The sequence below is a fragment of the Candoia aspera genome, chromosome 1 (genome assembly GCF_035149785.1).
Source record: "Candoia aspera isolate rCanAsp1 chromosome 1, rCanAsp1.hap2, whole genome shotgun sequence".
NCBI lineage: Eukaryota > Metazoa > Chordata > Lepidosauria > Squamata > Boidae > Candoia > Candoia aspera.
In genome coordinates, this window is record NC_086153.1 from 71,953,751 (window position 1) to 72,090,275 (window position 136,525).

General features: G+C 41.3%; 3 protein-coding genes across 7 annotated transcripts; 1 reads left to right on the forward strand and 2 right to left on the reverse strand.

The window, feature by feature from the left end:
- Positions 1–4,408: 4,408 nt before the first annotated feature.
- Positions 4,409–55,217, forward strand: HEATR1 (HEAT repeat containing 1). Its single transcript, XM_063306418.1, has 45 exons — positions 4,409–4,596; positions 5,386–5,539; positions 9,805–10,021; positions 10,425–10,566; positions 11,526–11,627; positions 12,413–12,553; positions 15,023–15,234; positions 16,003–16,136; positions 16,843–16,951; positions 19,105–19,215; positions 21,073–21,190; positions 22,067–22,174; positions 23,041–23,136; positions 23,934–24,028; positions 24,710–24,921; positions 25,579–25,700; positions 26,968–27,168; positions 27,578–27,749; positions 27,984–28,132; positions 28,366–28,558; positions 30,907–31,079; positions 31,416–31,583; positions 32,647–32,886; positions 33,507–33,638; positions 34,266–34,372; positions 35,126–35,266; positions 35,691–35,806; positions 35,940–36,061; positions 37,885–38,013; positions 38,591–38,824; positions 38,974–39,100; positions 40,707–40,873; positions 42,313–42,359; positions 43,006–43,129; positions 44,330–44,470; positions 44,733–45,022; positions 45,671–45,821; positions 45,922–46,080; positions 46,488–46,622; positions 46,896–47,000; positions 47,089–47,257; positions 52,734–52,897; positions 53,411–53,569; positions 53,810–53,918; positions 54,956–55,217. Exons 2-45 carry the CDS (start codon positions 5,398–5,400, stop codon positions 55,042–55,044), a joined length of 6,474 nt encoding a protein of 2,157 aa, XP_063162488.1. The 5' UTR covers positions 4,409–4,596; positions 5,386–5,397; the 3' UTR covers positions 55,045–55,217.
- Positions 55,218–55,522: 305 nt separating this feature from the next.
- On the reverse strand, positions 55,523–66,465 carry LGALS8 (galectin 8). Of its 5 annotated transcripts, none has more exons than XM_063306448.1 (10): positions 66,386–66,404; positions 63,711–63,804; positions 63,488–63,596; positions 62,743–62,831; positions 61,805–62,015; positions 60,057–60,176; positions 59,388–59,414; positions 58,635–58,723; positions 57,036–57,201; positions 55,523–56,361 (listed from the first exon to the last, which is right to left on the reverse strand). In XM_063306448.1, exons 3-10 carry the CDS (start codon positions 63,527–63,529, stop codon positions 56,212–56,214), a joined length of 894 nt encoding a protein of 297 aa, XP_063162518.1. In that variant the 5' UTR covers positions 63,530–63,596; positions 63,711–63,804; positions 66,386–66,404; the 3' UTR covers positions 55,523–56,211. The 5 variants fall into 5 exon arrangements, with proteins under 5 accessions (XP_063162518.1, XP_063162510.1, XP_063162501.1 ...); XM_063306440.1 differs by lacking the exon at positions 66,386–66,404 and adding an exon at positions 66,189–66,376; XM_063306431.1 differs by lacking the exon at positions 66,386–66,404 and adding an exon at positions 66,189–66,376 and having other exon boundaries at positions 63,711–63,873.
- A 3,605-nt stretch (positions 66,466–70,070) lies between these two features.
- On the reverse strand, positions 70,071–90,912 carry EDARADD (EDAR associated via death domain). Its single transcript, XM_063292295.1, has 6 exons — positions 90,828–90,912; positions 88,955–89,016; positions 87,540–87,582; positions 79,295–79,383; positions 75,933–75,981; positions 70,071–72,310 (listed from the first exon to the last, which is right to left on the reverse strand). Exons 1-6 carry the CDS (start codon positions 90,910–90,912, stop codon positions 71,934–71,936), a joined length of 705 nt encoding a protein of 234 aa, XP_063148365.1. The 3' UTR covers positions 70,071–71,933.
- Between the last annotated feature and the right edge of the window lie 45,613 nt (positions 90,913–136,525).

Genomic DNA, 136,525 nt, shown 5'->3' on the forward strand with positions numbered 1-136,525 from the left:
CCATTAACAATCTAAATTCCACAACATTATTTCTTCTGCTTTGCCAGGGCTAATTGAAATGACTAGTTTATTTAACTTGATCATCATTAGCTAGCCTGAATTGTGGAGCCAGTAGCCTGGAGATACCAAGGTTCTAGCATTTTGAACCAAAATATAAAGCTAGCATACTGATTTGGGAGGGGAGGGTATAGGAATTTGTTTATTTAGTTCTTAGATTTATATCCTGCCTTTCCCCATCAAGGCTGCTTATCCAGGAATCTCTAGTTTATCCCCATCTCAGCAACCCTGTGCAGTATGTTGGCTGAAAGAGAGTGACTGGCTCAAAGTTACTCATTGAGTTTCTACTGCTAAGGGTGAGCTTGACTGGATATCCCCAGTTCTAGTCTAACACTTTTAACTACTTTACCCCACTAGCTCTTTATAAGAAAGCTGAGTTAATCTGAATCAGCAAATAAAAAGTGAACATTACTTACTTTTTCTACAATATTATTTTGGTACACCAAGAGTTGCAAAGCAGTCCTTTAGATCATAGTATATGAACTATAGTTCCCATTATCCTTTATTGGTTAAAACTAACAGAGTTAGATTTCAACCCCTTTTGAAGACTGCATGTTGCCGATCCCTGATTTAGTCCATTGCTATGGTTCTCCACAAGCTGCTGAGAACTGAAGTTCAGGTGAAGAACCATTACAATTGTCCATCTCTCCTATAAATGCTTTGACAATCCAACATCATAAACTCCAACAATGTGATTTAGAAAACTATTCAACCCCACTTCTGCAAAACAGAGCAATTGCCTGCATCATCTCCTAGGCAAGTAAAAAGGAACGGAAACACATACTACCAAAGAGAACAGTAATGCAATTCAACAGAGTAACCATAAATTATCTAAAGAGAAGGGCAGGCATAAGACAAGAAGAGTAAAATGGGTAATACACTGCAAAACAGTTCAACATAGTTCCATTTGCATGTTGTAAAAATAATAATAATTGGGTTCTGAACTTATATGAGACTGATGTTAATTAATCACCTTTGCAGATGGTAAAGGATTTTGCAATGCCATACAACTTCTCTCTTGTTTTCTCGTATGGTAGAAATTCTACAGTTAATTCTACAGTTAAGTCCACCACCACCAGGAAAACCTGAGGGCCCCTTTAGATACGTACTCCCAATCTAATCGAATTAAGTGCTTCAGCAACAGCAAACCACAGTAGCATACTGTATATCGCCACATTCCAAAACTTCCCACTTTTTCCCAGATGTATCAAGAGGCAAATTCACAAATACAGAGTGCAGTTAAATACATGGACCTAGTAGGTAATAGCTGCCACTGCAATCCTTCTTCCTCAAGCCCAGGTGACATACACAATCCAACAATTTGCAGCAACAGCCTTGGGCTGGAGCAAATGTGCAGAAAGTATTGCAGAATACATTATCTGTTCATCTCTTGCAGAACATCAGTGGTTAGCTAATTCACATATAGTTAGTCCTCGTTCAGCAATCACAACTGGGACGGGCAACTCGGTCTCTAAGCGAAGTGGTGGCTAAGTGAAACCGTGACCGTGCTTATGAACTTACTTCAGCTTTCCTTTGCTTTACAGACCTGTGAAGGTTGTAAATGCGAGGATTGGTCATAATGTTACCTTTTTATCACCGTCAAAACTGCAAATGGTTGCTAAATGAGGCAGTCACTAAGTGAGGACTACCTGCAGTCTCAAAAAAGGCCTACATGGGGTCTAAATGGAAAGTTTAGAGCAGTAGGAGTCAGTCCACTTCTTAAGACGGAGTATAATTTAAACCAGTGGCAAAGATCCCCCATCTCTGAGATAATTAATCAGTTCAGCCAATCCGATTCTTTTGAAGAGTTTACAATTACTTAGAAAAGGAGGAATTTGGGAGTCATGCTGGATCAGGATAAAAGCTTGCTCAAAACTCCTCTCCACAATATCAGATAGACCCCAATGGAAATGGACAAGCAGGACAGGAAAGCAACAGCACCTGTTCATTTGCAATACCTACCAGTTAATATTCAAAGCGTGTTCTTTCTAGTGCTAAAAGCAATACCATAACTAGAGGAGGCCACTAACATCCTTACCTTCCGTGAACTGCTCTAATTTTTTATCAGTTCCTCTTGTGGGAGTGCATTACATGGCTTAGGTGTTGTGTGAAGAAACTACTTTTATGTGTTCGGAGTCTCCAACTTTTAATCTTTAGTTTTTCCTTCCCAATAGATTTCAATGAAAGGGAAATCCTGTCCAAAAAGAGATGTCACAGAATAATACAAAAAAGAAGGTTGTGTGGAGTTGCAGGCAAAGGATTTACTAGGATAACAGAAGTTCTTGAATGGGGATATGGGAATTTTAAAAAAATCATTAAAAAGAAATGTGATTGGCCCAGTGTTGATTAGTTTAATGTGAAATATGAATTCTCACATAAAAATATTTGAAAGTATACATTATGATTTCTGCCTGAAATTACATGTAAATTAATTATTTCTATGAAATCAACACACCTATTCCTAAGCACTTTACTTGAAACAGTAACTTTGATTTTACCAGAATTTATTTCCATGTCACGAAGAGTCGAAAGCGACTAAACGAATAAACAACAACAATTTCCATGTAAGCACATTTAACGCTTATTAATTTAAATAAACTCACACAAAAAAGGACTGGTGAATCATCTTCATCCCAATGTCTTAACACATGAGAATTGCAGGAACACTACACAGACTTAGGATATAATACACACAGTGACAGGTGGAAAACTACAAATAGTGCTGGCATAGAGCTGGAAAAAATGGTGAGACAGATCCAAGGTTTTAAAAATGGTTCAGTAATGGGAATGCAAAAGGCAGGAGAAAGAGAGGCCAGGACTTTGGGTGTAGAATAACTTATTAACAGACTTTCAGACAAGCATACATTTTTAGCATCTATGCCCTGTTTCTATTTCACATTAGCTTATTATCATTGCCAGCAATGTGGGAATCTGTTTTTTTCATTCTGCTTCAAAGTCTCATCCTAAAAGAGATCTCTTTTTCTTTTAAACAGCTAGCTGCTAGGGATTATTTTCAAAGGTGTGGCACATTCTTCAACTAAAAGTGCTATCCTGACAATCATTATTACATAAATTGCCGAGCAGGCAGCAGGTAACATGGCTGGACTGACAATCATAACAGATCTAATGATCCACAGTTCAGCTTTATACAACCCAGCAATTGGCTGGTTCCCCACTGAAGGATCAATAGTAGGCAGTATGATTTATAAGTCGATCCCAAAGGGAATAGTAGTAGAAAGCACAAGGAATAAATTGCTTCATGTTGCTTATTGTTTCTGTTTTTACTTATGACTGCCAGTTTTTGGATTGTATCATGGAAGCAATCCATGCGGTATTTATTTGATGCAAGCCACTGACTTTTTTTGATTGGGGAAAGATGTTTAATTAATAAATAATAAAGCAAATAAAAAGTCCCCTTCACACTACATTCACATTTCTCTTGTGCCAACTTGCAGGGTTGTTGCTTTTTTTTTTTAACTTCCCAGTCTAGCCTCTAACTCAGTGTTTCCCCATGGCTGGCTGGAGAATTCTGAGAGTTGAAGTCCACATGTCTTAAAGCTGCCAAAGTTGAGAAAAACTTCAGATGTCTTGGTAGTCCCCTGTACTAACCAGATCCAACCCAGTATAGCTTGAGATCAGGCAAGGTCACAGGGGTCTGCACAGAGCATGGTCAAAAATGCCAATATGACAGTCCAGACGGTGTGATCCAACCTCCGTCTGGATTTTATGTGCAGCCACCATCTTGACTTTTTTGACCACGCTCTGGGGACACCCCTGCAAGGTGAGCTAACGGCTCCCAGCTACCTATTTTGATACTGAATGTGTACATTTATAAAACCTATTGGTTGTATGCTACAGCGTGAAAGAGGAAGGCCCCCCTTTTCTTCCAGGGAGCAAGGAATTCTTGCTCCTCTAGTCCTTAACTTGGAACTCTGGACCACAGCATGTAAATTTAATCATCCATAATTGACTGGGCTTCTCCATTTGTGCTAAGCTATAATAATGCTTTGTCTAAGGTTTCAAATATTCATACTTTTTTCTTTAAAAGTATTTTTTTTTCCTTTTCCGATGGAAAGCGAAGTTAGCCTCGGAATCCTTCTACAGCAGCGTTTCTCAACCTTGGCAACTTTAAGATCTGTGGACTTCAATGCCCAGAATTCTCCAGCCAGCCGGCAGGGTGCAAATTAATTCGACACCTCAGGGGGGCAGCCGAGAGCAGTGATCAAAGCAAGGAAATCACTACAGCGGAAATGCTAGTGCTTGGCTTGTACTTCCGGGTCAAGGGGGAAAGGTATGGCGAGTCTACTGCCCTCGTGGGAAGAAAAAGAAGAAGAATAGGAGTCGGTTTGCTGTTGAAGTTGGGGATCGGATGTGTTGTACGCCGGCAGTTGGTCGTGGACGCGCAGCTCTTAGACCGTAGCTCTCCTGTGCTCCCTGGCATTTGTGGTGGTCCCCAGCTTCACACGCGTTCACCCTTCCAGAACTTCTGCTTGGACTGGCAGCTGATCCATCTCCAGGGCCTTGGTCTCTGTTTGGACGGTACGCCAGGTATGTCTTTCTGCGCGGTTCCTGAGAGCGCGCAGGCTGCATTGGTCTAGGCTTGCGCTGCGCGGGCTCCCTGCAAAAGGTGGGCGCCAGATATCCGGCGGCAGTCGGGAGAGTGGCATAAATTGCCCCCTCTGCCCTTAAACCCGCTTCCCGACCCCGTCTTACCACAGAGACACGGTCGGATGGCTGAAGATGAGGATTGCAGCTTGTCTGGCTTCCACGAGGGGGGCTGAGCTGAGTTTTGAATTCAGTTAGGAGAGCAAACATAAGAGCGTGCTATCATTCATTGAATTGTGGTAGAATGCCTGAGTATACCCCGCTAATAAACTAACTAGCAAGGATAGATTAATACATTTTGGTATACCCTATATGACATGTCTGAAGTTGGCTTAAGGTGTGGTGTAGTGAGTCCGTGTTGGATCTGGTTTGGTATTATGTGTGAAAAAGACAATTGATTCTTGTTCAGCAAATCATGTTTAAGGCCATAGGATATAGTGTTGCCTTTCAGTAATAACCAAAAATTGAATAAATTATATCCATGGATTTATTGCCACTCAGCTGATATAAAGCTGCAGATAAATTGTTTTTATAAATAATTCACCACTCTGGTATTCTCCAGTAGTGTTGGACTATATTTCCCATCTTCCTTCTCTATCACAGCATTGGCTGGATCTGATAAAAGTTGTAGTTTAAGACACCTGAAGGGGCACCAGGTTAGGAAGACTGATTTAATACTTGTTGCATCTGTGAAAGATTGTGACTGATTTTTTTCCACCACAGGAGTGTGAAACAATGACATCTCTTGCACATCAGCTGAAGAGGCTTGCGCTTCCTCAGAATGATCCCAGCCTCTTGTCTCGAAGTGAAGCTGCTTCATTGCTCTTTGACTGCAAAGAAGCTGCCAATATTGACAGAGAGACATTTTTTGCAATAGGTAAGTGTGGCCTTAAAAACATGGCCAAGTATCATCTTGGTAGCCCAGCACTTTGTACATTGGCCATTGATGCTTCCATTCCCTGGTCTGGGAAGGGCAAGATCTTCTCTCTGATATTCTCCTAAGTTTTGAAATAGTTAAAAATAAAAATAAATGATGCTGTTTCTGAATGTCTTCAAAAATAGCATGAAATCACAGGTTATTCTTTCTTGCCTGAGCCTGATGTTGGGGTCTGAGAGGTCACTGGCCCAAAGTCAGCCAGCTTTCACACCTAAGGCGGGACTAGAACTTGCTGTCTCCTGGTTTCTAGTGTGGAGCCTTAACCACTAGACCAAACTGGCTCTCAGATAAGTAAATAAATCATGTGCGTATCCACCCACACATGCACGAACACACGCACAGACTTGTCCTGGTGAAAGCATTTGTGGATTATAGGTAAATTGTTTGTAAATTTGCTTTAAAGAAGGGTGTGACAATTACTGCCCTCAATTTCAAGCATTTTCCATTTTCATGGATTACAAGATTAAATGGGAAGTTATTTAAATTTAATCTTGTTTGATAATCCATACACTGTAACAATATTAAGTAAATTTAATTCTCATTGATTATTTACACAGCTACTCACAGAAGGAAATAAATCTTCGTTACAATAGCAAACAGTAGTTTTGTTGTTTATTCGTTTAGTTGCTTCTGACTCTTCATGACTTCATGGACCAGCCCACGTCAGAGCTTCCTGTCGGTCGTCAACACCCCCAGCTCCCCCAGGGACGAGTCCGTCACCTCTAGAATATCATCCATCCACCTTGCCCTTGGTTGGCCCCTCTTCCTTTTGCCCTCCACTCTCCCTAGCATCAGCATCTTCTCCAGGGTGTCCTGTCTTCTCATTATGTGGCCAAAGTATTTCAGTTTTGCCTTGAATATCATTCCCTCAAGTGAGCAGTCTGACTTTATTTCCTGGAGGATGGACTGGTTTGATCTTCTTGCAGTCCAAGGCACTCTCAGAATTTTCCTCCAACACCACAGTTCAAAAGCATCGATCTTCCTTCTCTCAGCCTTCTTTATGGTCCAGCTCTCGCAGCCATATGCTACTACGGGGAACATCATTGCTTTAACTATGCGGACCTTTGTTGTCAGTGTGATGTCTCTGCTCTTAACTATTCTATCGAGATTTGTCATTGCTCTTCTCCCAAGGATTAAGCGTCTTCTGATTTCCTGACAGCAGTCAGCATCTGCAGTAATCTTCGCACCTAGAAATACAAAGTCTTTCACTGCTTCTACATTTTCTCCCTCTATTTGCCAGTTATCAATCAAGCTGGTTGCCATAATCTTGGTTTTTTGGAGGTTTAGCTGCAAGCCAGCTTTTGCACTTTCTTCTTTCACCTTCATCATAAGGCTCCTCAGTTCCTCTTGCTTGGTATCCCCATACCACTAAGAACTTGCCACAATTTGTTATGGTCCACACAGTCAAAGGCTTTAGAATAGTCAATAAAACAGAAATAAATGTTTTTCTGAAACTCCCTGGCTTTTTCCATTATCCAGCAGATATTGGCAATTTGGTCCCTAGTTCCTCTGCCTTTTCTAAACCCAGCTTGTACATCTGGCAATTCCCGCTCCATGAATTGCTGAAGTCTACCTTGCAGAATCTTGAGCATTACCTTACTGGCATGTGAGATGAGTGTCACTGTTCGATAGTTTGAACATTCTTTAGTGTTTCCCTTTTTGGTATGGGGATATAAGTTGATTTTTCCAATCTGATGGCCATTCTTGTGTTTTCCAAATTTACTGGCATAAGCATGCATTACCTTGACAGCATCATCTTGCAAGATTTTGAACAGTTCAGCTGGGATGCCATCATCTCCTGCTGCCTTGTTATTAGCAATGCTTCTTAAGGCCCATTCAACCTCACTCTTCAGGATGTCTGGCTCTAGTTCACTGAGCACACCATCAGAGCTATCCCTGATACTGTTATCCTTCCTATACAGGTCTTCCATATATTCTTGCCACCTTTTCTTGATCTCTTCTTCTTCTGTTAGGTCCTTGCTATCTTTGTTTTTGATCATATCCATTTTTGCCTGGAATTTACCTCCGCTGTTTCTAATTTTCTGGAAGAGGTCTCTTGTCCTTCCTATTCTATTGTCTTCTTCCACTTCTGCGCATTGCTTGTTTAAAAATAATTCCTTATCTCTTCTGGCTAGCCTCTGGAATTTTGCATTTAATTGGGCATATCTCCCCCTATCACTGTTGCCTTTTGCTTTCCTCCTTTCTTGGGCTACTTCTAGTGTCTCAGCAGACAGCCATTTTGCCTTTTGGTTTTCTCTTTCTTTGGGATGTATTTTGTTGCCGCCTCCTGAACAATGTTGCAAACTTCTGTCCATAGTTCTTCCGGGACCCTATCTACTACGTCCAGTCCCTTAAATCTATTCTTCACCTCCGCTGCATATTCCTTAGGAATATTAGTGAGCTCATATCTAGCTGATCTGTGGGTCTTCCCTAATCTCTTTAGTCTGATCCTAAATTGTGCAATAAGAAGTTCGTGATCGGAACTACAGTCAGCTCCAGGTCTTGTTTTTACCAACTGTACAGATGTCCGCCACCTTTGGTTGCAAAGAATGTACTCAATCTGGTTTCGGTGTTGTCCATCTGGTGAAGTCCATGTATAAAGCCGTCTCTTAGGTTGTTGGAAGAGAGTGTTTGTTAGGCAGAGTGAGTTGTCTTGGCAAAATTCTATCAGCCTATGTCCTGCTTCATTTTGTTCTCCCAGGCCATGCTTACCTGTAATTCCAGGTGTCATTTGACTGCCCACCTTAGCATTCCAGTCTCCTGTGATGAAAATAATGTCTCTTTTAGGCATGTTGTCCAGTAGGTGCTGCAGATCCTCATAGAACTGCTCTACTTCAGCTTCTTCAGCATCTGTGGTTGAGGTGTATATTTGGATCACTGTGATGTTAGATGGCTTGCCCTGAATTCGAATTGAGATCATTCTATCATTTTTTGGATTGTATCCAAGCACTGCTTTAGCCACTTTACTATTAATTATGAAGGCTACTCCATTTCTTCTGTGGTCCTCTTGTCCACAGTAGTAGATCTGGTGGTCATTTGATGTGAAGTGGCCCATTCCAGTCCATTTCAGTTCCCTGACGCCCAAAATGTCTATCTTTAATCTTGACATCTCACCAATAACCACATCCAATTTGCCCTGGCTCATAGATCTTACATTCCAGGTTCCAATGGTGTGTTGATCCTTAGAACATCGGATTCGCCGTTCACCACCAGCACCGTCAGCCGCTAGCCGTCCTTTCGGCTTTGAGCTAGCTGCGTCATCACGTCTGGGGCTAGTTGAACTCATTCTCTGTTCCTCCCCAGTAGCATTTTGACCATCTCCCGACCTGGGGGTCTCATCTTCCAATGGTATACCGACATATCTCTGGTTGTACTGATCCATTTAGTTTTCACGGCAAGAATACTGGGGTGGGTTGCCATTACCTTCCCCAGGGATCGCATTTAGTCTGACCTCTCTGTCATGACCTTCCCGTCTTGGGTGGCCCTTCACGGTTTAGCTCATGGCATCATTGAGGTGCTCAAGCTCCAGCACCACGACACGGTAACGATCCTTTGCTGAAGGCAAACAGTAGTATTTTAAGAAATTCAGTAGGAACAGAATATATTCTTATAATACGATCACTGTAGTGAAAATCCTTCTTTTTCTGTGTAATTAGTTACTGCTAATTCCTGTGTAATTAGTTACTTATTAGCCTTAAATCCTTGCCATCTATGTTCCATATGTCTGATGGGTTTAATTATTATTATTATTATTATATTAATTTAATTAATACATTATTGCATTCTGTAAACAGCAATTTATAATAAGCTTGTGGTCTATACAGGGTGACTGAAAAGCACTTGGTTTTCAGAGACGATCAGATGAATAATATTATGTAGTAAGTTTACTAAATATTGTCATATATGAGCTAAATCCTTATAGGTAAGTTGTTAGTAAATTAAAGCTACTAAGTAATTAACTGAGTATAAAGCATAGTAATTTGGGCTGCTCTAGAATGGATCAGCATTTTGATAATGAAAATAGGACCTAGTTTGTAAGCTTGGCTATGTCAACCTGCAGTTCTTTAAGTTTATGTGTTAGAATTATGTCATCCATACAGCTTCATCTCCAGGAACACTCAGTGTAAAAAGATTTACTATTATCTGCACTGGCTTCTAAAAAAAAATGTGTTATTTGCTAAAACTATTTCTGACAACTTCCATAGGGTGTACTGGCCTGGAAGAGCTGATTGGGATTGATCCATCCTTTGAGATATTTCAGACAACGCTTTTCAGTCAAATGTCTAAAGGATTGGAACGCAGTGTCCAAACTAAAGCAGTAAACCAGCAGCTTGACGAAAATATTTCACTGTTCCTGATTCACTTGTCTCCATATTTCATGCTTAAACCAGCACAGAAGTGCCTTGAGTGGCTGATTCACAGGTAATTCATTCATGCTTTCCTGATATCTTACTGCTTGTTGCGTGGAAGTCCATAAGATTCAAGCCCCTCAGAGCATTCTCAGGGGGTGTTACTTTATGAAACAGGACTTGGAACCACTGTAGACACCTACTGTGTGTGTCCCTATCTTTGGATTTAGTAATATTTCATCATGAGGGATAGTAAAGGACAGTATTTCCTTTCTTCCACAAGCCAAACTGGTTCCAAGGTATCTTTCTCCCTCTTCTTATATTGTAAGGGATTTTAAGGAGAAAAACTTTTACACCAGTGCAAAGATGAAGGAGTCTAGCTTAGTGGTTGAGTATCATAGATCGTATCATATTAGGTTCATAATTATCTGACATGGAAACTCTTTCTCTAACTGTATGTGTGTGTTCTGATTTAGGTTTCATATTCATCTCTATAATCAAGACAGTTTGATTGGCTGTGTATTGCCCTACCATGAGACAAAGTTGTTTGTGCGAGTTATCCAACTTTTAAAAATTAGCGACCCAACTCATAAATGGCATTGGCTGCATCCAATTCAGGTAAAGTAGTGAAAGATAATACATGAGGTCATCTGTATAATGCTGTCCATATTGCGCACAATACTTTTGCAATTCATACGTTATTCAGAAATAATCCTATGCTATTTATGTGAAATTAGGACTACTAATTAGTCGTATTTATACATATCATTTGTTATATAACTATCCCAAAAGTAGTTATTCATACATTTTACTTCATAAATAAATGTGCACTTCTATGCATATAAGGAGACAGAAAATCCTATAAATTGGTTTAGAGAAACCCCCGTATGAGGGAGATGGGCGGTGATGAAAATATGATAAATAAATAAATAAACCCCAGAACTGCCAGCAGTGAAGCTCACTGGGTGCTCTTGGCAACTTGCTTTTTCACTGTAACCTATCTCAAATAATTGCCATAAAGATTTTATTTTAAAGAGAGAGAGAGAGAGAGTATATCAGCATATATGCTGCTGTGACCTGCTGAGAGACAGAGTTAACTATTACTTTATGAAGTAAAACATATGAATAACTACTTTGGGGATAGTTATATAACAAATGATATGTATAAATACAACTAAGTAGTCTTAATTTCACATAAATAGCATAAGATTATTTCTGAATAATACATGAATTTATGGGTAAAAATGGCATGCAGCAAAAATAACTTTGGTTTTGAAAATACATTTGCTTCAAGTAACTCTGAAGTTCTGAACTAAATACCATGAACTGTGTTTTATCTCTGTGTTTTTAACATTGATTATCTAGTTCAGTGTTTCTCAAACTTAGCAACTTTAAGATGTGTGGACTTCAACTCCCAGAATTCTCCAACCAGCAGGCTGGCTGGGGAATTCTGGGATTTGAAGTCCACACATCTCAAAGTTGCTGAAGTTGAGAAACACATACTACCTACCTACCTACCTACCTACCTACCTACCTACCTATATATCTTTCTTATTTTTTGGCTCTCTCTCTCATAGAAACCAGGAGTCCCTCTTGCACGGGGAACTTTGATTACGCACTGCCACAAAGACTTGGGTTTCATGGATTTCCTGTGCAGCCTAGTGACCAAATCTATAAAGGTTAGTGCACTGTTCCAATGCAGTGCCAGTGTGATAGTCTGTCGTACACACACACACACACACACACACACACACGTATTCCTTTAAATACCAGAAAGAAATTAGGACACAGAAACTAACTGAACACAATAGAAATTATTGCAACTAAGTTCGCATACTGAACAAAGCTGGACTGTTAATTATTAAACTGTCCAACTACAGACATATTTAGCCAGGCCAGCATGATTTTTTCTCTCTCCTGAATGAGTTTATTTCTCTCCTGAATTCCTAATTTTAAGCAGAGAAGTAGCATTCATCAAAGACACAGTAATATAGCCTGTATATATTCATATTCCACTGGGTACAATTCTCTACCTCCCCCCGAATGAAAGGCCTTACATATCACCTTGTACTTCCCATGGGAGCTGTGTATAACGTGCCATCTCCCTCACCCACATGATTGTTTGTTGATTAGATTTATATCCTGCCTTTTGTATGTGAGCTCAAGGTGGCATATGTAGTGTTCCCTCCTCCCATTTTTTCCCCACAGCAGCACCCCTGTTAGATTAGCCTGAGAGAGGGTGGCTGGCCCAGAGTCACCCAGTGAACTTCAACAGCTGAGGAAGACTACAACCTGTATCTTCGTGCTCCAGCATTTTCACCATTACATCACACTGGCTGATGAACTCTGAATGTGTGAATCCATATGGAGAAAACATATTGCACTTATAAAAATAGTGTTGTGGTTTGAGCTTCTTCCTTCCTTCCTTGTATTACCATCCCAAGTATATTTTTCTTCCCTCTAGGTCTTTTCACAAAACCCAGGGAGTTCATCACAGATGAGAGTCCTGCTTACTTTTTATGCCTCTACGGTTGCGTCTGCTCTTGGGGCCGTAGCAATTATCACAGATACCCTTGTCTCCAAATTGCTTCCATATATCCAGAAGGTACCTGATAACTCAGCTTTCCTTGGAACAGTTAATCTTTCTCTTTCAATTGCAGCAGGTCATTGTGCAGAAATTTGGAGGTAGTTTTGGCTTTGAGAACAAAGACTTCAGTCTGTTGAGGTTTCCATGGCTTGCAGATGATGCATTATGATGTGAAATTGAACATCTGGTTTGATCAATGACAATCCCTGATCTTTCATATTTATCAACTGTTACTAGTTTCCTATAAATATTTATACTTTTACACATATTTGAATTGCAGATTAAAGTTATTAGGTTTATATAATTGGATGTCTCAGAATTAGTAAAGCTCCTGTGTTACATACTGAACTCCTCCAGTTAATGAGCACAGCTCTTAGAATCGTAGTGACCAGGAACTCTGGCTTATTTTTCACTGTAAGAAGACATAAGTCATAAGTCATAAGCCATTTTTTTTGCCATATTATTGCTTGTTGAGAGAGAAGCAAGAAGAGTTCCTGATTCACTTGTAATGCTAAAGAACACAGAATCATAGAATGTTAGGGTTGGATGGTATCTTGAAGATCACCTGGTTCAATCCTCTACCCAGTATATGAACCTATTACTGCAATATTCTTGATAGAAAACTATCCAACCTCTGTTTAAATGCCTCCAGCAAAGGAGACTCCTCCACCTCCTTTGGCATTCTCTTCCACTGTTGAACAACTCTTCCCATTAGGAGATGTTCTGTGATATCCAATTGTAATTTATATCTCTTTGTTTTTTTTTTATCCTTTCCTTTGGAACAACTCTGAACAATTCTGCCATTTCCCTGCAGTTTTCTCCAGGCTAAACATACCCACTGCCTCCAGTGGTTCCTCATGTTTTTCCTTGCAGGGCCTTTAGCATCTTGGTTACTCTCCCTTGAACATAGTCCAGTTTTTCAATATCTTTCCTAAAATATGGTGCCTGGAACTGGACACAATATTCTGGGTGTGATCTGACCAATACAGAATAGAAGGGAACATTTATTTTGATCTTGACACTACACTATACTTGACACTGATGCAGTCCAGGACTACATTTGTTCTCTTCGTTGGCTCAAGTTCAGCTTGTGATCCACTGAGAAACCCAGATCCGTATGGTCCATATGCCCAGTATGGTCCCCTCATCCTGTACTCATGCTTTTGATCTTTCAAGAGCCTCTGAATCTTGATTCTGTGCTCTGAGGTATTTGTTTTCCCTTATGCGTGTCATCTGCAAATTTGACGATCATACTTTCTAGCCCTCATTCCAATCATTTATGAAGAAATAGAAGTGTATAGTGCCTGGAAAGGACACTTCCCACCATTTCATGTGGAACCATTGATATGTGCTCCCTTGTTTGCTAAAACTGCATGGTGTTCCAGGCCAAAGGTTGCATTTCACCTTTGGCTGATGTACTGGGAGTCATGCTCCAAAAAATAACAGGCCAGGTCAAATTTGATTTGATTTCATTTATAATTTAATTTAATTTAATTAATATGATTATTCTACAGTTCTACATTTAATATTTCCCCCTGCCGTCATCTTAAAAATGATTCTCTGTTAAGGATTTCTCTTTTGCTTTACTGAATACAGTATCACTGTATGTCGCAGATACACTGAAAGACACTCATAGTACTCACAGGCACATACATACCTCATTATTAGCACTTCCAGGGAGCAGTCTAGTTTTATTACCTTAGTATTTAACGATTTGTTCTTCTTCTGGTCCAAGATATTGTCAACAATTTTCTCTACCTTCAGTTAATGCTTCTTTTTCATTCATCTTTTCTGATGGTCCATGTTTCACAGATAAATGTAACAAGTAGGAAAATCATGGCTTATGTTATCAATGTGATTTCTCTGTATTTTAATATTTTGTCTAGTTCTGTTATAGTCTTGCTTTATTCCATGGCTACAGTTACCATCTCTGGATTTTGAGGAAGATATAGATGATTACTACATTCAACTTCTTCTCCACCTTATCTGCATTGGGTTAATGTTGCTTGTTGATATAATTTCTAAATATTGAGAAAACAGATTAGCTTTTGCACACTGTTCTTTCATCTTCAACAAGAAATTCCCTTAATTCTTTCTCACTTTAGGCCATCAAAGTGATATGGATAGCATATTTGAGGTTGTTGATATTTCTACTGGCAATTCTAATTTCAATTTCTTCAAGTCCTGCATTTCTCATTATACGTTCTGTTTATAAGTGACACTATGCAGTCTTGGTGTATTCCTTTCCCAATTTTGGACCATTTAGTCGCTCCATAGACCATTCTAACTTGGTGCTTTGTCTATACTCAAGAGCCTTTCTATAATGAATAAAGCAAATACAGATGTATTTTTGAAACTCCCAGGTCTTCCCCATTATCCAATGCTATTTTATAGTCCTAAGCCTTTTATGACATACTGTGCAATTTTACTTTCAAAGACTTTATATTTAAATTATCAACATATTTTTACTCCTTTTCCTCACTGTAGGGTTTGAAATCATCCTTAGTGGATTACAGAGCTGCAACATATATGATCATCTGCCAATTAACTGTGAGGGTGACAATGGAAAAATCACTTGTTCATTCCTTGATGTTGCTGATTAGTAAGACTTTGACCAAAACACCTTCTCTTGTCAAAGATGGGCTAGCCTGCTTGATTGTTCTTTTACAGAGCCAGAAGGAAGAAGGACTTGGGGAAAAGTAAGGATAATGAATTTATTTTGTGTGGGTGGGTGCATGTGTTTTTCTGTCATCAGCAGCTGAAATAGTTTTAATAAATTGTATTTGGTGCAGTTTGTTTTTTTCAGGACTTGTATTCTTTGCTTAAAAATGCAGTTTGTTTTCTCTATTAGTGGGGATTACGGATAAAATTGAAAGGTGGATATGGATACATTTGAGGGCTTGACACTATGATATTTAATAGGAAATCCAGCTTTTGATTTACTTAAAATGTATTTCATTATTGAACTTGGGGAAGCATTTTCACATCTTGTTGGATGTAAACTTTAGGCTAGAAACTTTTTAAAGATACCCTGGGGCTTTTGTGGAAAGACTCATTGCCTGACATCAGGGATTTCCTCTTTTAAGGGACCATATTGACAATTCCAGAGCTAAGGGCTAGACCATCAATGTTCTAGGAGGTCCCATTAAATAAGGTGCAAGAACCAAGGTCAGGTTAGTTGCCAGAGTTGCCCCGGCCAGCTCAAAAGTAGAATTCTCAGAATTCACAGGACTTGAAGAATAAAATGGGGCCACTTTCCAGCAAGACATATAACTTGTTTTTAAAACTTGTCACCTCATGATATATTTATCAAATGAAATTTGAGCTTTACTAAAATAGTTAATGTTTGTTATTGAAATGAATTATCTGAATAATTATTCTGTCAACTGAATACTAATTTGACAACTAAAAATTCTTAAAATTTAAGAAATACATTTTAGGATTACTTTTACTGTTTTCCTATGCAGGCCATATGTTCATCTGTGTAACGTACCCAATCTGATTGCTACTCTTCACGAAATTTCAGCAGCTCACGATGTCAGTTCCATTTTACAGTACCTGCTGCCCCACCTAGTTCATTCAGTTATTTATGGAAAGGCGGGTATGTTAATCTGTGCTCCATCTCTTCACTAATTGTATACATAAGGAATATAAAACCATGCATGGCATGGAGAAAGGAGACAAAGAAAAGTTTTTCTCCATCTCTCAAAACACTGGGACTAAGAGCCATCCAGTGAAACCCACTGGAAGAAGATTTAGTGTAGACAGAAGAATAATCTGTGGAATTCATTACCACAAGATACGGTGATAGCTACTAACTTGGATGGCTCTAAAAAAAGATTGAATAAATTCATGGAGGACAGGTTTGGTCAAGGACTCTTAGATTTATGAACTCAGTGTTAATTCTGAGTTGAAGGCTGTATCTTCCAAATAGCAGTTGCAGGTAAATGGGATGGCGGTGGTGGTATGTCTCTGTCTCCTGCTTGTAAGAACTCCAGAGTCATCTAGTTGGTCATTCTGGGATACAAAGTGCTGGACTGAGAAGAGCCCTGGCCTGATCTAGTAGGACTACTGTTACATTCTTAGATTCTGTTAATGATACTTTGTTATTCTTCCTTTTAGAAGCATAATTCTTTGGATCAGTCAGAACAAAGTATGGGGCTTGTTGGCTTTATATCATCCCACTTCAGATAACATAGGACAGAAAGAGTTATATTCTGTTGTCCTAAATGATGAACACTGGAACAATTGAATAAAAATTATTCAGAAGCAGTCATTATTTCTTTATGGTATCTACTTGTTTTCAGAGATGGAAGAAGGATCCAACATGACTGATAATCAGATCTACATAAAACATCTAGAAGCTATACTTGCAACTTTACCACTAGAAAAAGATTTGGATCATTTATTGGCCTGGTAAGCTAGGGTCTTTTTTTAAGCTAGTTGATTTCATATCCCTGGTTTTCATGTCACAATTTAACTTGACAGACAGAGGATTCTATTGGTTAAGTGTTCTAGACCAGTGTTTCTTAAACTTTTTTCTCTCATTTTTCACTTTTAAAAATTATGGAGGGGGCTTATTTTTGAATGGGTTATATTTATCGATACAGGTAGCCCTCATTTAGCAACCACAATTTGGGCTGGCAGCAGTGGCTGAGTGGGAAATCACATGACCATGACTGTGCTTTCCTTTTCCCCACTCCCTTGCCCTTTGGAATGCTCACCCAGGGACTGGGATAGCTGGCTTGCAGCTGCTGCCTATAACTGACAAGACTAACAGCTTCACACCTTTAACTTTTGTTTGCCTCCTAAGGATTTTACTTCAGCTTCCCCTTTTCCCCACTCCCAGCTCTTTGGAATGCTCACCCCAGCGCTGGGATAATTAGGAAGAAGGGAATTAACGTTTGTATTTACATTCATTGGAGAGGAAGAGATTACAACAGAGTAAGCAGGCACACAATAGGGAATACACATAGAAAGGAGTGCAGTGATGCCAGCAGCCCCAAGCATGCTTGGTGAGTGCGCTACACAAACAGCCAGTGTATTCTCCATTGTGTGCCTGCTTACTCTCTTGTAATCTTTTCCTCTCCAACCTGTTTGCTCTTTGAGAGGGGAGAGGGAGAAAAAAACAATTACTCGTGGGGGGGGGGCAGAGGAAAAAAACCAAGCAATTTCTGTAGGCAATCTTTCCTGTGACTGACCCAGCTTTTTCTCCCCCCTTGCAGAGCGGAGAGATTGGAAAGGAAGGGATTACAAGAGAGTAAACAGGTACCAATCAAAGCGAATATTTGTAGCTCAGGGTTGAACTGTGGAGTCCTTGGTGCTCTCTGAGCCTTGTTGTTTTCTTGCAGACGTTTCATTGCCAGACTAGGCAACCTCTTCAGTGCAAAGAGGGAGTGGGCCTTGCTCTCAGTTTATATACCGTGGCTTGCCCTGCTTGTGTTGGTAGGGGTGTTGTTCTTTCCTTGGGAGTTCTTTGATTGGGCTGTTGTTTGCTGCTTGCTCAGGCAATCAACCAAGCAGCAAACAACAGCCCAATCAAAGAACTCCCAAAGAGAGAACAACACCCCTACCAACACAAGCAGGGCAAGCCATAGTATATAAACTGACAGCAAGGCCCACTCCCTCTTTGCACTGAAGATGTTGCCTAGCCTGGCAATGAAACGTCTGCAAGAAAACAACAAGGCTCAGAGAGCACCAAGGACTCCAGAGTAAACAGGCACACAATGGAGGATACACTGGGCTGTTTCCATAGCGCACTCACGGCTTCCAGCCCCAAACAAGCTCAGCGCTTCCGGTGCCACCACATGTCTTTCAGCGTGTATTCCCCATTGTGTGCCTGCTTACTTTCTTGTAATCCCTTCCTCTCCAATCTCTCCGCCCTGCAGGGGGGGGGAATAAAAACAATTGGTCAAGCACAGGACAACATGCACTGATTGTAATGGCAATCACATGATTGAGGGAGGCTGTAAAGGTCGTAGGTGCAGCCATTGGTCGTAAAGTTATTTTTTCACACTGTTGTGACTTTGAACAGTTGCTGAATGAGGCAGTCAGTAAATGAGGTCTACCAGTATTTACTGTATTAAAAATTAAAATTGAAGCATTTGCTGCCACTACCACTTCTCATGATTGTTTAATGGGATTTTAATATTGTATCATTTTTCAACATAGGCTGGCAAATTATTTTGATTTTGAGGACTCCTGAGAGGATCTTGGGGGACCCCCCAGGGTCCTAGGACCACACTTTAAGAAACTCTGTTCTAGACCCTTCACCTCCAAAATCTGTCACTTGGAAACTGGAAGCATATTTTAATTTCAGCGTATTTATTTGTTTATGATCATTATTTTGTAAATAAAACCAGCTCTATGGGTAAGACATGTTTTGGTCAGCGTGGGCTGCGTGGTGGTGATGGGTAGATAGGAAATATTTGTGTAGAAATTGGATACTTGAAGAAGAAGCAGTAGTTCACATGATGTCTGTATTACTGAGTTCTCACATTCTTTGAGAAAGTTGTGAAAAACAGTATTCTCTGTAAAGAGATAATTGTTTCCTTTTCTTATCATTTCAGTAAGTTTCTGGAGGACTATATTTCCTTTGGTGTAAAGAGTGATTCTGATCCTGCCAAAATAGCTGAAATTAATAAAGAGTTGCTTCCTCTAATCAGACTTTTTGAAAGAAAGTAAGTAAAGCAAAATCACTGAATAAAACAGATATATTGTAGGCTAAATTCACAAGTTATAAAACTGATACTAAAATTAATATGTGAGTTTGTAACCTAGAAGTGAAAATCTGCTGTTTGCATTTTATTCCACTGCATACTTGTTGAGGGTAGGGATAAGGTATTTAAGCATAAGCCAACTAGATCAAAATTAACCGTTATTAAAGAAGATAATGTTAAAAGAAGTCAAAACAGAAGTGAAGTCAAATAATTAATGCTTTATTCCCAAGCTATTTAAAGCTTATCCAGGTGGTACAAATTGCTGCTTCAACATTTTTGGCCAAAACAGATTCTGCTCCCATTCTGAAGAATGGGTAGAATCCAGGAGTAGAAAGTCCAGTCCATGCTGACCTCCACCGCAGTGGCCATCCACATACAGCAAGCCTCTCGCCACTTTCCTGATTCTCTCTCAGTCTCCACCCAAGAGCAGAGCCAGGTCTAGGTGGATCCTCAGTGAGCCCTGGGTATGCCTTCCGTTCCCCAGTGCTCCTCAGACCCCCAGATCACCCCATCTGGCCTCAACCAACACCAGCTGCTATACTGGCCAAGGCAGGATTGAAAGAACAAAAATTCAGGGCAAGACGCAAAACAGTCCTTCAGTCAAGTTGCCTGGGAGAACACCAAGCACTTGAACAACTCAAAACATAGAATAGAAAGCGTTCTATTCTCAAAACAAACTTTCAGTGGAATTCTCTGTCTGGTTTGTACTCAAAGTATTTTGCACATCCCAGTTCTCCACCCATTTCAAAGCAAACTTCAGAGGTAAATCAAGGAATCTGATGTTTCAGTTTTCATATTCAGAAGGATAGAACCATTACATCCCAGGCTTCAGTTCTAGTCTCGTGAAGGAACACTCAGAGGCTGCTAAGATGTTACTCTGCTGCTGAAAACCAAGTTCAGAACTACCTCATGCAGACTTAACTGATTTCTATGCGTGACTCCAGTTCTGGTACATAACTTTTGGCCTACCTTTTTACTGGGTTGCGGTTTAATTTATGGTTTTTGCTTTTAATGCCACACAAAGTCTGGGGAGCTGGGCAGTAATCTGTGTAAATAAATAGATACAAACAAACAATAAAATGAGGATCAGAAGATAGGCTCCAATCCCTTATGGTTTTCTCAATTCATGCAGCTTTTATAGTTTTTTATTGATTTAAAAAGTGTATGTCCTGTTAAGAACTTCATGGTAACTTAACAAAAACGTGAAACAAATATTGTCTACAAAATGGTTGAAAAAAGTAAAATTCAGAACAGCTTTTAAAACCCTAGAGATGTCTTCTAGTAATAAGAGTGATTCCCAGCAGCAAGTTAAAAGAAATTCAGTACCAAACCATAACAATTATTAATAGCCCCAACACTCTCCTAATCAGGAAGGTTTTAAAGCTTCAGAACTGGAGAGTCACACAAACCTCTATAGGGGATGAAGAAAGAAGGAGACAGTACTGAATATTGTGTTCCTTCCAGTGTCTCTCAGAGATTCCTTTTCAAGGTCAAGCATGCTTTCTGATCTCTCAAATCCATGAAATTGTCTATACTGAGTTTAAGTGTTCTATTAATAGTCTGAAAATAGATTTATCTTCCCTGAAATATGTAATGTCAGATCCCTGAAAACAAGGATTAGTAATATGGCATCTACAAGATTTCCAAACGTGCTCTCAACTCCTCCCTCTGGTTGCTGAGATCTTGTACAAGAATGCTGACATTTCGCAAAGTGTTGGCAGTCTTGTGCGACATATTATGAGGTCTTAGCAATTTTTGTAGGCAAAATGTTTGGTTTTCCCAGAGTACAATATGGATTACTTTCTTTGCCTATGGCAGATACTCTAGGACACTAGATTTGGTACTGGAGGAATATCTGAAGAACGTCAAAAATCAGAAGGAGCAAGAACTCTTCCACCGATTCATTTCTCTTTCAGTGAGTGGTGGTAAATACCAGGTAAGTCAGTGTCCTAAGATTTCTTCCTTTTTATTTGTTGTCACTTCAGCATTAAGATCAGTGAGAGCATTTTATTAAAAATTAATCCTGAATGATGAAAAAAAATGACCTTCTGATACATTTGCTACCATTCTAACAGTTTTGTCTGAGCAAGCTGTTGTTGAGATCTTATATTTTAAAAAATATTTAACATGGTATCATAGAGACTATAATGTCAACAGACCATCTAGTTTGTATCCAATGGCTATAAGAAGAATGATCAGCGCATATAGATTGGTGACTCATTCTGTGTGACAGGTTTTTCAGTAAAATTAGCACTGGTAGACAACATTCCTTCCAAAAATTTATCAACAATTGGTCACATCTTTGATGCAGGGTGCTAGTAAAAATCTTGGAGTTTGGCATGAATTGAATAAATCCTCCGGAATCCTCTGTCAGGATTCAGCATTAAACATGGTTTCCCCTTTATGTATGAATTGGAAAAGGAAGTTCAAAAAACATAAAACAACCAGGGTCCATAAACCAATTTAAAATAGTTAAATACTTAATATTTAAAGCTAGCTTCTCTTCCTGATTTCTTTTGAAGAGATTGATTATAGTCCCTGGTTCATTTAAGGGAGGCTATGTTTAATGGCTTCATCCTGGTTTGTTTCCCCACTCATGTAAAGGGAGGAGCATGGTGAAGAGTATAGACAGGCAGCAAATTATGGTATAGATAAACTATTTACTGTTTTTTTTCCCTGAAGTGTGTCTGTGTTCATATGTATAGAAAACTACTATACATTTATGTATAGAAAACTAAGAAATAATCTCCCTGAACTTTCAGGGGAGAGGATGTGGAACTGCAGCCTGATTAATTCTACATTGTATTCCTAGTTTCTAGAAGATTCAAATACCTCTCTGCTCCTTAGTTTGAATCATCCCCAGCCAGCAGTGAGAATTCTGGCTGTTCAGCATTTGAAAGAAATCATTGAAACATCAAAGGTTGGTTGTCCTTCATCTCTTTGGTTCTTATTTCTAACCTTTTCCAGAACTTTTAATAGGCTTTCAATAGGCCAGAAAGTGCAGTTATTAGTGGTGACAAAAATGGGGGTATTTGCAGCAGGGTGCCCAACTTTCATCAGTTTGAGGGCCATACCAAGTTTTGCAGAGCATATCAAGGAAGCCAGGACACATTTTTGGATGGTGTTTCAGATGTTTTAAGGAGTGAAATGGATACCTTTAAAAGCAAATGTAAGATTTAAGACTCCCATTTTGTCCCTCAAACTCTGCAAACATTAAAAAAACAAAAAAGGATACACAGATTTTGCCCCCATCCACTGTGGGGTGGCTCTGGGGGCCACATATGGCCTGCAGGTTGTCCTTTTTGCACCTCTTATTTATAGTAATCCAAAGTAGTTTCTCAATACTTCTTTCGCATTGCATCTACATTGTACAGTCCATTGCATAGCTTTCTCTACTGGACTTCATTGACTAAATATAAGATGATATTTTATCAACTTGAGCAATAATTGGGAAAGGTCACTGCTACAAACGTGGTAATGTCAGAAAAATTTCTGCCCTCATTTATACTCCCCCTTGTGCGCTGTACATGATGTATACCTACAAAGCTGGAAATGGGAGTCCAGAACAGTCTTCAGCTACTATGTATCAGAAGGATTAACACTACCTTATGAATGGTGCAGCCATAATTCCTATAATTCCTTGAATCATAACTTATGCCATGTATCATTATTATTATTTAAATGTGTCTGTATGTAGACAAGATTGATTTTTCCCAGAAATGAATTTATGACATTACACTTTAATACCTCTTTAATTTTCATTTCCGTCATGATTTTTATTTTTAGGAGGGCTTTGATGACTCTTTCATACAAGAAGCAATTGTAGCACGACTGAAAGATGATAATTTAGAAGTGGTTATGTCATCTCTTCGTACTCTGGATGTAAGTCTTAATCCATTGGAAGGCCAGAAATATGTGGTACTTTGAATTAGTCAACAATGAATTAGCAGCTGCATTGGTTAGAATTTTCTCCAGGAACTTAAGGCAGCATAGCATTCCCTCCCATTTTATCGTCCTGAAGGTGAGAGAGAATGACTGTGATGATATCTATTGAGTTTCCATTGCTGAGGATGGACTTGAACCTATGTCTCCTTTAGTCCTTTTCCAACATTTTAACTACTGCACCACCCTGGGATGGCACCCATCTCTAGAAAAGAATTACCAGGGGTCCATCTGTGATAAAATGATAGTATGTAAAAGCAGACTCCTGGCTTCTGTTCTTTGGCTGAAATTCTATATTCTGTTATTTGGGAATAAAACCAATTGCAGTCAGTGGAAAGTTTGAATATGTAGGGCAGTGCTTTAAATTAGTACTGCCTGAGACAATATCTGGGGAGGGAAAAGTTGAAGCCAAGAGAACATATCAGATATTCACCTTATTCCGGACAAGCAGGTTAGCTCCAATCTCAGTAAGCTGTATCAACAAAATAAAATTTTTCTGAGGGACAGAAAAACCCTTAAGGCATACAAAATAATCTAAAATGGAAACCCAGAATCTTCTGTTTTGATGCTATATTTATTCATGTTATATTAAAATCCTTTCTTTTTAAAAAAAAATACACATATTGTAAATATTTTTGGAAGGATTTTGCATTAGATTCCTCTTTTTATTCATTGTAATATGTATTTTATATAATTTTGTGCATACAGTGGACACATTTTTGTATACTTTATTCTAGAGTGTCTTGGTTCATTTGAACACATTTGATGAACAAATTGGCCTCAGTCTCTTGTCACTGTTTGAAAGAGCTGATCTCTCAAAGGATGAAAAATGGTAAGTGATAACCTTTACATCTTTCTGTCTAGATTTCATATTAATGGTTAGGATTTTTTTTCCATAGTATAGAATCTTTGTTCCAAGTGCACTAATTTAATTACTAGGTAAATAAAAAATGCCATTTAAGTTTTTACTTTGTAACTTAAATGGAGTTGTCGATTTAATAACTATATTATTGTATTCTGGCGGCAAATACATTAAAGAATGTGTGCGTGTATAAAATCACTTAATTCATTAGATGTGCAGGAGATTTTGCAATGATAATCAGTTAGTTACATGATTCTTCCATTTAATACAACTGAGATTTGTGTTTTGGAGCAGAAGTTTGCCTCATGAAATTCAAAAAAATGGTTAACAAACTTAATGATGTGTTCACCGTTAAAAGAGGTGGGATGGCACTGAACAATGGTGGTTGCCTCTGGCAGCTAATTTTGAACACCATGAAAGGACAGTGAATTATTAGTTACTATTGCTGTCTTTGTACTGCCAGGGAAGAGGAAATATATTAGAGTGGGTACCAGCAAGACTCTGCCTTTAATATTACGCTCCTTCAGAGAGGGGAACATTGTCTGCCCTTTCTCAGGCAGCAACCCGTGTAATGGAAATATGTTTAGTTGCCACAAGAGGTACAGTCATGGCAAAACATTGAACTATGTGTTCTTCCCATGTACTTGCTAGGTGCAAAACTCTAGAAATGGCACTACACCTTTTAATGAAAATGGATACTCTTAAGGATAATAAAGACCTCTTCAATCAGTTAGTCCTACAGCTGCTTCCTTTTCTGGTCATAACCAACAATGACCTAGAGTCTGCTGAAGGCAGAGTGGCAGTTTGCATAGCAGAGTCCAGTCTTTGCTCTCTTCATCCTTTGTTGATTGGTTGGCCAGAAGGTAAGCAATTGAATTCTTTCTAAAGGGAGGCATAGTCGCTATATTTCCCTTTCAGTGTTAGTTACAGTATTTTTGTAAGAAAAAAAATAGAAGCATGAGTCAGAAAGGAAGGAGAACTTTGGTTTTATATTTGTGATTATGCGAGTTTGAAATCAGGCTGCAGCAAAACAAAATCCAAGTGTCATGACCGTCCAGTGGCTACTCAGACTGCAAACGTGCCAGTGCAGAGATGCAATTCTCGTTTGCTCAAGGGCCTCCTCTGACTTTGCATGGTATAATGAAGACCACACCTCAAAAGTGGATAGGGCTAGGAGCCAATAGTTGGGGGCTGGAATTCAGCCCTTCAGCTGAATAACCAGGATTGTATTATCAATTCGTAGGTAATATTACTGATACTCTTCAAAGCTACATACACTTTCTACATTTACTGTGGGCTCTTTTTCAATAAATAGTTATTCTGCAGTATCATTTTTGTGTGCGTCTGTGTGTGTGAGTAGAATGATGCTCTCCATTTTTTCCATCAGATGACTTTTAAAATCAAAGTGCATATTCCTTTAAAACTTTTTCCTCTCTGTAGCCAACAGTGGCTTCAAAAGGTTTAACCAGTCTCCCACATTGATTTCCCATTCTGTTTTTATGTTGTTATTGTCCTGAAAGTTTTCCAAAAGGTGATTAATGCAACTAAGTCAGGAGACTTGCCAGGTGCATCTAACGCAAAACTGCTGGACCTCTTGTCCAAGAACCTGATTTCAGAAGATTCTTCCTTCATGTCAGAAATGGTACGTGTGGCGTTTACATGACCTGCTGTATAGAATTTTCAGTTCTCAGATCAACAGTTTTAAAGAATGTTTGGCATAAGTGACATGACAATAAAGCACAGCAGCCAGGGGTTCTGTATGTGTTACATCTCACTGGTGGGCATTTTAAACTCTGACACCCAATTTAATGAAAAATGCAGAGTTTTCACATTTTGCTGATGTGAAAGCAAAATGCAAAATGAGTACATGTGACCAAACCTTGAGTCAGCTAGCTCAGTATATCCTGTTCTTCGAGTAGCGTCTCTGGGAGATTCAGTTTATAATCCTGCCAAGCTATAATTCTGCATCTCTAATTGAAAAGAATCTTGAATAAAGAACTGAAAATGTTTCTCTGCCAAACATATATGATACGCCCTTATTGCTTTTTCCACCATTAAAAGAGGTTTGTAGAAATCCCTCAAGCAGGCCATGGTACAATTACATCTTCTCACCCGGGTCCCCCAGCAACTGCTGTTCAGAAGAGACCTTTGTTGATTTCAAGCATTAGCTGTATGGTCTTAAGATAGAAGAGTAGAGAGCATTCTTTTAAGCAAGTAGCCCGTTGCTGCCGGAAACATGCTCTCCTCTCTGAAATCTTCCTGTTCAAGATAAAGTGCTTGGATGAGCTCTTGGACTAGAACTTCCCTCAGAGGGGAAGTAGACGTAATTTAGTAGCAGAACACATGTAGAAGATTCCAGGATTAACTCTCAGATTCTTTGGTATCCCTAAGCAGACTTGTGCTTAAAACCCAGGGGAGGTGCTACCTGCCAAGATAGACAGTACTGAGTTAGGTTCTCCTATAGTCTAACATGGCATACAATAACTTTGTTTGTTCACCATGTTTTATTTATTAAAGCCAATGCCTTCATATAGTGTATTTTTTTTAAAAAGACGCAGAAAAGCTAAAATGTTTGCAGAATGCTAGGCACTTTTCAAAATAATCCTGTCATGAGTACTGATGGCGAGCAGGAGGGGGCCTCTATCCAGGGTGGAAAACGCATGCGTAGTACTGAGGAATTAAGCAGCCATTCAAAGAGACACAGATCAGACCCGCCTTAACTTTTGGGGTTTATATGTCTGGGTTTTTCCCATGCTTCTTCAGTTTGTTAGGATTCTGTTTTAAGTAGCAGTAATAGACACTAGAGACCTACTCCTCATCTCAGCGTGATTTCTGACTGTTAGGACAAATCCATTTCTCAAAAGTCAGGAATAATTGAAACTGACTCTCTGTTGTGATTCCCGTTCAAGGTGGAAGGTTTCATCAGTCTTATTGAAAAGGAATCTCCTACTGGAAAACAGAAGCTAACAGGTCACATTATAAGTTTCGTCCTCATCCGGTCTTGTTGTAGTTGCTCCCAGATGGAAGAGTGTCATTTATTCCTGGCTTTAAGGATTTTCCACTTTTTGAGTAAAAAAATGGACAGATTTAAAGACAACTGCCCTTTGGAGGTGAGAACTTTGATTTTAAAATTGCAGCTTCAGTCAGAAGCCCCTTTTTGACCCATTCAGCTCTAGATTTGTGTACGTATACAGAGTTCAGTTCTGTTAATTTAGGAGAGGTGTTGCATGGTACAGCCCTCTTGAGGAGGGAAAAGTGGCTCCTGCATTTTACAGAGCATAGCAAGGAGGCAAGGTGAAGTTGAAGGTCAGAGGGGCAATTGTGGAAAGTATCATGTAGTGACAATGATAAAAAAATAAGGAACAAGGACAGAGCAAGACTGGTGAGCTCCCCACATGTAGCACTTTATGGAAGATAGGGAAGGTAGAAACCTAAGGGCCAGTAAAGTTATTTGGCCCTCAGAATGCTGGAAGCTTTCCTTGACACTGCAGTAGCTCAGATGTTCTGTTTCATTTTCAGGAATTTTCTGCCGAGTTCCCATCTGGGGGTGAACTTTTCTGGGGCTTGTTATCGACATACATACAAAAACTAAACGTTCATGCAGCTGTTGATCTTGAAGATGCCATGCTGCTCATCGTTTTGTTGAGACATTTTATTGAAGGCCTGGTCTCTCCAAGTTCCTTCGTGAAAGGTACATTTTTAATTGCAGGAGAAGTTACATTTGAAAAATTCACCATGCAGTTGCTTTGCTTGTTGAACTGCTATTTGCTTGTTTCCTGCAAACTCTGAAACTTGATCACAGAAGTAGTCAGCATCAGTTTGTGGCCAGAAGAAAGTTGTTGCTGTCGTTTAGTTTGATTTTGTTTCCATTTCAGAAGATGCTTTTGCTTCAGCCACTAATTGCTGCTTCTGTGCATTCCTACAGATGAGGTCTGGTGGAATCCTGAAACTTTAAATACAAACAGTAAAGACTATTTGCACCTGCTGTTGGGACTGTTTGACATTGTTGTCCATGGAGCTAGTGAGGGGCTCTATGCTAGTCATTTCCGGGCAATGATGCGACTTCTGTTTGAGGTACATTTTTCATGCATAAATCTAAATATACAATATGAAAGGAGAAAACTTCTGGTTATTAATCTGATTTAGGCAATTCTAAATGGTTTGTTTTGTTCAGATTTTACAGTGAGATTGTTTTCTGGGATCCCATTGAACTCAAATGAGGGTGTTTCTCTTTTCAACGCCACAAAAGGCAACTGGATTCTCCAAAAACTGCATATTAACGGCTTCCTTTTTATCATTATCTGAAGGTACATTTGAAAAGAGCAGAGCATCAATTTAGATTTCTTTCTGTTTTGTGGACATACAACTACAACTCGTGCAATCAGCTGAATTTTGTGATCGATGCTGTGCTGCAGACTCGTGCGTTATACATAGGATGTGCCATGCTTGAATCTCAGCCCAAGCAGAAAAAAAGGCAGTTGGCGTCAACTGCATCTCCAGGTACTGCGTGATGATCTTTGGGATATTTGGGGTAGGAGGAGATGGGCGGTGACAAATCTGATAAATAAATAAATGAAGTATTTCCCAAGCTCACCTCTTGTTATTGTAGCATCAGTCAATTGCCTTATAAGCTGTCCAGAGAAATTAGGAGAAAATTAACACTAATTTCTTTCCTGTCTTTCAAGCGATCTACCCTTACAAGAAGTTTTACATGATTTCTGTTTCTTTGAAGAGGAGGTTTTATTTTGATAACTATACTTTTTTGTAATTTATTTATTTATTTATTTTATTTTATTTATTCATTGCTCACATTTATATATCCATCCATCTCACACAGGAGACTCTGGGCGGCATACAACAATGTAGCAAGTAATTTTGCTAACAGAAAGGCAGGCTGGCAGTTTTAGGGGGGAAAACGGTCATACAGATCCTTCAGAATCATCACTGTTCCGCAGAAAAGGGACTAGAAGGCGTGCCTTCTCTGCCGTAGCACCTGCCCTCTGGAATATTCTCCCTTCAGAGATCAGGATGTCCCCAACTCTGTTCGCCTTCCGTAAGGCCATGAAGACCTGGTTATGTGCCCGGGCCTGGGGCCCTAAGTGTGTTAAGGGCCCCATTTCTTGGCTATATTAACATCCATGCATTGTTTACTTGGCGACCATATATGTTTATTTTGTACTTTTAATCGTTTTTAATTATTTTGACTGTTTTACATTTTTTATGATTGTAAGCCACCCAGAGTCACTTGCTGAGATGGGCGGCTATAGAAAGTAAACAAACAAATAAACAAAATTCTTGTAAGCTGAAACCCCGAATTCTGCCTACTTATACAGTGGCTATCAAACATGCCTTAAGGCTTATCTTGCTTTTCTAAAGACTGGCAGAGTTGTAAGTTAGCAGCCATGGAGGTGGGGATACTTAGGTGCCCACCAACTTTTTATTTCACTTGGCAGCACTCTCTAAAAATTACAGAAAATTCCTTTGATTTTCCATTAGTTGGTTGAACAACTGCAAAGTATAAAAGCTCTGGAATTTCTAAATGGACCTCTGTCACGTTGGTTGGACTATTCTCATAGGCAGTTTTGAAGAATTTACATCGCACATTCCTGTAATACAAAGTGGGCAATGGAGGTGATATGCAGCAAAACCAATTCCTTCCCTTCATTTGCATCAGGGAATGTCCTAAATATCAAAACTAAACAAAGGGAATATTCCAAATACTGTTCCATTTATCTGGGCTGCTAAAGATTACATTTATCACCAGTCTAAATATAATAGTCTTCATTTCCATATTAATGGGTTGAGATGCAGAAAATAAACATAAAACTACCGTATAACAGAGTATCTGTACCCTTGTCTAATAATGTATTACATATATTACATGAATTCAGAAGATACATAACAATTGATGAAAAATGATATTACTGATTAAATTCAGACTTTTTCTCAGATGAAGTATTATAAATTCTGAGCCCTGGCAGGTCATGGAGTTACTTTACTGCAATGAAAACTTAAATGTACTCTAGAACATTCAATATTATGTTAGGTGTATTTTCATTCACCCTTGAAATTGTTCCTTGTGTTTCAACACAGAGAAGTAGACATGTTATGTTTTAAAAGGTTTGCTTGACTCTGTATCATTTACTTTTGAGATCAGCTTCTATATTTCAGTATGTAAATGGACATTAACATGCCATATTTATATGTATGCTGAATTTTTCATGATTTTTTGTATTTCTGTTGTTTAGTACATTGTTCTTCAGTAAATAATTTGCATGCATTATTTGGATTAAAGTTTACTTACATGTGTTTGCATGTTGAGTTCTAGAAGAAGGGGAGGGAGGAAGGGATTATTTATTTTTTCTCCAGGGCTCTGCATTCCATTTTCTGGTTATACTGTAATCAGACTTAAAATAAATATAGGCTTCTAACCACACTTTTAACTTACAGAAGTGTCTCTGTAGTTTTTACTATTTGGAACTGTCCCCATTTTGTGGTCCTGGTGAGCCCCACCAGTAGACATATGTTGTGGAACTCCAGACTTCAGAAGCTTGCTCATAGAAGTAAATAAATGCACAGGTTTTAGATTTTGAGGATTCTAGTTGTTTCAAAGGGCTGTGGGGGTTCAAGTTAGAAATGGAAAAGACCTCCTCACTGGGCCCTGCATTGAAATTCTGAGGATCTAAATTCTTCATGGCAGCAGGGAGGGTGCAGGCAGATTGCTTCTTTCCAGCAGCACAACCAAGTTGTTTCTCAGGGTAGGAGTTTTCATCCTGGGTAGTTAATAAATCTAAGTTTATTTGGAACTGTGTAAAGCAACAACTGTTCTCCCTACTTGCACTTTCCAGTAATTGCATCTCTGTTGATCAATTTGGGAAGTCCTGTGAGTGAAGTCCGAAGAGCTTCTCTCAAATGCCTTCGTTCCTTAAGTGGAATAGAAGAATCCATATTTCATCCTATGCTTCAGAGTTTTGTGAAGAAAGCTGAGGAAATAATGTCTGACTCAACTTATGTTATCCAGGTAAGCTTAGATGAAAGTATGATGTTGCCTGCTTTGCATCAGACGTTCTCTGTTTGTGCCCTTCTGATGGGTCAAATACTGAGAGCTCTTGTGGTCTGCTGGGAGGCAGGATCATTGAAGGAAGTATTGGTCAGAGACTAGGAAACATCTTTGCTTCCTCTCAGGAGCCCCTCTTCTATTTCACATGCAGTAGTTGCGGTACATTTTCAATACCTTTGTCCATCAATTAGAAATAAAGATAGAGAGATGAGAGAGAAATAGAGAGAGAGAGAGAGGATCGATAGAATTACATTAATGACTCTTTGGTGTCTTTTTCCCACTTCGTTTATAATCTAGGTCCTTGGTGATCTCTTCGGGGGAGAACCTACTCAACAGAAGCAAAAAGCCAAGCAGCAGAAATTGTCAGAAACACTGACAGCATTACTTGAATGTGTCCAAGCCTTCAAATGTCCTTCCTATATTGCAAGAAACCTGATGAAAATTCTTCACAAAGTCAATGGCAATGTGGGTGAAATACACAATGCTGAAGTTGGGAAAATACCCTGCCCAGTCAAATGTTTGTGTTGTTTTTCTGCAGAGCAAGGCCTTGTTTATAGCCTTAGTTTTGTTCCCCAGAAGCAGTTTGATTCAATTAAAATATTTGCAAAATAGAACTTTTTATACCTCTGTCTGTACTATTTGAGTAAGACTTCAAATGCCAAGATATATAGAAGGGTTTCAACTTGCCATTGGGATGATTGTATTGCTGTTGCTGGAAATACCTTTAGTGCAAAAGAAGGCAACCAAGTGCTTTCCGGGCTGTCGGTATGACAACTCACCATCTCTGGCCATTAGCCGTGTTGTCTGGGGCTGGTAGGAATTAAAAACCAGAATTGCCTATACCTGCTCTAATGGGAGGTCCTTCCAGATGAGACGCCTTATTAAAGAAGAATCAGCTGACTGTGATCATGTATACCAAGTGCTCTGAGAAATGTATCTGCAGAAGTTCTTTAGAGACTGAAAGACTTGTCTTCAGATAATTTGCATACCTAGCTTACTACTATTTATATTAGTAGGCTGGAATAGTTTTCCTGGGAGGAGGATTGAATGATACATTTATCAGAGAAATCTTTTTCCTACCAAAGTTGATAGAGAGTTTAGAATTTTGAAGAATATGGAGGAAAGAAAGATGTGGAGAAATAGAAGGTAGTAGAAAGAAACATGAGGCCATGGGAGAGTCTGAGAATATTTTTTGATGAATTGAATATACAGCTGTCTGAATTTATCTAAATATCTCTTGTTACCAAAATTTGGATGTTAATCCATAATCAAATACTAATGAGCTCTCTTATTTCATTGCCAAATAATATTCATTACTCTGAATGACTTAAGATTTTGCTCATTGATTAATAGACAAGGATGGAAAACAATATTTTGGTTAAATATGTGCTTGAGTTATACACATTTAGAAATTTGGCTTTCTCTCCTTGAACACACCTATAAGTGTGATACAAAACAAGTTTTGTAACCATAAGTTTGTTAAAGTTTGGGCTGATTTTTAAAAAAATATTTTCCGTGTTTTTTCCAGGCAGTGCTTATTAGCTTGCTGCCCGTCCTAGATCAGTTATTGGAGAAAGCTTTTGGCACAGGACGGATGTTGAAAGACGAAACCCTTCTTCTGCATCTCATTCTTGGGAAATACAATGAGCACTCAGCAACAGTCCTCTGCACAAATCAAGAGTGTTTACATCTGTTTATCAAAGCTTTGCATGCCTCGCAGGAAGTGTACCAGGGACTTCATTCTTTTCAGATCAGGGCTCTTGAACAGGTAAGATTTTGTATGAGCAATTTTCACTGGAATCTGTCACAATTAATGTTGGCATAGGCTACCTTCTTGAGTACAAACATTCCTCTTCTATTTGTTATAAAAGTTCTTACAATTGCTTTCTGAACAGACAGCTGGTAATTGGGTTTTGCTCCAATTTCCTTTTCTTTTCTTTTTTTTGCCTTCTAATAAATGAGATGCATATGCACCACAACTCAACTAAGGAAAAAAATACAGAAAATCTGCTTCCAGCAGGACCCAGATAGAGTTGTTATTTGCTACAGAAGGATCCTTTTGATACCTTTCTCTTTGTTGATGTAAATTGTAGATAAACTTGGTTTGTCTATTAAATGTTTCTTTATTTCTCATCATGCTGTCAAGTTATAATGCAGCCCTCTATAAGTTAGAGAACACGGTATATGTCTAATCCTGAAAGCCAGCGGCCAGCAAGTTGAACAAAGATTTGAAAAAGCCAGATTCAAATTGTATTTTGGGCATGAATTCACAAGGTATCATGAGGAAGTTCTATATTTCCTTATCTATGCACTGGAGATAATACTGACCTTTCAAAATGTAATGCATATAAAAAGTGTGTACAACTCATTTCTTTTTATTATTTCTAGATTACAAAACCTTTCTTTGCTGCCCTGCCAGATGGGAAGATACAGCAAAGGATTCTGGGAGTTCTTTTTGACTTACTCCTCAATTGCAAAAATCCACATTGTGCCCAGACAATCAGCAGTGTATTTAAAGGGGTAAGATCGTCTTAATCTCTCTGAATAATGAGACTCTGATTCCTCTGGATAAGTAGAACAGAATTATTTATTCTGTGTCAGTTTTGTATCCTGCCCTAATCACATAGTTTACTTGCAGGGATTATGCCATCATAACGTGATTACATTTAACAATTGTATTATGTTCAGTATGAGAGCTAACGAAAACATATTGTTACAGAGAATCAAAACACAAAGTAGTAATTTATAGGAATAGTTTGGAAAATCAGTTACATGCCGAATGATGTGTGCATTGCTTTTATTAAAAACATTACAGAGCACTTACTTTTGTAAAAACAAAGAATAGTTTCTAGTTTTAAGCAAAGAATTGTGATTGTTTTCAGTAGACAGCTAAGCTGTTGTGCCATTGGAAGTGCTGAATTCATAGGAAACATTCTTCTTAGTCGTTCCCTTCAAACCCAAATTGTCACGCTGTCTTTCTCCACCAGCATGTAGGCATGACACACTCCAGTTGACAGCAGGATGGCCAGATCATATTTTGCAACTGAGCTTTGCACATACAGTGCAGTTTTGGCCTACGCATGCATGACATGTTGTGAGGTGTGAGGTGCTACAAACCTTTAAAACAAAATTTAACATGTTGTTTAGATTTCAGTCGATGCCGAGCAGATTAGTATCGAACTTGACCCTCTACCTAAAATCAAGACTGTGGCTACAGTTCACCAGACAAGAAAGCAGAAAATGCAGCAGCAGAGGTAAAATGGGTGGGAAATATATATGCTGTAATGGAAGAGTTTTAAAAAACAGAATATTAAAGATTTGGGAGCCAAGCAGTTTAGGAACATAAGACAGTAATTCATAAAGCAAAGTATTTAAGCTATGGCATTTCCATGAATCTACATGTGGAGTAGAATTAGTAACACTCTGACATTTTTCAAGAAGGGAACACATATTCTATTAGATTTGATTCATTGGATTCTATTGGTTTTGACTAATTGGAACTGAATTTTATACAAGCATTTGATGCAACATAATGAAAATTATTTCTGTGATTAAATGGGAAGAGACAGAGTTAACTGAAGAGGACTGGACAAACAGAATAAATGTTTAGGTTAGCTTATATAGTTAACACTTTTTGTATCTCACAGGGTTTTGTTACATCTCTATTAACAATCATTTGTGCTTTCTGTGTAGTGTAAATCAATGCTTCTAATATGATCTTGACCACATTGGGTACAAAAATCAATACTGACCTTGACTTTAGATAATGAGTCAAAACAAAAGTAGTTGATCAGCGAGAGAACAAAAGCCAGGAGTCATAGGCATATATGGTAATCCAAGGAGTAGAAAAATAAGACGGACATATGAATTAACCAATCTTTAATTGCTGTATTTTGTTTATGGTACTTTGGCTCTTTGTAGAATCTTATTCACATGAATAGTTGCTCTACAAACTGGTATTTTTTATAGATGAGAGTGTTTATTTTGTTCTGCTTTTTATCATCCAGGAAAGTCCAAGATCAAGGAAGTTTACAAGAAGGAAGTGTGAACTGGCAAAGAATTACACTTATCCTAGAATTGCTGCAACACAAAAAAAAGCTCAGACAGCCTCAGGCCCTGATACCTACTCTTTTCAATTTGCTATCTAGGTAATTTAACTTTGGAGAGCAATTCTAAACACTGTAATTGCTTAACCATAATGGGGTTCAATCCAGCCATTAAATATGAAGACCAGCTGGCCCTGGAAATCTCTACATACTAGCCCATGGGAGAAAGGAGTTCCAAAATGGGAGAGCCCTTCCATCTTTAGAGCTAGGTATTATCAAAAAGACTCAGTTAGCTCATATGTCCTCCATTCTTTGCTACCGCTTAATTCTGTCCAGGCTCTTTTTAATGGCCAAGCTATAAGCAAACCTGCATTTGGACAGTATGAATTTGTGGATCTGACTGCCCTTTGAGATGGTCCATCCAATGTCTTACAATATGGTTTCCAGTTGCTGCCCCACTGCCAGATATTCTTGAGCTGTGTCATGTTGCCTCCAAAGTCAATCTGACTCTTTTCTGAATTCCCAGGTGTCTAGAACCTACTGCAGGGGAAGAAAATCTGGAATACACAAAACAACTACTACTTGGTGGTTTGTTAAACATTTGTCAGAAGCTGTCCCCAAATAGCAACAGGATAAAGGCAGGTAAAGTGAAGATCAAAGTTAATTTCATTTTAGATATTTTACAGTCTGCCCCAGGCTTTATATCCCTAAATACATTTGGGATGGGAGCATTGTAAGCCTTGCTAACTTTTCAATGCCTTCTTTGCTTTTTGAGGTCTTCTGGATGAAGAGAAGTTCAACGTGGAGCTGATTGTTCAGTGCATTCGGGTCTCAGAAATGCCACAGACCCATCACCATGCACTGCTCTTGCTGGGTGCCGCAGCTGGAATGTTTCCTGTGAGTTTATTTGAATGCATGTTGAGGGAAAGAAGATTCACTGAAGCTTCTAAAAAGGGATATCACATTTAGGTGTTTTTTTTCAGCTCTGAAACAGGCATAGGGATGAGGCTGCTGACCCTTTCCTGTGCTTGAAATAGCTGACCACTTTTACTTTCTAAGCTTACTTTTCTCCCTTCTCCAAGACCTTTCTCACAACCTCCTTTTTTCTTTCTGTAGATCATCATCACTTACCAACTTTTTCTTCCGCCTCTTTATCACTAATCTGTTACTCCCTGAAGTGATCCATAACTGGACAGAGGTTTGAGAATATAACATCAAAATATTTAAACAAATATTGAAGAGCTGCTAAAGCTTTCTGCTTCTGCATGCAGGATAGAAAACTGGCCCCTTTTGTCCCAGCAGCAAACCTTATTTATCCTGCAGCAGAATCTTGCATTGTTTTTGATTGGCAGATGGACAGGAGACAAGTTGTCTCTCAGGTACCAGGCCCTATGCCATACAGGACTTAATAGGTAAAAACCACACCTTGAATTGCACTTGGAAGCCAACTGGCAGTCAACACAGCTTGCATAGGAGTGGTGAACCATGAGCACACCAAGAGGTGCCAGCTACTGCTCACACCACTGCATTTTGAACCAGCTGTAACTGCTGGGTGGTCTTCAAGGGCAGCCCCATGTAGAGCGCATTGCAGTAATCCACTCGTGAGGTGGCCAGGGCATGCATGACCGTCTGAAGGGCCTTCCAGTCAAGGGAAGGGTGCAACTGGCACACAAGGTGAACCAGTGCAAAGGCCTTCCTGGCCGCAGCTGCCACCTGCTCTTTGAGCAGTAGCTATGTGTTCAGAAGGACCCCCAAGTTGCACACCAGTTTTGACTGGGGAAATGCAGCCCCATCCAAGATCAAAGATGATGACATCCCTAACCCAGGGGGTCCAAATAGTCACAGCCACTCAGTCTTGTTAGGACTGAGCCGAAGTCTGTTCTGCCCCATCCAGACCCGAACAGCCTCCAGACGCTCAGCTTCACCTGTGCCGCTTGGGTGGAGATGTAAAGCTGGGTAATATCAGCATACTGATTTTACTGCACCCCAAACTGGCAGATGACCTCACCCAGTGTTTCATGTAGATGTTGAACAGAAGAGGGGAGAGTGTTGAGCCCCGAGGTGCCCCACACATGAGGGGCTGCGGACGCGATCTCTCTCTCCCCTTCAACACCGACTGGAACTGACTGCTGAGGAAGGAGGTGAATCACTGGAGCAGAGTGCCTCCCACTCCTAACCCCCACACCCAGCCCAGAAGGATACAGTGGTCAACAGCATCAAAAGCCGCTGAGAGATCAAGGAGCGCTAGGACGGACGCACCGCCCCCATCCCGGCTTTGCCAAAGGTCATCAACAAGCACGACCAACACTGTCTCTGCACAGTACCCTGGTTTCAATCCAGACTGAAGTGTCATGTCGTAGAGACCTGTAAATTGAACATAGAATCCTTGCTGCCTAGATAAGTTCATTGCCTTGATATCTAGTTAAGGGGATGGTGAAGTTTGCCTATATATAAAAAAGGATTGAGCAGTTCCTCTAATGCAGTGTTTCTCAACCCTGGCAACTTTAAGATGTGTGGACTTCAGAATTCTGGGAGTTGAAGTCCACACATCTTAAAGTTGCCAGGGTTGAGAAACACCGCTCTAACAGTATAAAAAAAGCAAAGGATCCACTGCTTTAAATTCAGAAAGAAAGTTGTTGTAAGAGAAACTGCACTGCAAGAATAAATGTTCAAAACCAAGTGCTACATTATTACAGGAATAGTTGCTTTCTTTTGTGCAGGATAAAGTGCTGCACAATATTATGCCCATTTTTACATTCATGGGAGCAAATGTCATGCGTCTGGATGATGCGTACAGTTTCCAGGTGATTAACAAGACAGTGAAGATGGTCATTCCAGCTCTTATACAGGTAAGATCATTTAACCTGGGTCACTAAAATAGAACGCAACAAACTTAGTCTTGTATCTGAGACAGTCGTGTTCTTATTTTCATTGCTTGCAGTTTGGATTCTAAAAGCTTTGGCTTAATCCTTCATATATATACATACATACATGTGTGTGTGTGTGTGTACGTATATACACACAGAGAGAGAGAGAGAGAGAGACATTGTGTGTGTGTGTGTGTGTATTAATTAAAACAGGAGTTTCCTTTACTGTAGAACAATAGTCATTTAGTCAATAGTCATTTTTTCTTAAATTGTATCATTGCTGGATTTACAAGACAATAACAGTCCTTTCCAGTGTTAGCTCAAACCTGCCTTTCAGACATTTACAGAATGGCTTTGCCGTGCAAACCCAGTTCCACTAATTACATATCTATTCTCAGGTTCTTCTTACAAGCTCAGATTGTTTAGTTCAGGCTTTAGTTATAACCTTGTTTTTTTGTTCTTTCTTTTTTGGTTCATTTGAACAGTCTCGTCTGTTTTTCCTTTGCTTAGGCTTTGTTTGTAGTACAACCACTTCATTCTTTGAAAATTTCCTTTGTAGGCCGAGGAAGATGGTGGGTCTTCGGGAACTGCGGGGAACATGGAAGGAGTTGCGATTAAAATAATCCGGGTTTTTGTGGATGCCTTGCCCCATGTGCCGGAGCATCGGCGTCTCCCAGTTCTAGAGCAACTTACAAGTACTTTGGGGGTGGAGCGATTTCTGTGGATTCTTTTAGTACTGTTGTTTGAACAGCATGTGACAAAATCTGTGACTGCAGTAGCCAATGGGGAGAAAGTAAGTAAAGAATTTTGAAGAGTAGTTTTTCTTTAAAAATGTATGGTTATTTTGCTGTGCAGAACACTGCAATATAATGCTTAATATATGGCATTTTTTACAATATTGTTTTCTTCATTTACAATATTGTTTTCCTGCTACTTACACAGGATATTGTTTTGGAAACCGATACCGAATTCTGGATTTCTGTATGTTGTGAATTTAACGTAATTGAACAGTTGCAAAGTTTAATGAAACTACTCAACTATTTAACAAATCTGCCAGAGAATAAAGAAGGTAATTGCCAACAAAGAAACTTGTGGTCAGCCACTCAACGAACAGATGGGGTTGAATCCCAGCTGAAAGAGTCTTTGTTTAGGAAGTTCATAATCAGGCTTAGGACTGTTTTCTCCAGAGTTGGCCCAAGAAATTTGCTGCCTGAGGCAGAGCAGCAAATGGCACCTCACCTATTCAGAGTTCCCCAAACCGAGGCAGTTATCTGGGCATATGGAGAAGAAGATCCCATAAACATCTCTGTCCGTTCTGGCAGTAATGATAAATGAATAGCTTGACCTTTCATGATGCTGAAAATGATGCTGCCCAAGTCTACCCACTCACTCTGTCCAAAGTTAGAGCAAAAGTCGATGTGTTACTTAAGGAATGGCCCGATTTATACAACATGCTAAACCTCTTTATGCTGTAGGTGTGAGTAAATGCAGTAAATGCCAGTTTTGATTTTTTTTTTTCCCTCTTAAAAGGAGTAAACAACCAGACATTCCTTTGGGGGCAAAATTGAAAACATGACTCCTATTGATTGGGTTCACCAATACATGATTGTTTAATGAGCAATATGTTCATTAGTTTACTGGGTTTACTCAACCCATTAAGCTATAATGTGTGGTTAATGTGGTGGTTTGTGAAGTAGTGGGTAGCTTTGCATCTTGCATTAATTTGCAAACGAGAAAGACCACTGTAAATTACAATCTTTTAATATGTGCCCCAAGGTCAGCACATATAACACCTCTGCTTTGTGAGCTGCACTGGGTCCCAGTCTGCTTCCAGGTCCAATTCAAGGTGTTGGTTATCACCTTTAAAGCCCTAGATGGCATGGGGCCAGGTTACTTGAGGAACCATCTCATCCCCATCGACCCGTCCCACCCAGTCATGCAGAGAGGGCATGCTACAGACCCTGTCTGTAAGAGAATTCCATCTGGCAGGATCCAGGAAGCGAGCCTTCTCTGCAGTAGCTCCTGCCCTCTGGAATATCCTTCCCTCGGAGGTGAGACAGGCCCCCTCACTCCTGGACTTCCGTAAAAAATTAAAAACTGGTTTTGCCAGCAGGCCTGGAGCGGGAAGAGGAGTGGCCACTCCTGAGGATGACTGGCACCCTAGGATGATCCTGGAATGGCCCTTATTCTCACAGCCTGAGAGAGAACTTTTAGTCATCTAGATTTTACTGTATTTTCATTTTTATTGTAATTTGTATTTATAATCATCTTGAATTTTACCTTGTTTTTATTGTAAACCACCCAGAGTCCCTTCGGGGGAGGGGGAGATGGGCAGTGATAAAAATCCAATAGGTAGGTAGGTAGGTAGGTAGATAGAGTAAAAGTAAACCGCCCAGAGTCCCCTTTTCAGGAGAGATGGGCGGTGATAGAAATTTGAAAAATAAATAAATAAATAAAAAAGAGAACATTGATGATAAAGGGGAGTTTTTGTTACCTGCAATATGCCACAGGCCTTGCTTCCTTTGAAAACCTGACTCTGCCTCCCCATCCATCTTCCTCCCCCCCAAAAACTCCACAAAGAAACCCAGAAAATACACATGCAGAATAAGTATTTATTTATTTATTTATTTGTTTATTTAAAAAGACTTACGTGGCTTTTGGGTCTATTTTTACAGATGACCCTGGACAAAAGAAATCAAGGCTGCACATGGTGCAGTCATACAGTCAAGAAACTGAACTCTTTGATGTGGAATCTCATTCTGGCAAACAGTTGAGGCATTTGAAATTCCTGGCAGTCTCTTTCATGTCACAGCTTCTGGCTTCACACCATTTTGTGAAAAAAGTGAGTAGAATTCATCTTTGCCCAGGATTGATAGAGTCCCATTACCAGTTGAGGATCTGTAATTTCCATGGACCCGTGCAACTTGCAGAAGCTTCTTTCCTTTTCACTTCTGGCTTCAGTGTAGTGCTGGTTGGTATAACTAGAAACATGCTTGACACTGTGTGCAAAGTAAAATAATATTACATTTTATTTTGCTGTAAAGTCTGCACATCCATCCCTCACATTTATATAGCTGCCCATCTCACAAAAAGTGACTATAAAAATACTCATTGACTAAGTATCTTGGCAAGAGAAGCCAAGGGACGAAATAAGACAAACCACAGTGGATTTCTATTTCTAGTCTTGGAACAAGTCAGAGGCAAGATTTATATATATATTGTGGCTGGCAGTTGAGCATTCTATCCATGTACATGTTGTACACAACTGCCACAGCATAACAAAAGGAGGTTTGTTTTTAGGTTTGATCTTTTGTGATTAGTGCTAGCTTATCAATAAACAGGATAAATATATTTAAACACATTCAAAAATGCCTTCTGTGCTTAAGGGAGACCTTCAGAGACCTAGCCCCGTCTGCTCTGAACCACTGCCCCACCTGCCACAACCCAGAAAAATTGATGTAATGCCCCATTAGGACAGATTTGATTGGTCTTTGCTGTAAAAGTGGTTCTGATTATAAGAATAGTAGACATTGTGGAAACAATATTCAGGTGCACATTTGAAAGCAAAACTACTTGTTGGAACTCTTGTGCTGTCCCTTTAACCTTTAAAAAAAATATTTTATTAATGAGAACTCATAAAGGTGAGTTCCTTGAGCGTTTGCTTCCAGCTCTGATTACTGTTGAGGAATTCTGACATTTACATTGGAATTCTATTATGCAAAAGAGACCTTTTCAAGGCTGTGTTTTCACTGGTTAAGAACATAGGGAACCGAGTCAAACCATTAGCCAGTCTCGCTCAGTTCTGTATGTTATGCTGATGGCAGCATGATAAGATCCTGAAAAATGAAAAGGGTGAAAAGTTTAAAGAACTAAAGGCCATGTATGAATCAGTGTATGGACATAGTAGAAGCAAGGATGGTTGCCAGGATTGAAAAGGGTGGAGAAATACAGTGAATGATGATGATGTAAACTCAATTCAGTTAAATTTCCTTTTCTTTTTCTCTCATTTAATTTCTCTTGCTCGGTGCTGTGCTTTAACATTACTTACCCTGAAAGGGAACAGCTTGGTGGGTATATATGGGTTTTTCAGGATCCTGAATGCCACCAATTTCTTTAGTGTAAAGCTGAATTCCAGACAAAATTGCAGCCATGAAGGTTTTATCTGCTTAATATTGTTAAGGAAATGTTAGAGCACCTCATAATAACATTCATACATGAGAATTTAATTTCCATTAACATGACATGGACTGTGTAAGTGGTTTTTCTTCCTTTATCCACTAGGTAGTTGAATGTGAAGATTCTGAGAAGTTAAAGGAGTTTGAACAGAAGTACGTTTGCTTTTTGTTGAAAATGTTAAACAAGAATAGAATTAAGCTGTATGGGGAGATTATCTATTAAAATACATATATATTAAAGGGCCTGAAACTACAGCCTGTTAAGGCATATGATACTAATTCAGGAGGAGGTGGTAGATCTGAACAACTTACAAAATAGGCAGAGGTCACACATAAGAAAACCTGAAACAGGGCAAGGACAGCTTCAAAACAAATCAGGCTGTTCTTTGAGCATGAAGTTATACTTTTTTGCAGGGCTTCAAGAGATAGAAGTGTAAAATTAATGCGGGGACTGCTCTTTGATGTGGTGGAATCCTGTCTGATTTATTTAGAGTATCCACTGAAAATAGTAGATTCGCTTTAAGAATATGTCAGGATAAAATAATGTAGGTATTCAGCTAACATTTCCTGCTGATGGAGCATCTTCTGTCAACTTAATGTTGGGGCAGATTTCAAGGACAGTGTGGGATTCTGCTTTGATGATCACAGTAATGATAACAAAGTTGAATCTAATGGCATGCCCATATGGCCTGCTTCTTGTGGATAAATGGTTTCATTTTTGGATTCTTTGACTTTTATTCTAATGAAAAGTTAGCGTGGACTTGAAGTAGTCAGTCATTCACTATAGTTGTTTGTGCAGGTTGTTGGAAAAAGTTCTTTGCTATATAAATGCTGTGGCGCAATCAATAGAAAAAAATGCCAACACTTTGACAGCCAAATTCTGGAAGGCTTTGCTCAACAAATCTTATGAACTACTGGATAAAGTAAGTATTGATCTCACTGCTGATGCTCTTACAGCCAGTAAGATGACATCTTGGGCTTTGTGATGTTGACATAAGAATGGCTTTATTAATTCTAAACCACCAGGTAATTCAAGCAAAAATCTTAATTGCTTAAGGTATCTTGAATTATCTGTTACAGCAGATTTGCCCAGCAAATCTAATTCCAGTGATAACAATTTACAGTTATCTCCGCAGTTTATATGGATAGAGAATACAATACAGATTAAAAACAATGTGTAAAAATTAGAGAAGATTGAAAGATTTGGAAAAACTGGAACAAGCTCATAGAAGGGCTTAGCCTTGAAAAGAGAAGACTTAGTGAAAATACAATAGCACTTTCACGTACCTGAAAGGTGGGAGGTTCGTCAAAGGAGCAGCATGACCTGTCCTCTATTGTGCCAGAGTGCTGGTGATGAAATAAAGACCTCAAACTATAGGATGATAAGGTCCAGTTAGGGAAAGCTTCCTAATGGTAAGAGTAGTTCAATAGAGGAACCAACTACTATGAGCTCCCCTTCACTGAATCTGTTCAAGCAGAAGCTAGATAGCCAGTGATTAGATTTGGTGGCCTAAACAACTCCTTTCAACTCTGGATTGTCTAAATTAATTTATCAGGCAATGGAGTGAAGGCAGGGGGAAGGAGGAACAAAGAGTTTCCACCTTCCTTAGTCAAGACCTGAGAAAAGGCCTGGAATGTGAGGCACACTGAGTAAAGAAAGCTCTCTCTGCTTATACTGTTCCCTTCCTATTTTTAACCTAGCTGTAGAGGGCATAGGGAGTGGCCTTGAGGGACAGGAGGAGGACCAAGGTAACAGTCAGATAAGTGGGGCTTGAGTCCATTCCAAGAACTAAGTTGACTGTCTCAGACAGGTCCCTTCTAATTCACACAAAAATAAACATTCACACTTGCAAGATTCTGTTCCTATAGCTGTTACGATAACAGTAGTCCTGACCTATATGGCATTGGTTTCTTAGTCTGCTCTATCTTGTTGGGCTGACATTGGTTTTGCATCCTGAGATTTTCTTGAGCTTCCCCAAAATTCAGGAGTCTTGTCAGTAGGATGCTCAAGGCTGGAATGGGGTAGAGACAGAGAAGAATTGTTGGGGTGATTTTCCTGTCTAAGCATTCTCTGATAGGAATCTATTTTTTTTCTTTTAATTGTTCCTGTGTTTCCTTTCTAGATCAATTCCTTAATTCCAACAGAAACCTTTATTCCTGTCCTGAGGGGCCTGATGGTCAATCAGTTGCCCTCAGTGAGACGTAAAGCAATGGATCTCCTCAACAATAAACTGCAACAGCAGACACGATGGAAGCAAACACAAGTAAGCAATCTTTCTCATTGTCTCTATTGCCATAAGAAATATGTGTTGCCTCATAATAGCCCTCTATGTCACTTGGCATAGCAACTGCAACAGAAAAAGTTCAGTCTTGGCTTTAAGTATACTACTTAAATAAGGAATCTATCCCTGGATTTACCTCAGGAAATCTTCTGCAGTATGTTTGTTTTGGACAGCAAGATCTGGGTTTGGATGTTCAGCACTGAAACTTTCCTGTGAACTGTTGGGCCTCATTTTGTCCTTTCAGGTGGAACTGCTACTAGAATTGGTTCCCGACCTCCTCACTGTTGTGCAGCATCAGGGGAGGGAAGCCGAGGAGCCGGCAATTAACACGCAGACGGCCTTGTACAGCTTGAAGTTGCTCTGCAAGTGTTTTGGCACAGAGAAACATGAGCTGTTTGTAGCTGTGCTAAAAGCGGCCATTGAGGTGATTTCTTCGGATGGGAAGGAAGAAAGAAACGTCATAGGCAGCGCTTTGCTGTGCGCTGCTGAGGTCACCTGTGTGCTGAAAGCATTGGCTATACCTCAGCTTCCAAGGTACTCTTCCAGCATAATTAGGAATCAAGAAATCAAGTTTGCACTGTCCCTTGAGATTTGTTCAAAATATGCCTTGTATTACAGTGTGTTTGAATACCAGTCAAGCAGCCCTGAAAGGTGGTTCTTCTTCTTTTATAGGTAGTGATGTAAGTTTTGCAGGAAATTTTGAAGGGGGAAATATCAGTTGGCATTGGAACATTTTTGATGTACTTCCCTCTGTGCAAATGATTCTTAATTTTCTGTGACACATAACTGATCGTTCTTCCTTGCAAAGAAAAGCTTTAATAATATGCATAGAATAATTTGTATAATCAGGGATAGTGGGTGGGAAACTTTCCACAGAAAAATGAAAAATTAAGCACTTTTCCTGATTACAGTCACTCAAGAAAGTAGTGATGGATAAAATGAGTTTTGAATTAGCTACGCATTTAACCACTCCACAGCCCTCTATTTAGCTTAAGAAACTTTGAGATGTATTTCTTAAGTGAAAGTGCATTGAAGATTTCTGTTTTCAGAAGAGCTTGAATTGTTTGTCTTCAGTCTTCTTTAAAACAACGTTTAGTGAAATATATCTGAGTAGAGATCCTTATTTTACTGGGAGGTCTGTTTGAATATGGGCAAGTTAATCTTGCGTATCTTTTCTCATAGGCTTATGCCGGCATTGCTAAATATACTGAAACACAAAAAGGAGCTGGTTGCCAATGAAATTTATTTGCTTAGTACAGTGACCGCTCTACTGAAAGTTGTGGAAACCTTGCCACGCTTCCTCAGCCCATATCTGCTGGATGTTTTGCTACAGGTCAGTAAACCTACTTTGGCAATGAGCAAGTATTAGTCAAGCAGCCCAATGTGTGAAACGTCTGTGAAATAATTAGACTTGTACATTGGCTGCCTCCTAGGTGGTCCACTTGGACAGAATTGCTGTTGAAATGGGACCTTCATCCCACATTAATCTACGTGTGGCATCTCTGAAAATTACTTTGGCAACAAAACTTCCATCAAGAGTTCTTCTGCCAGCAATTGCCAAGTGCTATGGTGAAATTGCAAATGCTCATAAGGTTAGATGCACTTCAGTTCTTCAACACATCTCTTGGTATATTGATATAACATACATACATGCATACATAGCCAGTATATTACCCCAGTTAATAATGGGGTTCAGAAAGTGCATGGCATCATGCTTCATTCACAAGGAAGTGTAATTCCATGTGCTTCCTTGACTTGGGTAACCTGTGCTCTAGCATGGTCTTAGGTTTGGCACTTAGTTTCTTCCCTTGGGTAAGGAGGAAGAAGAGCAGGGCAACGGCTCCTTGTGGTTCTCAAATTTTACACTATCCTGGTTTTCCTAAAGAAAAATACTACCAAGTTTCTTGAAGGAAAACTCAAGCAATCTGGACAGCTTTATTTAATAATTTGAAACCCCATAGATATTAATTTGAACTTGTGTCTTTGTTTGCTCTTCTAGTATGATCTAGGTACTATTATGGATATTTTGAAGGAGCACATTGTAACTCTGGAAAAAGATCAGCTCTCTTCCCATCAGTCTGAGTTAACAACATTTTTCATGAAGGCTTTGGACTTCAGAGCTGAACACTCTCAGGTGGGGTATATGAGATCTTTTGGGAATAGCACAAACATATTCCTCTTTTCAAGTGATGTTTCTTTTTGAACTAATCTCATTATAAGGGAGTTTAAAAAGCTCGATTCTGGGTAGCATTATGCCCACAATCCTGTGTAGTATAGTTACTGAATGATTATCGTAAACATTAAAAAAATCAAAATTGTTCTTACTTAAGTGTAGTAAAAACACAACTTACAACTGAATACTGTAAACATTGCTGCAAATGTTTTGATAACACCTGTTTTATTCTAGGACAATTTTGAGAAGGTTGGCACAATAGAAGCTCAAATTAGTACATGCTTAATCAGCATGGTTATGAAGCTTTCTGAAATGTCCTTCCGACCCCTCTTTTTCAAGGTAGGCATTTGAACATGCTTCTATCTCAACAGGTTTTTTGTTTCAGTTTTCATGCAAAACAAAAAATACTTTCCTCTCTTTGTTTCAGCTCTTTGATTGGGCCAAAACTGAAAGTGCCCCAAAGGATAGGCAGTTAACTTTCTACCGACTAGCAGATTGTATTGCTGGTGAGCTAAAAGGGCTGTTCAGCCTTTTTGCTGGTCATTTAGTGAAACCTTTTGCTGACCTTCTGAATCAGATCAATACATCCAAAACAGGTAAAAATTCTAATTCAAAATAAAGAAGAAAAAAACAATTTAATAAAATACGTTATAATGCACTAATAATGTAATAATTCATATTTATAATGTTCTTCTTAGCTTATTTCCATTAGTTTATAGGAAATGAAATCCCAGGCTTTGTCAGCTCAGAGTCCCAACTTCCGGTAGTTCACCATCAAGAGAATGAATTATAGGGGTCATCCATATTAAACTAGGTTTGTTTAACTTTATCTGAGCCTGTGTCATGTCTTCATTGAGGGAGGATAAGATTTGTAATTTCATTTTTTGCATTATCTTTGCAAAATTAAAAAAACCCAGTAATAATGAGAACAGTATCAAATTAAGAAGAAAAGGAAGAGAAAACAAGTCCCACATTTAAAATTAATTAATAAACACATACGTGATCTTGAGGAGAAAAACAGACATTTCAAATATTCAATATTTCTACCCAAAATGACATTTATACAAACGAGGGCAATTTGCTAGGAAAAGTATTGTTATTAATACAAGTTTTAACAACCTTTAATATTATTTTTAATAGCACTATTATTAACAAATAGGGACCAGATTTGATTGACTATGTCCTTTCTTGTAGAGTTTTTCAAAGCTTTTGTTCTGTTAATATTTTGGTGAAATCAGTTTCCAATACTTTTAAAACTCAGTGTTTTTCAGTAACAAATCTAGCAGTTAACAATAAGAACTGAAACAGTTTTGTTATGCTACATCAACTTATAAACATTTGGTAATAACAAATAGTAAACCAATTGCAAGAGTCAGTGTAAATGATCGTTGGCTAATGTTTCCAATTGCTTTAAAATCTCTTGACCAAAAGGTTTTGACAATGGCATCTTGCCATCAAAGGGCTCAATCTCCATTTGAAGCTTTAATGAGGTACAGGCAGTATGGAACGTGGTACCCAATTCTTAGAGGTATTCAGAAAGAAGCAGGACAGCTGTCTCTCTGGGATGCTTTAATTTGGATTCATTCACTGAGCAGAAAATTGGACTTGATAGTCTAAACCAGGCATCTTCAAGCCTTTTCAGGCCATGGAACCTGTTAGTTAAGGAAAAAAAAATCCAGAACCCCTAATCAAGGGGTAAAGCTCTAGTGACAGAAAACTGACTGCATCTTTTCCCCAGTTTCTCACAGAACCCTTTGTTGTTGTTTATTCATTTAGTCGCTTCCGACTCTTCGTGACTTCATGGACCAGCCCACGCCAGAGCTTCCTGTCGGTCATCAACACCCTAAGCTCCCCCAGGGACGAGTCCGTCACCTCTAGAATATCATCCATCCATCTTGCCCTTGGTCGGCCCCTCTTCCTTTTGCCTTCCACTCTCCCTAGCATCAGCATCTTCTCCAGGGTGTCCTGTCTTCTCATAATGTGGCCAAAGTATTTCAGTTTTGCCTTTAATATCATTCCCTCCAGTGAGCAGTCTGGCTTTATTTCTTGGAGTACGGACTGGTTTGATCTTCTTGCAGTCCAAGGCACTCTCAGAATTTTCCTCCAACACCATAGTTCAAAAGCATCGATCTTCCTTCTCTCAGCCTTCCTTATGGTCCAGCTCTCACAGCCATATGTTACACCATTGTGTACAACATTGGGGAACACCATTGCTTTAACTATGCGGATCTTTGTTGTCAGTGTGATGTCTCTGCTCTTAACTATTTTATCGAGATTTGTCATTGCTTTTCTCCCAAGGATTAAGCACCTTCTGATTTCCTGACTGCAGTCAGCGTCTGCAGTAATCTTCGCACCTAGAAGTACAAAGTCTTTCACTGCTTCTACATTTTCTCCCTCTATTTGCCAGTTATCAATCAAGCTGGTTGCCATAATCTTGGTTTTTTGGAGGTTTAGCTGCAAGCCAGCTTTTGCACTTTCTTCTTTCACCTTTATCATAAGGCTTCTCAGTTCCTCTTCGCTTTCAGCCATCAAAATGGTATCATCTGCATATCTGAGATTGTTAATGTTTCCTCCAGCGATTTTAACTCCAGCCTTGGATTCCTCAAGCCCAGCATGTCGCATGATGTGTACAAGTTGAATAGGTAGGGTGAGAGTATACAGCCCTGCTGTACTCCTTTCCCAATCTTAAACCAGTCTGTTGTTCCGTGGTCTGTTCTTACTGTTGCTACTTGGTCGTTACACAGATTCTTCAGGAGGCATACAAGATGACTTGGTATCCCCATACCACTAAGAACTTGCCACAATTTGTTATGGTTCTAAAAAGGCTTTAGAATAGTCAATAAAACAGAAATAGATGTTTTTCTGAAACTCCCTGGTTTTTTCCATTATCCAGTGGATATTGGCAATTTGGTCCCTAGTTCCTCTGCCTTTTCTAAACCCAGCTTGTACGTCTGGCAATTCTCGCTCCATGAATTCCTGAAGTCTACCTTGCAGGATCTTGAGCATTACCTTACTGGCATGTGAAATGAGTGCCACTGTTCGATAGTTTGAACATTCTTTAGTGTTCCCCTTTTTTGGTATGGGGATATAAGTTGATTTTTTCCAGTCTGATGGCCATTCTTGTGTTTTCCAAATTTCTGGCATATAGCATGCATTGCCTTGACAGCATCATCTTGCAAGATTTTGAACAGTTCAGCTGGGATGCCGTTGTCTCCTGCTGCCTTGTTATTAGCAATGCTTCTTAAGGCCCACTCAACCTCACTCTTCAGGATGTCTGGCTCTAGCTCACTGACCACACCATCAAAGCTATCCCCGATATTGTTATCCTTCCTATACAGGTCTTCTGTATATTCTTGCCACCTTTTCTTGATCTCTTCTTCTTCTGTTAGGTCCTTGCCATCTTTGTTTTTGATCATACCCATTTTTGCCTGGAATTTACCTCCGCTGTTTCTAATTTTCTGGAAGAGGTCTCTTGTCCTTACTATTCTATTGTCTTCTTCCACTTCCGCGCATTGCTTGTTTAAAAATAATTCCTTATCTCTTCTGGCTAGCCTCTGGGATTTTGCATTTAATTGGGCATATCTCCCCCTATCGCTGTTGCCTTTTGCTTTCCTTCTTTCTTGGGCTACTTCTAGTGTCTCAGCAGACAGCCATTTTGCATTCTTGGTTTTCTCTTTCTTTGGGATGTATTTTGTTGCCGCCTCCTGAACAATGTTGCGAACCTCTGTCCAGAGTTATTCCAGGACCCTATCTACTACGTCCAGTCCCTTAAATCTATTCTTCACCTCCACTGCATATTCCCTAGGAATATTAGTGAGCTCATATCTAGCTGATCTGTGGGTCTTCTCTAATCTCTTTAGTCTGGTCCTAAATTGTGCAATAAGAAGTTCATGATCTGAACTACAGTCAGCTCCAGGTCTTGTTTTTACCGACTGTACAGATGTCCGCCACCTTTGGCGGCAAAGGATGTAGTCAATCTGATTTCGGTGTTGTCCGTCTGGTGAAGTCCGTGTATAAAGCCGTCTCTTAGATTGTTGGAAGAGAGTGTTTGTTATGCAGAGTGAGTTGTCTTGGCAAAATTCTATTAGCCCATGTCCTGCTTCATTTTGTTCTCCCAGGCCATGCTTACCTGTAATTCCAGGTGTCATTTGACTGCCCACCTTAGCATTCCAGTCTCCCGTGATGAAAATAACATCTCTTTTAGGCGTGTTGTCTAGTAGGTGCTGCAGATCCTCATAGAACTGCTCTACTTCAGCTTCTTCAGCATCTGTGGTTGGGGCGTATATTTGGATCACTGTGATGTTAGATGGCTTGCCCTGAATTTGAATTGAGATCATTCTATCGTTTTTTGGATTGTATCCAAGCACTGCTTTAGCCACTTTACTATTAATTATGAAGGCTATTCCATTTCTTCTGTGGTCCTCTTGTCCACAGTAGTAGATCTGGTGGTCATTTGATGTGAAGTGGCCCATTCCAGTCCATTTCAGTTCCCTGACACCCAAAATGTCCATCTTTAATCTTGACATCTCACCAATAACCACATCCAATTTGCCCTGGCTCATAGATCTTACATTCCAGGTTCCAATGGTGTGTTGATCCTTAGAACATCGGATTCGCCGTTCACCACCAGCACCGTCGGCCGCTAGCCGTCCTTTCGGCTTTGAGCTAGCTGCGTCATCACGTCTGGGGCTAGTTGAACTCATTCTCTGTTCCTCCCCGGTAGCGTTTTGACCATCTTCCGACCTGGGGGTCTCATCTTCCCATGGTATACCGACATATCTCTGGTTGTACCGATCCATTTAGTTTTCACGGCAAGAATACTGGGGTGGGTTGCCATTACCTTCCCCAGGGATCGCATTTTGTCTGACCTCTCTGTCATGACCTTCCCATCTTGGGTGGCCCTTCACTGTTTAGCTCTTGGCATCATTGAGGTGCTCAAGCTCCAGCACCACGACAAGGTAGCGATCCTTTGCTGAAGCACAGAACCCTAGGGTTTTTAAAAACCTGTTCTAAATGGCCCTGTCCAGTCCTACAATTCTATGATACAACTATGACATGGTCAGAAATGGTTATTACTGTACATTTATTGATGAATGAACTTTGCTGAAATGATGGTTTATGTTATCTATTCTTGAGTAAATTTTGTATTTAGCCAACTCATATGTACAGTCTTTCAGTGATGGCTTGCTTGTCCTCCCAGTACCAATAAGCTGATGAGGCATAAGCTATTCCATCAATACCCAACTGCTTTAAGTGTTTCAAAATGTTCAAAGGGGTGCTTCACTGAAGCACTTCTATTACTTAGAAGAAACTTCTCCACATGCACAGTATTTGTGCAGAGGCCTATTTGAGCACCTTCAGGCCACTGTTGGAAGAACCAGAAGCGGCCCTGCTCATAAACAGAAGCCTTTTCCAACTGCTGGTACTGTCAGACAGGAGGCTTGAGGCAAAGTGAAGCAATGCAGCAGCTTCACATCACTTCACAAGGCAACTCTTGATGGGCTTCCAGACTACTGGAACTGCCAGAAGAGAATCACCTGCCCATACTGCAAAGCCCCTCATACAAGTCAAGTATTTCTCTTTATGTTTACTTTGGTCAAACATTTCCAGCACTCTCCTGTAACCCCAAAACAAGTTTTAAGAGATAGAAACTAAGGTATCTGGATGGCCCCAGCATGGGGAGTGTGGTTGTGGATGGAATAAAACCCATCTCTTCCTGGCCAGTCTACAGTCTGCCAAGCCCTTAGGATGTCCTTTCATGTTTTAGTCCATCTCTGCACTTCAGTGCTAAAAATTTTTTTTCCAACTACAGTTGGAAGAAACTTGATATGCTGGATAATATTCTGGAAGTAAACTCCCAAAACTTCTAACATGCTGTATCTCTCACACAGATGTCATAAATAATTTGTTACCCTAATATCTGAATCAATATATTCTATTAAAAAAACTAGCTTTAACTGTACATGCATTATTAATGTAACGTTCTCTTTGCTTGTATCATATGAAGATTACAAAGTGATAGTTGGCTAAGTATAAATGCCTTATTCCTGTACCTTTTGTTGTTTATTTCAGATGCAGATGAGGCTTACTTTGGCTTTGAGGGGGACGACACTGAAAAAAGTTGCTTATTACTACAGTATAGCCTTGATTGTTTGTACAAAATCTTCCTTTTTGATTCTCATCATTTTGTGAGCAAAGAGAGGGCAGAAACATTGATGCTGCCATTAGTCAATCAGGTTAGAGAGCAGTGACATTTCTGTTAGATTCTTACATAATGGGTTTCCACTGTGCTATGTAATTCTTTTGACCATTTTTTACAGATTTGTGGTATTCATCCGGGCTGGGTTCCTTTTGGTGCTTCCCTTATTGTCAAATCACCATACTCAGTTTAGAGCATGAGCTGAATGTCCTGATATACTGTTTATAAAGGAACAGTCTACCAGATACACTCAGTGTTGTGCCACCAGTGGTTAAATGCAGTCAATGCTCTTACTGATTACAAAAAAAAAAACCACGATTCTAATACAGTACATTTTATTAGATTTTTTAAATACAATAAAAGTATAAAGAATCAAAGGAATCAGATGTTAGATAATAGAAGAAACTACTCGAATTCTAAAAGTTCCAGCAAAAAATTGTTTTAAGTAAACAGCCAAGAATTTGGTCAGGCTAACTAGCCCAACATTGGTTGGAATGAAGATGTTTCATTTTTCTTTTAGCATGCAAGTGATTTTATTTTTTCTGTGTAGCTGGAAAACATGCTTGGAGGAGAAGAGAAATTCCAGGAGAGAGTGACAATGCATCTGATTCCATGTATAGCTCAGTTTGCAGTTGCAATGGCAGATGACTCTCTATGGAAGCCCCTGAACTATCAGATTTTGCTAAAGATGAGGCACGCATCACCCAAGGTAAATAGCAGACCTGTCAAGTTCTGCTTAAGACAATCAAGGTGGCAGTTACTCTGTGTTTAAGAATGTGATGTTCGTTCTTTGAAAAGAAAAACATGCTTTAATACATAGTGGAACAAATGGTTGGGTGTCAGTTTTTAAAAATCTAGAATTTTGTGATTGTGCTCAGATGTTGCAGGGGAGGCAGCCAGGCATTGGGCCATTCTGAATGCAGTAACATAGTGCCTTTCTTTTGTTTAGGTTCGATTTGCTGCCTTGTTGGCTTTGTTAGAGCTTGCTGAAAAAATAAGAGAGAATTATATGGCGCTACTACCAGAATCCATTCCTTTCTTAGCTGAGCTAATGGAAGGTAATGTATTGCATGTTGTTCTTGCGTTGAATCACTTTTTCTCAATAAAACTACTTTTAATAAAGCATGGCTGTCCTGCAATTCCACCTTTCCTTTGGGACAAAGTATCCTACGCCTGTTGAAAACTGCTGGACTTTAGGCTGCTTGGCACCAAACACTGAACTATATTGTTCAGTTCTACAAGCACTTCTAGTTTTGGGTCTAAAATAGTCAAGAACAGTCATTACAGGATGTATATTTTTTTCACTTACAAGAACTTTTCCTATGACGCGTTTCCAGCATTAAAAGCCAAGCCAATCACAATACATCTTTTTTTTCCCAGAGAAAATGTTACTGTACTTAGGAATGTTCAAAAGTCATGTGTCAAACAAGGAAGTGTTTAGAAGAAAAGGGCAATTAATTCAAACATTTAATGTAATTTATATAATAAATTGTCTATGGGTCCTGCGTTTTGGTACAACCTGTGTGTATATACACACACACACATGCTCTCTCTCTACTGAGTTGCTCCAATACTAGATTGGGGAACCCCTAAAATTAAAACTGATAATTAAGCATTGATGGAACCCCAACTATTTTTTAATATTGTTTTCTGCAACCTGAGAAAGTTGATTCCTTTGTTGGGCAGAGCTAAATATCTAAATTATTAATTTTGGAATAACTTTGAGCAATATGCCTTGCAATATGGTGTTGGTCACTTTTTTTTTTTCAGAAACTCTTTTCCAAGTTTAATTTCAAGATTAATCTATAATATCAATGATACATTATGCTGCCCAGAGTCCCTCTTTTGGGGGGAGATGGGTGGTAACAAAATTTGAATAATAAATAAATAAAAATATACATTTTAAGACCTTTATTTGAAAAGGTATAAGCTTCCCTGTCCTGAGTGGTAAGGTGCATTCGCAAACAGTAATATTCAAAGAATTGAAAGCCAGCTAAAAAACCTCTAAAAGGCATGAAAATGGAGGGTGGGAGACAAAAGATGCAGAATGACAGAACCCTAAATTGTTTATTATTTCTTTTTGCCTCCTTGGCAGATGAATGTGAAGAAGTGGAGCATCAGTGTCAAAAGACCATTCAGCAGCTTGAAGTTATTCTTGGAGAACCACTACAGAACTACTTTTAATCCCATCAGCTCTTCTGGTTTTAGAGATTAAGGCTTGCAAGGACCAAGAGAACATGACCTTTTCCAACTCTTTGTTACATAGTGTACTTTCACAAATATATTTGACCATTTTACTCAATATTTATGTTGACTATTTAGATTTTAATTAAAATGTACCAAATTTTCAGGTATAACCTCTCTATACTGACATACTCTTTCATATAGTTTTTAAAAGGTTGCATTCCACTCACTCACTATACTATATTAAGTTGTAATTTCATATCACTTTACTGGGCCACAAAGAAAAACTCTACCACATCAATATATTTATTTAGATGTGAGGGAACAAATTCAACCTTTTTATTTCCCCATGTAGAAACTGATATTGTCCTATTTGAAGCTGAAGAACTGATTTCATCATGGCTATCAATTCTTCCTGTTATTCACACCAAAGCACTTCAAGGAGACTGTAGCAGTTTATTTAATAGAAGATTCCACATTGCTTTGCATGTTCAGAATTTTAATTTTAGGTTGGAAAGCCATACATTCTCCATAAAGCTCAGTAGAAATTTATAATTGATTCAGAGCACATCAGAACTGTTTACAGATATTTTTGGTAACATTTAAAAAAATGCTAGACAGTTGACAGAGACAAAAACAAACAACTGCATAGGTAAACAGAACGTAAACATGTATATTACACAGAAATACACTTGGAAGCCTGCTGATTTTACTGAAGACTGATAAGGCAATCTTTACTGAGTTCAAGAGAGTTTCTTTCCAATTGTGTGTGTACTGGATTACAATCTAATACTGGTGCCTCTAACAGTATTTTTCAGATGTAGCATCAGAATATACTTTAAGGATAACAGTCATACATTTCATAAGTTTTGTAAAAATCTAATGGGTATAGACCTTGAGAATCCATCAAGCCTTTTGCTATGAACATTAGAATGTATGTCATAAAAGCACACAGAAATGTTCTTCAAATATGTCACTTAAATTTAGGCATAATCTCAGTAATTAGTAAACTATAAATTGTTAGAACATTTTTAAGGTTAGTTAATACCTATATCACTTCAATTAATTTAAGTGATCACATGCGGAGGAATTTCTGCAGTCTTCTCTTTTGGTGTTAGATCAAGATGATTCTCTGAATGCAACTACTAAAACACAGGTACTGCACAACTACCAACATCTTACATCTAGCAGTTGAACATCCCCGAAGACTTCCAGTGTACGGATCTTGTCAAGCTGCTTAAATCGATGTTTGTACTCTAGGATATGCATGCCATTGACAGCAACGTTATATTGATGATCTTTGCACGCAATTATCAGCTGAAATTCAGAAGGATAATGTAAATAGCAATAGAGTCAACTTACGGGGCACTTTAGACAAGACTACCTTTGGAAAGGAAAGAATTCAGAATACCACTAGATTAAGATTGATCTTTCAAGACTCCTTTATCAGATGGTCTGCTTCAATACATCCTTTGAACATAACGGTATTTTTATAATGTTTAAGTTGATTTTCTAAATATATCCCCTAAAATAGATTTTTTTACAATACAATGGATTGCAATATTGAAGCCACAAATAGTTCTTTTTGTTGCATCCAGTAGGTTGTCAGCCTTCAGATCTTGAAAAGGAAGAAAATGTAATGCAAACGTCTGAGGATCACCTTGTTTCTACATAGTTACCAATCTCTATACATCAAAGAGGTATATACGGTGGAAGGTTATGAGCCTATTTCTGTGCATCTGACCATCTTAGGGTGTATAAGACTGGGCACAACACATGGTTTTCCATACTTTTCACAGTAGCTCTTCCCGTCCTCCAGCTTCATCTTTGATCCCAAACAAATGTGTGAATTATTAATACTATTTATTTATATGGCCACCCAACTTGGGCATTGTGACTTCGGGTAACGTACAATAGATAGAAATAATTTCAGTTAAAATCTAAAACATGAACAGGCAATATACAGATCACTGATCTTGTTTAGTTCCTACCTCAAAGTACATTCCTGGACTGAAAGGAAAATGAGCAGTAGATCTTTCCTCTTCTCCCCAGCTATCGAACAGATAAGAATTTCTCACAAAAACATTTTCTTTTATTCGAGGATTCAGATGAAGAGCAATGTCATTTGATTCACTGGGTTTAAGGTTAATTGCAAAGCTGCAAATAAAAATAGTGACATCAGTCATGTAGCATCCTTCCTCCAACTTAGTGTCCCCTATTGTGTTCAGCTCTGCAGCTTCCATTAGCCCTCCTTCCAGTTTGTTCCTTGACTTCACCCAAGATAGAGCTCTATTTTCATGACTTTCCTGCCAGCATTACATTCCATGTCAATCTTCACTACCACTTTTCTGGTGACAGGGATATTTAACTTAGTTTCAAGTTTAAGCTTCAGTGCTAGTCTTGTCGGATAGACTGCCTCAGTGTTGGAGGCACAGAGCTCAAGAGCCTTCTCATGAGAAAAGTCACAGCATCAACTGGCTTCAGTCCACAAAACTTCAACTAGTTTGGAGAAACTTCTTGCCTCTGATTACGAATGTAGATTAATAAGAGTAGGCAATAGCTGCTGTGTTTAGGTATTCCATTTCTAGAGGGCTCAACCTGCTAGATAATTCTCCATTCTAACTGTTAACTTCCATGTAAACTAGGGCTATTATGAGTTAGAATGGTCTTCTGTTATAGACACCTACACTGAATGCACAGCTGTTTACAACAGCTGGCAGGTGGGAATTATGCAGAGTGCATTGAACCGATGACACAAGGTTAGTATCTGTCAGGCCCACTTAGATAAACCAGGCCAGAAGATCAACTCTAAGGAAGGCTAAAATTATAATTTATTGAGATAAACTATAACAACAGAACCTTCCATGTCTGATTGTGCTGTACCTCCCCTCCGTCTTATACTCCAGTGAATGCAGGAGGCATCTGCCTTGAGCAGCTACCGAATATTATCCTGTTTCTCAAGATTTAAAGAATACTTCAGTCTCCTTTGCCTAGGCAATGGTTCCTGCATATTTCCATCAAGATCATCTCCCTTACTCTCTACACTACCATAGCCAAGCCACATGTGAATCAACTGGGGAAGGTGGAGGGAAGGGAGGGAGCAAATTTATTGAAGGCTTTAAATATCCAAAGTCAGGGATAACTAACATGCCAAACATCTGGGTCAGGCAAATACAATCAGCACAAAGAACTAGACGTTGACTGATCTGGAAGAAACACTACCATTTTGGAAAATCACTGCTGAAAAAGCCAATGGGTAGCACTGTTGCTCTTTCACCCTCTGCATCTCTAGCTCTTTCATCTCTTTATATAAACTAAATTGGTTGTAAAACGTTGCTCTTCAGCAGATAAGTGGATGTTTGTGGCCTTTCTCTAACATTACCATAGTTCAAAATCTGAAGGTGGTAGGAAATTGCATACCGTTTTAGATTAAAGACATACACAAGGGGATTAATAGGGTTTCTTGTGAACTCAGTAAGGTTTCTCTCTAGAAGTTTTGGATTGTGTTAGGAATGTATTACAAACACCTCCACTAAAACAATATCAGCATGTAAAATATCAAGTTACAAACAGTATTCTAATGCACTAACCCATTTGCTTTTTCTTTAACTTCTCCTTTAATAACAATTGTTCGTCCAGGCTCAACAGAATAATTAAGTTGTGCCGTGTAAGGAATTACCTGAAAATGTAATCATGCTCAGAGTTACCTATACCAAAAATTAATAAGCTGCAATTTCTTTATATAAATCATGTACCTCAGTTGTCTAGTACTTACATACCACTCAAAGCATATAATAATTAAAACTAAGACAAGGCAATAACCATTAAGGAAAACAATGACTTGTCCTATGGCAGTTCACATTCAGGAATGATTTGAACAAGCCTACTTTCTACTTGGCTGGCTTTCTCTCTTACTCCCTTAGATTTAAAACAGGGATGCCCTCAGACAACCAGCAGCTCCCAAAGTTGCCTCTGCATTGTAAACTTTTAATGTGATAGATAAAACTATTAAACATAATTGCAATTGCAGAAAACTATCAGAAGAAACTGTCCTGAAGGACAATTTGAATGCAGCTATTAATGTTTGTTAAACCAGCACTTGTTTGGTTTATGCAGCATGCAGCATGATTTATTCAATCAGCCATGGTTTAGCAGAATTTTAAATCCAAGTCACTGAGCCTTGTCAGAGGGATGACAAATCAATTATGCCTTAGTCCCTCCCATGTGCATATATCTTTGTAATGAAAAAGTTTACATTGAGATACAAAAAAAGTTCACGTTCCTTTATGTTCATGTTCATTCTATAACATGTTCTAGCAGTTTGTATTTAGACAGATACTTACAAACTGTAAGCTATCAGGTACATCTTCCTGTGCAAAAAAGAGAGATAGTTTTAAATATAAAATAAGAGAACAGAATTGTGAACTTAAGCAAAGAATACATTTCCCGTGTTTATGGATGCTTGAGAATCTTGATCAAGATAACTTAGTAAATAAAAGAAACTAACATGAATTGTGATATTTGAATACAGATAGTCCTTGTTTAGCGACTGCAATTGGTTCTGGATAAACAGTACTAGACAATTCAATAACTTGTATTGTTTCGTGAACATGTTTTGGTCCAATAGAATTATTGCCACAGGACAGGCTTTTGGAGCATTTCTGATAGCCAGCCTCTTCCTGAAAATGAGACCATGCCTTTGATTAGTCTTGTACATTCCCTGTGTGTCTGTATGTCTTGATACACACACCCTCTCTGTCTTTCTCTTTCACCCACACACACACAGAGTGCATTATGTTTACAGATTATTCCCATTCAAACTACTTCGAATCTTCTGTTTGGGAAGATGGAGGGTGTTTCTATTTGTGAATGAAGTGAATGGTTCTGTCCATGCTATTCACATAACTAGTTTACACCTTGCATATCAGCAGAATGTTATAAGAAATAGAATATTTTATGTCTTATATTTAGAGCAATTCCAAAGTAATAGACTGTTTCTTATAATAACTCACCTTACTGGAAACAAATCCAATCTCTGTAACTTTCACTTTTCCAGATACTGCAAGAGTGTCAATTTTTTCCAGATTAATTCTATGCTTATACAGCAACAAATGCTTTCCATTAACTGACACCTGTGAAAAGCAGCCAGCTAAAATATGAATGTTTTTATACAGAAGCACTGATAATAATAAAGTTTAGATAGCAAATTATTTCTAAGTTAACCAAACACATTTTAAGGCATTTTATAAAAGGTAGATTTTTATTCTTTACAGTAATTAATACAGCCATTGATTAGCAAATTATGTTTTAGAGTTGAGGTAAGCAACCCTTTCTTCGAAGGTTGCACTTCATTCCTTCTGCCCAGCATGAAGGCCACAATGACGCTGGTGATGCTACAATGACACTGCAGTAGGTATGGCCAAACTTTTCAGATCTATTTTTTAGAATGGCGGAACAATAGGAACAATGATGACTTGAGCCTTATGGGAAAAACTCTGCCAATGGGGGGAAAATGGGGGACTCTGGGTGGCTTTATTGTAAGCTGCCCAGAGTCCCCCCATAGGGGGAGAGATGGGCAGTGAATAAATTTATTAAATAAATAAATAAATAATCCAACTCTTGGGGGGGATTCAGATTTGGGGGGGGGGCTTTATATCTCTGCAAAGACTGAAAGACTCACTTGCCTCTGCAAGACTTGAAGCACCGGTTTTCACTCCAAAAAACAAAGGTCTGAAATGTTCACTACCTTTGAGAGGCCCTGGGGATCACAGATGGAAGGCTGGAGAGATATGCAGCTGACCACTCCTGGTTTAGAATTATGTGTGAATTAAAGGTGTGTTTTTGCACCAACCTCTAGCGGCTGGATTTCAAGGTTCTAATAAAATGCCAAAGATCCTCCTAGACTGAACCTTGCCCAGCCCTGCATTAAGACCAGCTCTGGTGAATTAGGAACAGCTTGTGAAACACAACATCAACCAGTAGTTTTCAGAGTGCAAGATGAGAGAAGCGGGTACTTGCAGGGGAGAAAACGCCCTTCTATCCACAGGCATCTAGAAGTCACACACAGAGTGTCATTCTTTCTGATCCATTCTGAACTACATGATTCCTGCATGGACGCTATGTGCTGTACCCTTTAAAAACTTAAAACTTTCTATGAATTTTTACCACCCCAGAACTTTACATCATGACCTCCACCTTTTTTACTCACATCCACCACATCAGTTCAAACTTTAAGAAATATTAAGAGACTGTTTCTCCTTCCATCAGCAGGCAAAAATGTATTTGATGGGTAAGTGGGATCTGATTGCTGAGTTGTGGGCTGGGGTGCAGGATTTTTTTTTACTGTTTTGGATAGCAGTGATTTAATTACATTACAATTACATGTATTAAATTGATTTGAATATTTTTATTGTTATTGTATCTTGCAAGTTATTAATAAGCAGAAATCTGGGATATATAAGCTAAATAAATGCAATATTAAGAGCACTGATCCAGAAATTATCTAATCAAGAAGATAAAATTTAGATAAAATTAACCAGTTAGTACTCCCAGTGAAATCAAAGTGACTTAAGCCTAAACTTAAATTTAACCTGTTGAAACCCATGGGAGTTCAGTATATTTAATTAATTAATTAATTTTTATCCCGACTTTATTTTTATAAATAACTCAAGATGGCGAACATACCTGTAGTTGTACAGAACTTATTGAACTAGTAGTATTGCTAACTGGCTGATTCAATAATTACATCCTAGCAATTTACCTGGAACTTATCATGGCGGACCATAAAAACTATCTCAAAAGGCTTTGTTTTTTCGAAAGGCATCTCATAAGTGATCTCTTCTGTACCCCATCCTTCTCTCTGCAAGGTATTGCAAACTATGCAACCGGATCTTTTGAACCGAGGGTTGAAATGAAAGGCTACATCAGCACGAGGTTTTGTACTGTTGCCACACTGAAAGTCTACCTGGAACCTAGTAAATTCAAACACATTGGAGTCAACGCAGCCCTTGGTGAAGCAGCAAACAATCTCTAAAACTGGAGAATCTTACAGCTGCCACCTCCATATTCCATCCCTGTTATATGAACTTAGAACTCTGAACAAGATCAGCAGGAACATTCATTCCATAGCCTGCCCAGACTCTGACAACATCTTCAAAGATCGGTATAGGCTTTAGAAGTATTGTTTCTAACTTCTGATATTAAACATCTCCAGCATGTAGACAGAGTTTTGTAATAGAACCATGGACATCCCTGAAATAATGGAGGAGAGCACACTCATGGCTATTCTAGAAGACAGTTTCATGGCTCTAGCTAATATTTTGAAAATTTATTACATATAAACATATCTTAGAAACACTGTGTAAGTGTTGCTTATTTCTTTTCATATTTGTATTTCTTATCCAACAGTGTAATATGGTCTCTTGAATACTAAAATCACTTACTTTGTCCAAGCAAATATAGGTTTGTGGACTAGTTTAACAAAAGAATGTAAACATTTTCATCAGTAAATCCATGATCCAATATGAATTAACAATCATTATTGTAGGGAACCATTCAAAAAAGTTATAACATTTCTCAAAAGCTTAATTTCACAAAAGAAAGATTCAACCATTTCAACAGATGAACGAATATATATATGGTTTGTCCACAACATCCTTACACAATAGCTTCTGATAAAACATGTATTTTCAATTTTACCTCTCTGAATCTTTAGGAACAAATCCATGTATTGCTACAAGATCTCCAGGTGAAAGACCATCAATTAGCGTTCCAGCATATGGAACAACCTATTTTAAAAAGAGAGGTTATGAAATTTCTAGCCTTCCAACTTAAAAGGGAAAATCAATTTTATACAATTTTTGTGATTTTTTTTAACGTAGATAGAGTAAACTAGTACTGCAAGAAGAAACATTAGCCATTAGCATGATCTACCAGTTTAGTTAATTCAGACAACCTCTTCCCAAGGATAATTTGCAAGATTCGGAATCTCTAAATCAAGATGTGGACATGCAAGATCAACATTTCTCTGACTTAAGCTATTCATCTTCACTGCACTGCTGACAATAAGGAGTTGGACTTGGAAGCAAAAATAGACAGCTGTATGTGGTAACAGTTTATGCAAGAAGGCATTGCCATGGACCTTCATTGTAAATATCTGGTTTCAAGGCAATCAGTATAATCAAATCAGTTTTACAATAAGCCATGTAGAACAAGTCACCAGTGTAGAAGCTGGGTTAAAATTTGAGGCCTAAAATTGTCCTAAACCAAAGAGTTACACAACAAATTTGAGCAAGCAGGATTCATAGTCCATATTTCTGCTCTGCATGGAAACTCTGCTGCAACTTTGCCACCCCTTATTCTCATCTGGTTTCCCCAACCTCTCACTTCACAAGCCCACTGTCTTAAGATCGACTGGGGTCAACAAGGAAGAAGCAATAATTACTGGGCTCCGGACTGTCCTGTGAAAATTGTCCAAAGACATCATTTTCTGTCTTCTCAGTTTTAGAAGTCTTTAGGCTCTGTATGATCCAATTATAAACAATATCTGAAAGGTAAAGTTGTAGAGCAAAGTTTTAACTGAACGTTAGTTGAGAGAACCATTAAAAGAGACACCAAGGAAATGTGTGGGAAGGAAAATGTGACAGAAAAAAACTCTGTTACCAGAGTATGAAGGTATGTGGAGGAGGACAGATGTAGATTCCAGAAGACTTAATGTTCCAATATTAGGCCATGGAGTTGACTATGAAGATCCCAGGTCACCTTAAAAATCCAAGTCTTACAATCAGTATGGGCTGCTATCCCTTGAGAAACCAAATTGTGAAGCATCTTCTGGAATAGTTCCAAGGAAGAGATATTTTTAAAATGCCCAGAACTTAAATTGGCTCATGCTTAAGCATGCTGAACAAAAACTCAGCAAAGAACTCAGTGAAAAAGCCATCGCGGCCACAAGTATGGTGACAGGTTTGTTAGGAGAACCACTGTGAACTTCTTCCATACATCCAACACTTCTTCTAATTGCATTTCATACATGAACCTGCTTGTGTGCAGGTAGACCTTATGCCACACCAATGCCAGTTATAACTTTCACCCAAGTTCAGCTACATTTACCACATCTGTATTTTCAAGCGTATGCTGAAGGGGTTTTACATATGAAGTGGTCCCAATACTTAGCTTCTCCTGGAGGGGGAAGATAACCAGCACCAACCATCGATAGCCATGGGGTGAAGTATCATCAGTATGCTGATGATACCTAATTATACTTGTCTTCCCCTGCTGAATTAAGCAATGCGGTGGACGTCTTATCCCAGTGCCTCTGGAGGCTGTGAGGGTCTGGATGGGAAACAACAGGCTTCAGCTGAACTCTGGCAGCTGAAGTAGCTTTGGGTTTTGGGGCCTGCCAGTTCTAGGACTATGCCATTTTTGGCGCTGGATGGGGTTGCACTGCCCCAAACTGACCTGGTGTGCAACTCAGGGGTCCTCCTGGACTCGCAACTCCTGCTCAAAGAGCAGGTGGGAGTTGTGGCTAGGAGGGCCTTTGCACAGCTTTGGGTTGTGCATAGTTGCACCCATTCCTAGATCAGGAGGCTCTGCTCACAGTTACTCATGCCCTAGCCGCCTCCCGATTGGACTACTGTAATGTGTTCTACATAGGGCTGCCCTTGAAGAGTATCTGGAAGCTTCAGCTGGTGCAAAATGCAGTGGCACCGGCAGTGATGTGTGCCTCTAGAACAGCACATGTCACAACCTCTGCTCCACAAGCTGCGTTGGTTGCCAGTCTGCTTCTGGGTCCAATTCAAGGTGCTGGTTTTGACCTTTAAAGCCCTTCATGGCTCGGGGCTGGGTTATTTGAGGGACCGCCTCTCCCCAATTACATCTGCCTATCCCATCAGATCCAGCAGAAGAGGTATGGTACAGGGCCCATCTGTCGATTTTCTAGAACTTGTCTTTTTCTTTCTTTCTTTTTTCCTTGCACTTTTTACTCCTTCCCTGTATTCTCTTTTCTTTCTTTAAGTTTAGTTTGTGTTAACTATTACACTCAAAATTCGTAATAAAAAAAACCTGGCTATGTCATCAGGCCTGGGGGCCCCAAGTGACCAGTGAGGTACTAAGTGACTCCACTGTTGTTGACATCTGCCTCTCTTAGCCTTTAAGCACAATTTTTAAATTTTCTGGATTGTAAATTGTTTTTATATGTTACTGTTTTATAGTTTAACTATATGATGCCCAAAGTCACTCTTTTGTAAGATGGGCAGCCATATAAACTTGATAAATAAACCATGTGAGTTTTTTTCCTCAGTGAGTTGACAGCAACTTTCTGCAACAGTTCATTTTCCTTCAAAACTTTATCCCAGGTTTTAAGCCTGGTTAATATGTTAATTGTCTTCCCCACACTCAGCTCTCCAGGCCACTCTGCCACAGAGCAGAGATTCAGACACCATCACAAGACTTCTTCATTACCACAACACATTATTAAAAACAACTTGTGATGAACTGAGTGGTGCTGCATCATCTTAGCTACGAGGGCAAGGAGACACCCAGTCAACCCTCTCCAGAAGGAAGTGAAATCTTCTGGCTCTCTTAAAGGAATATTACAATATTACCTTACAGTCCCCTCTAATCAACATGATAGCTACTGAAGTCAATTTCCCAGCCAAGCCCCTTAACCCATTTTCTTAAAAAAACAAGCACACTGCACCAAGAGACTGGATAATATCAGACTACACTGCAGGATTGATGTGTAGTCCATCTCCACAGCAAATGGATAAAACGATACCAGGCAATTTCATGCTCTTGCAGCCACTGCAATACTGGTATTATACTGAGGGCCTTTGTCTCCATATTGCCAGGATCATTAAAAAATAATGGAAAGGTCACAACCACCACCCTTTGCTGCCAATATTTGTTTGAATAGATAGGTATGCCACTGCCTAATCACAGCTACGCAAAAAAATCTACATTAAAAAAAAAACACTTCTCAAGACCCAAACCGGGCTAGCTCCCCATAAATTAAACGGGCAGACTAATTATTGGAAATTTTGTTTTCTCTTTTCCTGCCTGGCCCTACAAGAAGTGACAGAGATTTATTTTTTAAGTTCCAGCTAATTTCTTTCCCCATCCCACGCAGACCCCGGGCTCCAACTCACTGAGACCAACTGAACTTATTTTCCACTGGATGGCCCACGGTCCACAATATTTTTTAAAGTTTCCCTTTACTTCCCTTCCCATCCGTCCATCCCAGACCAGACAATTACTCTAAGTCAGTCGCCACGTTCCAGCTGCACCTTTTTACTTTTAAGTCTCTGCAGATGCTCTACTGCGGGATGCCCTCACGGTCACTCACCTCCGCATTTGGGCCACGCGCTCTTCACCTTCCGGCAGAAACCGCAGGAGGAGCCCTCACTTCGCATTCATGATGCTAAGGTTTAAAATGGTGCCGCGGCACTCCTTCCTTTTCCTAGTTCACAAGATCCCGAACAATGACATCATCTCATTTAGACACGCCCTTCCCACACTTAAAGGAACAGCGTTGGATTAAACTTTAGGCAAGAATTTGCGAAGTGTTTGACCGGTCCTGGAAGAAGATTTAACCAAATCCTTCTCGCGGACGTACGAGCAGAACCGTTTGTGAGAAAGTATCAGCACTACTTGATATAGCAGCATTCAATGTAACTACAGGGTTTGTTGCTGAGCATTAGTACCTAGCCAGCTTTGGCTGATCTTGAAAAAGCTCAGCAGAGGTGGACCTGATTGATACTTGGATGGGAGGCCACCAGAAAAATCTCAGAGCTGTAGACAATATTAAGTAGTAGAAAAAAATCCAGGAAGAGGACAACAGCAATTAATACCTGTATTGTTGCCAGGAAAGAAAAAAAAAATGGATGTATCCATGCAGCCACTAGGAGACAACCTTGACTCAACAGAAACTTCAATACTTTTTCAAAAAAATGTATTCACACTGGAAAAGGCACTGAAATTATATTTTTTCCTGAGTTAAATGAAGGCTAGAAAGTAATGGAAATCCCGAAAAAGCTGTTTATTTATGTCCTACCCATCTTCCTCAATATGGCACTTCAGATGTTGCTGAACCACAACCCTCAGCATCTCTTACCATGGACTTCGCTTGGTGTGGCCATTGAAAGTTGTAATTCTGCAACATCTGGAGGTTTACAGATCCTCATTTCCAGCTTAGAGAATGAAAGAGAGAGGGGTCATGTAGCAATTAGATCCCATTTTCTAATATGGAAAGGGATTGTAGAAAGAAGAAAAATAGTGAACTCCATTAGGCAGAATAAGATGAATGAGTTCTTGCTGGGGTACTCTGGGTGGCTGTCACCAGCTGTCATCCTCGTTTGTGTTCGAGGATACATCCATTGCCACTGCTAGTCCAGGACTTTCTATTGAGAGAGAGGCACCAACTTACCCTTCATCTCAGCAGCAAAATATACTGGATTCTCCATCTAGTGAAACCTGTGAAACAACGCTTACTGGACATGTCTAAGCACTTAATGCATTACCACAATTCATCAGTAGGTGGGGTGAGTCTTCTTAATTATGCCACTTATGATGCAAACATAGGTTTGCTCATTATGAAGCAAGTAAGTTTCATGGGGTTCCCTACCTACTCCACATGCTATGGTGGCAGGGCTGTTTAGAAATCTTCACATTCTATATATCTTATGAATCATTCTAATTTCATCAATACCTTTCAGTAACAAAGACTGTGGTGGGAATACAAGCAAACACTAAAAAATGTATTATTCACACATATACTGTATCAGTGTGTTCAGGGGACATAAAATATAATGAAGCTAACTTTTACAGTCTTTATCTTATGGCTGTAGCCGTAGTAAGTGCGACTGCAGGTTGGAATCCTGCTTTTGGTTTGTAGCTCATAAATGCATAAACAAAGTACTCCAAGGGCTCTCCATATCGCACAGTACCTTTCTTGTCTTGTCTGATGGACTGAAGGTCAGTGACAAAAAGCCTTGTAGTCAGAATTGCTTGTTGGAGTCAGAACAAGCTCCCCAGCAGAAATTCTATAGTAACTGTAACTTAAACAAAGCCCAGTCAGGAAATGGGGTGGCACAGGGATAATTAGGAAGTTAACATTTGATATGAGTCTTATTGAATAAATTAAGGTTATGTTGCAGGGTAAGTTATTTCACAGGATGATTTGAAATGTGGCCTGCCTTGATGTTTACAGAATATTGTAGAATATCTAGATGGAGAAGAAAAATTAAAAAAAAAAAGCTAGCAAACATTGCCAAAGGAAAGGAAAGGAATCTATCACTCTCTCTCTCTCCGTAGGATCTGCTTGGTTTTAAAACACCTAGCATATCACTATGAGAAAACAAATTCATTCCTGTGAAAGTAAACAAATGGACAGTTCACTGAAAGAGTTTGCAATGGAATGAATTAAGCATTTCAGAACAATGTTTGCTCATATGATTGTCTTATCTGAGATAAAATAGGACAACTAGCAGTGATTGGTCACAAGGTATATATAAGATGACCCACCACAACATATATATTGTGGTGGGTCAGTGAAAAGAGGACAGGGTCTGTAGACAGCTATTGCAATCCAACAGAGCTCGTCTGTTCTTAAGTACAAGGAGGGAAAAACTTCTATTGTCAGTGAGATGGTGAGACTGCATCATAGGCCTTCATTTTAATAAACCCCACTATACTATACCCCAAACTGAGTCCAAACTCTAGGGTTGCACATCTTCTGATGTTAGTCTTTTAATGACTGGAATGTATGTCTTAAATAGTTACAACAAAGTAGTTTAGAAAGGTAACAAAAATTATGTTCTTAGTAAAAAAAAAACCTAGTGAAAAAAGTAAGTTTTCTTCTACTAACTCTGTATATCAAAACATGTAACAAACACAGCAGAGATTGATGATACACACAGAACAATGCTTTGAACACAGATGCATTACAGAAAAGGTATATAGTAACAAGACTAGAAGTTTTAAAATTCAGCATACTGCTACAATCCCAGTAATAGAAGTGGCTTAATTTTCAAGCATAACTCTAAAGAGCTACAGCTATAAAAACATCTATTACAATTAAGTACGCTTGAGTTAGAAGAACAGCCTAACAGTTCAATTCCCCATAAGTTTCATTCCTGCTGGCATTTTTTAGTCCAATTTGCAGTGACATTTTCCAGAGCATATCATGTCTGAAAATTATGTTTCACCCGAAAGCCCATGTCTCTTCAAACTTGAAATAGATGCTTCTCAGGAAGCACATTTAGGAGTTTAGGTTTTAGGGCTGAATTCCTTACAGTGCAGATCTTGAACTCACATTTTCTCCTTAGCTGTGCAACACTTCTATGTCCCAACATACTTTGTTTCATTTGCACTTATGGCTATCTGTAATGAGATCAAACAATGTCTGAGTTTAACTCTGAGCTGGCTTTCTGCCCACATTACTGTGTGCTATATAAACCAATGCAGGCTTACTATGCCAAGTGACTCTAATTCATTTAAAGATTAATTTCTGATAATATTTCAAGAGTATCCCCAAAGTTTATTAATAGATTGTTCATAATATTTTACTATAATATTGTAGAGAAGATAAGTGCTTTGTAACAGCCTGGAGTAACACTAGTTCTCAAACTGTCTCTGAAAACATGTTTGAACATATCTTCTAGTTGCTAGAGGGAATGAGCAATTCCAATTAACGTAATCACTCTTAAAATATTTTAATATATTACCCACATTTGAGATCTAACCACTTCAATTCAAAGGCAGATAGAGATTCTGCATACTCTGAAAAAAAGCACCAACCAAGGACTGGATCTTGATAATTCTGTGATTTAAGTGCACACTGTACAGGATACTATCTATCTGAAAAGGTGATGCTTTACGCAGCACAAATACACTTAATTAGTATGCTATTTATAATAGTTTCTCTAAAATTATTAAATGAGTTGAAACACAGGTTGTTGCAAACATTAAAAGATCAGCTTTTATTTTTATCAATCATCTCAGAACTAGAAAGATCTGAATGATCCCTAACATGGTAGATAATTTAAAAATGCAGTCCTAACTCAAGGAAATGTACTTCTTGATCAGATATTTCAATACTGCGATTAAGTTGACAGAGTTATCTGTGTCACCCATTAAATAAGGATTTGAAATGAAGTTACAGATAGGTTTCAGAGCTGTGAGAGCTTCATTTTTAATGTTTTTAAATTTGAGTTTTAAGATCAATTTGGTGCAGAGGTTGGTGCCAATTACTTATTCTTTGCCTGAGGCACCATCTCCTGGGAGGATCCACATGTGCAAGTCTACATTTTAGTTACCACATGTAAGATAGTCTAATAGCCTAGTTTAGAAAAATGGAAACATCGTTGCTGTGATAAAGTTCCTTGGCCTGGTATCCTCCAGATGAGTTGAGCTATAATGACCAACATTCTTGCAGATGAGCACCTGCGGACCAACACATCTGGAGGACACTGGGCTGAGGAGGAATGAAACAGGGATCCAAGAACACTCGCTGATCTACCACATATCTGATCTACATTCTACTTATCTTGGCTTTAAAACTGTGATAGGGACATCAAAACTGCATTAGTATATACAAATGGATTAGGTATTCCTTATCAGCTCCAGATTTTGTCAGCCTCTGATACCTTCAGGAAGTTTTTCCACCCCACCTGGTTCCACCATTTTTAAAAATTATTGTTGCTCCCATCAATACACTTGCTTTGTCTCTTTGGGTTCAGCCTGTACCCGGGGGTGGTGTGGTGGTGGGATTCTTCAGTTTCATCACTCAGAGATGGCAGGAAAGTGGCAACAAGCTGAGGAGGCATAGGACAGAGTGCACTGCTCTGGCAGTCACCTAGGGTGCCAAATTTTAGGGCGCACCAAAGTTGAAACGACTTCCAAATTACACAGTATGAGTATAAAATCTGATCATCTTTCCTCATTTAGAACCTTTTCTTTCTACACTTTTCAAAAACGCTTATCCACAAAGTTGGTCAAGTGGTAGTTAACAGCATACCAACCAGGCATTACAAGTCACAGAAAAGATATTATTATTACAGCTATGGACCTCAGGAAGCTGATAATATTACCAAAGCAAGACAATGGTCTGATAGGAAGGTACTGAGTGAGTGAGTCGTGTGACTATCAGCTTATTGAAGTTATACCCAGAAAAGCAGTAATGGTGCACTCCGTGCATCAGCATACCCACTCGAGGGTTAAATTTAATCATAGGGGGCACCAGAATATGACTTTGCCTAGGGTGCCAAAATGTCTAGAGTTGGCCCTGCTGGAATATCCCAACATCTGATGCTGGCTCTGGATGATTAAAAAATATGGCTTCTTCCTGTACTGTTTATATATATCTTTGGCTATAAAGGTTCTCCCTTCTAGAATGTGCTAATTTGATGAAATCCTATGAGAATATCCCAGTTCTGATCTGGGGTGTCTTCTGTTCTGGTTTGTTCATGAACAAAGGCAACGTGGGCAGTGGTTTAACAGGGCCTAGTTCACAGGTACAGGCATGGATTATTTCTCAAAGAGGAACCCCCTTTCCCTCCTATCTTTAATTTCTATACAGTATCCAATGAGAGAGGAATACAGGACAAAGACGTGGCTGATTATGCAGCTATCCTATATAGCATGCTGATAATTTTCATTCTTCTCTTGTTGCTTGGAAAAATCTGAGTAGACTGAAGACACCTGTGAAAGACATTTAACTAATTCATATTTAAAGGTCATCCTTGTCACTACAAAGGCTAAGCACATTAACAGTTTATGCTGTAAAAATAAGCATGTGGTTCTTTCCCTAGCAAAAAAAAAAGTTCTATATACACCAGTAATAAACAACCAAACCCTATTATTCTTGGTTTTCTGCCATTGCCATTTTTTCTCCTTTATAAGTTTTTCTGATAGGCCCCATGCCCTCTCTTTGGCCATTCTTTCTCCACCCACTTCTGCAGTATTTTCTCAATATCAACTCTTTGATATAATTTACAGAGATCAATCAACTGCTCCACAGTTCTGTCACTGTTCCGTAACAAAAACTCCAAGGTGGGACTCTGTTGTTTCTGTTCCAGAAAGCACAACTCATCATAGGTCATTCCCCATTTGCTTGCAAAGTTTCTCCAGTTTTTCACTGTCGGGTGGGATGGATCCAGTTTGATCCTCATCATATACAGCAAGTCCTCATCATTTAGCAGGTCACTGATGGTTGGTTGGTGAGATGTACACAAAGAGCAAGAGCCATTTTCTGTACATGACTTCTTCAGAGCTAGAATTACAATTATATTGGGGAATTATTCCTCTGTTTTCTGGTACATAAAACTCTATGATATGGTTCAGATGTAATGAGCCTTGTTCAATATATTATGATTTTTTTTAGACTAAATAAACTGTATCCTTATGCATTTTCCCCATTCTCCCTCCCTTCTTCTTGTTGCATGTCCATTTGAAGCAAATCGTTCTTCTTTCTTAAACTACAGTTTCCCTGGGAAACTATATCCTGGATATAAAATTGTGGCTCATTATATCTGCATTGAATCAGTAGCTGCTATGCTAAAGAACAATGTGCTCCACAAACTAATGGGGGCACTGATCTTTACTTAGGCACTACACAAAGAGCACACAGGGATGTGAGACTCCTTTATATTGAGATCATGATGATTTATTTTATATTTTTTTAATACTGTCCCTCCTGGGTAATAAACTCATTGAGACCAGCGTTATCAATACTCATGAGTGGCTTTCCAAGATTGCAACGAAAAATGTTTCTTACACTTCCTGGATATTTTGAAAACAGAAACTGCCAGAGGCTGAGCCCTGGGTGATATATCTGCAAAGCATGTGCTTTAATATTTTGCTGAAGCCACCTGAATGAAAAAAATGGACAGATTATTTTATAATGCAGGGCTGTGCAACTTGGGGGGAGGGCCAAGTTGGCCTTTATATTTGGCTTTTGAAGGGTTGTACCACTGAAAGAAATGCATGTGGCATGGGTACAACTAAGGCTGGTAACCTATTTTACTCTTTCTCTATTTTACTAAGCATTACATTAAAGCCTCAGTCGACCAAAGCCATGATGGGCCATACAGGTCAATTTTCTGTTGACCATGGCACTGTGACTTGAAATGTAAGAGGAGAAAATGGTAAAGGGTATGAATTAACAGATACAATGAAAGAAAGAAAAAATGTATTATATGTCAATGAAACTAAAAGAAAGGGGAAAGATATGATAGATTTGAATTGAAGGTAAACTCAGCTTGTGGAGTAGAATATGAATGCATGCAGGAAGGTGAAGATATATGTTCAGTTATGAATTAAAGAACTAATATGTATTTCAAAAAGTGTGAACTAGTGTGATCTAGACTGCTGTGGGTCTGCATGAAGGTAGAAATTCATAGGTTGATGGTATCTCCATGTTACACTCCATTGAATGGTGATAATGGAAGAACTGTTCAGTTTGGGAAAAATTGTGCAGCTTTTGGAATAAAAATGATCTAGGGGAAGGTATTATTCTGTAAGATGATATGAATGAATGGTGGAAATGAATTGAGAGAGTACAGGAAAAATGATGAAGCCATTTGGAGACTTAAGAATGAATTAGAATAGATTGGGGAATAACAGCTTTAAAAAAGGCTGCTAGTTTCAAATATGAGAATCAAGCATGTCTATTCACATGTACGTATGACAAAGGAACAGATATTAATCTAAAACTATGATTGATCTGATGGCTTATGATCTGAGAGAATGAGTGAAGGATACAGTACAAGGGTGATTATAAGTTCTGAATGTGGGACAGACCATTTTTTTGGTATTGTCAAAAGCAGATCTTGGGGAGGAAATGGTCCCAGAAGTAAAGAAAAGAAGGGAAAATAGAAAAACTACATGAAAAGAAAGTATGAGTTGTGTATGAAAAGGTACTAGAAAACGATCTCCCAACAGAATGAATGGAAAGTGGAAGAAAGAAAAGAGGATACAGAGGTTGCTTAGCAAAAAGAGAAAATAATTATGTTACATAGTGGCATAAAACTGTGTGGAGTTATGCTGGGGAAGTATGAAAAAGGGTGCTTGGTGGAACAAAGAAGTGAAAGAAGCTATGGATGAAGAAAAATTCATATAAGAAAATGACTGATGCAAAAAAATGAGGGTGAAAGATATTGTATAATATGTATATAGAGGAAAAGGATATTGCAAAGCATGTAGTTAAAGAGTGCAAGGAACAGTTAAGATGTCAGAGAAAATGCAAAGTGATTTTGATGGAAGAAGCAGAAGAGTGAATGGAACTAAGAATTAAAGTGATGAAATGACTTGGAATGAAAGTGAAGCAAGGGAATGCTGGAATGACTATTTTAGAGATTTTCATTGGTACGTTGTGGAATAGAATTGAAACGAATGCTATAAATTTAAATTGAATATAAATTGAAAAATAATGAGGAGCCATAAATGCAGTGAGAATGCTGAAAAACTGTAAGGCTGCAGGCGTAGATGGTATAACTGGAGAGGTATAAAAATAATGTGATTTGTTTATGGAGTAGTGTGCGAATTGATAAATGTATGTGTGAAAACCGCATCTGGGCCTTATGATTGGCCAGATGCCACTATACTTTCCTCACATAGTGGGATATGTTATATGGAATTGAGAATAGGGCAAAGACACAAAAACAAATCGAATGCAGTGGGAATGGGGTATTTAAGAAGTGTATATGCTAAACCAAGGATAGAATCAGGAAAAAAAGGAAACTGAATGAATGTGTATTGGATATAAAAGTGATTGACCAGCATGAAAGAAACCACAAAAGTGGTTTGATCATATAGCACGAAATAATAAGGGTTAAATTGCAAAATAAATGTATGAAGGAATAATGAATGGGTTGAAAAGAAGAGAAAGATTTTAAAAAGCTGGAGTTGGATGGAGTTGATACAATCATCAAAAACAGACAAATGAGAAGTTTAAAGAAGAAAAGGCAGTGTATGATGCTGTACAATGTAGTGTATAGCTGTGGTTGAATTAAAGCAAGGATTGTTTGTAAGAATGCAAAAATATGGGGAAGTGCAGTGAATGGTGGTGGTATAAATGAATTCAGTTAGATTTTTTTTTCTTTATCTCTTTCAATTTTTTATTTGCTTACCACTGCATATTCTTTTACTGCATTTTGCATAATGTTGCTTAACCCAAAAGAGAATAGTGTGGTATGTTTGTAAATTCATTTAATTAACACTAAACAAATTACATGTACTTAATCTGACTACTTAAGTATTTTTTAAAAATCCCCTTCTGTGTCATTAGATTTTAAATATAAGTCTCCCTTGAGATATTTTCAGTAAAGTACAGCTGGCTTTTGTATAGCATCATTCACCTGAGAGTATCACAGAACACTCTGGAGAAGATCAGAAACTGTGCATGCAAATACAGGTAAATTTTAAACCAGTTTCATGTCAACTTTAGGAACGGTTTCAGGGACCACATCCAAGCCTTTTTGGGGCCACATATAGCCTCATGCAGGTGGACTATCCTTCTAAAGTCACCTTCATTAACCCACAGGCAAATGAAATAGCACCAAACTTAGTTATCTGGTAATTTTCCCAGGAACGATGATCCTGAGGTCCTCCTCAAGCTGTCATTCTCTTATGTGGGCAAATAAGCCCAATGTCAATTTTGTGCATATGAACTTTTTGGACAGCTTCCTCTTTATCTTGCAATCATCAAACATTTTTTAAAAAGCTCTTCCCTGTATTGTCAGAGCACAGAGATGCTGAGATAAAAGGATCCCTCTTGTCAGCCAGTGTAATGAAAGACCATTTATTTCTACAACGATAATTCCAGGTGTCCTACTTAGAATAAAGAAAACTGCAATCGAGCAGTAAATACATTGTGGAAATGTGTGGAGCATTACCTGTAGGTGAATCACCAGCACTACTTTGAGTGTCATCATCCTCTTCTGGCTACAAACAAACACATCCTTGCATTAATGTCAGGATACGAACTTTAATTTATCAAATTATACACCCTGCATCTAGAGAAATGTGTAATTATTACCTCACAGGGATTGGAAAGGTCAAGCCATTTTTTAAAATAAATAAATAAATACTTTGAACAAGCTGCACTTCTATAGAGGAAGATTATCATAAAAGAGAGGCGCTTAATTCCTGAGTTCAGGAAGACTTTATCGTGGTAAGATAGATTTGAAAAATCAGCAGCAGATGCTTCTGCTGTTACAGAAAACCAACAAGCTTAGATGAAGAGATCCCCCCCACCCTCTTATTGCAGCTTTAAAGATGAAAGCAGGTGGGGATTTTCCCTTGAGATCTTTTCAGTAAAGTACAGTTGGCTTTTGTGTAGCGTCATTCATCTGAGAGTATCACAGACACTCTGGAGTAGATCAGAAACTGTGCATGCAAATACAGGCAAGCTATGTAGTTATATAATATGCTGTAACCAGACACCTTTACTTACCTACACTTAACTGCATCCATTCCATGCAAATCCATTCCAAAGATAATTTATGTGGCAAGACCATGACAACCAGGCATACAATGCCTAACCTGTCTTTTGAGGTTGATCTCAGTTTGGGGAAGAGGCAGGGAGAAGCCCAACACCTTCAACTTAAACAAAACCATTTATATTCCATGTTCAGCTGCACCAGGCTTATTGTTTCTGCAGTACCAGGTATGCTATCTATTAGATACTTTATGCCTAGTTCTCTGAAACGTTATACACTGGTGTAGTTTTTCCTCTAAGGACTTTGCTCTTTCAGCGTTACGTATTTTCATCAGTGTTTTTAACCCTAAGTGACTTTTAGCTACAGCAAAGCACGGATGCCAGATTGGTCAGTCTGAGGGCCATCCCAGTCTTTAAATGGCATGTTGAGGGCTTTAGTTCAAAACAGAGTGAGACAAGGACCCAAAGTGAGCATGGCCATTGACAAAGTCTGAAAGATAATGTGAAAAATAAAATTACAGGTAGTCCTTGCTTAACAACCATTCATTTAGTGACAGTTCAGACTTACAACAGTGCTGAAAAAAAGATCTGTGACTGGTCCTCACACTTACAACTATTGCAGCATCCCCGCAGTCACGTGATCACGATTTGGGCACTTGGCAACCGGTTTGCATTTATGACCATTGCTCTATCCCATAGTCACGGGATTGCCATTTTTGACCTTCCCGGTGGCTTCTGGCAAGCAGAATCAATGGGGGGCTGTGTGATTTGCTTAACAGCCATGTGGTTCACTTAATGCCCATGGTGATTTGCTTAACAACTGCCACAAAAAATGTCATAAAATCAGGTCACATTTTCTTAATGACCTCTTTGCTTTGCAACCAAAATGCCGGTCCCAATTGTGATTGTTAAGTGAGGACTATCTGTAAAGCAAAGCAAAGAGCTTTATTTACTTGAAACTTCAACAAATAAAGTATAGATTATCTAAAATAAAGCATAATATTAAATTAGAATTGAAGTGATGATTCAGTAGGGAAAGTAGGCACAGAAAGGGGAAGGAGGAGAATAATTTGATGAGAGGGAGGTTAAAACGGCATGTGAGCCACACCTGATACCTTGCTGGGCTGCTGGGCATCCATGAAGTTAGGACTTATCAACTTGAGAACTGTTGTTCTAGCGACATGATAGTGAGAAATGTAGAAATGCAGGGCCAGAATTAAAGAGGAGGTGACAGAAAAGAGAGAAGAGGCAATAACACGAGTCAACACTGTAATATATTTGCTTTATTTTCAACATTAAAACTTAAATAGTATTATTTCTATAGCACCATGCACACACAAGAGGAAGTATTAGATGACTGCAATAATCCTGAGGTTTCCAGAAAAAAAAAATCCTACCCTTCCAACAGATCCCAAAGGCAACCAAACTGAGGAATAATTATAGTTTCTATTTGTCTTACTATTACAATCTTCATCAGATGCATGCATAAATGTTCCTAAATTTTCTCCAGTTTGATAATAAAAACCACATGACCGAACAAGAAGACCAGATTACCATCCATTTTTGTATATACCATCCAACGTATAATTGTATTGAAAGATTACTAACTATAAAGCATTGCATTTAACATTTTTTTAAAAAAAAAACTCCTGTTAATAAATTGCAAGACCAGACAAAACAACAAATTTGTCTTACATGTGATGGAAGATGAGAAAATCCAGTATACCCTAAAGGCAAAACATGGCTTCTGCAAATCTGTGTAGAGGGAAATATTTGTGTGGCGAGTGGTATTTCACTACTTAAGGGAAAGGAAAGAAGGGGTTGTAGTGAGAATAACACTTTGCAATGCTCGACTCGAAATACAGCCAAAAGGGTGTTAAGTAAAATAACCAGGAATCAAAGCAGCTGGGTTCATATCTTGTGCTAAGCTATAATGTGGTGGTTCCTTTTGGCTTAGGGCAGAATGTGAACCCATACAATTGTGGCTTTGTCAACAGATTGTTGTTTTGCTTAGCCCCTGGCATAGGAAGATGTATGAATTCTGTCAATAAGTTGCCAGTGCTGAACGCAGTGTGGGGGCTGCAATTCTTTTCCATGGACAGCTGTTACTTTTGTCTACAAAGACTTGCATGTCTAGGTTTGCATTTCTTCAAGGACTCCTTATTCTCATATGAACCTCCTGCCTCTTAAGTTCTTATGTAATTAGGGCCCTCTCTGGATATTTATTTACTAAAATGGGTACATCATCCACTCTTCCTATTCTAGACAGCTTACAACATACAATACAATAATAAAATCCACCCATAAAACCAGTAATAATAAAACAATTAAGAACTATTTAAAAAAAACTGTAATTGCCATCAAGTAAGTCTGAACCCTCTCTTAAAGATTGTTTTCTTGTCTTCCAAACTATCATCTGAGTAGGGGCACACCTAACTTTGGGGGCAAGTTTTGTCAGAGGGTGGGTCTACTATGAGAAAATCTATCTTGAGTCCCGACCCCCAATTTCTTCCACGGTGGGTACCCAGGGCATCCTTTCTTTATTTGATAGTGTAGGTCAGGCAGATTCTACATAAAGCTGATGGTTCTGAAGGTAACAAGGGGCCAAGCTGTAGGATGACCTTCTTTCAGTGAAAGCAGAGAGTATCCAAAGTTCAGGATTTTTTCATTGCTACTTCTGTTCTTTTTCCAGTTTGCACCTGAGTTTGAAATAAAACTTTTGGTGCAAACTTATAGTAAACTGGGGTACAATACTGCAAAGTCTTAATGTTTACCTGTCGACAAATATTCTAATAAGATTAACAACATTACGATTACCTGGTGTATCAGGCCTGAATCTGATGTTAGGCTTCTAATGTTAATGGATGAAATTTCCAAAGTCACTTTTTCTGTTTGGTATTCTTCATCTAAAAGGCAAATATCCTGAAATGTTAGTCAAGTTCAGACCTCTTGATCAAAATATTTCTAAAAGGTTCTGTAATTCAGAAAGATTATGGTGCCAATTCAAGTAATGTATCAGAACAAGAAAGAAAGCTGTAATACAGGCATACTGTTCCATTCATAAAATTTAGCATAACCAGTGATGACTTGCCTAAAATTCTTCATACCTAAGATTGCAGAAGGAACTAACCTGTTGGCACATTATCAGCCACTGACTTCCAGAAGGTGGAGGTAATAAATGAAAGCCCTGTGTATGCACAGAGTATGCGAGGAATTGCTACTCTCTATTATGCTAATCTTCTTTCCCGTGAAATAAAACACCATATATCTCTCTTCCAAACCATCTGACACATCACACTTGCCTGTTAGTCACCAACCAATTACATTACAATCATCATTTTACAAACTGGCCCCTATATGAGTTGCAGTAATTATTAATGATAGTGTTTATCTGAATATCATGCAACATTTCACTGGCTCCTTCCTGAATATCCAGTTATCATTAATAGATTCAAGAACAAAGCCAGAGCTTTTAAATTGCCTGGGTGTGTCCTGTATACAGTAGTTACTTTCACCAAATCTAGAGCAGTTTCAGGTCTAAGAACAGCAGGAAGCAAACATGGTCCTTCAAAAAAAAAAATGTCCTCGTGGCTGAGACAAGCCTGTTGCTTGCAAAGACCAAACTTCCTCAAACTTGCCACAGTTGGAATCTACTCCAAGAATTCTAAAAATTGTCATGTTGCCTGAGGAATTTTGGGAGGTTAAGTCTGTTGGAATTATCAGGGATCAACTCAGCATTGTCTCACAAGTATAAGAGGGTTTGTCTGGTAGGCGTGTCTCTATTGTGCTTGTGGGAAGTCACATGGGTCACCTGATTTCTTCTTCCTCCTTCTTCTTGGTCTGGGAGATTCACACAGTCTCCATCTTTACCTTGTGGGAAGACATGCAAGCAGGGAGGGCTGCAGGCTTGCATCTTGCTTGCACACAGACTTTCTATTCCACATAGAAAGTGCCTACAAAGAATCAGTGATGAAGTGTCTTTCTACTATGAACCTACCTGTATCCAGATCCGCTGAATAAAGTAAGCTACCTCTACTTTTCTTCATCTAACTGCTGAGTGAAGACTGAACTTATTTCTGACTGTAATTAAGCTTGATGTGCAAGTTCTTTTTTTGGTCCATGCTTATACTCTGCAAGATTGCTGTTAGCTGCTTGAAGTTCTTTAACTCCATCAAAGTCCATACATCTGGAGGGTGCCCAGATTAGGGAAAGCTAATCTTGACCTCTAGTGTTTGACTTTAATTTCCAGAATTCTCAGTCTGCATATCTACAGGATAACCCTGGAGAAGGCTGAGCTAGACTTTCTTTTTCATAGTATTGATCTTAAGTCTACCTTCTGGTACATATATTACATTCCAGGCGATTCAAAAAATGTAAGTTATAATGACAATTGTTACAAAAACAAAACATTTAAAAATACTTAGGTACAGAATGCTACTTTACCAGAATAAAAATTCATATCTTTATTTGCCATTCCAGGTACAATGGAAATTTCTTCAAAATAATTATCTCCCTTTAAGTGATTTCTCTCTTGCTGTTCTTTATGACTTACTGGTTGTTTATGATTATTTGGATACCATCCATATTTTTAGAGTAAGATGAGTTGAATTAGCAAGGAACAGGTCTAAAATATTATGACTAAGTTTTGCCCTGTATGCCTGGACAGAAAGTAATTCCACACTTGCATGGAGAGACTGGTGATGTTCATTCTGCCTTTATTCCTTCACAGTGCATTGACACCTGAAGACACTTTGGGGATCAGGCTGAAATAAGAAAACAGATGATCCATGAACAATCCTTTTGATCCCAGCTAATTATTGGTTCCCAAAACTTTCTTCTCTGTTGAATTTCAGAGAAAGTACATGTTGTTGTTGCTTACCCATTGCTTTCTTGTAAGTGTGCTTCAAGTGCTCATGTATGTATTTAAATGTATCAGTGGCAAATCTGTGTGGAGCCCAAAATGGAATTCTCTGGAGGTGCAGATGATTACTTTGGACATGAAGTGTGTGTTAGCCTTCCCAGGTAGAACAGACAGGAAACACAACCAGATGAGCTACAGGTAGTCCTCTACTTACAAGCACAATTGGGACCAGAACTTCTGTTGCTAAGCAATGCAGTCGTTAAGTGAGTTGCACCCGATTTTACAACCTTGGTTGTAAAGTGAATCTGGCTTCCCCCATTGACTTTGCTTGTTGGAAGCCCCCTGGGAAAGTTGCAAATAATGATCATGTGACCCTGGGATGCTGCAACTGTCATAAATACATGCTGATTGCCAAGCACCTGAATTTTGATCATGTGACCAAAATTCGTTGCTGCAAAGGTTGTGTGAGGACCAATCGTAAGTCATTTTTTTCAGCACCATCATAACTTCAAATGGTCATTAAATGAATGGTCGTAAGTCAAGGACTACCTGTAATTCTACTTTATTGTGAGGCTACATTAACAGAATCTTGCAAGTCTGAAAGTACAAATCTCCTGCTGTCTCTTTTTACAGCCTGATGAGTTAGGGCGGATCCTTTCTAAGTTTCTTTATGTGCCCTTTATGTGCTGCGGGCTCCTCCCCCTTTTATCTGATCATTCTGTAGGCAGCATCTCTTCCCCTTGTCTCTCAAAGTCATTCCCACATACCATTACGTGTCATCAGTGTTCCTGTTGGGGCCAGCCCAAGAACAACAAAGAATCAGTCCAGCCAAACTCCTGGTGTCCTGGTTCCTGGAGACTCTGGGGGTCTGGATGGAGAACAACAGGCTTCAACTGAATCCTGGCAAGACTGAGTGGCTTTGGTTCTTATGGCCTTCTGAATCTGGGACTTTACCATCTTTGGTACTGGATGAGGTTGCACTGCCCTGAGCAGACCTGGTGCACAATCTGGGGGTCCTTCTGGACTCACAACTCCTGCTCAAGAAGCAGGTGGCAGTCATGGCCAGAAGGGCCTTTGTGCAACTTTGTGTTGTGCACCAGTTGCGCCCATTCCTGGACCATGAGGCTCTGCTCACAGTTACTCATGCCCTGGTCATCTCCTGAATTGACTACTGTAACGCCCTCTACAGTATATGGGGCTCCCCTTGAAGAGTGTCCAGAAGTTTCAGCTGGTGCAAAATGCAGTGGCACGAGCAGTGATGTGTGTCTCTAGAATGGCACGTTATACCTCCGTTCTGTGAGCTGCATTGTTTACTAGTTTGCTTCCAGGTACAATTCAAGCTGCTGGTTTTGACCTTTAAAGCCCTACATGGCATGGAGCCCAATTATCTGAGGGAACACCTCTCCTCAATTACATCTTACTCCCCATCCCATCAGATTTGGCAGGAGAGGCATGTTGTACCTCCTGTCTGCTAAGGAGGTCCATCTGATGGGACCTAGGAGATGAGCCTTTTCTGCCATGGCACCCGCCCTTTGGAACATCATTCCCTCTGAGGTGAGGTTAGCTCCAACCCTTATGGCCTTCCGGAAAACCATCAAAACATATTTTCATCAGGCCTGGGAATCCCCTGGCAGCAGGGAGCCTGCACGTTGGCTACACTATGTATAACATTCTGATTTTAACCCCCTCACAATCTTGTTCTTATTTATGTTTAATTATTTAAGTGTTTTAAGTGGTCTTAAAATATATTATATTTTTGTTGGTTTTATTGTAAGCCACCCAGTGTCACCTTGTGTGAGATCGGTGACCATACACATTTGATAAAAAATAAAATAAAATAAAATAAAATAAAATAAAATAAAATAAAATAAAATAAAATAAAATAAAATAAAATAAAATAAAATAAAATATAAAATATAAAATATAAAATAAAATATAAAATATAAAATATAAAATATAATATAATATAAAATATAAAATAAAATAAAATAAAATAAAATAAACCTTCTTAGTCAAGGGTAGAAGTACCCAATCTTGTATCGAAAGACAAGAATACTGCTGTTCCCCAAAGAAGCACTTTTCCTGGCCCTGATGTTGAATCTGCATAAGTTGGGGTCAGCACAAATAAGGCGGTTGTACTCCTGCAAGGAATGCTGTCGAGGAAATGGTGGACCTAGTACAGTGTACTGCGACAAATATTGAAGGCTCCTTACTCACAAAGTCAGATGTTAGCAAAACATTGCAGTAACACTAGGAAATTATTCAGTAGGCCCTGGCAACATACCAAGAGACGGGGGTGTAAGGTGGCAGCACTGTTTACATAAAAGGCTTATAATGTCTAATACATAGACAGAATGTCCTAATGATGTAGACTGGTTAGGAGAAAAAATAGGCAACACCAGTGACTAGTTCATATGGAAGTCTTGGGAAGGAGTGATATATCTGGCTGGAGATATCCTTTGTGGAAGAAGACTAGAGGCTCTGCTCATAAGGTAGAGAATTGTGCTCATACAGTACCTACCTGCTCTCCAGACAGAAGTAACTCTCACCATGAAAGCTTCCTTTAGGATTTGTACATGGCAGTTTGAAGGCTATGGATGTCAAACACAACAAAACCAAGGGAAGATTCCAAGAAGTAATAGATGGGTAAATGGGAGGGTAGAGGTTATGTAAACTAGTTTTTTTTTCCAACTTGGCAACTTTAAGATATGTGGACTTCAACTCCCAGAATTCCCTAACCAGAATCTTGTAACTTTAAGATGCTGGCTGGAGAATTCTGGGAGTTGAAACACATCTTAATGTTGCCAAGTTTGAAAAACACTGATGTAAACTCTCAGAACACATTAAACCTTACTGTAATAGAACACTGAATAAGCCTCAGCAGGTGCATAAGTCAGTGTCAGAACAAATAGAAACACTTTTTTGAAGAAGGTGAAGTCCTTGACAAAAAGGAACTAAAAAACATGTTGGAACAAGCAATGAACTGGGCCCATTCCAAAACTGGAAACAAAGGAAACAAACCTGGTCCCTTGGCAGCATAGGAGACAACTGTTTATGCATACTGTCATCTCTTCCATCACCTCTGAGGGAAAAGTTCTGGCAGTATGAACTATCAACTTTATCAGTCTAAGATCAAGATGTCAAATGCAGAACTGATCTACAGTGAGGAGGACTGGATGGTACAGTACAAGTATGCAAAATTTCTCAAGTGATGAAAAGGTAGGTCAGAAACTAAGTTTGCTGCTGCCACCATGGCATGATCAGAATACAGCTGAGAACTTGCACTAGCTTGTTCAGCACTCTTGTCAGCAAAAGAAGCACAGGGAAGATGTTGAGTCTTGCTCCCAGAAGAAGAGATGCATCGCCAGAGAACCACACTGTGATCTGCTCTGCTTCTAAATTACAGACATTTCCCAGCATCCCAGGATGCTGGAACATCTTCAGATGGAACCTGGCTAAGGGGATAACAGGCACTGTGGTTCCTACGTTAGGATGCCCCAGCAGTTAGTGAGAAGCAGAATGGATGAATAATGCTAAACGTTACAGACCAACCTGGTAATGTGTTACGACTGCTCCAGTAAATGGTAAATTTGGGAAGACTGAAGTCACAACTTGCAAAAAATCACCAAGACGCCCAACTTCTGAAATAAAACAAAAGTCTGGAACATGTGGCCCTGAAAGATAAACTGAGTTTAAATCACAAGAAGTCACTGATATGGGATGTTTGTGGATAACCATTGCCATATGTTTAGGAGAGATTCATGAAGCCAAAGAATAGTATTGAACAGAGAATTCCATCTACTGTAAAGCATAAGAATGGATCTGATGGAGATGTGGAAGAATATGTTTTACTCCTCAAAGAAGTAGTGGTAAAATTTTGACCAGAGTGACTTTATGAAATGCTTTGGCCCTGATAAACAGGTTTAGGTTGCAGAGATCCAAGGCAGGTTAATCCATTTTATCCCTCTTCTCAAACAAGAAATGTCAGGAACAGTGTAATTGCTCCTTTCTGCATGAGTTCCTGAATTTCCAAGCACCACAAAGAGAAAATGAGGGATAGGTGAATTATTCCCACTTGTAGCTCAGTGCTGAACTCAGTGGCATAGTATATATGCCCTATGGTCAAACACAAGTTCATAGTAGTGTTTTCCTAAACTGACAAATACATAGTAAACATCACAAGCCTAGGAGAAAGAACAATATTTACAATGATTGTCTGATTGTCATCTTGGCACCTTTTAGATGTTGGTCGGTATCATCTGTGTGGCCTGGTTGTCTCCCATATCAAGGTGTACAACAAGACAGCCTTGAAGAGGAGCAAGGCCTGGATTAAGGATGATCCCTTTGAACACAGATTGAAATGACATTAATCCTGTTGTTGCTCTGCTGCTGCTGTTATCCATCTGCCCACTGAAGAGGTGCTCCCCATCAAAGAGAAGGTTCTCAGTACAATTCCTAGTGTTCTGAGAAAGTCTTCCTGAGAAAGACTAACAGACTGCAGCCAACCAAGTACAATGAAGAGAGCCATTAATAATCTTGCGGTCAGCTTGGTACTTCATAGTATGGAGCTGTGACTTGGACACAACATAACCTTCAGAGGAAAATAGTTTGGATGCACTTTGTTTATCTTGTGGGAGATGACAGAACAGTGAGGCTGTTGTCTCTTATAGGAAACACTGATGGAGATAAGCCTGATGGATGGAGAGCCAAAAAGACAAGGCTGTTGTGGAATAATTTCTGTGGTTCACTGTATCAGGTTTCTTTCCCTCATGACCCACAAGTCATGACCTGGCTTTCTCTTGACTTCTCTTGACTTGGACTGAAATGAGTTTGCAGCTGAATGCTTAAATAAAATGTGCAGTTTTCCCCCCAACTCAGTATCAGTTCTCTATTTTGTACAACATCAATGGAATAGAAATTAACCAATGCCATGTGCTCTTTGCAGACTACAACAGAACTGGCAAGACAGGTATGACAAGTCAGCACCCAGAGTCATCTGGAACCAGGCTTTTTATTTACACACACACACCAGGAGCCTAAGCATTTGCATGCATATGCAAATATTAAATCGTATTAAATCATCCATACCCTTTGAGTGAATAACCTCCATATCTAATGACTTGGATAATTGCAATAAAATGAAATTTGTTTTCTAACATCGATGTAATGGACTAATTGCCTACATTCAGGTGCACTGTGACTAGAGTTGCTTGTTTTGAGTGGGGAGAAGATCAGTTGAAATGTCGATATCCAACTTCAAACAAGCTTGGTCACCACCTTCATAACTGGTAGAAAGCTGGATAGAAAGCTACAGTATAGATAGAAAGCTATGATGCCTCAGCTGGGATGTTGCAAAAAAGGAGTTTGATGCTCCAGGCTGCACTGGTTGATTAGTATCAAACAAAGGTAGTGGTGGTGTCTGCTAATGAAGCTGCCGCATTTCCAATATAGAAGGTGGTTCAGATGACATGAGGAGGGAATGGAAACAATGATTACAAATTGTGTTGTACCATATGAAATGAACCCCATGAGATGTGCATTCTGACAATGGAGACAGAGAATATCTATCATCACCAGAGTTGGTATGATTGGGAAAGTTTGCAAATGTATGAAATAAATAAAAATAAAATGAATAAAAATATTGACTGTGGTATTGACTGACCCAATCCAGAGAATATGAGCAACAGAAGCCCCTAAAGATAAGCGAAGCAGAAGAAATACGACCTTATCCTGAGGAGAAGTGGGACAGGTGAAATTGGGTCCTTCAAGCTAGGTAGTCAAGACTAGGTAGTTAACTATCTCTCATACAGAAGCAGAATTTCTCAAGTCATGATCCCTGAGTGGAAGTGGAACTGGATGAAACATTTCTTGCATATTTGTAATCTCTGGTGATGGGATTGAGCTACTAAGCTGAAAATGAATGAAGAAAGAAGACTGTAAGGTATTTTCTTCCTTGGTGGCTTCTTGACATTAGAAGATTTTGAAGATCTCAGAGTTAATAAAAGTTGGGATTTTCAGCAAATCTATCTGGTGGCAGTTCTAGAAAATTATGGAGTGAAATCTATGAAGGGGCAAAGCATTTGTGGTATATAAAGTATTTTATGCATAGTTTCATTATGAAGTGGCATACCTAATCGAGTTGCATATTTCAATATTTTTCAAAAAATAAAAAATATAGCCATTGCAGTTTTCTATTTTTACCTTTGGGTAATGCTGTATCTTGAACAGGATACTTATCTGTTATCTGTTGAGACAAAAAGGAGAAGCATATTTTTATACAATTACTTTAGATATGGTTTGACACACCAATTATTTTGACCTGTTAAATTTTTAGTTCTGCTGAATTTGCAACCTTTCAAGCCAAACACAGATTCCCAGCTGTTCATTGAGCTTGCCAGGTATTCAACAATTCATTTACAGTATTTCTCCAAGCAGGAATAAGGAATCAATGGAGATTTATCAAGCCCCCTGTCTGAAAGGTTTAAGAGTACAAGCAGAAATTATGAAAGACTTGGGTTGAGTTTGCTGATAAAAATGGCAATCTCATGTCAAAACCTCCTTCCATAATTTGATTCAGAAAGTTTCCAAAACTTTCATCCCAATAAGGTTTTGAAGCAAATAGTTTTTTAAAAAAAATCCTTGAGGACCAACTTCATTAAGGATTCATGACACTGGTGGAAATAATAAAACCACTACAGACAAATCTTGCGTAATGACTCCAACTGCATCCCTCACCACTGAGTTTTCTGGTTACAACTCTCTCCTTTTTCTCCACACAAACCAATGGAAAAGATATAGAGAAAGGGAAGTCCTCATTTGTGTACCTCTGAACCAACAGTATGGTCAACTATGAATCCCTGATTAGTTATGGTCATTTTCCTTCTTGATACAGAGATTAATACTAGAATGCTAACTGCTTTCTTTCTAGTTATCATTTCCAATGGTTCCATCAAAAGTAGCTGGTTATTACACATAAGAAGCAGGCACTAGCACCTCTCACTTTTTATATAGACATATGTAACTGCATGAAATAGGCATTAACTTCTCGTTACAGCCCTTTCTTATTATTATAAAACTGTCAGAATTCTATAGCTCTTAGAAGACTAAAACTCAGAAGTAACTTAACTAAATATCCTCTCCCCCAGTGCTATGTGCCCTGGTAGAGATGTTATTTGTGTAGCAATTATTTGTGAAGATCACAAAGGAACTGATTGGGTGATCATGTCCCTAAACTTGCTTCAGATCATGTATTTTGACTTCTAACATCTTAATTATTGAACTTTTCTGTGAGCATTAAATACTATGTAATAGTAGTCAAAAGTAAAATAAATTAATTAATTACTTAGTAAAAGTAATGTTTCCTTTGAATCAGTTTTTGCTAACTTTATGGACATATTCATGTAGTTTTCTTTGCAACATAAAAAAAAATTGTCAATGCCTTCCACCATGATGTTGTTCAATTTCCCACTGTAGACTACAATCCTTGAATTTTCTGGTGACCCTCATGCAACTTCCACACTGCTGAGCTTTTCAAAATTAATCAAGGTCAGTTAGGTAGAACCACTTAGCTGGGCAACTAACCACTTGCACTTCAACAAATTCACAAAGCTACTTACATTTTCTGAGGATAAAGTGCTAGGGTCAGTGTCTTCTACTGGCTCTTTAGTAGCCTGATCTGCTGGAAACAAGCCAAAAAGGGGTTTAGGTTTATACTCATCAACATTTTAGAGATATTAATTTGTTCCTACTTTATTGCCTGACAAGAGATATTTATTTATCTCTATTTTAACTGCTTGATAATTAGACAGTCAATTTGCAAACCCCACAACAGGTTTCACATCCTGGTTTATCCCAACAGAGTGAAAAGTACTAAAGAAAATGGCTTGCATAAGTTCATAACAGTTGGTCATGAGTTAGGTCAAATGTAACAGCCTTGGTCAAATAAACAATAGACTAGAAGCCATATTAAATAAAAAACAGGAAATATTTTTATTATGTATTTTTCACTTCACAATGGTTTTAATTTACATTAATTTTTAAACCATTTGAATATATAAAAATCAACATAAACCATCTTGAAACCATTTAAGTTCCTAAAAATTATTAAAAGCCATGCTGAACATTAGGTTTTTAAGGCTCTCTTGAAGGCTTCCAAAGAAGATACAGCCTTGATATCTACTGGGAACATATTCCAGCCTAGGGGCAACAACTGAGAAGGCCAAAGATGGACTCTTCTGACATTTTTAATGTTTATGGAGATCAAGATGAAACGGAGATCAAATATGGGTTGATGACTAAAGGGTGATGACAATGTCTAGAAACTCTGTGAATATAAGGACCTGGGCATATCACACATTTCCATATGTAAACAGTCTAGAATCTTCTCAAGTAAGAAGCTCTCTGCAGTGTTATAAAAAGTTAGCTATGGCTGGCTTTTTATACAACACACTAAACAATAGCTTGTTCATGCATGGTTTACTGAAAAAAGGACATGTTTGTCTTTACACAACAAGCTAAAGTATAAAGCAAGATTTATAACCCCAATAGTAGCAATTCACACAACACATTAAGCCAAAGCCAATCTAACCATCTTATGCTTAACATAGATGGGGTTGGATGGGGAACAACAGGCTTCAGCTCAACCCTGGCAAGGCTGAGTGGCTTTGAGTTTTGGGGCCACCAGAATCTGGGAATTTACCATCTTTATTTCTGTATGGGATGAATAATCTGGGGGTCCTTCTGGACTCATGATCCTGCTTGATGAGCAGGTGGCAGTCATGGCTAGGAGGGCCTTTGCGCAACTTCTGGTTGTAGGCCAGTTGTGCTCATTCTTGAAGTGGGAGGCCCTATGCTCAATCACTCACAGCCGGGTCACCCCCGCATGGATTACTGCAATGTGCACTACACGGGGCTGCCCTTGAGGAGCATCCAGAAGCTTCAGCTGGTGCAAAATGTGGCAGTGCAAGCAGTTGTGTGTGCACTTAGATCAGGGCACATCACACCTCTGCTCCACAAGCAGCATTGGTTACCAGTTTGCTTCCAGGTTCAATTCAGTGTGCTTGTCATGAGTAATGATGGCGAGCAGGAGGGGGCCTCGATCCAGGGTGGAAAACGCATGCGTAGTATTGAGGAATTAAGCAGCCATTCAAAGAGACACAGATCAGACCCGCCTTAGCTTTTGGGGTTTATATGTCTGGGTTTTTCCCACGCTTCTTCAGTTTGTTAGGATTCTGTTTAATGTAGCAGTAATAAACACTAGAGACCTACTCCTCGTCTCAGTGTGATTTCTGACTGTTAGGACAGTGCTGTGGTAATAACCTATAAAGTCCTACATGGCTTGTGGCTGAACTATTTGAGGGACAGCCTCTCCTCAGTCGCATGCACCTGTCCCATCAGGTCCAGCAGAAAGGGCATGTTACCGATCCTACCCATGAAGGAATGTCATCTGACAGGACCCAGGAGGAACATCTGTTCTGCCATGGCACCCACCCTCTGGAACAACATTCCCCTTGAGGTCAGACTGGTCCTGATCTGGCTGGTCTTCCAGAAGGGCCTGAAAACACGGCTTTGTCATCTGGCCTGGGGATCTAGTATCAGTATTCTCCCACAGATTGTTTTTATGTTTTTAACAGATGTAATAGTTTTTAATGTTTTTAAATGATTTTGGTTAAGTTTCTGGTTATTTTTGTGTTAAGTTTGTAAGCTGCCCAGTGTCACATATATGACATAGGCGGCTATATAAATTTAACAAACAAATAAATACATGTGCATTGAATCCATAGGTCCTGTATCAAGGAGTGTGATTTAATTCCAAGTGAACAAGATTTAATTGGAAACATGTTTTAAGAGTGCAGATTAAAGCATTGCACTGAAGGGCAAACTTTTGTTCTGTTGATTCACATTTCATTTATACTACGTATTTCAGTTTTCAACAAAGTCATTTAAAAAGGGAGTGAGTTACCCTACATTAAATACTGGAGTCTCCTTTTTAAAAAAAATGCAAATTGTAAGTGTATTCTTTTTCCATTTTAAAAGCTTTTATAAGTCAAAACTCCCCTTGGGACAGATAGAATTTTTTTCTTGCTCAAGGATATAAAGTGAAATTCACAAAAGTTACAGCATAAGGCAACCTTTTGTAACAATTTTGCTACACTTCAGAGAGATGCTGCAGGGCTTAATTTATTTAGCATTTGAGTGAATGATTCATCAGACCTTGAGAGTTTGAGGCGCTCCAAAAAGGCATTTTTTAAAACACAAAATCACTCTCAATACAATGCACAAAATAGGAAGAAGGGGAACTTTCAGACTCATTTCAAATCGGACAAAGCAGGGGACAAAGACTTTTATCTATGAAGGTCGCTGCTGTTGCCAAAACTATTAGTAGCAATGCAAATAACAATTCATACTAATAATATCCTCAGCGAGAGACTGAGAGCTGCTCGCCAGTCCTACGCAGCCTCTTGCCAACCAAGAGCAGCCCAGCACAGCCTGTGGGAGGATCAGCGTCCACCCAGGGAATCCGCCCCCCCCCCCCGCCGCGCTGCAAAGGCCACTCCAAGGTCCCGCCTCCCTTGCTCTTCCCAGCCCACCTTCCGGTGCCCGCGGTCCCCGTCCGCAAAGGCGCGCAGCCCTCCGCCGCCGTGCCTCTGCACCGAGGCGCGCGCCAGTTGCCGAACAGTAAGCGGGCGGACTTTACCTTCAGGCAGAGCGTTCGCGAGAGAAGCCATTGGGGTCGAGGAGGTCGGCCAAGCCGCGGCGAGCTGGTGGGCTTTGGCACGCCTGAATGCGCGGCGCTCGCGTGGCCCCGCGCCCGGCCCGCCGTTTCCCTCTCGCACCGCGCTGCTTCTCCCACTTCCTAGTTAGCTATTGATAGACACTTCTGCGCTCTCCCCTCTGTCGGTGCAGAATCTTGGAAGGGAGCGGAAGCTGCAGGTAAAGCCCAAACTAGCAGGGGAAGAAGCATGTGCGGGGCGGGGGAGATACGCTTTCCCCACCCCCAAGCCACGGCGTGCTGCTAAGCGTTTTTTTGTTTCAAGCATTTCCGAGCTCGATCAAGAACGGCAATAGTGGCAATAACAACGACTCCTCAAAAACGTGTGGTACCTGCAAAATGTATTGTAGCATCCGTTTTCCGAGGCAAAGCGGAGTATGTTAATTGACTTGTAGATTCTCCACTTGAAGGAACAAGTTGTGCTTCAGGAGTAAAATTCGGGGCTAGAAACAGCCAGGGAGATTAATCTCCCGTTTTGATAAAGGATATGGAACGTCATTATTGTTGTCCTTTAGTACTGCATAATGTTATAAAGTGTTTTTGCTTTGGCTGTAGCCTGAAGTATACCTGGGACTGCGGTCTCGTTGATCTCACTGAGTTGAGTTCTCAGGCACAGGGTTGTGCTGTAAGAAATATAAGAACCTTTAGAAAATAAAACTTTTAAGAGCATATTTTGAGCCTGAAATACTTACCTACATGGCTTGTAGTTTTAAATCTTCCTGCTTCTACAGCTCTTTTCAGAAGGGTTCATAGCTTTCTCACACCAGTTTTGCTCAAAACATTGATTCCATATAGATGACCAATAATTCTAAAGGTTATTTTATCAGCATCAGATAAAATATGTAATAAATTGTGTGATAAAATGGTCATTGATATGAGCCTGATAGTTTGCAGCCATAAGGCCTTTCTCCAGTGATGAGTTGAAATGCTGTCCTGTCATCCTTGAGTTGGAGAAAACTCTACCAGCATGAAATTTGCCATCTCCACTGCCAGTCCCTGTGTAGACAATGTTTCAAGTCACTGCATTCACTTGGTTTCCTTTAAGTTAAAGGGTGGCGCCGCCTTCTATACATCCTGAGGCTACCCTTAATCAGTGTCAAAATACAGAAGAAAATATCACTTTAACATTGTTTCAGCTAAGGATGACTTAAGCCTATCTCTGTCATGGACTGGGGCCAACATGAAGACAATGTCATGAGAACATAGCTGAAAAAAGATGTTGCCATGGAATTGTTTCTGCCATGATTATGTGCAAGTGGAGAAAGGCCCTCTGATTTTCCTGAAACTTGCTTCTCAAGGTTACTACTTTGTGCTAGTAATCTTTCCAAAGTCTTATCTGGTAAAAAAAAAGCTGAAGTCTTTGTTCTCAAACCAGGATCTAAATTAGGCTGCATGCTTAAACTTACTTGGGATAGTGTGATCAGAGCTCCAAAATTAAAATGTGAGACACATTATATCATGTAAATTTGCATACTTACTAATATTAATTCATATCTCAATTTCCCAAGAGACCCAGGCAAAGATTACAATTTAAAAAAAAAGTTTAGAAGTTAGTATCAGGACAGCTCCATAATAAAGCAGCTTTCAGTAAGTGGAACACTTCCTATTTCCTATTGTGCTCTTACATTGTATGCAAAATAATTTTCAAATCAAACCAAGTTACTAGGTGCCTAATCATTATACCCCCTATCAGTTAAAAGGTGGAAAACAGAGTAGGTTTCTCCTTGATCGCCATCTCCTATTCCACCAGGAAAGGTGCGCACACACCCCCCAACTAGGAAGATGAATGGAAACATGGCACTGTCTAGAGAATATGATTACCCGATAACAATTTCTATGACTCTTGGTTCTTGTTCTGCCTATTTTATCTCACATACTCAGGGCTGCAGTATTTGGGCTGCAAAAATCCAGATGACCACATGATGGCACCAAACAGCTAGAGCTTTCTTTATCTCTGCCAGTGCTGACTCATGAGTATTTGGTACAGTACCCCTAGGCCACATTGACTGATGGTGCCACCTCCTGCCAATGAGAAGATAGCATTTTTAAAATGATTCGAAAGGAGGGGTGGCATGACTTTGGTGCCCTAGGCCAGTGCCCAGTCAACCTTAGCCTAAAGCCAGCCCTGCTCTTTGCTATTATCTAGTGGTTGTCTGGATTTCTGCAGCCTTGCTGTGGCAGTCCTACTCAAGTACTTGTGGAGGTGCAATAAGCTTTGAACAACAAACTTATTTCTCTTGAGCCTTCTGCTGCTCCTGTTAGTCTTCCTGGCTGGCTGGGATAGTCTCCTAGAACCTGAAGCATTTTCCTGGAGTGGGGATTGTACCTGGGCCCGGGTCCCATCCTGGCAAAACCAAGATCATTTTCTCAGTAAATAAATGGACAAGTATACAGTTTTTGACTCATTGATTTAATTGGGTTCTCTTTGTATGGAGAACAGATCATGTTTTAGGTCATATTTATGCAAAAATAGGCAGAATGGTTAATACAGAAAATTCAGAAGGGTTCATATACTTTTAAACACCACTATACATATGTACAAAAATGTGCATACTGTCCACTGCAAAGTCTCTAGGCAGTTAACAGTAACAAGAATTAATCCCATACAATAAGCAAATCCTAATCCCAAATTTTAAAAAAATCCATACCAATACTGTAAGTAAAAACACCTATTAGATACAAATCTAAAAAAAAGCAGCCCATAACCATCCTGATTGTCCAAACTGTCAGCAGAACAATTTGGTCTTAATGGCTGTGTAGAAGGCTAGCAGATTGGGGGTCCCACAATTCTCAGGGGGTCAGCTGCTCCCCAAATGTGGAAGCTGCCATTGAGGATTGCCTTCAGGCCCGCATCCCCTTCAGCCCATGATCCTTAGTATCTCCTCTCTGGGTAAAAGCACAGGATGGTAGAATCTGGTTGGAAAAGTTGGTCCTGAAGATACAGAAGCCAAGCCATGTAGGGCTTTACAGGTAAATATTTCCACTTGAATTTGACCTGGAAACCTACTGGTAGCCAGTACTGCTACTAAAGCGCTGGTAAACCTACTCAGCCCCATTAGCAGCTAAGCTGCTGCATTTTGGATCAGTTTCAGTTTCCACTATGTCTTCAAAGATGGTGTAATAGAGTGCATTGCAACAGCCTAATTATATGGTGAAAACAGCATTAATTACTGGCATAAGGATATGTAAGCTTTGTTGGAAGTTCTGGCAAATCCAGCATGCCTCATTTGCATGTGAATTAACATGTAAATTAAGTTGTTCCACAATGCAACTCTGAGGAAGCTGTTTGTTGCCACTCCCACTCCTACTTCCTCTTTCTCTCTTCCTTCTTCTCCACCAGAAGCAGGCACACAGATGTGTGCTGCTCTCCTCCATTCTGGGCACCATGAGGTGGGTCTGGAATTCCCCTTTCCTCCATGCAGCTCTTGGCAGCTGTAGGGCTGAGAGTTTAGGGCAAAACTAAGTATTTAGAAAGAAAAGAAGAACAAAGGAACTTCATCTTTTCCACCAAGATGGATGTAGCAGAAGCAACAATAATGTCAGTAAGAAATTCGTTTACTTCTTAACCTAATATGTCTAAGTGTGTGATTCTTTATGCTTGGGAGGGCTGAGTGTGTAAGATCCATAACCTGTGTTTCTCTGGCATGCTCACTGAAGCTTTCTAAGATAATTTTCTTTTTCTGTGCCAGCTTCTCAGCTGTGTTATAAGCTCTGCTCCATTTCAGTGGTTCTAGCAGGCCAATAAATTGGCTTCAAGCTTAGCCAGTTTGGTCTAGTGGTTAAGGCTCCAGGAGACTGTGAGTTCTAGTGCCACCTTAGGCATGAAAGCCAGCTAGGTAACTTGGGTGAGTCATTCGCTGTCACCCCAACTCACTTCACAGGGTTGTTATTGTGGGGAAAATAGGAGGAGGAAGGAGTATTAGGTATGTTTGCCACCTTGAGTTATTTATAAAAATAATAAAGGTGGGATTAAAAAAATAAGGCAGAAAAGCCTGCAGTTGGCACACCAGCTATTTGCTTAGGACGCCAGGCATAGAATCCTCCTTTGCTTCGTAGCACAACCCTAATCTTGATTTCTCCATTAGACATGTTGCAGATGAGTGTGCACAGGATTGCAACCTAAATGAACTTGTTTGAAAATCATTTATAGCAATTACTGTATGTTACTGTACAATGTGGTCTTCATGGGGTAATTGTTTCTGCCGTTGCTCTCTGGAGTTAATGAATGATAAGGCAAAGGAACATATAAGCTATGGATTTGTTTATTATAAATGCCACATCTTCATCTTTCTTGATAACAGCTGCGAATGGAAATGTTTTAGTCATTTCTGTACTTTATGCACTTTCCGAGCCATGAAGCTGCTCATTGATCTTTATAATTTCCATTTAATGAATGGAGTCATTATGTTGTTTCCACATTCAAAATATTTAGAGTGGTAACCTGAGCTTACTGAGTTCTGGAAAAAGTAGTAATACAAAATCTCTGAAGGTTTCAGTATCTCAAGAAACCTCTTATTAATAGCAGTTCCCACTTTTCAGTGTGGTTGAGAAAGCTCACTTTTCCATCTGCAAAACTATACAACCTGTCTGGGACAGGAATCTGGCTGTAGATTACGATAGAGCTGCAATCCCATATATGTAGTCTCTGGAATCTTAAAGATGAATTATAATATCAGAAAAAGTCATTCTTCTGATTTAGATTTCTGAAATAAAGTGGGTGGGAAGCATGAACAATAGCCCATTTTCAGTAAAATCTATGCTTAGATTTTCAGTATAATGCCAAGCCCTCTGTATCAGCAAATAAAACAGTGCCCTCTAGTGATTCGCAAACCAATAATTCTGGTAAAACTGAAAAATAGTAGTTTTGGGGTTTAAAAATTTTTAAAAAATGCCTTTTAAGACTAACTCTTAAAAATAAAATTGATTTGGCATTACAGGAAGAATAAACTACAGTATTCTAAATAGCTTCTAACCAATGACATAGTAGGAACATTTGTTTTCATTAAAACATGAGAATAGCTCTGCTGGATCAAGCCAAAGCCCATCTATGATCCCTGGTTGTCCCCTCTGCATCTTTCCAGTTCTTATGTGTTTTTCAAATGTGACAGCCAAAACTGTAGATGGTATTGCAGATTGCAGATGCAGAGGTATCACATATTTGTATAAGGGCTTTACACTGTCAGCAGTTTTAAAGGTCTTTCCTAATGAATATGAAATTTGCCCTTTCACAGCTGCCATGCACTGAATCAAATATGCTATCCACTATTATCTCTAAACCTTTTTCTTGGTTACTTGTGGACAACTTAGGCCCCCTGAATCTACATGTACAGTATTTTTTGCCCAGTGTGCATTACTTTATATTTATTATTGAACTACATTTGATTTGCCCAGTTTGAGGAGATCCTTTTGAATGTATTTACAATCATCTTTGGGTTTTACTGCTCTGAATTGTTCGGTATCACCCAAGTCTTGGGCAGCTCCCTGCTTACCTGTAACTCAAGATCCTTTGTAAGTAAGTTCAAAAGCACTGGTCCAAAAACAGATTCTTGAAGAACTCCACATCTTATTTCTATCTATTCAGAATGTTGCCCATTTATTCCTACTTTTTGGGTTCAATTTTTAAACCAGTTCCAATCTATGAAAAATATGTTCTCCTTATTCTCCTTAGATAAACTGCTAAGTTTAATGAACTATGATGAAGAACTTTGTCAAAGGCTGTTGGACCCCACAATCAAATGATTGCTGAATTGTCTGATCGTGTTCATCTGCATTGATGAGGGAATGAATGTCAAGCAGGAAGAGGGGAGGGGGAATTGCAAAGAGTGTGAATTGCTGGTGTTTGGGCTAGAAGGAAAGAGTCAAGATCATCCTGCCAGAGACATATGTGGCTGGCATTGCTGACCATTAGAAACAGTGTGAGAAAAGACAGGAAGGGGGGTGTGGGGCTTTGGAATGTTTAATGAGTGAGTTTAGGTAGGAATCTTTTAATCACAGCTTTCTTCTGTTCTGTGCACTTGTCTTCATTAAACCTGAATTCTGCATATACCAAATGTGCATGAGTTGGGTCAATATTGGGACTGCGGGTGCCAATTCTTACATAAATGCTTAGATTTTTAGTATAATGCTGAGCCCTCTGTATCAGCAAATAAAACAGTGCCTTCTAGTGATTCACAATCCAATAATTCTGGTAAAACTGAAAAATAGTAGTTTTGGGGCTTAAAAATAAAAATGCATTTTAAGACTAACTCTTAAAAATAAAACTGATTTGGGATTCTTTGTAATTAGTCATAACAGGAAGAATAAACTACAGCATTCTAAATAGCTTCTAACCAATGACATAGTAGGGATGGGAAGAGATGGGCGGGGACAAATTTCATAAATAAATAGATAAAGCTGCAATTGTACCAACCTTTTGACTTTACCAGGAGAAGTTGCATTCTCTGAGGGAAGTTAATTCCTAAGCTCTCCAGGATCACACTCTGATAAAATGGAGGGCACAACTCAACCCAATCCAGAGGTGGTGGCAGATGATGGAGAGGTTCCTGGCCCCTCCATGGAAGCTGCGGTGACCACGAGGAGTAAAGGGGTGAAGGTCCAAGGAGGAAAGGCAAAGGAGAAAGGAAAGGTGAAAACCAAAAAGCAGCAGGTTGACCGCTTTCCCAGGTATCTGATGAATTCCTAGAGAGGGAACTGATTTGGCGACCTAAGCCCAGTTGGGCTTTTGGCATTGAAGATGGAACAGAGAGAACACCGGCGAAGTGGCGAACCTTGCAGCAGGAAGCCAGAGGCCAGGAGCTGATGAATGACAGACATCTTGCCAGGGTAGAGTGGGAGATTCAAATTGTGAGGGAGATGGTGTCCAGCCTCAAGGAAGCGCTGGATGGGCTAATAAGCCACCTGGTCTGGAAGGAGCAAGCACCAACACCTGAGAGTGCTCAATCAGTGTTGGAAGAAGCAGCAAGAGCTTCAGATCACACCAGAATGAGTGAGGAAGAAGACATCACACCGGCAAGAGTTGAACTGGCCGAGAGATGTGTCTGCATCCAACCCGCCCCATGGCAAACCGGAACTAGCGGGAGCCCGGCGAGTTTCCATGACTTGAAAATGAAGTTTGGAGGGGACCCGAACCAACTGGCGTGCTTTCTGACTCATGTGATTGGGTTCGTGGAAGAGTTCAGAGATTCCTTCCCCAGTGATGAAGCCAAGGTGAGGTATGTGTCAACTCACCTGGAGTCTGAGGCATCTAAATGGATGGTGGGGCTGCACAATTCCAGAGATTGGGGATTTTGATGATTTCATGACTGCAATGAGGGAGCGGTTTGAGGATCCATTGGCCAAGATGAAAGCCAAAACCAGCCTTCAATACATCAGGCAAGGGACACGGTGTCCGAGTGTGCCATGGGATTTAAAAGTCTAGCTGGGAGCCTGATCAATTGGCCTGAGTCACTAAAAGTGGAGTTTTTCCAGATGGGGTTGCAGCCTGCCATATTAGAGGGATTCCTGGTGAGAGGCAACCCAGAAACACTGAAGCAGTGGATCTGTTTAGCAGGCATGGTGGAGAACATCAAAATTTGCCTGAAAAAACAGTGACAGTTGCAACCGACTATGAATAAACCGGTCCAGCCAGGGTGCACTGGAGTGAAATCCACTTCACGGAAGCCCTGGGAAGAGGAAAGAGATCGTCGCATGAAGGAGGATTTGTGCTTCAAGTGTGGAAAGGAGGGCCATCGGGCAACCAAATGTCCACACAACATGGAGGCTCCTCCCAAGCCAGGGTCCAAACCAGGCAAGTCACCATCCATGAAACGCAAAGCTGCCACTGCCAGCGGGAGCATAAAGTTGGAAGAGGGAACCTCCACATCAGAAAGAGATTCCACCGATAAATCCCAATCACTGGCAGAAATGAGCAATGCCTGCCTTGAAGGGCGCCAAAAGGCAGGTGGAACCAAAGGGGCATGAAGATCTGACAGTGAGTGGGGATGGCCCCATAATAATGGTGGGATGCAGTTACAGACTTTGAGACATGGGAAAAGGGCTGATTTGGCTGCTTTATTGGACTCTGGATGTGCCAAATGCTTAATTCATCTGGCTATAGTGAATGGACTGGGGTTGAAAGTGAGGAGGTTAAAGGACCCAATAGTTTTAACCCAGCTAGATGGGTTGGACGCAATGGCCCTGCTGAGTTTTATACAGAGACAGTGAAAATGCAAGTAGGCACCCATCAAGAGACTTTAAGATTTATAATGGCTCCAATAGCTAACCATTCTTTAATCTTGGGACTGGCTTCGAGCTAACAATCCTCACATTGATTGGGTGACAGGGCGCATGCAGTTTAAGGATGGACTGTATTTGGGGACTGAGGAGAATGGAGAACCCTCAGAAGTGGGACTCTTAACTGCTGTGTCTACAGAGTCTGGGCTAATTGGGGGCCTTGAGGAGGACTTGATTCCAGAACCAAACACCACACACGACCTGAGGGAGGTGTTTGGGGAAGCCAAATGTGATCAGTTACTGCCCCACCATAAAACAGACTGTGCTATTGAAATTGAACCGGGGCGAAGCTTCCTAAACCCAAATTGTATTCCATGTCATTGAAGGAGCAGGAAGTGTTGAGAGAGTTCATAGATAAAAATTTGGTGCAAGGTTTCGTTTGGCCCACCAATTCTCCAGTGGCTGCTCTGGTGTTTAGAACCAAGGATGGCTCTTTACGGTTGCGCACTGATTATGGGGGTTTGAATGCTATTTGTACTGTCAATCAGTACCCCATTCCACTAATGAAAGACATGCTAACACACCTTTCAAAAGGGAAAATTTTCATCAAGTTGGACTTAAGCTTACTTCCGAGTTTGCATCCAAAAGGGGGATGAACGGAAAACTGCTTTTAACTGTCCCCTTAGATATTATGAGTAACTTGTGTTACCTTTCGGGTTAAAAGGTAGTCCTGGAGTGTTTATGCAATTGATTAATGAAGTTTTACATGAACATTTGTACAAAGAAGTATTAGTCTATCTCGATATTTTAATCTATTCCGAAAATGAAAGAGAGCATGTACGCCTGGTTTGGAAGATGTTAACCAAACTCAGAGAAGCTAAATTGTATGCCAAATTGTCTAAGTGTGAATTTCACAAGGAGCCGCTAGATTACTTAGGCTATAGTGTGTCTAGTTAAGGCACTGAAATGGATTCGGGAAAAGTGCAGGATGTTGTGGCATGGGAGCCCCCTAGGACTAGGAGGCAGTTGCAGAGTTTCCTGGGGTTCACAAACTTCTATAGGCAGTTCATCCCGAATTTTGCCCAAATTGCCCTCCCTCTCACAGACTTGTTAAAAATGAAAGGTAAGGGGGAATCAAAGAAAGCCAAGAACCCTGGGGCAGTGCTAAATTGGACTGTGGAATGCTAGATGGCTTTTAACAACTTAAAACTACTTTTCACTGTGGAATCCATTCTGAAACACCCTGATCCCACCGAACCCCTAATCATCCAAGTAGACACCTCAGATGTAGTGATAGTAGATTTGTTACTGCAGAAAAGTCAAAATGGTGATTTGCATCCGTGTGCCTACCTATTGCACAAGTTTACCAAAACAGAGCACTGTTGGCATTTATTGGAGAAGGAGGCTTTGCTGTACGGTGAGTGCTGCTGACTTGGAGGCATTTACTGGAAGGAGCTCAGAAACCTTTTGAGGTTTGGACTGATCATAAGAACTTAGAGGCTCTAAAAACCCCAAGGAAATTAAACACTAAGCAGGTTTGCCGGGCTCAATTCTTCAATCGTTTCAATTTCACTTTAAAGTACCTGCCTGGGGGAAAGAATTTCCTAGCCGATGCTTTATCTCATTTGCCACAATGCAATAGCCAGAGAGAAGAGGTGGTGGACACAGTAGTTCCCAAACAACAATTAGGGTTGGTGACATGCAGTCAGAAAAAATTAGAGAAGGCAGAAGCCCAAGATGATTTGAAACAAGCGCTATGGTGGGAATTGCAAACTGACTGCTGGCTATAAAAGAATAAAAGTTCATTGACTGAGACTGATGGCTTGTGGTGGATCGAAGGGAAACTTTATTTCCCAGAGGCTTTATGCAAAGAAGTTTCAGAATGGGGACACAATGTTAAATCAGCTGGCCATTTCAGGTTTGTAAAGACTCTGCATTTATTGAACAGGCAGTTTTGGTGGCCGCCTTAGACAAGATGTGAAGGACTATGTGACTAGTTCTCCCATGGCTGCCCCCTTACACTTTGTCAGGAAGAAATCGGGGAGTTCCGTTTATGTTGTGACTACAGAAAATTGAATGATATTACCATTAAAAATCGGTATCTGTTACCACTGATCTCGGAATTACTAGAGAGAGTTCGCCATGCTCAAGTATTTACTAAATTGGACTTAAGAGGAACTTACAACTTAATAAGAATTAGACCGGGAGATGAGTGGAAAATGGCATTTTGCACCTGCTACGGACATTTTGAATTCACAGTAATGCCATTCGGCCTATCTAATGCCCCTGCCGTGTTCATGCATTTTATGCATGATATATTCAGAGACCTCCTGGACCAATTCCTGATCATCTGCTTGGATGATATTCTAATCTTCTCTGCCTCTACTGATGAACATACGTGACATGTACTCATTGCGTTACGACTATGTGACAACTTTATGCTAAACTAGAAAAATGCCAGTTTACTCAATCTTCCATAGACTTTCTGGGGCACTGAATTTCCACCACTGGTATTGAAATGGAACTGGACAAGGTGAAGGCATTACAGGCCTGGCACCCATGCAGGGCTAAAGATGTACAATGACTACTGGGGTTCACAAATTACTACCTAAATTTCATACCTCGGTTCACAGAGATTACCACCTCATTGTCTAATTTGCTAAGGAAAAGGTCCAGGTTCTGCTGGGGAGATACAGAAAATTGCACTTTTGAAGCATTGAAAAATGCTTTCTTGTCCAAACCCATCCTCAAACATCCGGATCCAACACAGCCATTTATTGTAGAAACTGATGCTTCGGAGGTAGCCGTTGGTGCAGTACTGCTCCAGACAGATCCCAAAACTTCACTGCTCCACCCATGCGCCTATCACTCGAGAAAACTAACCACATCTGAAAGGGCATATACTATTTGGGATAAAGAACTCCTGGCTATCAAAGTAGCATTTGAAGTATGGCAGCACCACTTAGAAGGAGCCCAACATGTCATTGAAGTAAGGACGGACCATCATAACTTAGAACACCTTAAGATAGTGCGAAATCTTAATCAGAGACAAATCCATTGGGCATTATTCTTCTCTCGCTTTAACTTTCACTTTATGTATATCCCACGGGGACAAAATCAACAAGCAGTTGCCCTTTCACAAAAGCCAGAGTATGAAAAGATGGCAACCGATTCCTTGTCCAGAACTGTGATTCCCTTAGAACAACTCACAGCCCTTTGACAACCAGATGAGCTTCTGCAGTTAATTTGGACACAACAACAAAAAGATCCTTTTGTAACCAACCAGAAGAAGAAGAAGGGCCATCTGCCTATAGACCAAATTAAGTAGTGGAGTTGGAGTCACTAGGTACTGTGTTTTCGTGGCCAGTATTATATACCAGCAGGGGAGCTGAGAGAACAAATTTTGAAACTCTGCCATGACAACCCTGCAGCAGGGCACTTTGGTTTCTTTAAAACCCTCAACCTGGTTCCCCAAGAATTTTGGTGGCCACATGTTCAAAATGATGTTAAACAATATGTGGTTTCATGCCCTGAATGTCGCAGAGCTAAGATCCAAACCAGTAAACCTGCTGAGCTTTTGTTACCACTACCTACTCCGGAGCTTCCATGGGAAACCATATCAATGGACTATATCGGATTTAGGACCTTCCTAAATCCAAAGGTGCCACAACCATTTTCGTGGTGGTGGACACCATGTCCAAAATGGCATATTTCATTGCGTGTTCAGGACTACCCACTGCACAAGAAACCGTGCGCCTAAACATCAAGATTTTCTGACTACATGGGTTGGACAGGAGCGTGATATCGGATCAAGGCCCTCAATTCACTGCCAGGTTTTGGAAAGCCCTGCTAAAGAACTTAGACGTTAAGGGACATTTGTCATCCTCACATCATTTGCACTCCGATGGTGAGACTGAGAGGGTAAATGCTATTCTTGAATAATACCTGAATTGCTATGTTAATTAACAACAGGACAACTGGGCAGATCTGCTCGCTGTTGTCATGTTCGTCGTTGCAATGTTCAATGTACATCGTAACGTTTCGCATGCCATGGTGCTGACGCGCATTCCGGTTGGGAGGGAGCTGCTGGAAGACCTTGTACCAGGCTTTCTATCTCTTTTCATTGGGATGGAATGTGTTTGGGTTATCGTTTGTGTTCAAGGCCCTTTTGTAATGATTGCCCTAGCCCAAATACTCAGACTCACAAGAGGCTGCTATATGAAATCTGATTTATTAAGGAACTAAAGGCAAATACAGAGAAAGCTGAGAATGAGCAAAAGCGCGCCAAATACAAACTTAAACCCTTGGTGCAAACGTATCCCGCCTCCCTCGTAACAGCCCCGCCCGTCACAGGTGCTAGCAATCGTTAGAGTTGCTAGCCTGGGAAAGTAACCTTGAACACAGTAGATAATGCGAATACATTCCAGAGCAAAGCCAAAAGATAACTACTCCCATCCTCCCGAGAAAGATGAAACACGCATCCAGCTAATGACATGCGAAACGTTACGATGTATCAAAGACATTGAAACGGCGAACATGACATACCGCCCCCCTAAAAATATCCCTAGGGACCCGGCTTAGTGGGATAAGCAGAGTGGAAACGGGCAACTAGGACAGGGGAAGCCACATCTGGTGCAGCGACCCACTCTGGATGAGGGAAATGTTTCCAACGAACTAAGTATTGCAGAGTATTGCGAAGGCGTCTAGAGTCCAAAATTTCTTTAACTTCAAAGTGTTGCTGACCGTCAATCATGATGGGGGTTGGAGGTGGAGGTTGGCGATGCCAGCGGTCAGAAGGAATAGTCGGTTTGAGCAAACTGCAATGAAAAACAGGGTGTAAGCGTTTGAGGTTATGAGGCAAGTCAAGTTTAAAAGTCACAGGGTTAATTTGAGCGGTAATTGGGAAAGGACCCACAAATTTAGGAGCCAGTTTCTTGGAAGGTTGTGAGGACTTTATGAACTTGGTGGAAAGGTAAACCGAGTCCCCTACTTGAAATGCCGGCTGAGGGGCACGCTTCCGATCAGCATACTGTTTGTAATCCAATTGTGCATCAGCTAGTGCCTTTTGAATCATTGGCCAGGAGTCTGCCAGTTGAGTTGCCCAATCTCCCGGAGTGGCTGATCCGCCTGGAGGTTGCGGTAGATCAGGGATAGGTACAAAGTCTTTGCCGTGGGCCACACGAAATGGGGTTTGGCCGGTGCTTTGATGAACCGCATTGTTGTAAGCCACTTCGGCAAAAGGGAGGAGGTCTACCCAGTTGTCCTGCTGGTAATTCACAAAAGCTCGAAGGTACTGCTCCAGAGTAGAATTTAAAGCCTCTGTGGCCCCATCCGTCTGGGGATGCCACGCCGTGGACAGGGCTTGCTTCGTTCCTAACAATTTGAGGAACGCCCGCCAAAATTGTGAGGTAAATTGTGTGCCCCTGTCCGAAATCAAGCGGGAGGGGCATCCGTGTAGCCTGTACACGTGTACCAGAAATAGGCGGGCCAATTGACGTGCCGACGGAATGGACACGCAAGGGATGAAGTGGGCTTGTTTTGAGAAATAGTCTTTGACCACCCAAATGACAGTTTTGCATTGACTGGGTGGTAATTCAACAATAAAGTCCATGGAAATTTCATCCCAGGGGCAAGAAGGGGCAGCCACCGGCTGCAGCAGTCCCTGAGGCTTCCCCACCTTGCGCTTAGACATCGCACAAACAGTGCAGGAGGCAATATAGTCTTTGACATCTTTGCGTAATGTGGGCCACCAGAACTGCCTCCGAACAAGGTGCAAGGTTTTTACAAACCCGAAGTGACCCGCCAGTTTGTCATCGTGTGAACGTAGTAACACCTCTTTTCTGAGGCTTTCAGGGACGTAGAGGCGGTTAGATTTCCAAGCGAAGCCTTGGTCAAAAGTAACATTGTCTTTATTTGCAAGCAACCAAGTATCAGTTTTCAGCTCTTTTTGAAACTTTTGTTGCAACTGGGAAGGAATTGACAAAGCGCTCGGCTGGGCGGCGTCCGCCGCGGGTGGCTGCTGCGCGCGCGTTTGGCTACGCGTCACAGCCTGCATACCCAATTGGGGCGCTGTCCACAGGGTGCTAACCACTTCTGGCGCTGCCCCAGAGTCCTGAGGTTGCCTTGACAACGCATCAGCCAGGAAATTCTTTTTCCCCAGAATAAACTTCAATTGAAAATTGAACCGATTAAAAAATTGAGCCCAACGGACTTGTTTCGGGCTCAGTTTTCGAGGGGTGCTAAGAGCCTCCAAGTTTTTATGGTCGGTCCACACCTCAAAGGGATGATTCGCCCCTTCTAACAGATGCCGCCAGGCTTCTAACGCGGCTTTTACTGCGAATGCCTCTTTCTCCCATACATGCCAACGTCGCTCAGTCTCGGAGAACTTGCGGGACAAGTAGGCACATGGCTTGAGGCATCCTGTTCCGTCTTGTTGCATCAACAATGCCCCAATGGAATAATTGGAGGCATCAGCCTGCACCACAAAAGGTTTTGAGGGATCAGGATGTTGCAAAATGGGCTCTTTGATAAAAGCTGCTTTAAGCCGCTCAAACGCCGTTTGACAAGCAGGCGTCCAGCGCAACAGCACCCCTGGATTCTTTACTCTCCGAGTATCTCCCAAACCCTTGGTTCGGAGCAAATCGGTTAGTGGCAAGGCAATTTCAGCGAATCCCCTTATGAATAATCTGTAGTAGTTACTGAACCCCAGGAAACTTTGAAGTTGCCTGCGGGTGCGGGGACTTTCCCAGTCCATGATAGCCTGCACCTTGGCAGGGTCCATTTCAATGCCTTTATCTGAAATTCTATACCCCAAATAGTCAATTTGTGTCTGGTGAAATGCACATTTAGACAGTTTGGCATACAATTCTGCTGATCTGAGTTTACTCAGCACTCTTTTTACTAGAGACACATGCTCTTCCATGGTTTCAGTATAAATCAATACATCATCCAAATACACCAATACCCCTTAAACAGATGCTCATGCAGTACTTCATTGATCAATTGCATAAATACCCCAGGGGCCCCAGCCAAACCAAAAGGTAACACCTTATACTGGAAGGCTCCCAACGGGCAATTGAAGGCAGTTTTCCACTCATCGCCTTCCTTGATTCGTACACGATAGTAGGCTTCTCTTAAATCAAGTTTAGAGAAGATCTTTCCCTTAGCCAGATGTGACAACATGTCCTTGATCAATGGCAGGGGATATTTATTGGAAATTGAGACGGCATTTAATCCGCGGAAATCGGTACAAAGTCTCAATGTCCCATCCTTTTTTGGGCGAAAGAGAACCGGCGCCCCCACCGGTGAATTCGCTGGCTCAGTGAATCCGCGCGCCAAATTTTTGTCCACAAAGTCTCTCAACAGAGTCAGTTCCTTTTGTGTCATGGAATAAATCTTTGGCTTGGGCAATTGGGTGTTGGGCACCAGTTCAATGGCACAGTCCATCTTTCGATGGGGGGGCAATTGGTCGGCTTCCTTTTCGCCAAACACATCAGCAAACATCTGGTACTCCGACGGCAAGCCTTCCAGAGGAAGGGCCGGGAAATGCGGAGTCGCAGCTGCCGCAACCCCCACCATCTCCTCTGGGGTACCCTTCCCCTCTGTCGCTTGGTAGAACCCATCCCTAAACGTGATAGTCCGGTAAACCCAGTTTATTTGGGGATTTTGCTGAACCAACCAGGGCACCCCCAACACCACCAAGGGACCCCCTACTGGAGCCACGACAAAAGACAAACCTTCCCGATGGCTGCCCAGCTGCAAAGCTACCCGCCCTGTGAAATGGGTGACCGGTTTGCTCCCTGCCATGGACCCATCCAGCTGTGTAAAGGCGATGGGTCGCTGTAAAGGGAAAGTAGGTAGCTCCAGAGCCGCTACCACATCGGGGTGCATTAGACACCGGGAACACCCCGAATCAATCATGGTCCATACTTCTACAGTCTTGGATCGGGAGCCCAACTTCAACTTCACCGTGAGAATGCGGTAACTGCCACTCACCGATGAAGGCTCGCGCCCTTCTTCCACCACCTGCCCTGCGGCGCCCTTTAAAGCAGGTGGCTGGCGTTTCCCGCCGGCTGCAGTAGTTCGGGCTCACCCTCATCCTCGTAGAACATCACATCGTCTCCCTCGGTTTCAGCCACCGCGGCTTTCTGCTTCCTCGGCAGGGCAGGGGACTTCGGCGGCGGCTTGCCGAGCCGTTCCTCTCCCTTTGCCTTCGGGCACGCCGCCACTCAATGCCCCTCCTTACCACATCTCAGACACAGGCCTTTTGCATACCGCTTCTCTCGCTCCTCATCCCAGGGTTGTTGTCCTGGTCTCCCCCCGGTGCTCGATGGGCGGCTGGGCTTCACCTCCCGCCCCGATTTGGCAGTCTTTCGATGGGCGAAGATCTCATGGGCATGCTCAGCCCTCCCCGCCAGCTGGATCCATTTGTACAGCGTATATGGGTCGTCCCTCCCCAAGGACCAGCGCAGCACCTCTGTGTTCAGGCCATCCTTGAATAACTCGATAATGGTGGCTTGGGACCAGTCATCCACCTTCCCCGCAAGCGCTTTAAACTCTAGCTCATAATCAGCCACGGATCTTGACCCCTGCTTAAGTTCTTTCAGAGCTCGCTTTGCCCTCTCTTTCGCCAGGGGATCCTCGAAGTGTTGTCTCAATGCCCAGAGAAACTCGTTGAATTTCTCCAGTTCAGGCGCTTCCGACTGGCACATCTGGACATACCAGTCTGCCGCCCTCCCTTTCAGTTTGGTGGCAATGGTGATGATCTTTGCCTTTTCCGATTGAAAAAGCGACCCCCATTCTTCCATGTAGGCTTTAGCATTCGTCAGGAAAAATGAGAGTTTGGTTGGGTCCCCATCAAACTTGACAGGGAAGTCTCTCATCCCGCCCCCCGCCGGGCTGCACCCCGCCACCGGGGCTACAGGGGTTTGTGCTTCCCGGGCTCGCGGCGGCACGGGGCCCTGGGGCGGCCGCACCGGCGATGCTGCTATTTCCATCTGGACCGTCTGGTCCCCCTTGCGCATCCGCGCCGGCCGTCGCCGCTCCGGGGACTGCCCATGGGACGAAGGGGTTGAATGCCGTTGGCTTGATCCTTCCCGGGTTTCTCTCAACGAGGTCACATCTAGACTCAGCTGCTTCAGTATAGTTTCTAACGAGTCCATTTTTGACTCCAGCACTCGGATACGATCCGGGGTGGGGGAGCCCTCCGTTGGCTGCACCTGAACCACGGTGGGGGATAATGGGTATCTCTGCCTCCAGGATGGGCCCCCCGCCACCGTGACATCCCCTTGGGTCTCATCCCAGGTGACCAGCTCACCCGGAGAAGTTACGGTAGTCTCCGGGGCGGTTTTCATGCCCCCGGCTTCACCCTCCGACTCGGAGCTCGCCTCTTCGAGGATGGCTGACAGCTCCCCCCTCTGAGACGGTCGGTCGGGCTGCCTCACGGTCGAGTCCGGTTCCCCTTCTTCCATCATCACGATGTCGGGTTCGGTCATCGCTGGCGCTCTCCCTCACAGGGTTAGACACTTGTCTTTTCCTGGACAGGGGCCAGTGGAATTGGGATCTTAGGATTCTCAGCTTTATGTAATGATTGCCCTAGCCCAAATACTCAGACTCACAAGAGGCTGCTATATGAAATCTGATTTATTAAGGAACTAAAGGCAAATACAGAGAAAGCTGAGAATGAGCAAAAGCGCGCCAAATACAAACTTAAACCCTTGGTGCAAACGTATCCCGCCTCCCTCGTAACAGCCCCGCCCGTCACAGGTGCTAGCAATCGTTAGAGTTGCTAGCCTGGGAAAGTAACCTTGAACACAGTAGATAATGCGAATACATTCCAGAGCAAAGCCAAAAGATAACTACTCCCATCCTCCCGAGAAAGATGAAACACGCATCCAGCTAATGACATGCGAAACGTTACGATGTATCAAAGACATTGAAACGGCGAACATGACACCTTTTTACCCGTTGATTAGCAGAACTCGTTAGGAGCACCTGGGATGGGGAATTTGAAACAGTTGTACGATGGGGGAGGGATTACATTCGCACCGAGGGTTTTTAGTTTGTATTTGGTGCGCTTTTGCTCATTCTCAACTTTCTTTGTACTTGCATACTATTCTTAAATAAACCAGATTTTATTCAAGCTCTTGCTTGTGAGTCTGAGAATACTTTAGGATAGGCAACCATTACATAAAGCTGAGAATCTTTTTTGTGATACCCATTAACTCCTTCCAAGTGCAATTCTTGTGAGGAAAATAGTTAACGATGGCAGAGATGAAACCAACGTCCGGGGTGCTGGAACCGCAAGCTGATCCAGTACCGCAGAGCCCCCTTCCCCCCGACATTTCGTTCTACCCGAGGGGCTCCAGCTCAAGCCCTGAGCTGGGGGGATCTAGCGATGAGGGAGAACCCAAGGCAGAGACAGCTGGTGCTTCCTGGAAGTACTGGTTCCCACTGACCCCAGAGGGGGAATCAACCAAAGTGGCACCAGAGAGACAGCCTGACGTCCGACGGAGGGAGGAATCGGTGACCCCTGAATGGATGAGAAGGTTGGAGGTGAGGATGGATTCAGTGGAGGACCTGTTGAAAACCCTGTCTATCACGATGGGTGACCAGGGAAGCCGAGACGAGAGTCCTCGCTCCACACAACCCTCTCCCCTTCCTCCCAATGGACCACCGATGATCCGGGGCAGGAGGCAACATTGCGACAGAGCTTCGTCCCAAAGAGGGTCCTCTGGGGTGACCTGGGGCCCTGCCGCTCAGCCCGCAGTTGGTTCCCCTCCAGCAGGGAAGGTGGTGAAAGACTTTGCTGTCAAATTTGATGGGGACCCCACCAAACTATCCTTTTTCTTAACCAACACGAAGACCTACATGAAACAATTCGGGTCATATTTCACGTCAGAGGAGGCTAAGATATCAGCCATCACCCCTAAGCTGAAAGGCAGAGCAGCGGACTGGTACGTCCAATTGACGGAGGCTGATGCTCCTGAACTCAGGTCATTTGAAGACTTCATGTTTGCCTTGAAGCTGTTTTTTGAGGACCCCCTGGCCAAGGCCAGGGCTAAGGAAGCACTCAAGGAGCTTACACAAGGTCCCAGGTCAGTGGCCGACTATGCCCTAGAATTCAAAGCTTTGGCGGGCAAGGTTCCCGACTGGTCCCAGTCAACGCTCATTGAGCGATTTAAGGAAGGACTTAACCAAGACGTCCTCAGATGGACGCTAGGCAGAGATGACCCGGAGTCGCTGTACAAGTGGATCTGTTTGGCTGGTAAGGCTGAGCATGCCCAGCGCACCTACATGCAGATCCGGCGAACCAAGAAACCAACAACCCTGATGCGGGGACCCCAGAGCGGAGCGACGGCTGCCTCACTGGGCTACCGAGCAGGAGACGAGAAGAAGGATTGCTGCTATGTGCGAGGACAGTGTCTCTGATGTGGAAAAGGAGGCCATCGAGCCGCTGATTGCCCGAAGTTCAAGACCGGAGATCGAGCGACAAAAGTCCCGGCCAAGTCGCCCCCGGCATCGCACCAAATGACCGTGGCCAAGGGGGCTGCTGACGTCGAAGAAGACATATACCTCTTTGTCGAGGATGCTGCAAAAGAACCAGCGGGAAACACCAGCCACCTGCCCTGAACTGCACCCTGGGGCAGGTGGAGGAGGATGGGTGCGAGGACGGTATGGTGAGTGCTGATCGCCTCACTCTAGCAGTGAAAGTGAAGCTGGGCTCCCGCACTAGAACCACGGAAGTTTGGGCTCTGGTTGACTCTGGGTGTTCGAGGTGCCTCATCCACCCTGATTTAGTCGCTGCATTAGACCTGCCTAGTTTTCCTCTCCAGCAGCCCTTGATCTTCACCCAGCTAGACGGGTCAACGGTGGGGGCTGGGGGTCCAGCAACTCATTTCACTGGAAATGTAGCGATGCAAATGGGCAGCCACAAAGAGGCTTTAAAATTTATCATTGCGCCTGTGGGCGATCCCATGGGAATTCTGGGAATCCCGTGGTTAACTTGGCGAAGCCCATATATAAATTGGGAGCACCGGACCATTACATTTAGAGATGGGTTTTACCAAGCCCCTACAGTGGGGTGACCCTTAACTGTGGGGGGGGGGCAAGGGCTGCAATCGCCATGCCCCAGCTTGCCGCAGTTGGAAGGGCTGCTGGACTGTTATCAAGACTTTGCAGATGTCTTTGGGGAAATGGAGGCGGACCAGCTGCCACCCCATCGCAAAACTGATTGTGCAATTGAATTGCTTCCCAACGCACAACTGCCCAAACCAAAAATTTACCCAATGACTAAGAAAGAACTAGAGGCATTGCATGATTTCATTGACAAAAACCTGTCATGGGGGTTCATTGAAACTGCCAATTCCCCAGTTGGGGCTCCTGTGCTCTTCCGGGAAAAGAAAGATGGTATGCTCAGACTTTGTACGGACTGTCGGGGGTTAAATTCAGTCTCCGTATGTAAGAAATATCCTCTGCCTCTAATGAAAGACATGTTAGCCCACCTATCAAAAGGGAAAATTTTCTCCAAGCTCGACCTTCGCGAAGCCTACTTTCGCATCTGCATATGAGCTGGAGACGAGTGGAAAATCGCTTTTAATTGCCTGTTAGGCTCCTTCCAATATAAAGTCATCCCGTTCGGCTTAGCCGGTGCGCCTGGAGTGTTCATGCAATTGATTAATGAAGTATTGCATGATCACTTATTTAATGGGGTCTTGGTCTACTTGGACGATGTTCTTGTTTACTCTGAAAATGAGAAGGAGCATGAACACCTTCTTAAGCAGGTGTTGGAAAAACTTAGGGCGGCCAAGCTGTATGCCAAGCTGTCCAAATGTGAATTCCACAAAACCCAACTGGACTACTTGGGCTATCGGGTCTCTGACAAGAGAATCAAAATGGACCCTGAAAAAATTAGGGCCATCTTAAATTGGGAATGCCCTCGTACCCGACGGCAACTGCAGAGTTTTCTGGGGTTCAGCAACTATTACCACCAGTTCATCCAAGGGTTCGCTGAAATTGCCTTGCCCCTCACCGACCTGCTGCGCATGAAGGGGTTGGGGGAAACAAGCAAGGTGAAAAATCCTGGGGCAGTGTTAAATTGGACGCCAGAATGCCAGGCTGCATTTGAGAAATTAAAGACTTTCTTTCCCGCAGAGCCTATTTTGAGGCACCCAGATCCTGAATGCCCCTTCGTAGTACAAGTAGACGCTTCTGACTTTTCTATTGGGGCTATATTGTTGCAAAAAGACTCTGACAGCATCCTGAAACCCTGCGGTTATCTATCCAGGAAATTTTCTGAGACTGAGCACCGGTGGCATGTTTGGGAAAAAGGCTTTTGCTGTAAAAGCCGCTTTAGAAACTTGGCACCACCTCCTTGAGGGTGATTCCTGCCCGTTCAAAGTTTGGACAGACCACAGGAATTTAGAGGCTCTCCGCACAGACACACACTGGCGCCTTAGCCCAAATCAAATTTGATGGGCTCAGTTTTTCAGTCATTTTAACTTCCAATTGAAGTTCATACCTGGCAAGAGAAACTTTCTCATGGACGCTTTGTCCCGCTTGCCTCAGGACTTTGACCAAAGCCCTCAAGTGGTTGGGACTGTTCTCACTGTGCCACAATTGGGCCTGGCTGCTGTCACCCGAAGCCATACTCACGCTCCGCCACCTCAGGGCCCTGCCCCTTCCCCAAAGCAAAGGGCACCGGTTCCATGTCAGTTACAAACGGACTTTCTCCAGGCAGTGAAATCTGACACTTGGTTGCTGGCTAACAGAGACAAAGTTTCCTTCAAAGATGATCTCGCATGGGTGGGCCACCGCCTTTATGTGCCTGAAACCTTGCGAGCTTCGGTATTACAACGCTCCTATGTTCATAAATTGGCGGGCCATTTCGGTTTCGTGAAAACCCTGCATTTAATCCGCTGCCAATTTTGGTGGCCCTCGCTGCAGTGGGATGTTAAAGACTATGTTGCCTCTTGTCCTGTCTGTGCCATGTCAAAGCAAAAAGGGGGTAAACTGCAAGGGCTTCTCCAGCCGGTGGCCAGCCCATCTCGTCCTTGGGCCGAGATCTCTATGGACTTTATCGTTGACCTACCACCCAGACAAAAGAAAACTGTCATTTGGGTTGTAAAATATTTTTTCTCAAAACAACCCAATTTTTTCCATGCACTTCTGTGCCTTCTGCCCCGCAGCTGGCTCACCTATTTTTATTCCACATTTACCGTTTACACAGCTGCCCCTCCCATTTGGTGACCGACCACAGCACACAATTTACCTCCCAATTTTGGCGGTCCTTTTTGAAATTAATTGGCACCAAACAGGTATTGTCCACGGCGTCGCATCCGGAGACGGACAGATCTACTGAGATTCCTAACTCAACCCTGGAGCAATTTCCTTGTGCCTACACAAACTACTATCAGGACAATTGGGTCGATTTGCTGCCCTTTGCTGAGGTGGCTTATAACAACGCTGTCCACCAGAGTACTGGACAGACCCCTTTCGGGGTTGTTTCCGGCCAAGACTTTGTTCCCATCCCTGAATTGCCAGAGCCCCCTTCTGCATCCTGCTCAGCTCACGATTGGGCTGCTCAGCTTGCTGATTCTTGGCCGGTGAGTAAGCAGGCTCTGGGCAATGCTCAAGCTGCCTACAAACTCCACACTGACAAACACCAGTCTCTGCAACACACCCTCAAAATTGGGGATCAAGTTTATCTTTCTACTAAATTCATAAAATCCCCTCAACCGTCAAAGAAACTCCCTCCAATACCTAATCCGTTGGAAGCACTTCCTGTCCTAACAGCCAGGAAACACGCTGCGACAAGGAACTGGTCTCTAATATTTATTGCTAGTACTTAACAGGAATCCTAACAAACTGAAGAAGCGTGGGAAAACCCAGACATATAAACCCCAAAGGTTAAGGCGGTCCCGATCTGTGTCTCTTTGAATGGCTGACCAGGTCCTCAGTGCTACACATGCGCTTGACAGTCTGGATGGGAGCCCCCTGCTCGCCATCCTTACTCATGACACTTCCCCCACCCTGAGTGGGTGCCTGCTCGCCACGTCAATGCTCCTGATTTAGTTCGGCGCTTCCACTTAGCATACCATTACAGCTGTAGCCAAGTTTGCTTACAACAACACACAACACTCCTTGACAAAAATGATACCGTTTATGGCCAATTATGGATTTCATTCTAGGGCATTTCCATTGGCTGCTCCAGACTCTCAAATCCCTGCATCTGACTGATTCTTGCAGGAACTTCAAGCTTGTCATAGGGTGCTTTGAGAGCAATTAGACAAGGCCAAGGAAGATTACAAGTGCTTTGCTGACCATCACCTGAAAGAAGGTTTCCAATTGTCTGTAGGTGATCTAGTTTGGTTGTCAACTAAACATCTGGCTTCATCTCGCCCATCTTGAAAATTAGATTACCGTTACATTGGCCCCTTTCCGGTCAAAGCTATAATTAAACCAGTTAATTATATATTAACTCAGCTCACTCTCCCAAATATCGGCTGTCATGACCTCGTTGCAAGGCACAAAGAGCCTCACAACGTGGATCATGATCATTAAGGAAAAGGAGGAAGGAGATAATCTTTCAGGAATTAAACCAAGCACCCAAGGACACCCACACCCATGATCCCATCAGCAACTGAAAAGAGAGACGTCAGAGGAGTGGAGATGAGGAGCACATGGTGCCCCAAAGAACTCAACCGTTGCAGGGAGACAAAGAGGAGACCGGGGAAAACGCCCATACAGCCATCAGGAATACCATCAAGGGCAATCAGGCCATTGAGGGGTGGGGAAGCCCGGGGCAATACAGGGGGGTATAAAAGGGGCACCCCCACCTACCTACCCCGTTCCCGTTTTTCGTTCTGTCAGCTATCATTCCAATAAACCAGAAATCCTTAATACCCATTAAGTGAGTCTGTGTCTTATTGCGGAGCGAGGCTGGCCCTGACATAAAAACGGGAACCCCAAAAAATTTTTTTTCCACCTGGCACCTATCCAACTCGTTTGTGAGGGACCCAACCAGGCATGGAGAACCAGGAACCGAGGAGGCGCAACCCTTCGGCGCCCGGCGACGAAGCCCCGCTCTCGCAGGGCGGGATGCAGCTGAGGTCCGGGCGATGCAACGCCCCGGTAGGTATGGAACTCAGCTGGGGGGAAGCAGCGGGGGAGGGACCCACCCCGGTGCCCCGGAGCCCGCGAGGCACCGGGGGCGAGACGAGGGGACCCTCTCCAAGCTTACAGGCAACCCCGACGGAGGCGCGAGACGAACCGCCACCCTGGGCGCTCGAAGGCGAGGGCGCGCCTGGCACCGCGGCGGGATCGAGGGACGACCCGTCCTCTACCTCAGCCAACGGCGAGGGCGAGCGGAGCGGCGAAAACCCCGGCGGGACGCCAGGGATGGCAGAGAGGCTCGGCGCGTTGGAGGAGGGGATGCAGGCGGTGCGGCAGATGCTCCAACAGCTGACGGTGGCACAGGGACCCCGCGACGGAGGAGGCGCAGAGGCAACCCCGGTCGAAAGGCGGCAGGGCGAGTGGGACGGCGGCGACGGCGGAACCCGACCCAAGGAGCCCAACCGACGACCTGAGGCGCACCGGGAGGCGAGGCGGGGTGGAGACCCAGCGGATGGCGGCGACCACGGCGGGACCCGACCCCAGGAGGCCACCCAACGAGCGGAGGCGCGCCCGGACGTGAGACGGCGGGACAACCTCGGCGGCGGCGGCGTCCGGCCCCAGGAGCCCACCCCACGACGGGAGATGCGCCAGGCTGAGAGGCGGAGGGACGACCAAGCGGGCGGCGACGGCGACGGCGGAGCCTGGATCCAGGAGCCCGAACGAGGGAGAACCCCCCGCCCTCCCCCCCGAGCGACGGGACGAGTACCTTGCGAGGAGACCCAGAGAGAGGCACCAATGCCGCAAGAGAACCGGAGACACCCCGACCCGCAGCAGCTCCGGCAAAACCCGAGGCACGACGCAGAGGGGGCCAGGAGCCAGACCAGGGCACCCGCCAAAGACTTTGGCATAAAGTTCGATGGGGACCCCTCGAAACTTTCCTTCTTTTTAACTAACGCGAGGTACTACCTCGAAGAATGGGGTCCCTGTTTTAGAACTGAGCGGGGCAAAATCAATGCCCTGGCTATAAAACTAAAAGGGCGGGCCGCCGATTGGTACGTCCAATTGTGCCAATCCGGCGCCCGGGCGCTGCAGGACAGCACTGAATTCCTGCAGGCACTAGAAAGGCACTTCAGGGACCCCCTGGAGCAAGAAAAGGCAAAAAGGGCGCTAGAGACACTTAGACAAAGCCCGCGCTCCGTGGCTGAGTATGCCATGGAGTTCCAAGCCCTAGCCGGAAAAGTAGACACGTGGTCTCAATCGACACTGATTGAGAAGTTCAAACATGGACTCAACTTAAACGTCCTCCGGTGGGCACTTGGCCGCGACAACCCCAGCTCCCTCACGGGGTGGATCCAGCTGGCAGCGGAAGCGGAGAACGCCCACGACACGTTCCTCCACGCAAGGAGGGAAACGCAACAGATGGCGACAGCGCGACCCCCACGCACCAGCGCAAGGCAGGTGAGGGCGAGACCCCAACCCTGGAGGGAGGAACGGGACAGACGTTTCGCAAAAGGGCAATGTTTCACGTGCGGCAGGGAAGACCACAAAGCAGCCGCATGCCCCAAAACGACGCCCAGAGAGAGCCCAAGGAGGGCACAAACAGTACCAACCCCAGCGCCGAGAAAGCGACCAGCAGCAAAGGGGGAGTACCGACGCAGACACGACCCCTACAGTTCGGAGGGGGAGGACAGCAACCCAGATGAGGCGGCGGGAAACGACAACCACCTGGCCTAAGGGGCGCCGAAGGACAGGTGGAGAACACTGACAGGCGCTTCGACAAAGGGGTGAGTGAGGAATGCCCCACCCTCTACGTCCGTGTCACCCTCACCCATCGAAATAAAACCGAAAAGGTCTGGGCACTCATTGATTCAGGTTGCTCCAAAAGCCTCATGCACCCTGACCTGGCAGCCGCACTCGACCTCCGCTGCTATCCACTTCAGCACCATTTGGTGTTCTCGCAGCTAGATGGATCTGCAGCGGGAGGGGGCCCGGTCACCCAATACACCGGAAAAACCGCGCTACGGCTCGGCAGCCACGAGGAAAAATTGGCTTTCATCGTGGCACCGGTGGGGCAACCCCGACTCATACTGGGGATTCCATGGCTCGTGCAGCAAAACCCAGTCATCAATTGGAGAACCAGAGAGATTAAGTTTGCTGACGGGCGCTACCAAGCACCGTCAGGGGACAAGGTTCCCCGAGCAGCCATGGGGGGGGCGACGACGACTGCAGAACACACAGAGACAGCTCTGCCAGAGGGACTGCCAACCAAATACGGGGAGTTCGCCGATGTTTTCGGTGAGAAAGAGGCGGACAAACTCCCCCCCCACAGAAAGACGGACTGTACCATTGAACTGGTCCCGGGGGTACCCCTACCCAAACCAAAAATATATGCTATGACCCAGCGAGAGCTAGCTACGTTAAGGGACTTCATAGACAAAAATCTGGCGAGGGGTTTCATTGAGCCAGCGAACTCTCCAGTGGGAGCGCCAGTCCTCTTTCGCGAGAAAAAGGATGGGACATTGCGGCTCTGTACAGACTACCGCGGGTTAAACGCAGCAAGCATTTCAAATAAATACCCCTTACCCTTAATAAAGGACATTTTGTCCCACTTGGTGAAGGGTAAGGTATTCTCCAAACTGGACATAAGGGAAGCCTACTACCGCATACGGATAAGGGAGGGGGATGAGTGGAAGACTGCTTTCAATTGCCCACTGGGGGCGTTTCAATATAAAGTACTCCCTTTCGGATTGGCGGGGGCACCGGGGGTATTCATGCAGTTAATTAATGAGGTCCTGCGTGACCACCTTTTTAAGGGGGTTTTGGTTTATCTGGATGATGTATTGATCTACACAGAAACAGAACGTGAGCACGAACGCTTGGTAAAGGACGTGCTCAAGAAACTTCGCAAGGCAGAGCTGTTTATAAAGCTCTCCAAGTGCGAGTTTCACAAAAAACAAATTGACTACCTAGGGTATAGGATTTCTGCTAAAGGGATAGAAATGGACCCCAGCAAGGTCCAAGCCATCCTGGCGTGGGAACGCCCACGCACAAGGAGACAGCTGCAAAGCCTCCTGGGATTCACTAATTTCTACAGGGGGTTCACGCCCAGGCTGGCAGAGACTATATTGCCTCTAACTAACCTGCTAAAAACTAAGGGCTTGGGGGACACGCGCAAATCGAGGAACCCGGGGGCGCTACTGAATTGGACAGCTGACTGTCAAACGGCTTTCGAGAGACTGAAAACCCTTTTCACAGCTGAGCCAGTGCTACAGCACCCCGACCCCTCCAAGCCTTTTGTGGTGCAAGCAGATGCCTCCGATTTCGCCATCGGAGCCATCCTGCTCCAAAAGGACTCCGACAACCACCTAAAGCCCTGCGCCTACCTTTCCCGCAAATTCTCCGAGACGGAGCGGAGATGGCACGTATGGGAAAAGGAGGCGTTTGCAGTAAAAACAGCCTTGGAAACGTGGCGACACCTGCTGGAGGGGGCCTCCTGCCCTTTCGAGGTGTGGACGGACCACAAGAACCTGGAGGCACTCAGCACGCCAAAACGGCTCAGCCCGAAGCAGGTGCGATGGGCTCAGTTTTTCAGCCGGTTTAATTTCACGCTGAAATTCATACCGGGCAAGAAAAACTTCTTGGCAGACGCCCTCTCCCGACGACCACAGGACGACACGCAAGCCTCCGACATCGTAGGAACAGTATGGACCGAGAAACAGCTCGGCTGCCCAGCTGTCACGCGGAGCCAGACAAAGAATCAGCGCACGCCAGCACAGCGCACGCCAGCACGAACGGCGGGGAGCGATCGGAGGCGACGCTCAATTTCACCGAACTGGCAACAAAGACTCACACAAGCACTACAGCAAGATACATGGTTGCAGAATAACCAACAACATGTATCTTTCAAAGACAATCTCGCCTGGAAGGAGAAAGCTTTGTACGTGCCCGAATCACTGCGGGGAGAAATTTTACACAGAGCACACGATGACAAATCTGCAGGGCATTTTGGGTTTGTAAAAACCCTCCACCTCACAAGGAGGCAATTTTGGTGGCCAAATCTTAGAAAGGACGTAAAAGACTACGTAAGCAACTGCCCCATATGTGCTACCACCAAACGTAAAGGAGGGAAACCCCACGGGCTGTTACAGGCGGTAGCCAGCCCCTCCCGGCCATGGGAAGAAATTTCCATGGATTTCATTGTGGACCTCCCACCCAGCCAAAGAAAAACTGTGATATGGGTGGTAAAAGACTATTTTTCGAAACAAGCACACTTCATCCCGTGCGCGACTATCCCCTCCGCACAACAGCTGGCACGTTTATTCCTAACACACATATACAGGATTCACGGCGCCCCCTACAGGTTGGTGACCGACAGAGGCACACAATTCACGTCAAAGTTTTGGCGGGAATTTTTAAAACTAATCGGAACCAAGCAAGCACTGTCCACTGCGTGGCATCCAAACACGGACGGATCAACAGAGATCCTTAACTCAACACTTGAACAGTTCCTAAGGGCATTCATAAATTATCAACAGGACAACTGGGTAGACCTACTACCTTTTGCAGAGGTGGCCTATAATAACGCAGTACACCAGAGTACTGGCCACACCCCTTTTAAGGTGGTCTATGGAAGAGATTTTGTACCGATACCAGAATTGCCGCAACCTGAAACCCTGCCCTGCTCACCAGACGATTGGGCGGCACAGCTGGCAACAACCTGGCCAGTCATCCAGACGGCTTTAGCAGACGCACAAACAACGTACAAAAAATATGCGGACAACCACAGGGCGGAGGCACCGAACTACAAAGTGGGAGATAGGGTCTACCTCTCCACTAAGTTCATAAAGACCTCACAACCATCAAAGAAATTGGCACCGAAATTCATTGGACCTTTTAAAATCATACAGGTAATCAACCCAGTTACGTTCAAACTGGAACTGCCTTACAATTTGAGACGGGTCCACCCAGTGTTTCATTGTGCACTACTGAAACCAACGAGCACATCCAAATGGCATACGGAAGAACCTCCACCCCCACCCATAATGATAGACAATCAACAACATTTTGAAGTGAAAGAAATACTGGACTCAAGAAAACAAAGAGGAACACTACAATACCTCGTGAGATGGAAACATTTCTCACACCCAGAGTGGGTCCAGGCACGACACGTCATGGCTAGTCAACTAACAAGACAGTTCCATGAGGCATACCCAGAGAAACCAGCACCATAGAACATCTTTGGGGGGGCAGTATGTCATGACCTCGTTGCAAGGCACAAAGAGCCTCACAACGTGGATCATGATCATTAAGGAAAAGGAGGAAGGAGATAATCTTTCAGGAATTAAACCAAGCACCCAAGGACACCCACACCCATGATCCCATCAGCAACTGAAAAGAGAGACGTCAGAGGAGTGGAGATGAGGAGCACATGGTGCCCCAAAGAACTCAACCGTTGCAGGGAGACAAAGAGGAGACCGGGGAAAACGCCCATACAGCCATCAGGAATACCATCAAGGGCAATCAGGCCATTGAGGGGTGGGGAAGCCCGGGGCAATACAGGGGGGTATAAAAGGGGCACCCCCACCTACCTACCCCGTTCCCGTTTTTCGTTCTGTCAGCTATCATTCCAATAAACCAGAAATCCTTAATACCCATTAAGTGAGTCTGTGTCTTATTGCGGAGCGAGGCTGGCCCTGACATCGGCTCACTCTCCCAAAAAACATGCAGATACACCCTGTTTTCCATCAGTCTTTACTGACTCTGGCAACTCCTGACAGCCCACTGAGACCTATCAAATTACCACCCCCTCCAATCATGGTGCAAGGAGAAGAATATGAAGTGGCCTGTTTCCTAGATTTCTGGATATGCTGCGGCCAACTCCAATACCTCATTGCTTGGAAAGGTTATGGCCCGGAAGAAAATTCTTGGGAAGATGCATCCAACGTACATGCACCAGTGAGAGTTAGGCAGTTCCACCATCGCTACCCGCTCAAACTGGGTTTTAAAGTATGGAGGACAGGGGGTCCTGAGGGGGGGATAGTGTTAGGAATAAGGAATCAGAGGAGGAGGAAGGAGATGGTTCATTAGAACTGTTAATTCAAACAGTATTAACAGTAGAAAAAGACAGGGAAAGCATAGAAAACAGGAAGAGCGGAAAACAAGAAGAAGGGCATGACTGGCATTCGCCACCTCCAATCAGCATGAGAGAATGAAGGTCTGAAAGGAGGGCCAAGCAATGGAAGGCCTGATTGGCTCCCAGTCACCAACAGTGTGAAAAGGGAGGCTATAAAAGGCTCCGAAAGTCAGAGCCAGTTGCCAAGGACATCCGCTCCAAATCGCAGCCTTCGATTTCCAGCCTCCCAGATTACCTCAGCCCAAGCCATTTTACTAATTTGTCTGAAGAACCTTTCCAGCCTTGCCCTGACACCACTCTTGGAGAACCATCACCTCCTCCACCGGATCCAGAAACCTACCTTGTTGACAAGTCTTCTTCTGTTACAGTTCCAGTCACTCTTCCGCCTTTTGCCTCATCCTTCATTCCTGCCTCCGCCTGTGTTTCTGCCGCTCCACTGCCTCTTGCCTCAGTCTGTGAACTTGTCACTCCATTGCCTCTTGACTCCGCCTGTGATCCTGCCTCCGCATTAATTCCAGTGAGCCCTTGCCTTGCTGCTCTGTCAAGCCCTGCATTCCTTCCAGACCACACTGTCTCGCCTTCACCTGACTCTTAGTCTAACAGCTGTACTCTTCTTGCCTAGACTTCTAATAGCCACTGAATTGTCCTGTCTTGAACTCTTCAGCCCAGAGCCATTCTGAACTGAGGTTACAGCAACGTGCAGATTTATTCACCATCGATTGTAGAGTATTAACAAGTCCCCTTTATTCTGACCTGCTGCATCCAGTACGCTGTGTGTTCAGTATTACTGTAATTAAAGGTTTTAATTGTTTAACTGGTGTCAATTGTGTCAAGCTCAGCCAAACAGGACAGGAAAAGGAAGTCCCTAGAGAGTTTATTGACAAAAATCTAGCCCAGGGTTTCATTGAGCCTGCCAATTCACCAATGGCTGCACCTGTCCTATTTCACGCCAGAAAAGACGGCTCATTAAGATTATGCACAGAGGATTGAATGCCATTTCCACTACAAGCCAATATCCTCTCCCATTGATGAAGGACATGCTGGCATACCTTTCCAAGTCCAAATTAGACTTAAGGGAAGCATATTTTCAAATTTGCATCTGAGAAGGCGATGAGTGGAAAACTGCTTTCAAGTGCCCTTTGTGGTTGTACCAGCACAAAGTCATGCCGTTTGGGTTGCCTGGGGGTCCTGGAGTGTTCATGCAGTTTATAAATGAGATCCTACATGAACATCTGTACAAAGGGGTCTTAGTGTATCTCGATATCTTAATGTATTCACAAAATGAACAAGAACACTTTAAATTGGTTAAAAAGGTGTTAACCAAGCTTTGTGACACTCAGTTATATGCCAAATTGTCAAAATGTGAATTCCACAAAAAAGAACTGGACTATTTGGGCTACAGAGTATCCACTAAGGGGATAGAAATGGATCCCGCCAAGGTTCAGGACATTGTCACATGGGAACCTCCCTGCACACACCACCAGTTGCAAAGTTTCCTGGGGTTTGCAAATTTCTATCATCAGTTCATCCCAAATTTTGCCCAAATTTCACTGCCTTTGACTGATTTTTTGAAAACCAAAGGGAGAGGGGAAACACAAAAGGATACAATTCCTGAGCCAAAGTTAAATTGGACAGCTGAATGCCAAATCGCTTTTGAGCATTTGAAGGCACTTTTCACAGCTGAGCCCATATTAAAACATCCTGATCCTGAACAACTGGTCATCATCCAGGCAGATGCATCAGATATGGCTGTGGGGGCAATACTCTTATAATGAGGCCCCCAAGGCACCTTGCACCCTTGTGCTTATTTGTCTTGTAAATTTACTGACACTGAGCGCAGATGGCATGTGTGGGAGAAAGAAGCTTTCACAGTGACATCGGCCCTTGTAGCTTGGCGACACCTTTTAAAAGCTCCACATCCATTTGAGATAAGGACTCATCATAAAAATTTGGAAGCTTTACGCACCCCAGGAAACTAAATGCCAAGCAGCTTCGATGGACTCAATTTTTCAGTCGATTTAATTTCACTTTAACTTACTTTCCTGGTAAGAAAAAATTTATTGGCGGATGTGCTTTCTCACCTTCCCCAACAAAACAGTCAACAAAAGGAGATTGTGGATACGGTATTTCCTTCTAAGCAGTTGGGGCTTGCCGCCATAACTCGCAGCCAAACTGTGGCTGAGAAAGTGAAAGTGCCGGGTGAATTGCAGCAAGAGTTGCGAGCAGCTCTCCAATCTCACACTTGGCTACAAATTAACAAATCTACTTTGAGCTGTATGGGCTATGGTAGTTTGCTAGCAAACTGTACATCTCCGAACCTTTATGTGCTAAAGTTTTACAATGGTCCCACGACAATAAAACGGCTGGTCATTTTGGTTTTGTCAAAACATTTAGTACGTTGCCAATTCTGGTGGCCCACTTTATGCACAGATGTCAAGGACTATGTGTCTAGCTGCCTCATTTCTGCTAGGTCCAAGAAAAAGGGAGGAAACCCTCAAGGGCTCCTTCAGCTGGTAGCTGAGCCTTCCAGACTCGGAAACAGATAGCCATGGACTTTATTGTTGACCTACTTGAGAGCAAGAACAAAACTGTCATTTGAGTTGTTATTGATCCATCTTCTAAACAAGTTCATTACATACTGTGTACTAAGATCCCTATGGCTCCCCAACTCACCAAACATTTCCTGCAACACGTGTACTGCCTACACAGATGTCCCAAACATGTGATCTCAGACTGCAGAATTCAATTCACATCAAAATTTTGGAAATCCTTTTTGGAATTAATTGGCACCAAACAAGCTTTGTGCTTGTCAAACCGTCCTCAAATGGACGGATCGACTGAACGGGCCAATTCTACTCTCAAGCAATTTCTTAGATGCTATATAAATTACCAACAAGACAACTGGGTTGACCTTCTCCCTTTTGCCAAAGTCACTTACAACAACGCTGTGCATCAAAGCACTGGGCTCTCTCCTTTCCAAGTTGTTAACGGTCAAGATTTTGTACCTATTCCCGAACTGCCTCTTTCCCCACCAGACCATTGTTCTGCAGCAGACTGGGGCAAAAAGGTTGCCTCGGTTTGGCCGATCATCCAACAAGCCCTGACCGATGCTCAGAACACTTATAAAAAATTTGCTGATTGCAAGCGCTCTCCCAAAGGGCCTCTAAAGATTGGAGATAAAGTTTATCTCTCCACCAAATTTCTCTGCTCACCTCAACCATTGAAAAAATTAGGACCAAAATTTATAGGACCCTTTTCTATCACAAAAATCATTAACTCTGTCACTGTGCAATTGCAACTTCCACATAATTTGAAAAGAATTCACCCTGTTTTTCATTGCAGCCTTTTGAAGCCACTTCGTGAATCACCACGATGGCCCCCAGAGTTGCCTGCACTAACTCCTATCATCATTGACAGTGAACAGCATTTTGAGGTTAAAGACATTTTGGATTCTCACAGACATTGTGGCTCTCTACAGTATCTAGTTCACTGGAAACATTTTCCTGATAATGAATGGGTTTCCAGTCATCATGTTAATGCACCTCTTCTGCTTAAAAAATTTCATGCTAAATACCCAACAAGCCTTTTCTTTAGTTTCCTCACTTGCCAATTCTATTAATCACTTTAGTGCTTTTCCTGTTTTACTAATTATGTTTTAAGTTTTTTTTTCAGGTGGCCGGTATGCCATGCTCCCAGATCAAACATTCCCAGAACATCTGATCAGACTCGCATGCATGAATGAAGTCAACATGTGTCAAGACCTGCGAGTCAGTAGGAGTAGGAGGGGCATGCCAGGAGTGTGAAAACATAATGTTTGGGCTATCTCTGGCATCCAAGGTCAAGCTGCTGAGTCATTGGAGACATCTGCACAGAACTGAACAAACTGGCACGAGAAAGGGGGGCTGCATACTGAAGAAGGGGGAAGGCGTTGAGTTCATTGGGCTGTTTAACTGAGAGAAAGCATGGGAACTTCTATTCGCAACTTTTTTACTATACTGCATACTACACTCCATTAAAGAGATTTCTACTTAACCACATATGAATCAAATTTAATGGCAAGCTGAGTAAGACAGTCATCACAAATTGAAGGAGAACAGCATTTTGAAGTTAACAAAGTTTTGGATGCTCATAAATGCAAAGGGGAGCTTCAATATCTAATTCGTTGGAAACATTTCCCTGAACATGTGTGGGTGGCTAGTGAACATGTTCGTGCTCCAGATTTGTTGAAGAAATTTTATGCTGACAAGCCCAAAGAATGATCTTTCCTATTTGCTCAATTGCTGTCTTTCTTCCCCACCTGAAATAGTTAATTAATTGGTTGCATAATAACATTGATGTTGTTTAGTGTTTTCTTTGCCGGGGGGGCGGGGAGAATGTCAGACTCCACAATCAAATGATTGCTGAATTGTCTGATCGTGTTCATCTGCATCGATGAGGCAACGCATGTCAAGAAGGAAGAGGGGAAGAGGAATTGCAAAGCGTGTGAATTGCTGGTGTTTGGGCTAGAAGGAGGGAGTCAAGGTTACCCTGCCGGAGACATCTGTAGCTGGCATTGCTGACTGTTAGAAACAGTGTGAGAAAAGACAGGAAGGGGTGTGTGGGGCTTTGGAATGTTTTAATGAGTGAGTTTAGGTAGGAATCTTTTAATCACAGCTTTCTTCTATTCTGTGCACTTGTCTTCATTAAACCTGAATTCTGCATATACTGAATGTGCGTGGGCTGGGTCAGTATTGGGACTGAGGGTGCCAGTTCTTACAAAGGCTCTTTGAAAATCAAAGTTCACACTGTCAGCAAGATAATCTCCATCCGTTTGTCGGCTGATACTCTTAAAGAGCTCTAGAAGTTTGATGAGGATTGATCTTTGCAAAATCCATCCTGATTTTTCCTTCACAAGGAAAAATATGCTTGTGTATTTTTTTAATTATTATCATTTATTTCAGCTTACTTGGAACAAATTAAGCAGACCAGTCAATAATTTCCCAGAGCTCCAATGTCATTGGTGCCAATGTGGACTATGACCACTGCCTTCTTCCTAGCATTAACATCTGGAAGCCTGTTGGTAATCAGTGTAGGGCTCACAGTACAGGAATAAAGTAATCCCACCAGCTGGCTAACGTACAGGCCACTGCATTTTGAACCAACTGCAGCTTTCAAATGGTCATTAAAGGCAGCCCTTTTAAGAGCACATTGCAATAGTGCAGGTGGGTGGTGACAAGGTCATGAGTCATTGTAGCAAGGTCCTTTTGCCCCAGATAGGGTCTCTGGGCAATGAAGTGGCAGAAGCAAAGCCTATACATTGAGGGTCTTAATAATCTACAGAAATAACTGTGTCTATCTGAACTGTTTTAAAATTCTTATGAAAATTTAAAGTGTTATATGTTACTTTGTTTTTTGAAAAGTCAACACAACCCACAATTTCAGGGCAGATCTAGAAATCTGATTGTATCTTACAAAGCAAATCCTGGAATGTAGTTTTATTGTGCAAAACACTTATTTAAACAATGCAATAATTGGGGTAAAGCATAATTAAAATAATGAATTATTTTAGAAGGTGAAAAAAGCAATTTATAAATATATAGAGCAAGCTACTAAATGATTGAAGGAAATTGAGAAAAATCTTATAATGGTCAATTAGGTTTGTTTTATGCCTGGTCCTTGTAGATAATTCAGTAAATGTAAACTAATGGAAAAAAAACTAATAGATCTGCCTAGAAATTGCAAAAATAAACTTTTGAAGAAAAGTTCTACCTTAGCTCTATTTGTGCATAAGAACACTCTTCATCCAGCACTTGGAAACATCCAGTGATGCTATTTGCTTTGGAAACTATAGAGATAAAAATTCCTTTTCTAATGTTTCCCCAAAATTATTTTGCCTGTCCTGTCACATCATCTAGAGAGGGCCTCCTCAGGAGGCAGGGGGATTGTTGACCACAAGTCAGAGGTGCATCTAGTCCCCTTGTTAAATATTTTGTAGCCAACAGCCCAGCCATAGGAGAATAACTTAGACTTAGGCCACAATCCGATACCCAGAATAACTTGCTATAAGCATCTTTTAAAAAGCACATTCATAAATGCCAGACAGAAATATGCAGAAGCTATGAGTTTAAATTATGAGTTTAAATCCTGCCTTGGTTTAACTGTGAGGCAGGATAACAGTAGAGATCAGTTGTGTTCCTCTGGTCCTAAGCCTTAAAAATGCTGGGGGTACACTAGAAGTGGGGATAGAAACAGTTGAAGGAACTTTTCCAATGGCAATTGCATTTCTTATTTTTATTTTATTTTAGTGAATTACTTCTAATTTGGGCTATTAATACTTATTTTTACATTTACTATCTTCCCTGTACCTGAGCTCAACCTTCCTCAGCATGGTATCCTTCAGAAGTGTTAGACTGCAATCCTTATACCATCCCCAACCAACTTGGCTTATAAAAGATGGGAGTTGTGGTTAACGCATCTGGAGGCACCAAGTGAGAAAATCTCTCAAGCTATACATAAATGTTTCCTTCATTATCTGCACATCTTCTTGTTCTATGCTACTGTGTTTTCTCTGTTCTGCAAAGTCCATGTCTGTGGCAAGCTTTTTTTTTTATGAAGCTCTTACATCATGATGTGGTTTAAAATTATCACTGTGGGCAGCAAGATGTATCATGCAGAACGTACTGTTGCTTAATGTTTAAACGATCACTGCACTCCCACTAATGATTTGTCAGCATGGGAAGAGGAATTAGATCTATTGATTCACATTGTTTACATAGCTAACTTTAAAGCTGAATGTTTTAAGTACTGGTTTAAAACTCCTTTTACAGTTTAAGTTTTCAAACCTGGTATACTGTTAAGAGCTTCAAACACCTGTTACCATGTTCCTGAAACATTTAATATAAAAATAAGAAACTGACATGCACTGGAAGAGAGTTCCTGGTTTAAAGAAAATAATTTATTGCCAGGATGAAAATGAAGTACTATAAAGATCTATTTTAGACACACAGAATGTGACTTTATGTTCAGTTCTCCTGGACGTAACTCCAAACTCAGGATACTTTTTCCATTGGTTGAGAGAGAGAGAGGGTAGCATTAAGCTGCAGAAGGCTACTCCATCTGGAGTGAGAGCTACCAGCTAACCTACATAGTAAAACTAAATCAAGTGCTATTGCCCTCAAGGAGTTTCATATTTAGAAAAAATGAAAACACCAGTTATTACAGTTTGTTCCCAACTGGATTTTGTTGATGGTTACTTTAAGTGCACTCATAGTTATGTCTGCATTTCTATTTCTAATTAAAAGTTAAATAATTTACAAATGTTATATAAATTATTCCCCTCTAAATGGCCATATATACACTACATGCAGTAGTGCTTCCATATCTGGGCTGCAAGAGGTTAGAGAATAACAGCAAACAGGTACAGTGGATATAAATAGTCTACACACTCCTGTTAAAATGGCAAGTTTGTGAGATGTAAAAAAATCAGACCAAGATAAATGTCAGAATTTTTTCCACCTTTAATATAACATACAAGCTGTACAATTCAATTGAAAAACAAACTGAAATCTTTTAGGGGAAAATAATAATTTAAAAAAAAACTAGAATAACGTGGTTGTATAAGTGTGCACACCCTTAAACTAATATTTTGTTGAAGCACCTTTTGATTTTATGACAGCTTTTAGTCTTTTGGGGTAGGAGTCTATCAGCCTGGCACATCTTGCCTTGGGAATCTTTGCCCACTCTTCCTTGCAGAAGAGCTCCAAATCTGTCAGATTGCGAGGGCATCTCCTGTGCACAGCCCTTTTCAGGTCACCACACATATTTTCAATTGGATTCAGGTCCAGGCTCTGGCTGGGCCATTCCAAAACTTTGTTCTTCTTCTGGTGAAGCCATTCTTTTGTTGATTTGGAGGTATGCTTTGGGTTGTTGTGTTGAAAGGTGAACTTCCTATTCATCTTCACCATTTTAGCAGAGGCCTGAAGGTTTTGTGCCAAAACTGACTGATATTTGGAACTGTTCATAATTCCCTCCACCTATGGTATGGTGTACTTTTGGTGATGCACTGCGTTGTTTTTGTGCCCAACATACTTTTTGGAGTTATGGACAAAAAGTTCAACCTTGGTCTTATCAGACCATAACACATTTTCCCACATGCTTTTGTCAGACCTGATTTGCAAAATGTAACCAGGCTTGGATGTTTTTAAGAAAAGGCTTCCATCTTGCCACCCTACCCCACAGCCCAGACATATGAAGAATGTGATAGTTGTCACATGTAGTACACAACCAGTACTTGCCAGAAATTCCTGCAGCTCCTTTAATGTTGCTGTAGGCCATTTGGCAGCCTCTCAGACCAGTTTTCTTCTTGTTTTTTCATCAATTTTGGAGGGACATCCAGTTCTTGGTAATGTCACTGTTGTGCCATATTTTCTCTATTTCTTGATGACTGTCTTCACTGTGTTCCATGGTGTATCCAATGCCTTGGACATCTTTTTGTACCCTTTTCCTGACTGATACTTTCCAACAATGAGATCCCTTTGATGCTTTGTAAGTTCTTTGCAGAACATGGCTTTTGCTATAAAAGGCAACCGAGTCAATGTCAGAAAAAATCTACCAGAACAGCTGAATGGACTTGATCAGAATCACTTTAATTGATGGCAGGTGTGTACTGACTACTATTTAACATCAGTTTGAATGTGGTTAATTCTGAACACAGCCACATCCCTACTTATAAGAGGGTGTGTACGTTTATGCAACCATGTTATTCTAGTTTTTTATTTTTATTTCCCCCCCCCTAAAAGTTTTCAGTTTGTTTTGTCTGGACTCAGGTCATCCTTGTCCCTTTGGAAGTAGGACAGCAGTGGCAGATCAAGGGAAGGGGTGGAGGACATAGCCTTTTGAACCATCATCTGAGCAACTCATTGCTCAGCCACATCACCCCACAAGACCCAAAAGTCCACTTGGCAGGGGTGGTTCTGCTCAATTTGCACTCAGACTGCCCCAGCAGTCTTGAGTCAAAAGGAGCACCACTGTGACCACCTCTCCTCCTGTGAAAGGTGTCCAGTGTCCAGTATTTGTCCACTTCCCTGTGCACAGTATGACCACTCTCCTTTGGCCATCCACTGCTGGACAGACAGGTTACCTGATCCCACAACAGGACCATAAGCCCCAACTGGCTCCCCAAGGGTGCACTGTTCCCCTGTACGATTTCCTTACCCAAGGGACTACCAGCTAGCACTTACCTCATCCTGGCTCCTTGGTTATCTGCTAAGAGGAGGTGAAGAGATTAGGGAATTGTTTATAATTGGCAGAATGAGGGTGAGTTGTTTTCTTGGGTGGGGGGTTTATTTATTTATTTATATATAAATAATTGCATTGTATTCTCTTCCTTTTTTTTCTATTATATTTTATAGCTTTACTCAAAACTTCTAATAAAATTATTTGCAAAATTATTTCAAAATACAAAGCCAGCATGTGAATGCATTGACAATAACAGAGAAGCAGCTAAAGAGAGTAACAGTCTTGTTGAAATTCAACTAAGTCTGGAAAAGCAAAATAATGAACTCCGCAAAGAGCGTCAAATTGCAGATGGGCAGATGAAAGAAATTCAGGACCAACTTGAAGCAGAACAATACCTTGGCAGCACAGCTGGAGATCTCACTAACCAACACAGACTCTGAACAGTTAGCTCACTCTACTGCTAAGGAACAGTACTCCAATTTGGAAAATGAGAAGATCATGAAAGGACTGGAGATCAAAGAAATGATGGCAAGGCACAAACAGGAGCTTGCTGAAAAAGATGCCACAATAGGATCTGTGTTCAGAAATTAAAGGAAAGGAGAAGAGACAAAAATGTCCAAGCACAGGCAGAACTTAGTACAAATGAATTTTTGACTCTCCAAAATAAGGATGGTTTAAACTCCTTAGTCCTTGGTCTTAGTTCTTGATTTTCCAGCACTGAGGAAGAATGAAAACATAATTTCCTTAACAGATATGAGGAAATTATAGAATTTGTGATCTTCAAATGAAAGTGGAAGGTTATGTTGTTGTTAAAGTGATTGAAAGAGGTGCATTTGGTGAAGTACAGCTGGTTCTCCATAAAATAACACAAAAAGCTTATGCCATGAAGCTTCTAAGTAAACTTGAAATGCTCAAAAGGTCAGATTCAGCTTTTTTCTGGGAAGAGAAAGATATAATGGCCTTTGCCAACAGTCCATGAGTAGTTCAGCTTTTTAGGGCCTCTCAAGATGACCAATACCTTGTTCTGCCAAGTGTCCAAGCAGTGATCAGGTGCTCAGACAATTGGTTCTTTTAGATCCAGAGACAATAAGCACACCAGTGGATAAAGATATTTTAAGCTTTATTATAAACTTAAGCAAACAGATTTAAACAAACACAGTTCAGGCAGATTAAACAGAAGCATAAAAAGCATATCATAAAGAAAGGAAAATCATTACATATCAAGCAAGTTGATATCCCATCTCCATAGGCTGCCAGGAGCTAATAAGGACAGCGGAGATACCCCAGGGTGGCTCAATATCCACAGCACCCAGCACTCAGGTCTGTGCAGAAGCTCCCAAACTCAGAAGACAATCCTAAGAGTTTTATCAAAGTCTGGCCCTAAAGCCTCGTGACCCTGTTTCCATGGTTGCAGGATCTGACCTTGATGGAATAGTTCCCAGGGTCTGAAGCACCTGTTTCCAAGAGCCAGGGAAGCTGTACAGATAAGCTAGTGCTTAACAAAAACAATCCTGGGATTTTCTCTTATCTCCCCCAACATTCCAAACAGAGATAAAAACAAGCCAGCTAAACATTAGTATAACTCATAGACTCTAAGCTTCTTCATGTGAAGGAGAAAATCAAAATATGTCACTTAAACTCCTCGAAATAACAATGGTCTTCCGCATTGCCACTACACTCCACCCCTGGCATATTTTAATTTTTTCCTCACACTTTTATATTTTATAAATTCCACATCTCCAAGTAATGAATAGTACATTTGTATACAATCGCTTAACTTTAACATACAGAATACACATCAGTATTAACAGAATACAAATAGCTATTACAAAAACAATTACTGGGTGCCAGGCCAAATTTAAAATATTGGTTATAATTGGGCTCCATCTTGAAAAAATATCCCACCAATGATGGGTGGTTAAATCCTCAATATCTTGAATAACTCTTAACTAATTCAGCATGTTTATGCTTAATTTTTAACATCATTCCTTTATCAATTTTGGATAGGGCTTGCAATTGAGGTTGAACTTGATAAGTTTTCCATATTAATTGAGCTATTGAGCTGATATTAAATCCCATGGGAAGTGTAAAGTTTCATTCTACAGCCTCCTAGCCTAGAGTTTTTGTTTCATACTCAATTGCTGCATAATATCCAGTGGTAATGCAAATTTGGGATACATTACATCAACATTCTCTAAGAGGTGGGTGAGATAATCTTCCATCCTCCCAATAAACCAGGCCTAGTGATATTGCATAGACACACCCTCTACCATTATCAATGATCCTAGGAGCATCATCATTTAACTGAATCCATACACATGTAGCACTGCTAAAATTATAAGCACATGGTTCAAATAGAGTAGCATGGATTGGACAAAGCCATCTTTGAAAGCCCCATTGTTCACATTGGGTGGTCATAAAAAGAGATTCCTCTGTGGTTAATCGTGAATTAAGGTGAGGTCTCCACAAATGATTAGTAATTATATCAGGGAGTGGACAATATGAATAGGCAACTATAGTTGCTCCTTTGATTATGGAGGTCACTGAAAATTTTAACACTGAATATTGTTTTTCAAACAGGGTTACTTTGGTCCATTCCCACTTTACATCAGAATTAGCAAGATAAAAATGTCTGTTAGAAAAATATGCACACTAAAAGCCTATGCAATGATTAAATATGGTGCTAGCTTGGTCCAAGGTATACAATCCCCTAGTATAAAAAAAATGAGCATATTGCCTTCTGCTTCCCTCAGGGCTGGTTAGGTGGACAAAATAACGTAGTGTTTGCATAAACAGGATTTCTATATGACAATCTTCTAGCTTTAGCTAGTGTTTTATGTGTATGTACGTATGCATATACAGGGCTGCAACTGGGGTGGGGGGGGCAAGCCGGGCATGTGCCCCAGGTGCCGCACTGGGGGGGCACAAAAATGAGCGCTGGGGGGCGCCAAAATGGGCATGGAATCCATGTTTGCCCCGGGTGACACGGACCCTAGTTGCGGCCCTGTGCATATATGTTTGCCCGCTACATAGCTGAGTACAACAAAGCACATAAACATACATAATAAAAGTGAACATGCAACAATTATAAAAAGAAACATCAAAATGTTTTTCCATCACACTTCCATCCTGAAAACACTTTATTGCTCCTCCAGCAACCAGACATTGCTCTGCTTTCTTGAACTGTGGATGCAGGATGAACAAACAGCATTCCTGCTTATGGCACACGTTCCTCTTTGAGCAGCCGTTAGCACATTGAGGTTCCCGATTTACTGCTGGTAGGACATCAGCAGTAATGTTCAAGGACTCTAAAAGAGAATCTAAGAATTCATATACTTTAATCATAATGTTTCACTTTAACAAAGGGTATTAAAGATAGCCCATAACCCAAGTTTCCAAAAACACTGCTTTTTTCCATCTATTCTTTCTATCATAAAAGTCCTTATAAAAACTTATCATTGGTTAAATACGATACTTTTCCTTTAACTATTTTCTAAAAAGGTCTCACTGATAATAATCATAGCCCAATAAAGACTCTATATGAAATAGAAACCCACCATGCCAATGTATTGGTAAAGCAGAACAAATCCAACAATTATAATGATCATTTATTGAGGCATACTTATGCTAGATATCTTTGTTGCCCCAATGATCTGCAAAAGCTACTGCAACCCAAGATACACTGCAGGCTCAAAAAGATGTTCATCTAGGAGACAGCAAACAGTTAGAAACAATGACAGCTTCATTGCTAGCACTTTTACCTTTGCCAGCTTGCTGTTAAGGTATTTTGTACCAAACTTAATCCATCTTAACCCTTTAAGGTATTATTTTTTGGCATTTATCTTTTTTTTTTTTTGGCAAATCACAGGTGTTCCAGAATCATCTGGGCAGTTCAATTCTCTTTCTCAATAGACACACTGCTGTCTCCCCATTACATAGGGCAGCCAGAAGTTCTCTTCTGTACACTCTGCTTAATACCTGGTTTCCCTTTACAGTCAGACTAGACCTGGGGGCAATCCAGGTATCAACTTTTGGTGCAACTATGACCACAGATCTAGAGGTACAGAAATCTAGCCCAATTGCTTTTTGAGTAACCATTAGTATATTAAGGCCAAAGTAGGGCTTCAAAGGATATTCAAATCATTTGCAAAAGGGAAGGGCAAAAATCCCCTAATATGGTTGCTTAGTTCACTTACTGCCTCCCCAAACCGTTTAACATTTTCTGGAGGGGCTGTTGGAAGAGTGGGCTCATTACCAAACTCTTCCAAAAATGTGACCAGTCTCCAAATTACCATTTGTTCAATGCTTAATGGTGATAAATTTAGCACACTTTTTTATTGTAAGTTTTTCATTTTATCAAGTAGAGGTTTGCACTGACCTCGACTTCATTTTTCTTGTTTTGGAATCATTAAAGGTAAAGGTAAAGGTTTCCCTTGACATTAAGTCCAGTCGTGTCCGACTCTAGGGGGCGGTGCTCATCTCTGTTTCAAAGACAAAGAGCCAGCATTTGTCCGTAGACATTTCTGTGGTCATGTGGCCGGCATGACTACATGGAATGCCGTTACCTGCCCGCCAAAGCAGTACCTATTAATCTACTCACATTTGCATGTTTTCGAACTGCTAGGTTGGCAGGAGCTGGGACTAGCAATGGGAGCTCACCCTGTCACGCGGATTTGAGCCGCCGACCTTCCGATCACCAAGCTCAGAAGCTCAGCGGTTTAACCCGCAGCGCCACCGCATCCC

Excerpts from the sequence above, each read along its gene's own strand:
- HEATR1 (XM_063306418.1), top strand. The coding sequence starts at position 5,398 with ATGACATCTCTTGCACATCAGCTGAAGAGGCTTGCGCTTCCTCAGAAT. Across the intron at positions 10,022-10,424 it reads CTTGAGTGGCTGATTCACAG|GTTTCATATTCATCTCTATA; the intron begins GTAATTCATTCA and ends GTTCTGATTTAG. Across the intron at positions 28,559-30,906 it reads GGCGTCAACTGCATCTCCAG|TAATTGCATCTCTGTTGATC; the intron begins GTACTGCGTGAT and ends TGCACTTTCCAG.
- EDARADD (XM_063292295.1), bottom strand. The coding sequence starts at position 90,912 with ATGACAAAGCCGTGTTTTCAGGCCCTTCTGGAAGACCAGCCAGATCAG. Across the intron at positions 89,017-90,827 it reads GGGGAATGTTGTTCCAGAGG|CAGATCAGGCTACTAAAGAG; the intron begins GTGGGTGCCATG and ends GCTTGTTTCCAG. Across the intron at positions 87,583-88,954 it reads GCACTTTATCCTCAGAAAAT|ATAACAGATAAGTATCCTGT; the intron begins GTAAGTAGCTTT and ends TTGTCTCAACAG.
- LGALS8 (XM_063306465.1), bottom strand. The coding sequence starts at position 63,529 with ATGATGTCTTTGGACAATTTTCACAGGACAGTCCGGAGCCCA. Across the intron at positions 62,016-62,742 it reads GTTCCTAAAGATTCAGAGAG|GTTCCAGGTAGACTTTCAGT; the intron begins GTAAAATTGAAA and ends TGAATTTACTAG. Across the intron at positions 60,177-61,804 it reads TCCGCCATGATAAGTTCCAG|GTGTCAGTTAATGGAAAGCA; the intron begins GTAAATTGCTAG and ends TGCTTTTCACAG.